The sequence below is a fragment of the Phyllobates terribilis genome, unplaced genomic scaffold (assembly GCF_046119375.1).
Source record: "Phyllobates terribilis strain yellow unplaced genomic scaffold, ASM4611937v1 Scaffold_12__6_contigs__length_324123572, whole genome shotgun sequence".
Classification (NCBI taxonomy): Eukaryota; Metazoa; Chordata; class Amphibia; order Anura; family Dendrobatidae; genus Phyllobates; species Phyllobates terribilis.
In genome coordinates this window covers 256,725,418-256,869,596 of record NW_027362772.1, presented here as the reverse complement: position 1 = coordinate 256,869,596, position 144,179 = coordinate 256,725,418, and the positions used below count along the sequence as shown (strand labels likewise).

Here is a 144,179-nt window from a genome sequence, read left to right as displayed (position 1 = left end):
TGGTGTTAAATGGATGCACAAGGTGAAAGCAATTTAAGGAATACACTTTAGATTAGCCCTCAACCCTGATAGTAAAAGGAATCTGCCAGCCGGTTTTTGATATGTAGTCTGAGATTAGCATGATGTAGGGGCAGAGACCCTGATTCCAGCAACCTGGGTTTGTTTGTGTCATTTTGATAGAATCTGTTTTCTCTGCTGCAGATCTACCAGTGCTGACTGCTGAGCCTGTATAACCCCATCCACACCACTGATTGGCTGCTCCTTGTGTACACTGTGAATTTTCAGCAAGCTGCCAATCAGTGGTGGGGGCGGGGTTATACAGAGTAACTGGACTGCCTGACATAGTCCTGCAGTGATAATCCCCTGCTGATAAAACACTGATTGTATTAAAATTACAAGACACGGCCTAATAAGTGACACATTGCTGGAATCAGGTTTGCTTGCTCTTTATTATGCTGTTATCAGATTTAATAGCAAAAACCTGCTGATAAATTCCCTTTAAATGTGACTATAGAGTATAATAATGCTGCCTCATGCTGTCATCTGTGCCCTTTTTTTCTCCAAATTGGCTGTTGGGTGTGGCATGTTGTGCACAATGAAAAGTCTGATCCACATGTGCTCTGCCTTTTCATTGGTGTAGGTTGGGCCAGTGTTGATGACAGTGTTGTTTCCATCAATCAATCCATCCAGAGAATAGGTAAGAATGGCGCTCCCCATGCCTCTTCAGTGGCCATTTTGGAGTAAAAATAAATAAAAACATGAAACCAGTAACAGACGGAGGCAGCAGCAAAACTAACAAGTGCATCACGTATGGTGACCAGGGCTGCCATCATTGCATTACTGCCCTTACTGGCGTATGGGGCCAAGTGAGCAGAGTGGGCTCGGTTGGACCCCATTCTTCTGCTCACTGGGCCCCAATAGCAGGATTCTGCAGGTTCAGTTACTGTGAACGCACATTCACTTGAAAACTATTGCCGTGCTGGACGCTTCCTGCATGGCACTAGTTAAAAGCCACCAGCCAATCACAGGCCGACAGCTGACTGCAGCGCGCACTTCGCTGGCGTATGACGTCACTGTTATGCGCTCATGCTTCGAGTGATGGGAGAGCCCGGTGCTGCTGGAGCGTTGCAAGGTAAGGAGAAACTTTTTTTTATTATTTTTTTTTTGTAAAGCAGCACTATGGGGGCAAGATGGAGAGAAATGGGGGTAGAATGGGAGATATGGGGGCAGGATGTGAGACATGGGGCAGAATGGAGAGACATGGGGGCAGGATGGAAACATGGGGGCAGAATGGAGAGACATGGGTTAGAATGGACACATGGGGGGCAGAATGGAGAGACATGGGGGCAAGATGGAAACATGGGGACAGGATGGAAACATGGAGCAGGATAGAGAGACATGGGGGGCAGAATGGAGACAATGTGGTCAGGATGGAGACATGGGGGCAGAATGGATAAAAATGAAGACATGGGGGCAGAATGGAGACATATGAGGGCAGAATGGAGACAAATGAGGGCAGAATGGAGACATGGGGCAGAATGGAGAATATGGGGGCGGAATGGAGATAGATGGAGACAAATGGGGGCAGCATGGAGACAAATGGAGACATGGGGGCAGGATAGAGACAAATGGGGACAGAATGGAGACATAGGGGCAGGATGAAGGCAAATTGATACATGGGGCAGGATGAAGACATGGGGGCAGAATGGAGACATTGAAGGCAGAATAGAGACAACTAGAGACATGGGGGCAGAATGGAGACATTAAGGGTTGGATGGAGACATTGGTGGAGAATGGAGAATTGGGGCAGAATGGAGACAAATGGAGACATGGGGCAGAATAGAGACAAATGGGGGCAGAATGGAGACAAATGGAGACATGGGGACAGGATGGAGACAATGGGGCAGAATGGAGACATTGGGGCAGAATGGAGACAATGGGGGCAGGATGGAGACATGGGGCAGAATGGAGACAAATGGGGGAAGAATGGAGACATGGGGGCAGGATGGAGACTAATGGGGACAGAATGGAGACATTGGGGGCAGAATGGAGACAAATTGAGACATGGGGGAAGGATGGAGACAATGGGGGCAGAATAGAGACAAATGGAGACATGGGGGCAGGATGGAGACAATGGGGCAGAATGGAGACATTGGGGACAGAATGAAGACAATGGGGGCAGAATGGAGACAATGGGGGCAGGATGGAGACATGGGGGCAGAATGGAGACAAATGGAGACATGGGGGCAGGATGGAGACAATGGGGCAGAATGGAGACATTGGGGGCAGAATGGAGACAATGGGGGCAGGATGGAGACATGGGGCTGAATGGAGACAAATGGGGGAAGAATGGAGACATGGGGGCAGGATGGAGACTAATGGGGACAGAATGGAGACATTGGGGGCAGAATGGAGACAAATGGAGACATGGGGGCAGGATGGAGACAATGGGGCAGAATGGAGACATTGGGGGCAGAATGAAGACAATGGGGGCAGAATGGAGACTAATGGGGACAGAATGGAGACATTGGGGGCAGAATGGAGACAAATGGAGACATGGGGGCAGGATGGAGACAATGGGGGCAGAATAGAGACAAATGGAGACATGGGGCAGGATGGAGACAATGGGGCAGAATGGAGACAATGGGGCAGAATGGAGACATTGGGGGCAGAATGGAGACAATGGGGGCAGAATAGAGACAAATGGAGACATGGGAGCAGGATGGAGACAATGCTGGCAAAATGGAGACAGATGGAGACAAATGGGGGCAGAATGGAAACAATGGAGGCAGCATGGAGACAAATGGAGACATGGGGGCAGGATGGAGACAATGAGGCAGAATGGAGACAAATGGAGACATGGTGGCAGGATGGAGACAATGGGGGCAGAATAGAGACATATGGGAAGAATGGAAATAAATTGATACATGGGAGCAGGATGGAGACATTGGGGGCAGGATGTGGGACATTATTACTGAAGGGGCAGGATGGAGACATGGGGGCAGGATGGAGACATGGGGGCAGGATATGGGACATTATTACTGTAGGGGCCAATTAAAGGATATTATTACTGTTGTGATGTATTTTATTTTTGAAGATACTGTTTTCAGTGAATAGGTCCTGTTACTGTGCAGGCTGACACTATGTCGCTTTTTTTTCTTCATCTGGTATAATGTAGAAGTTGGGGAAAAATTGGGGAATGTGCTCTGGAAGCAGTGCTCTAGATAACTATTATTTTATGCAGAGACGAGTTCTGGCTGGAAGAAGTGATGGAGGTCTGTGCTGGATGAACAAGAAAAGCAAAGATGAAGGACTTCAACAAGAGACGTCACCGGTGAGCCAGTGTGTTACCTGTACACTGACACTATACACTGTATACTATGTACAGAGCTCCTTTGTATAATGGCACTCATAATGTCAGTATTGTTTTAATGATCAGTATTGTAGTATTCGGTCACTATGTGGTGGTAATATGTGGTCCGGTCATGGTGTGACTGTATTTGTCCCTTGTATGTGGTATTATTTGGTCACTATGTGGTGGTAATATGTGGTCTGGTCATGGTGTGGTGGTATTTGTTCCTTGTATGTGGTATTAGTCAGTCACTTTGTGGTGGTAATATGTGCTCTGGTCATCGTGTGACGGTATTTGTCCCTTGTATGTGATATTATTGGTCATTTAAAGAAATGTATGTAACACATTCCCTTAAATAAAAATAAATACAAATATATCTAAAAAGAGTATTGTGTATTATAAGAAATATTTAATAGGTTAGAGTAGAGTACGGTCTGGCCAGAAGAGTCTACCTTGTCGTGGTGGCGGTGTAAAAAATCTTTTGGCCAAAACAAAAGCTGCTGGCTATGTGATATGGTGTTCCATGGGAACTGTTAATGTGTGATTGGTGAGGACATGGTGCAGAAATTAGAGTTTTTCCAACAGTGGGTGGTGGGAGTGTGGAAGGTTTGAGGAATGGAGGCGGAGCTGGGATGGAGGCAGAGTTGGGGTAGAGCCTGGGTGGAGTCTCAAGGAGGCCCGAAAATTTTGCCAGTATGTGGCCCTGAAATTTCTGGTGGCAGCCCTGATAGTGACTATACATCAAAAGTGTGTAGTCATATTTTGTATTAGGGATTGATTGTTGCCTCGGACCCAATCACCCCTTTATGATCCAGAATGAAAAGCTATCTAAAAGAATAGCTCTTGAGCTGTAAGTATTTCACCGGGTTGAACGGCAAGGGTGTGACTGAACAGGGAGCTGAACACCGAACAATCAGCAAGGGATTGTCCTCTTTAGGCTACAACTTCACGGTGACATCTGTCGCACAACACTGAAACCACAGCAACACCTTACAATATTGGATGTGATGATTTCCTATGGTGTTGACTTGCGACCCACGACATACTGTGACACTGAATCGCATATGTTTACAAATGTCTTGGATTTTCTGTCGCTGGTCACAAGTCTCATGCAGCACACTTCCCATAGACTTCAATGCAAGTCGCACACGCCATGCAACTTTGTCTAAAACTTGGCTGTTTTTTTTCCAGCAAAATCGGAGCTGTAAAATAGTCGCATGACAGCAATTCACAGACAAGCTGATTAAATGTTTTTGGTTGCACAACTTGTCAGAGAATTGTACTACATGACACAAGTGGCCGTGTAGCCCTAGCCTTAGGAGCCTAGCGCGTGCCAAAGAAATGTTCCTCACACCATTGAAATACTACCACCCTGAACTGTTGACACTAGGCTAGATATAAGCATGGTTACCTGTGGACCAAATTCTGATTTTACCAACAGCATGGTGAAGCATTAGACTGGGTAACCCTTTTCTAACCTACATTTGTCCATTTTGTGGTCTTGTGCCTTTTTGTAGTCTCCGTTTCAGGAACAGAATGATCTTCGTCTACTAGTTTTACGTTCGTTTCTTGGCCACCACCATTGTTATTTGAGTTAGTGTCGGTCTTCTTTCAGCTTGAACAAGGCTTCTCTAACCTCCTTGACCTTGTCTGACCATTCTTCTCAGATTTCTCCTTTTAACCCATAGAAAAGGCATTCTGTAGGTTTTTTTTGTTTTGGGAACAGCTCGGTCTGGCACCAATAATGATATAATAGTCAAGTCGCAGAGGTCAGGTTCATCTAGGGCACGATCAGTTCACAATGCCAATCATTTCAGACATATATATAATTTTTCCAATTTTGCTTGAAGTTTTCCATCGTATAAGATAATGGCATATTGCTATATGATACCGTCATTTTGTGATCATTGGAGTGTGATCTCTGGGACTCCCGCCGATCCTGAAAATGTATCCGGCCGCAGTCCTGATGTAGGGATGCAACTGTTTCAAAGGAACAAGCAGCATGGACTGCAGTTCCCTGGACAGCGGGGTGGCTGGGAATGCTGCTGTCCAGGGAAAACTTTGAAGTTTATGCAGTGCTAAACACCTAATTCATAGGATCTCTGGAGGTCCTAGAAGTCGGTTCACCCCTCATCATAAAGTGATCATATATCCTTGCAATATGCCATAACTTTATAAGATATTAAAACTCATTTAAAAAAAAAATCATGTAACCCAGAAAGACTGTCACGCCCAGAAAATGTTTAGAAGTCATATTGGCCAAAAATTCTCTGAGTTTATAGTCAGCTATGGGAAGAGGTTGACTACATGGAAGATAAGCAGTCTGGTGATAATTGCACTTTTGGGAATACTGCATTGCTGTCTGTTGAAGAGAAAAGCTACAGCGAGTGATTCTCCATTTATTATGTTTTCAGTTTTACGGAGAACATCTTACATTAGGTCCCTATAGACCGAGGCTGCTGCAAGAGGAGAATCTATACATTCAGACTCTTTGCCAATATTTATTGCTTCCAGCCTTAAGTCCGCCAAGAAACGAGTAATTTATCTAGAGCTGCTTTTCACTGTAGCAATGGAGAAGTCAGTCACCCTGGTTGTGTCTTTTGGGATTTCTTTAAGAAAGTAGCAACAGAGTCTCTCCCTGTGATGTGATTCTCCTTTAACCACATAAACATTACTCGGAGATCCTCGACAAGGTCTCTATCGTTCTATAGAGCAAATTTATAGAATTTTTACCATCTCAAATTTTGATAGTTGAGATAGGGATGACTCCATCCAGGCTCTTTCCGCAGGAGATGAAGCTACTCTTTTTCCGCAACTTTCATATAAATAGATGGGAGTTACGGAAATCATTTAGCACAGATATATGCACTTTTTTTTGTAAATCTGTAGCTATCATGAAAGTCTGAGATAGGAATAACCATTTAATGGGAAGGCTGAGCAATAACCGCCATATTCACTAATTCTTAAGTTGTCACATAGACATATGCCCTATTATAGCATATAGGCATCTTTTAGGACACTTCTATGAAGCAGAGCATGGAGCCTCTTGTATAGAATGACTCTTGATCTGACCTGTCTATATACCCCACACTATTGCACAATCCCCACCCTAAACCAATAATAAAATTGTGAAAGTTGTCTAATAGTAGAACCTACCCTCTTAAAGGTTTTTGTCCAGGACTATGATATTGATGGGCCAGCCTTAGAATAGGTCCCCATTATAATAATCTTTTTATTTATATAGCGCCAACATATTCCGCAGTGCTTTACAATTCAGAGAATTTACAGACATTATGGGCACTGTCCCCATTGGGGCTCACAATCTAGATTCCCTATCAGTATGTCTTTGGAGTGTGGGAGGAAACTGGAGAACCTGGAGGAAACCCACGCAAACACGGGGAGAACATACAAACTCCTTGCAGATGTTGTCCTTGGTGGGATTTGAACCCAGGACCCCAGTGCTGCAAGGCTGCAGTGCTAACCACTGAGCCACTGTGCTGAGATGATGACATCAGCTGATGGGTCCCTTGTTGGCTTCCAGTAAATATTCTGATCATCACAGCTCCGTGCACTGTACAGTGGCCATTCTTGGGTACTGCAGCTTTCATTAAAGGGAATGGGAGCTGAGCTGCAGTACCTGAAAATGGCCACTACACAGTGTTTGGCACTGTAGTTTTTCCACTCTCTATGCTGTTTACTTCCAGCTGCAGCTAGACCTACGGACAGCTGATCAGTGGCTGTGCCTGGTGACTGACTGCCACTGACCTACAATCTGTCATCAGCATGATGTAGGGACAAGGACCCTGATTCCAAGCGATGTATCGCTTACTAGGCTGCTTGCAGCAGTTTTGATAAACTCACAGTTTTCTCTACTGTAGATCTAGCAGTGCTCTGAATGTTGAGCCTTGTATAATCCTCCCCACACCAATGATTGGTTGCTTTCTGTGTACACTTAGGCAGAAAGCTGCCAATCGGTGGTGGGGGCTGTATTATACAAATCAGAGGGACTACATGGCACAAGACAACTAGTCCTCTAGCGATAATCTCCTGCTGATAAAACACTGATTTTGTTGAAACAACAAGCAGCCTAGTAAGTGATACATCGCTGGAATCAGACTCTCTGCCCCTATATTATGCTGATCTCAGATTTAAGCAGCAAAAACCTGCTGACAGATTCCCTTTAAGGATCGTTAATCAATATCAAAGTCCTAAACAAACCCATTTGAAGAGAATCAGTGGCAGTTTTACAGCAGTCGTGGACGAACTACAGCTCTATCTGTGCTACTAAATGCATAAACTTCTGATATTAGCATTCTCAGTTACATACCATGCTATGAAAAGGTCTTACCATGAAAATTAAACAACCTCTGACGGCTTTGTTAAATAAGCAAGATAAAAATCTGGAGAAATATATGGTTAGTACGATTCCAGTCTGAAACAAAAGAACAACCTTACGTAATGGAACATATTTTTTTCTTCAGTTGGGCTGCTTTTTCCCAGTAAAGTACATGCAAAGCCAAAGGAAATAGCCTACACTTTCTTTTTTTTTCTTCTTCTTCTTTTTTTTTTTTAACAAGCCGGGCTAAGAAATTTCACATGGGAGAATTCCGGGCTGATGTTCAAAGTTAAGTGATGGAAATTTTTTGAAGACGTTCATATTTAACTATCACCATTTGCTTATAGATAACTTGTACTGCTTGCATTCATTTCTTTAAAAACTTATAATTCGAAGATGCTAAGATCTTTGATAACGGAGGGAAGCAGTAGAAGGAAGTGCACGGTAAAAGCATGAATAACAAAGAGAGGGCAATCAGCTTAATTTAGAAGAAAAGTGTTTGAGGCTCACAGTTGCAAACATTTCTGGGGATATTTAAGACCCCCAACCCCACCCTTCCGAAGAAAGCTCCACCCATCTTGGTAACAGTCTGGTCTCCCCCCAGAACTCCCGCTTATGGCAGAGCTTTATATAATCCCTGCCCCAGGAGTCTGGACCATTGACAACTATACATGCTAGGAGAATGATTGACTGCAATAATAAGAGACCTTCCAACTGCAATAGTAGGAGTGACTTAATTGTATTAGTTGGGCTGGCTTGAATCAAGTGGCAAAATTGAGGACCTGTCACATGCTCAAAATTTTTTTTTTAGTTAAATGCCTGCGCTCCATTGATTCAGATGCTATTTTCATTTTTGTGTTACTTTTTTCCATTGCACAGATATTCACATTAGCTTCTTCTGGAGGGCAGTATGTGATTGTCATGATTCCACCACTGACTGTGTCCTAAGGATGCTGTGAGTAACAGCTCAGCAGCCCTATAGGATCAAGGGCATGCTGGACTGTCAGTATTGTAAAAGCCCAGTCGTTCAATCTGAGACAGGGGCGTGCTGGGCTGCCAGTTTTGTGAATGACTGCCCATCTGGCCAGGCCTGTGTGGTTTCATCCAGGTGTCACCCATTCAGGTTTATCATCTGGCTATTTAGCTGGCCGGCAATAGTCAGAACATTGCCAGTTGTAGCCTTGCTCTGTGGTGTGTTTTCTCTGTGTCCTGATTTTCTGATCTTTGTTGCCGGACCTTGGTTTTTCCTTTTAACTACTCGTTTATATTACCCCTTTTGCCTTTGACGCACTCTTAGTTACCTGACCACGGACATCTGACTATCTGTTTGTCTTTGACGTACCCTCCTGGCTTTCGACCTCAGGCTCCTTGAATACCCCATGAGAAGTGTCTCAGCGTCACAGTGAAATCTTGGTTTGCAGACCAACTGGGTTTTCTTTAGAGTCTTCTCTGGGGGCATACACTTTTACCCATCCCACCCAGACACTGCCAGTGTCCGAGACTGCTAAGTCAGCAGCCGAGCTGTGATTGGCAGCATCTGGGAGGGAGGGGTGAAAATACAGCTCCCAGAGTTAACACCCAGTTGAACTACAAGCAGAGATTTCACATACTGCGCTTCAAAAGCAACAAATTTGAATATCTCAGCAATGGAGCGACTCATCGCAAAATGGAAAATACCTGCAGAATCAGGAGATCTCAGGGGTTTTTACAAGGTATTTAACTATTTTTAATTGTTTTTAAAACAAATGAAAGGTCCTGTTTAAAAGTTAAAAAAAATAGGGCAGTGGTCTCAAGCTGTTGTAAACCACAACTCCCAGCATGCTGAGAGTTGTAGTTTTGCAACAGCTGTAGGATCACTGTTTGGAGACCATTGGTATAGGGAAACCCATAAGAACATCATAAAGTCACCTTGAATGTCATACTAATAGTTACTAGTCAAATCTATGGTCTTTTGATCGCTAACAGTCAAAGTCATAACTCCAATGCTAGCTTCTAAGCCATCGATCCGTGTAAAATTCCTCCAGATTTAGCAAGTGCAGCAAAATAAACCTCACCCTATCAAAATCTATTCTCTGATGAATTGACCATAGTGAAGTCAAGATCCGTTTCACTACTGATTAGCAAATCTTTCTGGCATTTTCAGGAGAATAGAATGACATTTTTCTTAAGCCTCACAAGCTGTAGCAGTTTGGTAAACCAATATACCAGACACAAGGGTCCTCTCGGCAATAATGTCTGTGGCCATATGTTGTTATTGCTTCGTTGGAAAAAATTTTAAGAAGTCATGGCATCCCCGTTCGGTCTTTCTGTGACATCTCAGGAGTGCATGGGAAGCTAAGGAATGCCCCTATGAATACAACCTGCCTTCTATCATGACTAATAATGTCATCCTGCTAAAGGAACTGTCATTTCTGCATCTGGGATCACCATGAGGAACTCATGCGCATGTGGCCATGAATTAGTTATAGATACCCAGTTGCGTCTATAAAGACCACATTGAGTTTCATCTTTTAGAAGGCCACCAAATCTGACTGGCAACAATAACAATAGAAGTGTTAAATATAAAGTCTAACTATTCTAAATATTCATTTTTTGATGAATTTGTTGTTTAAGGGTTTTTTTTTGCTCTTGGAGTAAATGAGTTTGAGGATTAGTGTCTATATTTTGGGAAACTAAAAACTGCTTTTATAAATAAGTGACAGTCTGAAGTTGTTCCTATGTCTAGGGCTGTGCGAGTGATCAAAGATTGCAATTTGTAGATGCTGCTTTGCACCATAATGTAAGTGATGGCCGTCGAGTTGTGCTCTGCAAGTTGCTCTGATTGTGACTCGCAGGAAATCTAAGCCTGACGGACTTGAGGGTCCCAATGCAAATGAATTCAATTACATTATTGTGCAATGTAGCATCACCAAGTTGTAATCTTTGGTCAGAAAAGTGGTACCAAGTAGCCTCAGTCTAAGAATTAAAAAGTTAGACCAAATACTTTTGCTTTATAGCACCTTGGTAAACTTTTTGGCCTTGGACGCATGAACTTGCTTTTGAGTTTTCCTCTGGAAACTTTTGTTCTACTTTCTGAGAGTGGATCCAAAAGGAATGGAAAGTATTATGCTGGAGTCTTCAGAGTTTTTAACATAGTTTTCCTTTTACGATGGATTCACACATACAGTTTTTGGTGCATTTTTTGAGAAAACACACAAGTCTTTAACACAAATACTTTACATTTCATTTGAATCCTGTTTTATCCTTTGCTAAGTAAAAAACAAAAACTGCATGTGAAAATGAAGTCTAAGGGTATGTGCACATAACGTCTTTTTCAGGGGGCCAAAAACGTCCATTTTTCGAGTGGATGCCGCTCCAGGAAACCATCCTTTTCTTTGTCACTTTGTAAGCTTGAAACATGTTTTTATTTTTTGGAATTTTTATGAACTTTTCCAACGTTTTTGATTGGTGTTTTTTTGAGCATTTTGCCATTGGCTTTGTGGTGGCTTTTGTAATGGTGTTTTCCAGACTTTTTCTTTTTTTTAACTCCACTCAACAATAAAGAAACCAAGCAATGTCAACAAAATGCTAAAAAGCACACTTGGGCGTCTTCAGGGTCTTCCCATTCACTTGTATTATAAGTATATAACGTCTCCCAAATGGAAAAATGCCTGAACAATGTAAATATCACTTCTTTTTAATTGCTTGGTGTCTTTGGAAACCTGCAGCAATTAAAAGTCTGAGCATATGAATAACAACTAACAAGTCATTTTATATAGAAATGTATGTTCATTCTTTTGAAGGTTTTGTTAATGCTTTTTCAGGTGGGTTTCTGAGCGCCTGAAAAAGCCACCAGAAAAATGCATTGTGTCCACGTACCCTAAGAATTCAGAACAGGTACCTAATTTTGCATTACCACATCTGTTTCCTTTAAATGCATAATAACAAATAAGTATTTTTTTATCTATAGAGCAAGAATATAAGAAACTATCTAGAATGATATAAAAATAATAAATATAGTATTTTCATAATGCAAAAACCTAGAGAACCCTAAATAAACCTCCTGCGCATACAACAGGAAAGACCACAACAAGCTCCTTAAAAAAAATAGATATGGAGAAAGACAAGACATATTAAAAATAACAAGATGTTTTATATCAGAGAATCACTTTCATCTCGTCTGGGTCCAGTGCTTGTCTGAGATTACTCCAGACCTTCCTTGTGAAAGATGTATTTTGCAAACGAGAACAGTATCTCTAGGGATGGTCCTAGTAGGACATTGCTTAACCCAGCGCGTTTTGCCTTTTTCCATGTTTGGGCTGAGGATGGAGAAATTGTATTCTGCAGCCTTCATACTTTAGAAAAAAAAGACATAATGGATTCATAAAAGCATAGAACTTTTCCCTCCTGGTTTTAAATAAGAACATATGTCTCTCGCTTCACTCAGTGCAGAAATCCTGAAACTCCTGGCATATTAACTTTGCTATTTTTACCCACCCCGAACTTTCCTGTTGCTATGGATATTCATCATAACATTGGATCGCTGTCGGCGCTGACATAACTGTTCCTTCCTCTGCTCCAGTCTGCCGTTCACATTTTTTTTTATATTACATCTGCTTAACCCCTGTAGAGGTCTTAAACTGCTCTGATTGCGTAGAAGAACTAAATTGTGCACATTAAACATAAGCACAGAGAAGGAGAAGTCGATGTCATGTTGTAGTTATTGGCACGAAATATCGCAGCTGCCAAATCCAGGCAAGTTCTCAAGACCTAAGCCCAGCACAGATGAGCTAAGTGTTTTGACCGAAGGATCCACCAAAAAAAAAAGCTGCAAAGTTGGAGTCCACAGTTCTGTACAACTGTACATCATGTTGGTACATACATTTTCTGATCTCCTAAAAAGAAATGTATCTCTCATATACTAGATTAGAAAGTCATCAAACAGTATTAGGTGGCTATTAATCTGAATGGCCTTGGTGTAATACTATATCTTACCTGTAGTGGCCGCCAGCTGTAGTTTCCCCTTGGTAAAATCATCAGTTTGTCAGTAATCAGTTGATCGTCTCTGATTAGACAACCCCTTTTATTATCATCGTTAAACTGGACCTTTCACTGGATTTTTTTTAGATTTAGCATCTTCAATTGGCGCTGTTCTACTGATTTTGGAACAGTTTGTCTTTTTATTCTGTACCCCTACGTTTCACAGTTATACCCCCTGTTAATAATGGTGCAAATTTTCCTTTCAGCCAACTGGGTGTATACCAAAGAACTTCTCTGTGGATGTTTTCTTTTTGACACTGGCTAATCAAAATATGGATGTGCCCACAGGGAAGTTTTTTGGTACAGGCATATTTGATTAAAAGGAAAATTTCCACCATTATTGCCAAGGGGCATAACTTTGGAAAAGATAGGTACAGAAGAAAAATAAAAGCTGTTCCTGAATCAGTAGAGCAGTTGCAAATGGAAGAGGAAGTTAAAGGGGTTGTCCGGTCTAAAATGATAAGTCTGCAGTCACTCTGTGTGACTGAAGACTTGCGAATCCCCCAGCGCACGCACTGTGTCCTGCAAGGATTCACCATTATATGAGTTGGAAACAGGGGTATGTATGCGATGTGCATACTCCCGACCACAACCCGACTAGTGGGCGCGGCCTTACTCCAAACACTTGTATAGAGCAAGGCCCTGCCCACTAGATGGCCACGCCCACTGGCGTCACTAGACGGGGCGCACCTTGCTCCATGCAAGTGTATGGAGCGAGGCCACACCCACTACTCGGTTTCTGTCCGGGAGTATGTATAACGCATACGTACCTGCATATGCCGGCTCAGAAACCGGCGAATCCTCACAGCGCACAGTGTGTGCAGGGGGGGATTCATAAGTCTGCAGTCACACAGAGTGACTGCAGACTTATCGATTTGGACCGGACAACCCCTTTATATTAAAAAATCCAGTTTAAGGACCTCTTTAAGAAAAATGATGATCCATTTAATAGTTGTTTTTTTTTATAACATATTGATCTACAGTAACGTTAAACACATTTTACCTTTGTGCCAAAAATAAAACCCATTTTGGCATGGACTTCATAAGTTTGTGAAGGTGTCTTGCGGTATCTGAAAAAAAAAGTTAAAACAATTGTACCAGCTCATGAGGAATAAAAAACATAAAATTTTCATGTTAAAACTTCCATCATCCAAGACAGGCACCAATGCAATTACACTTCAAATGCAACAGGCGAGGTTTTTTGGGGGGCCTTTGGTATTTGACACCCAAGATTTTGCAGCTGGTCCTACAAGTAACAAGGTTGGACTTCCATGGATAAGACTTGTATTTTCAGCATATTCGTCAGATGGTAGGTAGGGGTGAAATAAGGAGAATATGAAGGCCAAGTCAACACCTTGAACTCTCATGATCTTTAAGCTATTATTTAACATTTTTTGTACTGTTGCAGGGCACATTATCCTGCTGTAAAAAAGGTACTACCATTTAGGCATAACTCTACAATGAATGGGTGCACTTAGTTTACAGATATGTTTGGGTAGATGGTACGTGTTACATCAACATAGATGCCTGCACCCAATGTTTCCTAGAAGAACATCACCCAATGCATCTTACTGCTTCGGTTGACCTGTCTTTTTCCCATAGTCCATTTTGGTGCCATTCCTTCCTTAAAGAGTAACCGTCGTTTTAATTCCTTTTTTAGTAAATCAATAATACATGTGAAAATAAGAAACTTTAAAATATATTTTATCAGATAAATCTGCTTCTTTTTCCTCCTGGACTTCGCTTTCATTCTCAAAATTATCAATTCAAGGGTAATATCTGCCTTTGGTGAATACAGATTTTCCCATAACTGAGATAGGAGATGACAGTTGGTGCTCATAAAGTTCTATGAAGAACTGTAACTGTCTTTTCATGACCTGAAGAAGAAGGTCTCTGTCTGTCTCTTGCTCCTCCCCCCCGTAATAGAATATTAAAAGCACCAACTGTCATCTATCTCAGTAATGGAATAATCTGTCTTCACTGAACACAGATTTTACCTGTGAATTGAAAAATGTGAAAATGAATGATCAGTTTAGGAGGAGAAAGAACCAGGTTGCTCTGATAAGATATATTAAAAAGTCTCTTATTTTCATATGTACTATTGATTCATGAAATAAAAAGTTTAAACAACAGTTACTCTAAGTAAGAGAGGTACAGACTATACTAAAGCTTTAGGCAGGTGTGAAGAAAAGCCACAAAGTAAGAATTATTTAAAAAATGTTGAAGTGTTAATATTTTTGTTTTATCAATTAACAGAATGCAAGTGAATAAACGACAGAGAAATCTAAATGTCATCAATATTTGGTGTAACCTCCCTTTGCCTTCAAAACATCATCAATCCTTCTAGGTACGCTTGCACACAGATTTTGAAGGAACTCAGAAGGGTGGTTGCTCCAAACATCTTGGAAAACTAACCAATGATCTTCTGTGTATGAGACTTGTGCAAATCCTTCTTCTGTCTCTTCACGTAATCGCAGAAAGACTCAATAATGCTGAGATCAGGGCTCTGTGGGGCCGGATCATCACTTCCAAAACTCCTTGTTCTTCTTTATGCTACAGATAGAGCTTAATGACATGTTTGGGGTCATTGTCCTGTTGCAAAATTAATTTAGATCCAATCAGACGCCTCCCTGATGGTATTACATGATGGATAAGTATCTATCTGGATTTTTCAGCATTGAGGACACCAAGAAATTGGCAAAGTTGAGGACCATAGACACAGTGGTTGGATAGACACAGTGGTTGGCCAAGGAAATTTGGTGCAGAAAATGACAGACACATCATTCTTACTTACCTTCACAATCGCAAGTTATCCAGCAGTGCCATCAGCTCAGAAGTGGCAACAACCAGTGAGACCCAGCTACACCCATCATACTGTTCGGAAACGTTCACTAGAAGTGGTTGTCAAGGACGAATTGTGGCCAGGAGCCAGGCATAAAAGCAGAGGAACTGAGGTACAAAAAAATGGCAGCAGGGGCTCTGGACTAATGAGTCAAAGCGTGAAGAATTTGCCTGTGATAGAAGGCAGTTTCGTCACCGAAGGGCTAGAGAGCGGAACAATGAGTGTCTGCAGGAGCAGTGAAGCACAGTTGAGGGCCATTTAAGTTTGTGGCTACATTCCAGCAAATGGAGATGGTGATTTGGTCAGGATTAACGGTGTCCTCAATGCTGAGAAATTCAGGCAGATATTTATCCATCATGTAAATGCCATCAGGGAAGCGTCTGATAGGCTCCAAATTTATTTGGCAGCAGGACAACAACGCCAAACATACAGCCGATGTCATTAAGAACAATCTTCAGTATAAAGAACAAGGAGTCCTAGAAGTGATGATCCGGCCCCCACAGAGCCCTGATCTCAGCATCATCCAGCCTGTCTGGGGTCACATGAAGAAACAGGATTTGCACAAGTGATATCCACAGAAGATCTCAGTTCTCCAAGATGAAGGGAACAACCTCCTGCCGAGTTCCCTCAAATACTGTGTGCAAGTGACAAATGTACATAGAAGAATTGATGCTTTGATAATCTTTTGAAGGCAAAGGGCGATCACACCAAATATTGATGTGATTTAGATTTCTGACTCATTCATTCTCTTTGCATTTTAATTGATAAACGATTTTAGCTTTGCATGCTTTCTTACTTTGCAGAATATTTTGCACATCTGCCTAAAATTTTTGCACAGTACTGTATATGCACCTGACCGTACATATGAAGTGAAACAAAATTTTATACATCAGACCAGGCCTCCTTCTTCTATTGCTCCATGTTCTGTTGCTCACTTGCATATAGTAGGCTCTTTCGATGGATGTATATGGGTCAGTGTTGTCACTTTCACTAGTCTGTGGCTGTACAGTTCCTTGCCAATTTTCTATCACAGCCTGCTTTAAATTTTTCAGCAATTTGTGGTCCAGTAGCTCTTCTTTGGGACCAGATGAGTCAGTCTTTAACCCCCTATGAGGATTAATGAGCCTTAGGCGCCCTATTACAGGTTCACCAGTTGTCCTCCCTTGGGCCACTTTTGGAAAGTACTAACCACTGCATACCAGAAACCACTGAAGTGGATATCATTGAGTAGCTGTGGTTTCCCCTTTATAGTAGAATCATTATTGACCAATTATAAGTCAATGGGATCCGTCAGGCACTGTTTTGATCCTGCACAATGTCGTGGCTTCCATTATAACAGATTGTAAGTTAGCCATGTAAGAAATTGGTTGCATCCAGGCCATCTAGACTGGCTTTACAATTTTTTAGTTTTCAAATAATAGTATCCCCAATGTAAATGCAGTATACGACACTAATCATGCCTGCAAAAAAGCAAGGAGCATCTATAAATGTAAATTTTGCTTATAGCAACAGCATTTACAATACATTTGACTGCATAGTGCATGGCTGTCGTGAGGGCCATTGTTAGGCAATCATAATACTGGCTGCTATGGCAAAGACACCCCTCCCTGATGATCATTCTGATGGCGAATATCCATCAGATATTCACAATTGGAACCTCTTAATGGAGTTTTCCAGACAAAAAGAAAAGTTCTAAAGGGGCTTGGAGTTGTAAAAAAAACTAAACTATGTAATACTCACCTACCGACAACCACCTTGATCCAGGGTAGGTTGCTCCATGGTCTGTGCTGATACAGGAAGAGGAGATGTCGTGGTTCTACGAGCAAGGGGACCACTGCGGCCTATGATTGGCTGCAGCAGTCAGGCTACTTGAGCAGCACGTCATCAGAAAAACATCCAATGACGTGCTGCTAAAGTCATGTGACCGCTGCAGCCAATCAATCACAGACTACAGCGGTCATGCTGCTGGTGGAACGATGACATAATAGTTTATTTTTTACAACACCAAGCCCTTAGGGAACTTTTATTTTTTGCCCAGACAATCCCTTTAAATGTCTCAGAGTTGCCACCTTTGTGAGACGACCTTTACAAATTACATAAGGCAAATAGTCCCGGGCTGTAGAAGAAATTTTTGATTCATAAAGTTATTTGTTGACAAAAGAGCAAAGGTCTGATCACGCTTCATTTAAGTTAAGGTCATGAAGGGAGTTTTCAGGAAGTTTATCCATATGCTTTCACAGCGCGCTCAGATCTGGCACACGCTTCCTTTGCATGTGTATATATCAAGATAAACAAACATTTGCATTTGTCTGAGATCAAAAAAATTATGAGGGATAAACAGCGTGTTGAGGATCACTGCTGGAAATCCTTTCTGCTTGATGTGGTTTTCTTAAATACTTTGGTTATCACAACCCCAAAAAAATAGTATTAAAGTCTCCTTTATGTATATCATACAATTTACATAAATGCAAGTATCACACACTGCAACAATGTTTTGTTCTTTCTTTTTTATTCCAAAAAGTAAATAATTCTATGTTATCTTTAGAATGATCAGAACTCAGCATTTCCCAGGGTTCTAAATCTCCACCAAGACATATTTTCAGAAAAAGTTGTTCTCACTTCATATATAATGTGATCTGTGATTCTTTTTTTGTGTAACCCCTGAAAAATCTCTCCAAAGTGCCGACCACTAGATGGCTCCCTCCTGTCTACCGGGCTGTCCACTGCATGTTGTAGAGTATAATTCAACTCTAACAGCAGAAGACCTGAGATTGGTTACAGGAATTGGAGCTGGTCTTTGTCTCTCTGCTCCTGCTCTCCTGTCTGTCACACTGCACACAGACATAATGTCACACCAGGTGTGAGTGCAACACAGAGAGTCACGCAAGGTGTGAGTGCAACACAGAGGGGAAAGGGAGCCCAGACACTAGGGAAAGGGGGAAGATGTGACCTCGTAATCTGGACTAGCGTCACTCTGTCTCCCCCTGACGTCAACCTCCGCTAGCACTCTAAAGACAAAAGGGGAAGACAACACAGGGGAATAAGAACTTAGCTTTAGAAGAAACTCCAACAGGGCACACGGCCTCAAGATAACAACCACACAAAAAAGGTATAAAGGAATAACACAATACTCATTATTCATCATATATTAATTTTATTTTAATTTAAACATCTCAAGACAGACAAGAAAGATTAAAATCATTTAAAAACATGATTAAAATACAGCTCAGGAGGGGGGGACCGGAAAAGGGATGCTCAAAATGAATAACACAAAATGTATACCTCTATAAATCCCCTGTATAATAATATATCAATCCAATTTAATTACCCATAACTTATTCACAATGATTGGATATATATAATAATCCCTGATAGCAGCAACATTAAATAAATAAATAAATATTTCATATAGAGTGAAACGTTAGCGATTCAATATAAGGTAAAGCGCCCGTGCAATAAATTTATATATATATAAAATAAATATTCAAGTACATTATTCTGCTGCCAGCAGTGGGACGTCTAAAATATTCACCAATATATTCATCAATAGGTAATTACAGTTCTACTGAAGTATCCCAAGGTAATAGAGTACTGAAGTTGTAATGAAAATCTCATTAGAGACATACCCCGGTCCCCCTCACACGACTCCAACGCCGTTTCGCTCGTCGCTTCGCGCCTGACGCCTCCCTACAAATGATGAAAAATATCATTTATGAAATGCTTGAATACCGCAGGTGCATTGGTCAAGCCAAAAGGCATAACCAGACTCTCGAAATGACCTTCCGGGGTATTTAACGCTGTCTTCCATTCGTCCCCTTCTCTGATTCTAACCAGATTGTAGGCTCCCCTTAAATCCAACTTGGAGAATACCTTAGCTCCCACAACCTGGCTGAACAATTCAGGAATCAGAGGAAGAGGGTATGGATCACGGATAGTAATTTGATTTAATTCCCGGAAATCTAAACAGGGACGTAGACCGCCATCTTTTTTCTTCACAAAGAAAAATCCTGCCGCCACAGACGAAGATGAGGGTCTGATATGTCCCTTCTCCAGACTTTCCGCAATTAAATCCTTCATGGCTTGTCTCTCAGGGCCAGAAAGATTATACAGTCTGGACTTGGGTAGTTTAGCTCCGGGGGTCAGGTTAATAGGACAGTCATAAGCACGATGAGGAGACAAATCCTGACACCCCTTCTCAGAAAAAACATCCTCAAAACCAGACAGAAAAGCAGGCAGTATCTCCGCAAAAACAGCGGCAATGAAAACATTCAGACAGTTCTTATGGCAGTAATCTCCCCATTCAATAATCTCCCCGGTTTGCCAATCCACCAATGGATTGAGTTTAACAAGCCAGGGGATACCTAAACCAATCGGAGTAGGGAGATTCTCCAAAACATAGCAAGGAATGATTTCACAATGAACTGACGCCACCCTCAGTTTCACATTATGTAAAATCTGAGTAAATGCTTTCTGTGCAAGTGGCGCCGAGTCAATGGCAAAGATGGAAATAGGTTCAGCTAAAGTACAGCAAGCGAGACCATGAGTTTTCACAAACTCAGCATCAACCATGCTGACCCCGGCTCCACTGTCAAGAAACAGAAATTTTTTTGATTTTGCTCTCTAGCACCACCTCTGCAGTCAGGACAAAGCGGGAACTGCAGTTTGGTCACAAATGCACCCCTTGTTTATCCAACTCCAGACTACCGAGAGTTAATAGAGTCTCTTTTTGTTTAGGAATTGAAGGACAGGTCCCAACAAAGTGTCCCTTTTTCCCACAAAAAAAGCATACGCCTTGTTTCTTGCGAATCTCCAGGGAGATGTATGATGTAGAGACACCCCCCTAACTGCATAGGTTCCCCCACCTCCCCCAGTGCTGGTTCACCCCCAGACCGCTCCCTTGGCAACCCCGACAAGAAGGCCCTGGAGAAGGAGGTCGCACACGTCTATCCCTAAGGCTCCTATCCAGACGTATGGCAGCCTCCAAGGACTGAGGGGTATCATATACAGCCAAGGCATCTTTCAACCTTTCCGTTAGCCCCTCACAAAATTGACTTTTAAGGGCTGAGTCATTCCATTTGGAATCCGTTTCCCATCTACGGAATTCCGAACTGTATGTTTCCTCTGACTGAATCCCCTGCCGAAGGCAACATAGCTTAGACTCAGCCAAGGCGACTCGGTCAGGGTCATCATAGATGAGGGCAAGAGCTCCAAAAAACCCTTCCACAGATTGGAGACAAACCGAATCCTGCGGTAACGAAAACGCCCACGACTGAGGATCTCCCTGCAGTAGAGAGATCACAATGCCAATCTGTTGCTCCTCATTACCAGAGGAGTAGGGACGAAGCTTGAAATACAATTTGCATGGCTCCTTAAACACAAAAAACCTGTCCCTACCTCCTGAAAACCTGTCCGGGAGGGCAACTTTGGGTTCAGGCTGGACAGGCCTACCTGCAGAGACCCCCACATTGGCTGCCTGTAACCGCTGATACTGCTGCTGACCCTCACAGCGCAGGTCATTCACCTCCAGAGACAGACAGCGGAACTGCTCTGCGACCTCTGCAACTGATCCCATACCAAAGGGAGTAACGGGGAAAAATCAGGGCCATTGGTTGTTAGCTAATTAAATGAACACCTAATAAATAGATCCTAATACCTGCATGGGGAGCATGGTGGCTCAATGGTTAGCACTGCAGCCTTGCAGCGCTGAGGTCCTGGGTTCAAATCCCACCAAGGAGTTTGTATGTTCTCCTTGATTTGTATGTTCTCTGTGTTTGCGTGGGTTTTCTCTGGTTTCCTCCCACATTTCAAAGACATACTGATAGGGAATGTAGATTGTGAGCCCCAATGGGTACAGTGCCCATAATGTCTGTAAAGCACTTTGTAATTAATGGCGCTATATAAGTGCGTAAAATAAACAAAGCCTAAATCTGACAAAGGCAAAACCTGCATGTAATTTCTATATGTTTTATTCTCAATCTAAAAACCCCACAGTAAAAAAAAAACAGGCATTGTAATAGATAGTGCATGAGCTTGGTTTTAGTGTTCTTGTCTTAGTGCTTCAGAAGAAAACAATGCTAGTGAAAGTTACCCCTAACGTGCTGTGGACTATACCAGTATAAAGACAGGGTTAGTTTATTAAAAGGTTATCCCCCCCCCCCCCCCCCCCCAAAAAAAAAAAAAGTTATCCCCTATTAAAGAGGCACTCACATCAACATTTTTATCCTCTTAATATATTGCAGTCATCATATTATATAGCACTGTGTACTTACAATTGCTCATTTTCCCTTTCTACCCAGCTAATTCTTCTCTTTTCCATTAGGTCTATGACACCACATGATTAAAAACTGACTAGCTGAATCCTTCTAAGCTCTATGTAGAAACAGGAGGTAAATGCATGAGTCATCCCCAGTTAGTCAGTTTTTAATCATGTGATGTCATAGGCCAAATATAAAAGGGAAGAATTAACTGGGTAGAAAAGCAAAATGAGCAATTGTAAGTACACAGCGCTATATAATATGATGACTACAATATATTAAGAGGTTATAAACTTAGATAGGAATGCTTCTTTAATGGGATACAAGTTAACTTGCTGATCACTGTGGGTCAGAACATTGGGACCTCCAGCAATCCTGAGAACAAGGCTCTGGTACCTCAAGAAAGGGGCTCCGCAGTCACTTTCATTCAAGATGGGGCTGCAAAGACTCAATCTCAGGATTACTTGGAGTCCCAACGGTCGGACCCCCAGCGATCAGTAAGTTATCCCCTAATTTTATGGATAGGAGATAACTTGTTTTTTTGGGGAATATTCCTTTAATCTTCTGTTGAACTTTTCAAAGACAAAAAATATATATATCAAATTTTGACGTTTTTTGTCTGGCTTTAGAATAACCCCCACACTCCCTCTGTACATGAGTATGAATGTGACTTCTCTTCTGCATATACAAACAAGATTTCGATTCTGCCTTTCTTCTAAGAGCCCAATTTAGAAATCACAAAGTTACTAAAATAACATTGAGAGCAAAAGCAATGTAAATGTAAGGAAGCTAAAATAACAACAAAAAAATAGCAATCACAGCCCATAAAGTAGAGTAATAAAACAAACAAATAAATAACAGGGGACATCATCAAGGCAGAAAGTTAACATTTCCACAAGGAGGGACCTTCTCGTAACCCATTCTGTGATGGAACCTATCATCTCCTTGCTTGCATAGTTTGCCTCCGTCTTGTGCCAAAACATGTTGTAATTTCAAAGTGTAATTATTTAACTTGGAGGGAACAACTGTGAAGTGGATGTTAGCAACGAGCTATCTGTGCACTAAATATGAATAAAACCGTCTTGGTAAACGAGGTGGTGATGCAAGACAGCCTGTGAGAGCAGGAGCAATAAAGTTTAGACACAAACAACATGTGAAGAGAAAACTTGTACGAGGTGGACTTAAACAAAAACATCTGCTCCAACAGTTGTGTCTTCCAGGTATTATAATTTCACATTCGCTGTCTCGGCCGATAAATGCACACATCTGCGCTGTTCTTAGTCTGTGGTTATAGGTTATGAGCGTTCATTCTTTCGAGTTAGATAATGATGTGTCTATGCAGATATTATGTCTGGTTCAGCAATTTGTGCATGACTGGACGGTCCCTTTCAAAGGCAAATCTCAAAGGAACCCTCTCATTGCTCGTTTACATGCGATGTTAGTTTGTGCCCTTCAAAAGAGTTTTTCATGAAAACAGTATAATGTTTGATAAAGGGACCAACACGTAGCTGAGCTAAAGCGTTACAGAAAACTAGATAGTCTTTGATGAGTTTGCTATTCTAATTAGAGAAAAATGGCATCAGGAGGCTTTTCCATTTCAGGTTTTTGAAGGAGGACCTCAGTTTGCAGAAACTATTGCTAATGACGGACACATGTTTTCTTGCAAAGAAAAAAAAGTTTTTTTGGGGGGATATGCATTGATGGCCAATTGTTAGGATAATTTATGTACTTGTAACATCCGGCCACTAAGTCTACAGGGCGGCACAGCGTTAAGGCCGCAGTTGCCACTGGGCAGCGTAAACACAGCTTAAATAAATCCTAGGCCAGTGCCAGGTTTCTCAGCGCTCGCGTGACATTGTTATGCCACCTGGATTCAATCAGCAGTGATTGCCTGCAGCGCTCATCTGGAATAATAATGTTACGCGAGCACCAGGAAACTAGGCACTGACATGACTGGAATGGAACCAGTGCGTGAGGTGAGTGTAAAGTTTTGGGGTTTTTTTACTTTCCCCTGGGCGCTACAGCATTTAGGAAGGGATTGTCCGAGTAGTGAACAACCTTTTTAAAAGTTATCTACTATCGAAAGGAGAGGTGATAATTTGGGGACCTGTGGTTGGAACCAGATGGATCCTCATTGAAATAAAGCAGTGGCACACACCTGCGCCATATCTCTACACATTGCCTATTGGAAAAAGCCAAGCTCTCTATTCATCCGTCTCTGGCAGTCCCAGAATGTCTGGAGCAGTGGCACACATGCTACCGTTCCATTCTGACAGTGCATTTTAGGGCAAGTTATAACCTATTTGGATAGATAACTTTTAATGTTGGGAGTAACCCTTTGCCTTTAAAAGGAATGAGACTTTGCTCATAATGTTAGAGTAACTATTTTTTTTTTTATTAATCTCCAGAAATTGCAAAAGTTATTCATTTTTATAATATACTTCATTATCTTATTTTGCTTCCTTCTCTCCTAAACACTATAGTGCAGTTCTGTTTCAGTGCCCAGTTTATACTTCTTTAGAAGCTGCTTTCAACTGCTGCTCAGCAAAGATCAGTATGTTTTATTCAAATAATCTGTTTACAGGACTTTTCCAGTCTAAGCCTCTGTACTTTTTATCCCCCCATATACATAACACAGTCTCAGGACTGACCACAGGCCTTCCAATATGAAATTCCAGCCTCAAATATTCGTTTTTGAGGCTGTAAGTTGGGTCGAGAAGAGAAACCTTGCAGTCTGCATATGGACAGAGAAACACACACGTCTGAGCCTGGCATTACTCAGACAGGGAAAGTCCCGTACTCTAATTATTAGTTTGAATATGGTGTGCCGATATTGCGGAGTAGCAGTTGAAAGGAACTTCTAAAGGAGCACTGGGCACTGAAACAGCAATAATGAATAGTGTTTGAGAGAGAAGAAAGTAAAATATTGTAATAAAGTATACTAAAGAAGATCATAAGTTTGCAATACCTGAAGGATAATTTAAATAAAAAAAAATGTTTAGTTACTCTTTAAGGATTTGTATAATCAAGGAGACTTATTGCCCATTCTGTTTTCAAAAGATAACCTTATTTTCAATGACTAGAGACCTTAAGGTTCCTGGTTTCCACTGTTTATAATGAAAGAGTATAAAATTATGTTCAACTAATTGTGGGTTTTAGAGCAATTCTAAAACTTGCGGTCTCATACCTAAAGCACATACATGCCTTAATTCCAAAAGATTTGGACGTGGCCTCAGGTTACTGGAAGTGAGTTGTTAAATCGTACATGATGTCATTGCATTGTTAGCATCTTTTGATCTAAGAGAATCATCTTCTCGGAATACATAATTTTCTAAGCTCTTCCAAATGTTTGCCACATTGGTGTATGAATTCTTTTTTATATGTAAAAAAAATATTGTGAAATATTGGATATCTGATGCTCACATATACTGGCATGACTAAGTATAGCTCCAGCAGAGGATAAGTGCCCACACATTAACATAGACTCCACAGGGTACACATTCAAGAAGCATTACTTTAATGGGTATAAGTGCATTGGAATCACTCTGTATAGCTTTTGTAGACTTCATATGTTGACAATCATCTACATATATATTCCTTGTAGAAAATACCTCCTAAGGTATATATGGCTTGTACAGTTTTCCCTTCCTGAAGGAACTATGTACAGTAGAATATTTAGTTGAAGTTTTAGTAATGTGTTATAACTTATTATCCCATGCCCATCTAATGTTCCAGCTTGTCCATGGTCACAACAGTATTGGGGAACAAACATTACTGGCATAAAAGTGGAGAAAGGTATTTGTATTGATGGAGATGTTCTGGAGATCACTTTTGTTTGAAGTCCTTCTAGTTTTCAGATGTGTCCATCCATCTGACAAAATCAATTATCCTGCACATTTTTAGCCTCAAACATCAAGGATTTTCCTTTTTCACTGTATAGTTAGACCAAAATGAGGTTCTACTGTGTCTCGGTGTACAATGGCCTCACAGGTTCTTATATGACTAGGTCAACATCTGTATGAAGTTTCTTTATTCTTTTTGGCTTTGTGCTGGTCTCTTTTCCAATCACTTCCAAAATCTTCCAAAATATGTTTAAAGAGGACCTGTCACTTTGCATAAATATGTGATTTATTTTTTTACCTGGTATAAAAGCCTTTGTTCTTTGGTCCGGCATCTCTTGATTTCTGAGATATGGCCCCCTCTTTCCTGTACATAAATCTAGATTGTTTTTTTTAGCCAAATGGGCGCAGTGCTCAACTCTTCTCTGTGGGTGTCTTTTTGAGACTTTATTCATAATGTTAAAGAGTTAAAGTTTATTTTTTATCAATATCCAGGCATTGCAAAGTTATTCATTTTTGTAATATACTTCATTACCTTATTTCCCAAACACTATAGCGCAGTTATGTTTCAGTGCCCAGTTTATGCTTCTTTAGACGCTGCTCTTAACTGCTGCTCAGCAAAGGTCAGTACGCTATTTTGAAATAGTCTGTTTACAGGACTTTCCCTGTCTGAGCCTCTCAACTCCTTATCCCCTAAGGCCGTGTTCAGATGGACATATTTCATGATCAACTCCCAGTTGGCTTAAAAGACTGGATTTATACACAGGGAAGAGGAGGCCATATGTCATGAATAGAGAGATGCAGGAACAAAAAATAATTCCAGATTCAGGAAAATGGAGGCATGTACTCCAGGTTAAAAAAGTTGCATATTTATGGCAAGTGCTCTTTAAAAGGAATCTGTCACTAGGTTTTTATGTAATCTGAGAGCAGCATGATGTAGGGGCAGAGAGCCTGATTTCAGTGATTGAAAGGCTGAAGAACCAAATCAATAAACAAGGTTGAAATACATATAATCCAAATAGACCCTTGTTATTGCATATAGGACTTTACCTCAGAACGGGCCATCATATAAATATACAAGAAGGTCCCTGCTAGGCAGAGAAAAAAAAAATGGCCACTCAAGTTCATGCAAATACATAAAAATATATCTTTATTGAAATATAAATACCACATTACAACAATTCATATCTATACACAAATGGATCACATCATGGGAACATGATGCTGGAGACCAAAAATATTGATTAAAAAATTAGTACCATAAAAACTATGTGACACAGCGGCCACAATTGGTGAGCCTGTATATAGTAGATAAATGAAAGGAGACAATTAATTCTATCACCAATATATATATCCTGTTGTATGTAAGTTTGTGAGTAGAATATAGAATGTTTTCACCTCAGTAAATTTGAATCTAACTATGACATCCAGAGTACTAACAAATGATAGCTATTAGAGAACATACACCATATTGCTGTAAATGGCATTGCTCAAAAATATATGTACCTGGATAGTCACTTGGCCACCAAATGAACCGCTGTTAGCGTCACCCCAAAGCACGTTTCGGTAACACCCCTTGAGGAAGGTTCTTACTGAAACGTGCGTCGGGGTAACACTAACAGCGGTTCATTTGGTGGCCAAGTGACTATCCAGGTACATATATTTTTGAGCAATGCCATTTACAGCATTATGGTGTATGTTCTCTAATAGCTATCATTTGTTAGTACTCTGGATGTCATAGTTAGATTCAAATTGATTGAGGGGAAAACATTCTATATTCTACTGACAAACTTACATACAACAGGATATATATATTGGTGATAGAATTGTCTCTTTTCATTTATCTACTATATACAGGCTCACCAATTGTGGCCGCTGTGTCACAGAGTTTTTATGGTACTAATTTTTTTATCAATATTTTTGGTCTCCAGCATCATGTTCCCATGATGTGATCCGTTTGTGTATAGATATGAATTGTTGTAATGTGGTATTTATATTTCAATAAAGATATATTTTTATGTATTTGCATGAACTTGAGTGGCCATTTTTTTTTCTCTGCCTAGCAGGGACATTCTTGCTGATTTCAGTGAGGCATCAGTTACTTGGCTGCTTGGTGTAGTTTTGATAAAATTCCTTTTTTTTTTGCTGCAAATCTACCAGCTTCCTGAATGCTGAGCTTTGTATAATCCCACCGATTGACAGCTCTCTCTGTACACTGTGCATAGGCAGAATGTTGCCAATCAGTGATGGCGTGGTTGGACTTCATGGCAGCAAGTTTACCAGTATATATGATAATCTCTTGCTGATAAAACACTGATTTTATTTAAAAAAAACTGCACCAAGCAGACCAGTAAGTGACACATCGCTGGAATCAGGGTCTCTACCTTAACATTATGTTGCCATCGGATTAAATAGCAAAAAGCTGCTAACAGATTCCATTTAAATTACCTCGCTACCAATAGAACTGGTTGTATGTATTATTAGGTAAAAAAATAGATTGAGTCCTATAGTGCAGGGTTCCCCAACTCCAGTCCTCAAGGCCCACCAACAGATAATGTTTTCAGGATTTCCTTAGTATTGCACAGGTGATAATTCCATCACCTGCACAGGCAATAATTCCATCACCTGTGCAATACTAAGGAAATCCTGAAAACATGGCCTGTTGGTGGGCCTTGAGGACTGGAGTTGGGGAACCCTGCTATAGTGGCAAAACTATTCTCTGTGATGTCGAATATGTCAGAGATTTATTCCGGTTTTAAGTGTAGATTTGAAAAAAAAAATAGATATGCGTACCTATAAAGTAATGACTAAACCCTATTGCTATATTTTTAAAAACTCACAGTACTATAGTCTGTCATATTGCACTAATAGCAGTGACAGCCACAGTGTCCACATAGCAGTGCCATCTATAATTTCCCTGTGCCAGTAACTGGTATTCAACAAGATGAAAATAAACCTTGATTCTTGGATTTTTTTACTCAAAGCTCAAAGACTTCGTTTTAGGATTGAAACAAGAAAGCCCAAAATATGTCATCTTCATGTCATTTCAGAAGATCTACATCCACCTCCATTCACTAGGTCATCTCCTGCACAAACATCACTTTGGATGAAACCAGACTTGCTGTCACAGCTTTACTTGTTTTCGTGTTGCCATCTATTTAGATGATTTATTTGTGCTGCTGAGCTTGTACAATAATTTGTTTGCAAAGAAGATTCCATGTCTAAAGTCTACCGACTTAAAAATAATAATTTATGAAAACTTAGACCATTCATTTGTTTTCTTAGAGACTGTTTGTCTTGTTTTTCTAAGCAGTTTTATCTTCTCATCACTGCTTTATTTATGCTTAAGACTTAGTGCTGTACACCATAACGGAAATACGTCGACATTATGGTCAACGTCGGCCACTGGGCACCACTGGGTTCTGTTGTGTGAAGCTTCGGCACTGTCGTTAATTTACTTGTTCTGCTCTTGGGTCGAAGGAAGGAGAACCAAATTATGAAGCAAAGGTGAAAACTTAGTCTAGAGTTTTTCAAAGTTGGAAAAACATTTCCAAGATGATGAATTCAGAGAATTTGTAGATCTGCAGCAGATAAAACAATTTTTAATCAAAAATGGAGCAAGCAGCCCAGTAAGTGATACATTGCAGTAGCTCTTTCTCTACATTGTGCTGCTCTCAAATTTCATTCCAAAAACCTGGTGCCAGATTCCTTTTAACATATGACCTAGGTGGCAGGCATCATTATATCGTAACTGATATAGCTAGAACTATTATGTGAATTTACCGGGTTCTAACCCAGTACCATTACAGTTCACTCTGCTAGGTTGGCATGCAGGCTTCTACTATTGTCTGGCATTTGGGAAATATTTGGCAGTATTATTTTATTGCTTTATTCAAACGTTAAGGCAACAAAAAAAAAAAAAAAGAAAGAAAAACATCCCAAATCTCCACTCCTCTGGGTAGGTCTGGGTTAGAGGGTACAAAAAAATAGATAATAAAAAAAAATTGTTCAGAAGGGCAATAGCCAATCTACGTGTTACATATTTTCCATTCACAGACTAAAGAGACCTCTCTCGTCCTCGTTATTACCCTGTTCTCTGTGGTTTTGCTGCAGCAGTGACAGGTCACATCACCGCTGCAGCCAATCGCTGAGCTAAGTGGTTTGTGCTGTCTACATTGGCAGAGCCGCTGAGCTCAGTCATTGACTGCAGTGGTAATGTGCACTGGCAACGTGACATCACCACTGTAGCCAATATGCAGAGACCGGAGCAGCCCTCCTGACCCAGGTACAGTGAGTACTATCTGTTTTTGTTATTGTTATCTGTTTACGTTACTGGAATCATTTGGAGTCCACTTTTCTAAAGGTGCAAAACCCTTTTAATAAAGTTACTTTATATCTGTGACAAAGACTTTGGGGCGGAATCATAATTTTTTTTCTCCTTTTCCCCCTTTTTTTTACACCTGTTTTTTGTTTGCTCCATATTCATTTTTTAATTTGTACCTTTTTTAAAAAGTCACTTTTTATGTGTTTGTCTCCTTTTTTTAGTGTGCCATAGTGGACAGGGTTTAGGCTTTCCAGATGTTTTCACCTGATTCACAATTTGCAGCTTTTTTGAAAAGTTGCAAAATTTTTGCGCAAATGTACTCCAGTAGTCCCCTGGAGTGATTTTATGTATGGCAGGAAAAAAAATTGGAGCAATTTTTGTGACATTTTGAGCTAAATAGTTGCAAAATAGGTGAAAGACAAAAAAAAGGGGATGTTTTTATCTTTGTGCAGAATTTATTAACCACATTTTGAAGAATATGGTGCAATAAAACTGCAAGAAATACCACAAGACTAAAAAGAAAAGTAACTTACATAAAACACAGATAATAAATCAGGGCCTTTGTACCCATCATTGCGTGCATCAAGTACTCAATGCTTGAATCTAAGTGTACCTTTCATACCTCTTTATACACCAACTTTAAGAAAGACCTGTCTTTTGCCATAAATAGGTAATTTTTTTTCCACCTGGTCTAAATGCCGCTGTTCTCCTGAATCTGGTGTTGTTTTTCTTTTGTTCCTAATCCTCTCCATTTCTGAGATATGATCCTCTCTTTCCTATATGTAAAGCTGGTCTTTTTAGCCAAGTGGGCTTGGTCCTCAACTCTACACTATGGGTATATTTTTGGCAACCCAGCCCACTTGGCTAAAAATATTAGAATTACATACATGGAAGAAAAGGCCATATCTCAGGAATGGAGATGCGTAGGAACAAAAGAAAAACAATGCCAAATTCAGGAGAACAGCGGATTACAACATGTAAAAAAAAGTAGATATTTATGGCAAGTGACCCGTCTTGTTTAAATGTGTCTGATAAAACAGCACATATGTAAACCTACCATAGCTACCTAAATCATATATTCTTTGTAAATGACCTTCTTTGAACAAGAGGGTAAAAAAATCGCAGCATGCACTATGCAGATCCTTTTTCTGTAATAAAAGGCAGCTCCTGCAACTGTCTAGTCGAGCACACGGAGCCAAATTGTTGACGTGACTGGTCCAATTTTTTACAAACAACTTGGGCTGTAGTGAAAGTGGCGCTATAAGGCCAAATTCACACATTCAATATTTGGTCAGTATTTTATATCAGTATTTGTGAGCCAAAAACAAGAGTCAAAAGAGACACCATGTGCAATAGGGTCTTATTCTAGGGAGGAAAAATAAGGTGAGGGAGAGAGAAATGTTCACCTTAGTTTAACCCACAACTAAAAAATCAAGTATATTAGCTGCTGCAGCACCCTTGAGCCGGGAAATCTCATAGTGTAGAACACATAGTAGGAGAATAGGGGTGCTAGTGTGGTCTGCCAATGTAGGACTCAAGAATCCAAGAATGATAAGGAATTTTGACCAAGTGGTTTATTCTTTACACATTTCGAAGCTGGACCAAGTTCTTAATCCGGAGAACTACAGTATTCTCCGGATGCAAAAGTTGGAGCAACTTTGAAATTCGTAGAGAATAAACCACTTGGTCAAAATTCCTTATCATTCTTGGTTTCTTGAGTCCTACATCGGCAGCACAAAATCAAGAGTGGAACAGTCAGTGAGAAAGTATAATAGAAACACTTGCACCACTTCTGCATTTTTCACCCACTCCTGGTGTCACGTTGCTGTTGTCTGACAACCCAAGACCAGGGGCTCCTACCCTGTCCCTAACATTAGGGACACCCTATCTATCTCTGTTCCCCAGGTTAGTTCAGATGGCGAAGATGCTGGGGCCACATACCTTGCTGTTCTTCTGAATGAGCCCTTATCGGTCCCTTCCCCCACCCAGGGAAGTGGGGAGGAATAGTGTATGTATTTACACAAACCAGACAAACAATGAAGGACATACAGGGATAAATGAAAATACCAAACACACAAAATATGCACTCACAGACAACAGCGGAAAATACTGAAGGGATTAGGAAGGAAAACAAAAATAGAAGAGGATGGGACTATGCACACAACCAAAACTCCAAGCAACAGTCACAGAACAATTCTCCTTAAATGCCTCTACCGAACACCAACACCTCCACTCCTCACCAGGCTGTACAAGACATAACACTGGCAATCCCACATAGCCAGAGCAAACACCATATAGGAGAGGGGAGTGTCTAATACAGCACAGCTGAGAACTTCCAAATAGAAGTGACAGATTCAAAGCTGAGCAGATTAACCCCTGCACTGCTGAAAGAAACCGGCACCATTTAATACGAGGGAGAAGTGCTTCTGTTCAATGCAGGATTATGTGAACTCAGACACTGCGGTCTACTGACTCCTGTCTGTCGCAGTAAACCCGTGACATCTGGTTTTGGCTTACAAATACTGATATAAAATGCTGAACAAACACTGATGTAAAATACTGACCAAATACTGAACGTGTGAACGTGGCCTCAAAGTGCAGAGCCACTTCGTCTGTTTAAACAATTAACCTGTTTATAGTCAATGCTCAAACAAGTGTCCACTCCACAAGACTAACAGAGCAATCAGAAGAGAAAGTGGCACGCCAATTTACAATTTTGTTCAAGTTCTATTATGAAACGAGATCAAAGTTTTGGATTGGCCTTTCCAAAGGCCTGTCATGAATCCAACATAGATTCTGCAATATTACATGTTGTTTAAAGACCTGAAACTATGCAGTGTAAAAATGTACAATAATAGGGGACATCTGGAAAGAGGCATATAAATTTTCACAGCACAGTACCTTCACATTGTAATGTTACACAGACGGGCATAAATTAAATGACCAATGCTTGCACTCTCATAACTAGAAAAAATGGACAAGAACATAATGATCCATAACACTGGCGTTTCCATGGCTCTCTTGAGGACAAACTAAAAAAAAAAATACACCAAACTAGTTATGTAACAATACCAATGTGAGTCATAAATTAGACTATCGCCAAGAACTATGGAAACATAAACAATGTCTAAAATTCAATATAGCACTTACGGCGTAAAGGAGGATACCAGCATGGAAATATATATCATGATTACATAAAAATACTTCAATTTCGTCTATAAATATTTGCACTTGTATCTTAGTTTTTCTTTTTGGCGTGATAAGAAAGAAAAACTGCACTTTACATATTAGGGAAAGCATTAGTTCCTTAACATATATATGTTGTAGCTGGAAGCACCGTTCACAGACACAGCCATTGGACTGCAAGTATATTCCTTTAAATCAGAGGTCCCCAACCTTTTTTGCACCAGGGACCGGCTTTAAGCAAGACCAGTTTTCCATGGCCCGGTGGGGGTGGGGGCGGGGCTTTGGTCATATGGGGGTGGGGTTATGGAGGGGTGGAGCTGTATGGGGAGGATGCTGGCGGGACCTCGGTGTACAGCGCTGCTAAGTAGCAGCATTGTACATTGAGCGTCAGTGTATACAGCGCTGCTGCTTAGCAGCGCTACACACTGAACACCGGTACCGGGAGCCGCGTCACTGAAGCCAGTCTGCTGCCCCAGCACGCCCCACATAACATGTTCTGCCGGGGGCGTGTCAGTGAGGAGAGCCTGCCGCCCCACCCCGTCAGGAACACACCATGCTGTGCAGGAGGGCCGCGTCACTAAGACCCGCCCCGTGACGTACAACAGGTACCATGCTGTGCTGTGGAGGGCTGCGTCACTAAGACCCGCCCGACGCCCCACCCCGTCCTGCATAATGTTCTCTGCCGGGAGCTGCGAGCTGTCACGGCTATGGCAGAAAACATTATAAATCCACACAGAGCGAGCTCTGACCAGGCGCAGGGCCGCGGAGCTAGCTGTCAGCGGCGCCGCGGACCGGCTGAAAAACCCCAACGGCCCGGTCCTGGTCCGCGGACCGGCGGTTGGGGACCTCTGCTTTAAATAACCAATGTACCTTTAGAAAAGCTTTATCTAATTTGACTGTGTGGCAAATCGTCAATCTGCAAATTTCTTTAAAAAAAATCACTTCAAAGTGTCTTTTTTGTGTCAAACAGATTATAGCGTCTGGTATTTGTGTCTGTGCTCCTGCTCTCCTGTCTGACCATCTGTATATAGGCAGAACAAAGAGTTGGCCTTCAGGTCAGGATCTACAAGCTGATAATCACTGGCAGGAGCAATGGATGATGGGAAGTGAGGGAAAGGAAATTTCTGCACCTATTGTGCAGGCAGAATTCTGATTAAGGCTAAGTTCCCACAATGAGTTTTTGGTGCATTTTTCCGCTGCGTATCGTGCACAAAAAAGTAGCGTATTACAGTTCCATCAAAGCATTTATAGAAACCTCATTCCTACTGAGCATTTTTTTACTACACAGAAAATGACCTGCTTTGCGATTTTAAAATGTGCGACATGGCAATTTCTCTTCGTTAAATATGCATTTTATTTGTTGATTTCCCCACAGACTTAATTGTGATGAGGAAAATACGCATATATAAAACACATATGCGTTTTTAGTGTGCTTACACAGCAGACACACAATAAAAACGCATGTAATCTGCACATGACTTTATTGATAGTTTTATTAATCTTAAATAACAGGAAGTTTCCATGGCACTCCAGAAGAGACAAAAAATGCAATAAATAAAAACATTAAAAAATGCAATAAAAAAATGCAAGTAACTTAATTTAGCTAATTGGTGCAGAAATTCTCCATAAAAATTTTCAAAATCAAAAATGCACCAAAATACTCATCTTGTGAATTTAGCCTAAAGGACACTTGTCACCATGAAATTGCTGGCCAATCGACTGGCATCAACAAAGCAAAGCAGTTTAATATACAGGTTTTCTGGAGAAACATTTAGTATTTTATTCATTCCAATGTTGTATTGATGAATGCCTAGCGAACAGTGTTTGATTAAAATAGAACAGACATTAGAGGCATCCCCCCAACATGTTCCACCGTGGCAGTGGCTTCTTCACCTGCTGTCTCATCCCCTGAAGAAGCTAGTCACATGTTGTCCCATTCCCTGAAGAAGCCATACTGCGGAGAAACATATTTGCGGGACTCCTTTAATGTGTGCTCTATTTTTCATCAAATGCTGTAAACAGTGGGAACCTAACCTTTACGTCCACCACTAACCCTGAGAAGGAAGGGGCTGAAGTGCTGCTTTTAGGGCCATGCTAAAGTTGGCTAAGCAGCAGATTAAGAAAGTGTCTGTGTATTTGTATACTGGTATTTTCCTTTATACACAAGATACCCGTCATTCCAAAGACATTGCACACAATGTTCTTTTTACCACTGAGATGCTGCAGCCACCAGTCTTTAGAAGCAAGGTAATTCTTGTCTTATGGGGGATAAAACATACTGTTCTTGTCTAAGTTTTCAAACTGCTTACACCTTGAAGCCATTATTTCTCAAGGAGAAAAGCCCAGAAAACAGCAAATAAAAAAATCATAAATGTAAGTGCGAACAGATGCCTCTGAAGAAACAGTTCATCAGTTCTACAAAGTCAAGTCTCCTTTCCTTGATTTCACAGCAAGAGGTAATCAAGATGCCTAGACATCTAAAACATAGGTGACCTCTAGCATCCCAACTGTGGTTGTCCTCCATCTCTAATCATCTTCTGGTAGCTCCGGAGACTGATGTATGGAGTGATTTCTTTGCTGGAAACACATTGGGGCATATTTCTTAAATTGCTTAATACAGTCTAATTCTTAGACAGTGCAAGCTTAGACTAAACAGTCATAAAATGCTCCAGATTTATCTGTGATTCATGCTGCTTGATAAACCTGGTGTATTTTAAGACTGTCTAGTCTAAGTTTACATAACCTATTAGTTGATTTGCTTTCTGCAAGTAATTTGCACCAAAATTTTGGCACATTTTTCTTTGCTGCATGTTGTGTTGTCGCACTTTAGACCATGCCCTTTTTCAGACATACCTCGCCCATTGTCAGACAAGGTGCAGAATGTGTCTAAAGGACATAATAAATACATGGAGAAAGGTTTTATTGTTGCAAATTACACCAGAATTACGGTATGCTACATTTAGGTTAATAAATACATTTCTGTAAATTAAGGCTTTATTCTTATCTGCCCTATTAATGCAGTATTGATGTTTTATTTAAGGAACCAAAAAAAGTCCAAAAATAAAATGCAAGTGATTTGAAAATGCATTTGCGAAATTGACGGGAGCCAAAATGCTCCGATCACTAAAACTAATGGCAGCAATGTTAGGTTAGTGCAACCGCATTTTGTCTGTCTCTATTTTTGCTCATCTTTCTTAGCATGATTCACCTATTAAAAGTGAACACCTTCTGAACGTATGCATCTGATATTGATCAAGAGAATGCCAAGAGTGTGCAAAGCAGTCATCAAAGCAAAAGGTGGCTACTTTGAAGAACCTAAAATATAAGACATATTTTCAGTTGTTTCACACTTTTTTGTTAAGTATATAAATCCACATGTGTTAATTCATAGTTTTGATGCCTTCAGTGTGAATGTACAATTTTCAAGGTCATGAAAATACAGAAAAATCTGTAAATGAGAAGGTGTGTCCAAACTTTTGGTCTGTACTGTATGTAAACTTCTGGTTTCAACTGTACATATATACATACACACAGTATATAATATTTATTTTGCTGTTATCAGGGCAAGAAAAAGGAAATATATATTTTTGTAGATTTTTTCCCCAACCACAAGGGTCTACTACAATACATTTTAAATTGAATTGTAACATATGTCTCCCGAAAAGGATACATCATACTTTAGTGGTCACCGTCATGATGGCTTAAGCTTGTACTCCCTTTTGAACTTTCTATACAAAAACAAATTATCTTTTTGCTTTCGGTATATTGGGTGGTTTTCCTGTGAGCCTTACTGAAAGGACTTCTCATTAACTCGAAATGTGCTTCTGAAATAGCTACAGTGTGTATATACACCTATCAGCCATGGCATGAAATCCACTGACAGGTGATGTGAATAACGTTGATTATCTCTTGACAATGGCACCTGTCAAGGTTTGAAATATATTTTTCAACAACTGATTAGTCAGTTCCTCAAGTGTTGGAAGAAGGAAAAATAGGCCAGCATAAGGATTAGGTCTAGTAGGATGTTTCTAGCATTCAGTGGCTGGTGCCTACCTAAAATAGTTCACATAAGAAGAATGGGAAAACAATCAACAGGATCCTGGGTGCCCAAGGCTCACTGACGGTTATGGAGAATAAATTAATCAAAATGAACTCATCAGAAAAAATACCCTAGAGAAGATAGTATGTCTAGAACGATCAAAATGCTTGTTCCTTGAGTGGAATGATTTTTAAGTTGGCTCAAAAATCATTGTTCTCGGCAGCACATCTTCCTGTGTAAGGAGGACATGTGCTACTGAAAATAATGATATTCTATGCACGCAGAGCCATCAAACTAATGGTCGGCCTCTCTTAACAGGCTATTAAATGACAGCTGATTGGTTTGCATGTAGCCGATCATTTAATGTTGTGATTAGGCTGCCTAAATACAGCCTAAATACCGCCATCATGGCACCGATATTCTCCAGTGGCAGAAGTCTCATCAAAAGGATAATGCCCTCTGCCATGCTGTAAAAACTGCTCAGGAATGTTTTGAGAATCAAGGTGGTGACTTGGCCTCCAAATTCCCAAATCTCAATTTTAACAATGTGCTGGAGAACCAAGTACGATGCACCTCACCACTTGCAAGACTTAAAGGACCTGCTAATTTCTTGGTTCCAGACCCATGTCTTAATGGGTCAGAGCTGTTCTGGCAGCACAGAGGACTTACAAAAATTTTATGTCATGGCTAATCGGTATATAATTTTCAAGAGACTGTCTGTACTGCAAGGACTGCAATAATATGGATGAGAACAATATGGTATTTGTAGCAGAAACTTTAAGGGGTTTAGCTAAAAATGGAAAAAATACTTAATTTTCTACACTTAGAAGCAGTGCCCATATAAGTTACAACTTCCTCCATACAGTCAGTCTTTGTCTACACATATATATGGTAAAGCAATTGAATACAAATCCAGTTTAAGTGCCACTACCTGGAATGACTAGTGTCTGAAATATTGTACAGTTTGGAACAAGGCTGAAATATTCCCGGTTGGTAATTTAAGAGCAGTGTGGTATAACATTCAGAAAAGAAGCGGTGAAGACTGATTTTCCAGTGTGTAGGTAGGCTGTCTATTCAAAGTTAGCTGAACATATTGGCCTCTCCTGGACACGATGTGAGGGCCTGTCTGAGTGCCAGGTACTGACTCATGTCTCAGGAGGGTAAGAGATGATTTCAGTGGCCCTGGAATTATTAAAAAAAAGGCTATATATGTTACCAGTGTTTTCCTCATTTAATTGGACGTCAAACATTAGCTAACGTGTACTACCCATGATATGTATAATAGTGGTGCAGCTCTCAGGTCTCATTCAGATAACAGTTTTTCTCATACGAGTGCTATCCGAGGTTTTCACAGATAACACTCGTACCTATGATAGTTTATGGGGCGTTTTAAATGTCTGATCGTTTCTTCGGACTGAGAGTTGGATCAAAATCCGCAATGCAAGTCTATGGATCCATGAAAAAAATCGAACATCACTCAGATAACATGCAGTTCAATTTTCACAGACGGTCAGAAAGGCCAAGGAGGAAAAATTTTTTCTTTTCTCCATGTACAACAAAAACTGATAACATTCAGACAAAACTCTGAGCAAAGTCTGATCAAAACAATCACATACAAGAAAAAAAGGACGTCTGAATGAGACCTTAGGCAGGTTGTAGATGAACATGTAGATTATGCAGAGAGGTATTTTAAGGATAAAAGTGTAAATCTTTTTTACAGAATCGATAATTGCATTTGCCTACAAAAATATATTATAAGTTTCTGGCCTTTGTTAGCTATCCGTATAGTTTGTTTAGCAATTGAAAGAGCTAAGAAAACTTAAACAGAACGTAACATGTATGGTAAATTGGAAAAAGAATGACAAGCTCTTGATATACTGTATATTCTTAAGGTGGTTTCAGTATGCATTTTTTTGTTATTATTTTTTTTTCTGTCATTTTGTTCCAAACAGGAGCCCGATTCTTAATTTGCAATAGTTTTCTTTTTTTGTCTTGTGGTATTCACTGATGATTTTTGATTCAAATTCATCAAAATAACGCACGCGGTTCACGAATTTTCTGCAAAATGAAAAATTCTCTTCCATCTTTGTCTTTAACCTCTTTGGCTTCTTTTTAGTGCAAAAAAGTTGTATGTTCATTTGCTCCAAAGTTTTAGGCGTACATAAAATTGCTCCAGGAGTACATTTTCTACAAAATGTGCAACTTTTTGAAAAGAGTCGTAAACGACTTTTGCTTCAGAGTCAAAACTGCTTCTGCTTGCAGCGTTGTAGACTGCACTGTTGGGGCCATGCAACTGTTCTAAACTGTCAATCATCAGGAGAGCACTGCTCCCAGGCAAGAAGGATGCCAGGAGGTAGGGAAGCAGTGTGCTTCTGAAGACATAACATGGGACAAACCCTCTAACGATCATAAAACTATACAGTATGTCTTTTTATATCATCCATTATATTATACATACATCACATGTGATGCAAATGTATTTTTTTCAACTCGCTATCCGGAGAGAATCTACACCACCAACCACTCAGTTCACACGTCCATTCCGTTTATTTGTCCCGTTTTAGGTACAGACAAATGGAATAAGTGATTTGCTGTATAAGTTATGCAAAGCTGAGGAATCTGTTTGGTGTCCCTTTTTAAAACGGAAAAAAACAATCCAAAATGCAGAACATTTTCTTCTGTTTGTAAAAAAACGGAACCCAGATGGACCCAATAATAACCAGCGGGGCCCCTGTTTCCAATTGCATAACTAATGCGGCTGATCACTTTTTTGTTTGTTTCGGAGCAGACAAACAGAATATTTGGGACCTTTAGGGAAAAAAATACAAAACTAAAAGGTGACAAAATGCATATTAATGCATGGAGATGAGCCTCAATATGCAGCTACAGTTATAAATAAAGAAAGGATATGTTTGTTATTCACTTCTATGGAAAACTATTCTTTATTCTGAAACATGAAAAATGTTGTGTTTTTGTTTTCTTTATAGGCGTCAATAGGAGAAAATGACAAAGATACCATCAGCTGGATAAGCCTTGCAGACATGTCAATTAGTCATCATCAAGAAAAGCAACATAGACAAAATTATTTTCAGTAGTTGCAAAGTTAAAATAAGGATGGATATACATAAATCCAGAAGCCCTAGTGCAAGCAGCATGTGTGCAGGAATCCTATCGGATCAGTGCAGGTGTGATATTTAAGGACCTGTGAGGGATAACACTTGCTTTCCCTGTGATACTGGAGTAATAGGATAAATGCCGCTAGACAGAAATGATCAAACAGCTGATAAATTGCTGGCAGAGGTGGGTTATGGCATATAACGGATGGTGTTCTAGAATTTAATCCTGGAGGCATTTACCTTTAGTGACCCGGTAACCATATGTGAAGAGGTAATCTTTACAAGGCCAACCCTGATTGACAGCTGCTTGGCTCGGTCCTAAACAACAGAATTCCCTTGTGGTATTAAGACTTGTAAATCTGCAACTGCTAAAACAAAGATGTTAGGCAGGGCAGTTCTGGCCATGTGCAATAAGAGGGCTACAGTTTGCATTAATACAGCAATAACGATTTATAACAGGGTCTGTACAGGACTTGGGGGCAGAAAAATAGCTAAGAATCCCCATCTGGCAGCCAATGATACAATGGATTATAGCCATCTTCTGTGAAATCTGCAGGAGGCTTTACTTATTTCTTTTCTTTCTGAAACACACTAACATTTACAGCAAAATCATTTATTGTAACTGTATCTATAAGCAACAGAATCAAGACATTGTCCAAAAATAAGTCAATAGGGTGAAAAAATCATCATTGTGGTTCGGTCCCGATGAAGAGGTTTGAAAACCTTGAAATGCGTTGACAAAATAAACCGCATTCATGCATCACCTTCGTGTGTGATCATATATTTGAACCATTGGGCAGTGCGGATTTTGAACCACCGTATTCCACATTTACTGCAATAGGGTCAGTCAGGTATGATATATATGTCACCTGTCCTGACACCACTAGCAGGCGCCATGTCCTCCTTTTGCCTCGGCCAGCTTCTTCTGCTCTTCAGATTGACACTTTCTCAGACCTTATAAACTAGCTCAAGCAGCAGGATGCCACCTGAGTTTTAAGGTAGTTGGTATTCAAGCCTTTACCATCTACCACATTATAATTCCTGACATATCCAGCTGTTATTCAAATATACTGCTGTGCCAGCTCAGCATTGGACTGGGCTACAAACCCAGTTCTGCAATATTGCTGTGCCAGCTCTGCCATATCGCTGAGCCAGCTTTGCCATATTGGGATGTTTTGTGCAACTCAGCTGTGCTACTCTGGCTCCTCATCACCGATTTGGTTCTACTGCATCATTGGGCCAGTCTTGCCTCAGAAATTCCATTGCAAATACAGCTCTGTTCTGACTGTTGCCATTACGCCATCTCTTCTTCATCAGTTGCCGTTGGTTCAGTTCTGCAGCATTTACCTCCATTGCGCCAGCTCTTCTTTGGACTTTGCTGCAAATTCAGCTCTGCTACATTGCTAAGTCTACTATGCCATATAGCAATGCCAGCTTTGCTACGTCACTGAGTCAACCCTGCGATATAGCTGTGCCATCTTTGCCATATTTGGGCGTTTTGTGCAACTCAGCTTTGCTACTCTAGTTCTTTATCGCTGAGTGTGTTCTGCTGCATCACCGTGTCAGTCCTGCCCTCAGAAATATCATTGCAAATACAGCTCTGCTACACCTGTTGACATTATTCCAGCTCGTCTTCACCAGCTGCCATTGTTCAAGTTCTGCCGCATCTATCTCCGTTGTTCCAAGTGGATCACCCTGTTGTACTAACGCCATCTGTGCTTGCAGCAGAACAACTGCTCAGTCAAACCAAAAACTTTGAGGATCAAACTCAACAGGTGAGACATAATCTATCAAATGATAAATCTGGCGTAGAGCTGTGTTTTGTGTTGTGAGTGGTAGTCACAACACATCTGTGAACTGAGTCTAAATCTCTCTATTGTACCCGTCCATAGTGAAAAAGTAATAGTGTCATCTTAGTGCCCCAAAATAGTAAAAGTGCTTCACATAGTAATAATGACCTCTGTGCCACCATAGTGTTCTCTTAAAAGGCATTTTGCTCGTATAGTGCCTTCTTAAAAAGTAATAATACCCCCTTGGTGCCTGCCATCTTAAGACTAATTATAACCCTGTTGTGCACACTTAAAAGTAAAAATGTTCTCATAGTGCTCGCTAAAGTAATTAAACCCCTTTAATGTCATCTTGAAATGATGCCCCTAAAAATTAATAATGCCCCCCATAGTGCTCTTTCAAAAAGTAATAATGCCCCTTTACTGTCCTCTTAAAAGTAATTATGCCTCCTAAATGCTCAACATAGAAAAAAAATTATATTCACCTAACTGGGATACATAGTTACATAGTTTATAAGGCCGAAAAAAGACAAGCGTCCATCCAGTTCAGCCTATTTCTTGTGCACTGCAGCTATTCCGCAGCGTTGATCCAGGGGAAGGCAAAAAAAAAAACCATGCGGTATAGGCCAATTTACATCATTGAGGAAAAAATTCACTTCCCGACACCAATCTGGATTAATTAATTATCACTAAGCATAAGATGTAATTTTATTGTTCTCAAGAAAGGCGTCCAGGCCTCTCTTGAACTCATTAAGTGAGTGGGACATCACCACTTCCTCTCCCAGAGAGTTCCAGAGTCTCACGGCTCTGACCGTAAAGAATCCCCTTCTATGCTGGTGCAGGAACCTCCTTTCCTCCAGACGCATAGTGTGCCCCCTCGTCTTTGTCACCATCCTTGGTATAAACAGGTCATGGGAGAGATCTCTGTACTGCCCCCTGATGTATTTATACATGTTTATGAGGTCTCCCCTAAGCCTTCTCTTTTCCAACGTAAATAGGCCTAATTTTGACAACCTCTCTGGGTATTCTAGTCCCTCCATTCCCTTTATTACCTTAGTCGCCCTCCTTTGTACCCTCTCTAGCTCCAATATGTCTTTCCTGAGCACCGGAGCCCAGAACTGTGCACAATATTCTAAGTGCGGCCTTACCAGCGCTTTATACAGAGGAAGAACAATGTTCTCATCATATGCCCCTATTCCTCTTCTGATGCATGCCATGACTCTATTTGCCTTCGCAGCTGCTGCCTGACACTGGGCACTCCAATTTAATTTGCTATTAACCAAGACGCCCAGGTCCTTCTCCATGTCAGATTTCCCCAACGTTTTCCCATTTAATATGTATGGGTGACTGCTGTTTTTCTTTCCCATGTGCATGACCTTACATTTATCGGCATTGAACCCCATTTGCCATTTTTTGGCCCAACTCCCCAATTTATCTAAATCCTCCTGTAGCTGTGCCCTATCCTCATCTGTATTAACTACTTTACAAAGTTTAGTATCATCTGCAAATATTGCTATTTTACTATGCAACCCTTCCACTAGATCATTAATAAATATATTAAATAATATAGGGCCCAAGACAGACCCTTGAGGCACCCCGCTAGTAACCCTGACACACCCTGAGCTTACTCCATTGATAACCACCCTCTGCTTTCTATCACTCAGCCAGCTATTTACCCACTTGCACACATTATCCCCCAGACCAAGCATTCTCATTTTATATACCAACCTTTTGTGTGGCACGGTATCAAACGCTTTGGAGAAGTCAAGGTATACAACATCCACTGACTCTCCCCGGTCCAGCTGTGAGCTCACCTCCTCGTAGAAGGCAATCAGGTTTGTTTGGCAGGAGCGATCTCTCATGAATCCATGTTGATATGGAGTTAGACAGTTATTATCATTAAGATATTCTACAATAGCATCTCTAAGAAATCCTTCAAACAATTTACCCACAACAGACGTTAAGCTGACTGGTCTATAGTTCCCAGGGTCACTTTTAGACCCCTTTTTGAATATTGGTACCACATTTGCTTGGCGCCAGTCTAGTGGGGCAGTCCCTGTCCATAAAGAGTGCTTGAATATAAGATACAGCGGTCTGTCTATCACATTACTTAATTCTTTTAGTACCCGGGGGTGTATGCCATCTGGGCCTGGTGACTTGTCTATTTTGATATTATTTAGGCGTTTCTGAACTTCCTCCTGGGTTAGGTGGGTGATATTTAGCGGAGGGTTTACTTTATCACTTTGCATTTCCTCCGATAAATTGTTTTCTTTTGTGAAAACAGTGGAGAAGAAGCTATTGAGTAGGTTTGCTTTACCCTCATTGCCCTCTATGATTTTACCCAGGTTATTTTTCAATGGGCCAACTCCATCAGTTTTAATCCTTTTACTGTTTATATAGTTAAAGAACAGTTTGGGATTCGTTTTACTTTCCTTGGCAATTAGTCTCTCTGTCTCCTCTTTTGCTATTCTTATTTGTTTCTTACAGATTTTTTTTCCCTATAAGATATTAGTGCTTCCTCGCTGCCTTCTTGTTTAAGTTTACCGAAAGCCCTTTTTTTGTTTTTCATTGCCCTCTTGACTTCCTTATTTAGCCACATTGGCTTCCTCCTATTCCTAGCCCTTTTATTCCCATAAGGTATGTACCTTCTACAGTGACTATGTAGGACTGTTTTGAAAATTTCCCATTTTCTATCCGTGCTCCTATTACTGAAGATACTATCCCAGTCTATAAGGTGAAGGGCATCTCTTAGCTGATCAAACTTTGCCCTCCTGAAGTTCAGTGTTTTTGTGACTCCCTTGCTGGGCACCCTACTGAAGCACATGTGGAATTGTATAATGTTGTGGTCACAATTTCCCAGGTGCCCCCCGACCTGCACCTCAGTTATTCTGTCTGGCCTGTTAGTTAATATTAAGTCTAAAAGGGCCGTCCCTCTAGTTGGTTCCTGCACAAGTTGTGACAAATAATTGTCTTTGATAATTGACAGAAACCTGTTTCCTTTCTGAGATCTACAGCTTTCGGTTTCCCAGTCTATATCGGGGTAGTTGAAGTCCCCCATAATAATCACCTCGTTATTTTTTGCTACTTCGCTGTCACGGGTGTGTTGCCACGAAGATCGTCACGAGTACACAGCCTGACTTCTCGCAGCTGACTTGTTGGTGCTTTGTGTTTTCTCGGCTGTGAAGGAGTTAATTCTCTCTCTCTCTGGGCTAGCTGAGGTCCAGCCTCGCCCAGCTGCAATCAATGCTTCGTTAGTGAGACTCCTTTATATTCCTGCAGGTCTGTTTGTGAGGTGTCGGTGAAAGCTTTTCATTCAGACTTACAGAGCGGATCGTGGTGTTTGGAGTTGCTGAGATAAGTGTATTTGAAAGTGTTATTTCCCTTTCCTCGCTTTATCATTTATCTCCTTTCCCGTTGGTGTTCCCTCTGTTGTAGTTTTGTTGAAGTTGTATGCAAGGTGGTTTTGGTTTTTCCCTTGTACTGTCTCGTTCGTCTAAATACTGTGTGTGGGCATATTATCGCTGGTTCCCAATTGTTGTGATCGGGGTCCTTCTCAGGACTAGATTACTGTGGTGCAGGGATCCTCAGGAGGTAGGGGTTACGCTGGCGGCCTGGACCTCTGTACCTTTAACAGTACCTCCAGGATGAGGGATTAGTCAGGGCCCCAGCTTAGGGTCAGCTTAGGCCCCCTACCTCCAGTATTCTGTGACAGTGTGACATTTTCACCGACCAACTTAGTTTTTCTCCAGCTACCATGGATCCAGTAGCCGGTCTAGCTCAGCAGTTGCAGAGTTTGTCCATGGGGCTGGCGGACGTTAGGTCCAAGGTTTTGCATCCTCTGGAGCAAGCCGGACCAGAACCTAAAGTAGCTCTCCCTGACAGGTTCACTGGGGGGCGGGACAAGTTTTTTGTTTTCCGGGAGGCATGCAAATTGTACTTTCGGCTGCGGCCTCGGTCATCGGGCAGTGAAGAACAAAGGGTGGGAATTGTCATCTCGCTCCTACAAGGGGACCCACAATCTTGGGCGTTCTCTCTTCCCCCTAGCTCCCCAGTTCTCCAGTCAGTGGATAGGTTTTTCGCTGCTTTGGGACTCGTATATGATGACCCAGATCGGATCTCCCTTGCTGAGTCTAAGTTACGTAGGATTCAGCAGGGAGATCGTCCGGCGGAGGAATTCTGTTCGGAGTTCCGTAGGTGGGCCACGGACACCCAGTGGAATGACCCGGCTCTTAGAAGCCAGTTTTGTCATGGTTTATCCGACAAATTACAGGATGTGTTGGCACAGTATGACTCTCCCGCGTCACTGGAAGCCGCTATGGCCCTTGCTATTCGCGTTGACAGACGGCTTCGGGAGAGATGCGGGATAACTCTACCCCCTGTAATGTCTCCACCTCTTACAAGGTCCCCTCATATGGTGGTTCCCCTGGTCAGTCCGGAGGAGCCTATGCAATTAGGAGGGACATCATTTCGGGGAAGGGGACCGGTGGTGCGCCATAAGACAGGAAGGTGTTTCCTCTGCGGGAAAAAGGGACATTTTATTGGGGGGTGTCCATCCCGCCCCTTGCTGAGTAAAGAGTCGTCGAAAAAACTGTTGATCCCAGGTTGTGTGGTGGACGGCAATCTGGGAGTAGGTATTTCGTCCCTAGGTTCGTCTCAGTTTCTCGTACCGGCGGAGGTGGTGGTGGGTACGAGAACTGAGAGGATATCTGTTCTTCTGGATAGTGGGGCCGGGGCTAATCTGGTTGATGCTCGGTTTGCCCGGGTTCAAGGTATGCGATTGAGTGAGTTGGCTAAACCCATCCCCATATTCTCGATCGATGCCAGGCCTCTCGGTCAGGGAAGTTTTTTGCAAGCTGTGCATGGCGTAAAACTTCAAGTGGGGGCAATACATAAAGAACTGTTGTCTTGCTACGTGTTGGAGGGTCTTCCCACTCCTATAGTGTTGGGCCTTCCTTGGTTAGCTAAGCATAACCCTGTTATTAATTGGCAAACCAGAGAGATAAGCCAATGGAGTAAATTCTGTAATAAAAACTGCATGAACACGGTCATCGGTGCGGTTACTCCTTGGGTCTTACCTCCATTTCTGGCAGACTTTAAGGATGTATTCTCGGAGAATGGGTGTCAGGAACTACCTCCTCATCGCGAGTATGACTGTTCTGTAAAACTGCTCCCTGAGGCCAAGTTACCTAAAGCTAGGTTGTATAACCTTTCTGGTCCTGAGAGGCAGGCCATGAAGGATTATATTTCTGAAAGTCTGGCTAAGGGGCATATTAGACCTTCATCTTCACCGGTGGCCGCGGGGTTCTTCTTTGTTAAGAAGAAAGATGGAGGCCTACGCCCTTGCCTGGATTTCCGTGAACTTAATCGGATTACGGTCCGAGATCCGTATCCGCTCCCACTTATTCCCGATCTCTTTAATCAGATCGTGGGCGCCAAATGGTTCTCTAAGTTGGATCTCAGGGGGGCGTACAATTTGATTAGGATGAAGGAGGGGGATGAGTGGAAGACGGCTTTTAACACTCCGGAGGGGCATTATGAGAACCTTGTCATGCCATTCGGTCTGACTAATGCCCCGGCGGTGTTTCAACACTTTGTTAATGATATTTTTCGCCACCTGGTGGGACAGTTTGTTGTCATATATCTGGATGATATCTTAATTTACTCGCCGGATCTGGTGTCTCATCAGGAGCATGTTAGACAGGTGTTACAGATCTTGCGGGATAATAAACTGTATGCCAAGTGGGAAAAGTGTGTGTTCGCCGTACAGGAACTCCAGTTTTTAGGCTTCCTGGTTTCTGCGTCCGGTTTTCGTATGGACCCTGGGAAAGTGCGGGCAGTTCTTGAGTGGGATCGGCCGGAGAATCTTAAGGCACTACAACGTTTCCTGGGGTTTGCTAACTATTACCGGAAGTTCATTCGTAATTTCTCGTCCGTGGTTAAGCCTCTCACAGACATGACTAAAAAGGGGACGGATTTTTCTAGGTGGTCTGACAAGGCTTGTCAAGCATTCTCCTCCTTGAAAAAATGTTTTGCCTCGGCACCCATACTCATTCAACCTGATGCGTCTCAGCCATTCTTTGTAGAGGTAGACGCTTCCGAGGTAGGGGTGGGAGCAGTATTGTCACAGGGTTCGTCCCCTGGTAAGTGGCATCCGTGCGCCTTTTTCTCTAAAAAATTGTCGTCCGCTGAGAGGAATTACGATGTCGGCAATAGGGAACTCCTGGCCATTAAGTTAGCTTTTGAGGAGTGGCGCCATTTTTTGGAGGGGGCAGTTCATCCGGTCACCGTCATCACCGATCACAAGAACCTGCTATATCTGGAGTCCGCTAAACGTCTGAATCCCAGACAAGCTAGGTGGTCATTGTTTTTTACCAGGTTTAATTTCGTCGTTACATATCGTCCTGGGTCTAAAAATGTAAAGGCGGATGCCTTATCTCGTAGTTTCCCTGGGGCCGGGAATACGGACGACCCGATTCCTGTTCTTCAGGAGGGGGTGGTGGTTTCGGCAGTATGCTCTGAGCTGGAGGAGGAGATATTGGAGGCTCAGGGGGACGCCCCTGTTGGACCTCCGGGGAGACTGTTCGTTCCAGATCAGTTGCGACAAAAGGTGATCGAGGCACACCATAACTCAGTTTTTGCAGGACACCCGGGGAGTAAAGCAACTGTGGATCTCCTCTCGCGTCGGTTTTGGTGGCCTAACTTACATAAAGAGGTGGTAACTTTTGTCGCGTCCTGTGGGGTTTGTGCGCGCTCTAAGACCTCACATACCCGTCCGTCTGGGGCCCTCTTACCTTTGAAGATCCCGGAGCGTCCTTGGACTCATCTGTCTATGGACTTTATTACGGACCTCCCTCCGTCTTCGGGTAAAACGGTCATACTCGTTGTAGTGGACAGGTTCAGCAAGATGGCACATTTTATCGCTCTTCCGGCTCTCCCTAATGCTAAAACTCTTGCGCAGGTGTTCATTGGGGAGATTGTGAGGCTTCACGGGGTACCCTCCGAGGTGGTGTCTGATCGGGGGTCTCAGTTTGTGTCCAAGTTCTGGAAGGCGTTTTGTGCACGGCGGGGGATGCATTTGTCATTCTCGTCGGCTTTTCATCCTCAGACCAATGGTCAGACGGAACGTATGAACCAGAGCTTGGAGACATATCTTCGGTGTTTTGTGTCAGAGAACCAGGAGGACTGGGCTTCTTTCCTACCTCTGGCAGAGTTTGCTCTCAATAATAGGCGAAGCGAGTCCACTGGTAAGTCCCCGTTTTTTGGGGCATATGGTTTTCACCCCCAGTTTTGTACTTTCAGTAGGGGGGGCTCTTCGGGGGTTCCGGAGGAGGAACGATTTTCCTCATCTCTCGCTTCAGTATGGAGAGGGGTGCTGAAGAATCTGAATACTATGGGGAACCGATACAAACGTATGGCTGATAGGAGGAGAGTGTCTGGTCCGGACCTAAGTGTGAACGATCGGGTATGGTTGTCTACCAGGAATATAAAACTTAAGGTTCCCTCCTGGAAACTGGGTCCCAGGTTCATCGGGCCGTACAGAATCAGTTCTGTTATTAATCCGGTGGCATTCCGTCTTGACCTCCCCCCTACGTTTAAAATTCACAACGTGTTTCACAGATCATTGCTTAAGAGGTATGTGGCGCCGGTGGTACCGTCACCTTTACCTCCCCCTCCTGTGGTTGTCAATGGTAACTTGGAGTTCCAGGTATCGAGGGTCATTGATTCACGCTTTAATCGCCGGTCCCTTCAGTACTTGGTTCATTGGAAGGGGTATGGTCCTGAGGAGAGGATGTGGGTTCCTGCGTCGGATATTAACGCAGACCGATTAGTTCGGGCCTTCCACACGACTCACCCGGATAAACCTGGCCCTGAGGGTCCGGAGGCCCCTCGTAGAAGGGGGGGTACTGTCACGGGTGTGTTGCCACGAAGATCGTCACGAGTACACAGCCTGACTTCTCGCAGCTGACTTGTTGGTGCTTTGTGTTTTCTCGGCTGTGAAGGAGTTAATTCTCTCTCTCTCTGGGCTAGCTGAGGTCCAGCCTCGCCCAGCTGCAATCAATGCTTCGTTAGTGAGACTCCTTTATATTCCTGCAGGTCTGTTTGTGAGGTGTCGGTGAAAGCTTTTCATTCAGACTTACAGAGCGGATCGTGGTGTTTGGAGTTGCTGAGATAAGTGTATTTGAAAGTGTTATTTCCCTTTCCTCGCTTTATCATTTATCTCCTTTCCCGTTGGTGTTCCCTCTGTTGTAGTTTTGTTGAAGTTGTATGCAAGGTGGTTTTGGTTTTTCCCTTGTACTGTCTCGTTCGTCTAAATACTGTGTGTGGGCATATTATCGCTGGTTCCCAATTGTTGTGATCGGGGTCCTTCTCAGGACTAGATTACTGTGGTGCAGGGATCCTCAGGAGGTAGGGGTTACGCTGGCGGCCTGGACCTCTGTACCTTTAACAGTACCTCCAGGATGAGGGATTAGTCAGGGCCCCAGCTTAGGGTCAGCTTAGGCCCCCTACCTCCAGTATTCTGTGACAGTGTGACATTCGCCTATTTGTCTCATTAATAGACTTTCCGTGGCTTTTGCTATATTTGGTGGTTTATAACAGACTCCTATGATAATTTTATTATTGTTTTTTGCCCCATGTATCTCCACCCATAAGGACTCGACCTCCTCATTTCCCTCCCATACATCCTCCCGTATTGTAGGCTTTAGACACGTCTTTACATATAGACAGACTCCACCCCCTTTCCGACTTCTTCGATCCCTTCTAAACAGACTGTAACCCTGTAAGTTAACCGCCCAGTCATAGCTTTCATCTAACCATGTCTCGGTTATTCCCACTATGTCATAGTTACCTGTAGATATTTCTGCTTCCAGTTCATCCATCTTGTTTGTCAGGCTCCTGGTATTTGCTAGCACGCAGTTTACACGATTTTGTTTTGTTCCAACCTGATGAGCGCAGCAACCAACCGCTCTTCTGTGGTTCCTGACCAAGCAAAGGTACTGACATCATTATACTGCCTAGGGAGAGACACTGATGATTAGTCTCTTAGTAACATTTCCAATCATCCCTTTAGTGTCACAGCAATTAGTCCAAAAGCTAATTTTAATCCCAGCATGCTCCATATTTAAATTATTTTGACTAGTGAGGGAGGCCACCATTCATCAAGGAATAGTCAAGCCAAATCTGCGGTTATCAAGCCCTGATTACAGGCTGCCTTTGAGATCTATAGTTGTGGCCAAAAGTTTAGAGACGGACACAAATTTTGGTTTTGCAGTTTGCTGCTTCAATTTTTATTGTGGTAATTTGCATTAATTCTAGATTGTTATGAAGAGTGATCAGATGGACCTAAAAAAAATGCTAATTGAATTATAAGTGCAGACTGGTGGCTTCAAAAGGGGACTGGTGCTTAAAATTATTTTCTTCTACTGTTAACTATGGTTACGTCCAAGGAAATATATGCAAGTCATCATTGCTTTGTTTCAAAAATGCTTTTTATATGCAAGGACATTGTTAATTGTAAGATTGCCCCTAAATCAAACAGTTATCGGATCATCAAGAACTTTAAAGAGAGGTTCAATTACTGTAAAGAAGGCTTTAAAGTGCCTAAGAAAGTCTATGAAGTGCAAGTATCATCTCCTAAGGAGGGAGGATTCAGCTATGGGATTGGTTCAACACCAGTGCAGAGCATGCTCAGGAATGGTAGCAGGCAGGTGTCAAGTGCATCTACACCCACAGTGAGGAAAAAATTTTTTGAGGCTGCTGGTGTTAAGAAGGGCAGGACGGAAGCCAATTCTCACTAAGCAAATAATCAAGGACAGAACGACGTTTCTGCAGGGAGTCCAGGGGTAAAGTTATTTTCTTTCATGAAGCCCCCTTCAGATTGTATGGGATATCTGGTAGAATGGTTGTCTAGAGGAGGAAAGGTGAACGCTACCATGAGTCCTATGTCATGCCAACATTAACCCCTTCAGGACCCAGCCTATTTTGACCCTAAAGACCTTGGCATTTTTGTCAATTCTGACCAGTGTCCCTTTACGAAGTAAAAACTCTGGAACACTTCAACGGAGCCTAGCGATTCTGAGACTGTTTTTTCGTGACATATTGGGTTTCATGTTAGTATTAAATTTAAGTCGATAATATTTGCCTTTATTTGTGAAAAAATCAAAAATATGGGAAAAATGTTGAAAATTTTGCAATTTTCAAATTTTGAATTTTTATTCTGCTAAACCAGAGAGTGATAAGACACAAAATAGTTAATAAATAACATTTCCCACATGTCTACTTTACATCAGCACAATTTTTGAAAAAAAAAATTTTGGGGGTAGGAAGTTTGAAGGGTTCAAAGTTCATCAGCAATTTATCTTTTTTCCAGCAAAATTTACAAAACCATTTTTTTTAGTGACCACATCACATTTGAAGTCCCTTTGAGGGGTGTACATGACAGAAAACACCCAAAAGTGGCACCATTCCAAAAACTGCACCCCTCAAGCTACTCAAAACTACATTCAAGAAGATTATTAACCCTTCAGGTGCATCACAGGAACTAAAGCAACATAGAAAAATTAAAATGTTCATTTTTTTCTTCCAGCAAAAATTTTCTTTTAGCCAAATTTTTTTAATTTTCACATGGGTAACAGGATAAAATGTATCCTAAAATTTGTTGGGCAATTTCTCCTGAGTACACCGATACCTAATATGTGGTCATAAACCACTGTTTGGACGCACGGCAGGGCTCAGAATCGGAGGGGTCCTAGGCACGGGGGGGGTTAATCCACCCCCCCGTGGGGTCAACTTCAGGTTGTCTAGTTGCATCAGCAACTGTGACACCTGAGTGACCCCGCTCGCAGGCGCTGCAGGGACGCGATCCCTCCATGTCACAGACGCTGTGACATGGGTCGGGAACGCACAGATTTCCATGTCACAGACACTGTGACACGGGTCGGAAGGGGTTAAAGCATTCCGAGACCATTCTTGTGTGGGGACTTTGCATCCGAGGGGGTGGGCTCACTGAAAATTTTGCTTAATAACACTGCTATGATAAAGAATGGGATTTAAACATTCTCCAAGAGCAACTTCTCCAAACGATCCAGGAGCAATGTGATGATGAACAATGATTTTTCCAGTATGATGGAGACCGACACGGTAAAACTGATAACTAAGTGGCCTGATGAAAAAAACATTGAAATTTTGGGTTCATGGTCAGAAAACCTGTGGTCAATTCTCAAAAGCGGGTGGATAAACAAAAACACAGAAATTGTTATAAACTCCAAGCATTGATTAGGTAAGAATGGGCAGTAAGTAATAAGTCAAAATTTGACCCAGAAGATTATATACAGCCACAATGCAGAAATGCTCAGGATTTTTTCCTGAGCGTTTCTGCATCTCCCTGGCAGAAAAAAACGCATGCGGATTGTACATGCGTTTTCCTGCCAGGGACATGCGGAAGTGAAGCGTTCTTCACTTGCATTTCCGCATGCGATTTTAGCATCACTTGGAAAGTGCTTGTCAAGTTGGTCACACTATATAAATCCATGCAAACAGCATGGATTTATATAGTGTGATCGAGAGAATGTCAAAAAATAAATGTATACTTACCCTCCGATGGCCCGCGCTGTCTTGCTTCACCGTCCCGGTTGCCGGCAGCGGTGGATTGAAGGACCTGCCGACGTCAGCGTCGCGTGACCCGTCACATGACTCTGACGTCAGCGCAGGTCCTTCATTCCATCGCGAAGTGCCGGGAAGCAAGGAGGAGCGCACCGCGGGCAGCCAGAAGGTAAGTATACATTTATTTTTTATTTTATTCTTTTTTACAGCTTTTTTAATGGTACCTGGGTGTGGAGGAGACTCTCCTCTCCTCTACACCCGGGTACCATCCGCACATTAGAACGCTCCAATTACGCAAGTACAGATGCAGTCTTGCGGAATTGGCGCGTTCTAATGCAAGTCAATGGCGGTGAAAACACAGCGCTTCCGCAAAATAATTGGTAGTGCTGCGTTTTTTTCCGCAATGATAATTCGCAGTGGAAATTTCCGAAGCATGTGCACAGCACATGCGGATTATCATTGGGGGACATGGCAGGCCTTCTACCATGCGTTTTTTAAGCGTTTCTGCAGCGTTTTTGCCGCTGCGGAAACACTTAAAAAATGCATCGTGGTCACACAGCCTCAAGGTGTAGGGCAGAAGTCTTGAAAAATAAAAGTCAACTCTGTAAATATAGAGTTTTTGTATAAACTTGATGTATTTGTCAATAAAAGTTTAAAAAAGTATGAAATGTTGATAATTGTACTTCAGTAACCATAGAAACATTTGACTAAAAGATCTAAAAACACTGAAGTGTTTGTGAAAAACAAAATTTGTGTTAGTCTGAAAACTCATGGCCTCAAATATAGATGAAAAAGATGCCCAAGAAAAAAAACATGTCACCTTTGCTATAGTTGTTGTATGTCATACATATGGTATAAGCCAGACCTGAGCAAACTACGACCCGCATGCCATATCCGGCCCTTTTGCTGTTCCAGTCCAGCCCATGGATTGAGACAGCTGAAGGGTTGAAACAGTGACTCACGGGCCGCACCAGGTCCTGTCCCGCCTGCCGTCCACGGACACTTCTGTCTGCATCCTCCGGATGCAGACAGCGGTGAATAAATTGGTGGAGGATGAGGCCACAGGCTTTATCTTCCCTCAGTCAACATGTGAGACAGCAGACGCAATGACGTCATTTCATCACCCTGCTGCTGAGACACAGTGCATACGAGACCGGAGCAGAGCGCCGGGGAATGGGAGTGAGGTGATGGGGATGTCAGCATACTTAATTTTGCTCAATATTAAGTGATACAAATAATATTGATAAAAATAATTATAATTAATAGGTTAATATTAATATTGAGCAGAATTAATTGCAGCCTATTGGTTCGGCGCTCTACAACACTCATGGTCTCTCATGTGGCCCCTGGGGAAAAGGAATTGCCCATCCCTGGTATAAGTCATGAGGCATAGCGAGCTATGTACATCACCGCTTCTTTATACATTAGAAAACTTGTTTGAGATGATATAACAATGCCCTCTCCTGTAGCTAATACAGATAGGTGATGTCACGGTTCTGCAGTTTGTGTAAAATGAATCAAATGGCGGTCCTAAGGTTTTATAATCATTAGGTCTACTCTAATTCCAGACTGTAGTGTATCCATATGTATATCTGTGACCAACATGATACAATCTCTCAATAAAGGGGTCATATGGTATTTAATTTTGGAATATTTTGCCATGTTCTAGGATTAATTATCACAGATTAATGCCAACAACTTTTTTTTTCATTCAAAACGCATATGTTTGTCCCTGGGTAAATCTTTTCATATATAAAAAGTGAAGTAAACTGACTGGTGTAACTACTGTTGCGACAATCAGCTACTAAGTGAAAGATCCCTGTGGAAACAATTAATTCTACTTTGCATGATTTGTTTCTGTGGATAGACCGTGATTTTGCAAGGATGTGAGTTTTTTTTTTATTTATTGTGCATCAGTTTTCCCAATGGAATGTGGCACTACATATAAATATAGTCGTTTATTTCTGTACTTATTCGACACTAGCTTATACAAGTAATGAACTCAGAAGAGAATTAAATGGGCTGTCTCATCTCTTCAGATACCCCCCTGACGTACCCCTCAGATCGGCACAGGAAGTTGTGCCCAGCCATATAAATTATTATTTTTATTTATTTATTTTACTCACTCATATAGCGCCATTAATTCCACAGCTCAATACCAACACTGTCCACATTGGGGCTCACAATCTAAATTCCCTATCATTATGTCTTTGGAGTGTGAGAGGAAACCAGAGAACCCGAAGGAAACCCACTCAACACGGGGAAAACATACAAACTCCTTGCAGATGTTGTCTTTGGTGGGATTTGAACCCAGGACCCCAGCACTGCAAGGCTGCAGTGCTAAACACTGAGCCACCATGCTGCCCATGGATATGCTGACATATACAGCAAAAAATGGCAGAATTAAAATATAACTTTTAATGGGATAATTAAAATCTAAAATGGTATCTAGATACACACAAACAAACATAAATAGGGATGTTATTCACCCAGTGGGGTGGACTAGTTCAGAAAATACAACAGTGGGTGGGTGGGTTTAGCTCCTGCAGGGGGCATTTGCATATACGAGCTTTAATTGGCTAAAGTTCGCTGCTATTTATGGTGTTATCCAATGAGACCAGATGTGTCTCAAGGTACACACATGGGAATTATTTGGATTAATTGTACCTGAACATACTTAAGGCAATCAACCTGTGGCCATTTTGCCACTGCCTTTTCTATATACCTGCATGGAGGGTTACCATACCCTAGACCATTGATAATAATTTTTCTGTTACTCCCCTGATGAATCACTTGATGGTGAGGAAATGCGTTGGGAAACTTCTGTAGGGTCTATGTAGGGCTGATCAGATCTTTAGGGTCAGCTGTGGACTGCCCTTGTCAGGGCGGGAGCTTTGGGGTCCTAGGGACAGCATATGAGAACAGGGCATTATAGGGTCAGAGGTGGATGACCGCTGGATTAACCCTGTGCTATTCTGTGGAGAAATTCGTGCTGCAGGACCGGTGAGATTGTTCCTTTTCTTTCTACTTATGAATTTCCACTGTTTGCATATGATAGTCTCTCTCTACTATTAAGGAGTAAACATTATTGTAGTAAATTAAGGAACATATACAGTTATATGAAAAAGTTTGGGCACCCCTATTAATCTTAAGCTTAATGTTTTATAAAAATTGGTGTTTTTGCAACAGCTATTTCAGTTTGATATATGTAATAACTGTTGGACACAGTAATGTTTCTGCCTTGAAATGAGGTTTATTGTACTAACAGAAAATGTGCAATCTGCATTCAAACAAAATTTGACAGGTGCATAAGTATGGGCACCCTTATCATTTTCTTGTTTTAAATACTCCTACCTACTTTTTACTCACTTACTAAAGCACTTTTTTTTGTTTTGTAACCTCATTGAGCTTTGAACTTCATAGTCCGGTGTATGCAATCATGAGAAAAGCTACTTAAAGTGGCCACTTGCAAGTTGTTCTCCTGTTTGAATCTCCTCTGAAGAGTGGCATCATTGGCTCCTCAAAACAACTGTCAAATGATCTGAAAACAAAGATTATTCAACATAGTTGTTCAGGGGAAGGATCCAAAAAGCTGTCTCAGAGATTTAACCTGTCAGTTTCCACTGTGAGGAGCATAGTAAGGAAATGGAAGAACACAGGGACAGTTCTTGTTAAGGCCAGAAGTGGCAGGCCAAGAAAAACATCAGAAAGGCAGAGAGGAAGAATGGTGAGATCAGTCAAGGACAATCCTCAGACCACCTCCAGAGAGCTGCAGCATCAACTTGCTGCAGATGGTGTCACTGTGCATCGGTCAACTATACAACGCACTTTGCACAAGGAGAAGCTGTATGGGAGAGTGATGCGAAAGAAGTCGTTTCTGCAAGCAGTCCACAAACAGAGTCGGCTGAGGTATGCAAAAGCACATTTGGAGAAGCCAATTTCTTTTTGGAAGAAGGTCCTGTGGACTGATGAAACCAAGATTGAGTTGTTTGGTCATACAAAAAGGCGTTATGCATGGCGGCAAAAAAACACAGCATTCCAAGAAAAACACTTGCTACCCACAGTAAAATTTGGTGGAGGTTCCATCATGCTTTGGGGCTTTGTGGCCAATGCCGGCACCGGGAATCTTGTTAAAGTTGAGGGACGCATGGATTCCACTCAGTATCAGCAGATTCTTGACAATAATGTTCAAGAATCAGTGATAAAGTTGAAGTTACGCAGGGGATGGATCTTTCAGCAAGACAATGATCCAAAACACCGCTCCAAATCTACTCAGGCATTCATGCAGAGGAACAATTACAATGTTCTGGAATGGCCATCCCAGTCCCCAGACCTGAATATCATTGAACATCTGTGGGATCATTTGAAGAGGGCTGTCCATGCTCGGTGACCATCAAACTTAACTGAACTGGAATTGTTTTGTAAAGAGGAATGCTCAAAAATACCTTTATCCAGGATCCAGGAACTCATTAAAAGCTACAGGAAGCGACTAGAGGCTGTTATTTTTGCAAAAGGAGGATCTACTAAATATTAATGTCACTTTTCTGGTGAGGTGCCCATACTTATGCACCTGTCAAATTTTGTTTGAATGCAGATTGCACATTTTCTGTTAGCACAATAAACCTCATTTCAAGGCAGAAACATTACTGTGTCCAACAGTTATTACATATATCAAACTGAAATAGCTGTTGCAAAAACACCAATTTTTATAAAACAATAAGCTTAAGATTAATAGGGGTGCCCAAACTTTTTCATATAACTGTATCTCCTGTTGTATTTTCTGAACTAGTCCACCCCACTGGGTGAATAACATCCCTATTTATGTTTGTTTGTGTGTATCTAGATACCATTTTAGATTTTAATTATCCCATTAAAAGTTATATTTTAATTCTGCCATTTTTTGCTGTATATGTCCGATTCTTGTTGGCGGATTTTTTGTGGCCAGATGGCCTTTTTTTGAGATTTGTATGTATTTGCTGTTTATTCCATGGATATGCTGCTAAAAACATTATGCTTAATACTAGATAGTGGCCCGATTCTAACGCATCGGGTATTCTAGAATAGGTATGCAGCCGACCGGGCGCAAGCAGCGGAGCGGTGTTTACATTTGGCGCCAAAATCGCTGATTGGTCAAGGCCGGCAACCGCGACCAATCAGCAAAGCGGTGTTAAAATTTGGCGCCTATATCGCAGATTAGTTATGGCCGGCGGTCGCGACTAATCAGCAGAGCGGGGATTAAATTTGGCGCCAATAATGCTGATTGGTCGCGGCCAGCGAACGCTACCCATCAGCAGAGCGGGGATTAAATTTGGCGGCAATAATGCTGATTGTTTGCGGCCGGCGGTCGCGACCAATCAGCAGAGCGGTATTTAAATTTGGCGCCAATAATGGTGATTGGTCACAGCCGCGACCAATCAGCAGAGCAGTGTTTAAATTTGTCGCCAATAATGCTGGTTATTCGTGACCGGTAACCGCGACCAATGAGCAGAGTGGTGTTTAAATATGGCGCCAATATCGCTGATTGGTCGCGGCCGGCCACCGCGACCAATCAGCGAAGCGGTGTTTAAATTTGGCGCCAATATCGCTGATTGGTCACGGCCGATGGTTGCGACTAATCAGCAGAGCGGTGTTTAAATTTGGCGCCAATACTGCTGATTGGTCACGCCCGGCGGTCGCGACCATTCAGCAGAGCGGGGTTTAAATTTTGCGCCAATACTGCTGATTGTTCGCCGGCGACCGCGACCAATTAGCAGAGCATTGTTTAAATTTGGCGCCAATCTCGCTGATTGGTGGCGGACGGCAGACACGACCAATCAGCAGATCGTTGTTTAAATTTGGCGCCAATCTCCAATTTGGCGTCCGCGACCAATCAGCACAGCAGTGCTTAAATGTGGCGGCAAGATCGGTGATTGGTCGCGGCCGCTATTTAAATGTGGCGCCCAAATCGGTGATTGGTCGCGGGCAGCGGCCGCGACCAATCAGCAGAGCAGTGTTTAACTTTAGCGCCAAGATCACAGAGCGAAACGTATTGGTGAGGACCGGGGAGCGGAATCATATTGGTGAGGACCGGGGAGCGCCGCTGCCTGTGCGGATACTTCCGCTGCGAGAAGCCGGGACATGAGCGACTGCTCGCAGCAGAAGTATCCCGACCCGCAGCGCCGCTCCCCGGTCCTCCCTTGACACCCTAGCCGCTGATGTCCCCACAGTATCTGCATGGTGTTACAAAGGTCCGGACATTTGTGTTCAAAATCGCTGATTGGTCGCGGGCGCTGCCCGCGACCAATCACCGATTTGGGCGCCAAATTTAAATATCGGCCACGACCAATAACCGATTTTGGCGCCACATTTAAATAGCATCCGCGACCAATCAGTACAGCGGTATTTAAATGTGGAGCCAAGATCGGTGATTGGTCGCGGCCGATATTTAAATTTGGCGCCCAAATCGGTGATTGGTCGCGGGCAGCGCCAGCGACCAATCAGCGATTTTTAACACAAATGTCCGGACCTTTGTAACACCATGCGGATACTGTGGGGACATCGGCGGCTAGGGTGTCGAGGGAGAACCGTTGAGCGGCGCTGCGGGTCGGGATACTTCTGCTGCGAGCGCCCGCTCATGTCCCGGGTTCTCGCAGCGGAAGTATCCGCGCAGGCAGTGCCGCTGACCTCCATGCGACTAGGGTGTGAAGGGAGGACCGGGGAGCAGCGCTGACATCCAATTGGTCGCGGCCGCTATAAACTACAATCTTTAAGTATCTAACAAGTATGTAAAGAACTTTAGCCTTGTGGTACTGTGCTGTATCAATATAGTTCTCAAATATTTAAGGCACATTGCTTCTGAGCCTTTTCTCCGTGGTATAAGTGTCCCATTGAAAAGAAAAAAAAGTATACTGCATTGTACATATTTTTATTATGACTTTGTATAGATCTGCTGTTCTTTCCTATGAGTAAAAAAAAAAGGCTAACGCATGCCATCCCAAAGAAGGCCAAAAGGATACGTTTTGGCCTCAGTTAGGTAAACGGAGCTCTACAGATACTTTTATCACATGCATCTGGAGCCATAGGCTATATTTATAACTCTTTTGGGCCTTTTTAACAATAAATCGCCAAGTTTACATTGATATTTTGGACAGTTTTCTTATCCCATCAATTGAAAGGATGCTTGGGGATGATGACATCATTTTTCAAGATGATAATGCATCCTGCCATAGAGCAAAAACTGTGAAAACATTCCTTGAAAGAAGACACATAAGGTCAATGTCATGGCCTGCAAATAGTCTGGATCTCAATCCAATTGAAAATCTTTGGTGGAAGTTGAAGAAAATGGTCCATGACAAGGCTCCAACCTGCAAAGCTGATCTGGCAACAGCAGTCAGAGAAAGTTGGAGCCAGATTGATGAAGAGTACTGTTTGTAACTCATTAAGTCATTAAGTCCATGCCTCAGAGACTGCAAGCTGTTATTAAAGCCAGAGGTGGTGCAACAAAATACTAGTGATGTATTGGAGTGTTCTTTTGTGTGTTTGTTTTTCATGATTCCATATTTTTTTCCTCAGAATTGAGTGATTCCATAATTTTTTCCCTCTGCTTGGTCTGAAAAAAATTACCTTTACTGAGTATCACATTTTTTATCTTGATTTATTTTAGTGTTTCTTAAAGCCATAAAGTTGCCATTTGAAATGACTTTAGTTTTGTGCCATGTCTGTGATCTGCTTTTTTTCAACAACATTAAACAACTGAATGAACATCCTCTGAGTCCGGTGATTCCATAATTTTTGCCAGGGGTTGTATTTCGGCATCTAACAAATTTTGGGATCTGTATTTACTAATGTCAATGAAATACAATCCTAGCAGGGCACGAATAACGGTAAGAGTTTCCTGTACTCATAAGAGAGCCATGACAGCTATGGCTCTCCTGTTTTTGAATGTCTTCCGAGTTAACAGACCTGTTAGGTTTCCAGAATTTTTTAAAAGCAAGAATAGCTCTCCAGACTGCACTATTCTTATTGGCAAAGGTACCAGACCACCTGATGGAATGGAAAAAAGTAAAAAGTGCACAGCGCCAATAAGTGATGAAAGTCCACTTCCATATTGTCAGTCGGCAACATATAGTATAACTGATGTGGTGTAGTATATGGTGGATAAAACAATGGTGCACTGTATTATTTCGAGAGATTAAGCAGAATGTACAAACCTGAATGCAATAAACCTTATACGCATCGCATGGAATAACAAAGCAAGAAAATGACAATGAACATTACATTGCAATGCACTAGAGAATATAACGGCAGCAGACATATGGAGCAATGTCAACAGTGAAATACAATTTCCAAGATCAATTAGCTGCAGGGCAGATATATCTACGACAAAAAGCTATAAACTGTATAGTGAAACATAAGGCATAGCACAGCCTGTAAACCTACAGTGGAATGAATGGCCCAAAGTCATTAATACCCCTAGAAAACATCAGCTATTTATTCAAAGCTGCAGCGTAAGCTCATTTGCCTGGGTTTTTATACTAGTTTCATATTCGGTTAGGCTGGATTTCACTGTATGGTGCTTTGACATATTTAAAGAGAACCCGTCACCTTGACAAAAACTAGTTGCAGATATAAGAACTATATGCAGGTAAATAGCATTAAAATTTTGTGGAGCTGACTTACTGGAGCATACGCTAAAGGGAGTATATGAAGTTTTATTCTCTCTATAGCAGCTCGCACAAAGTCATTACAAAGCGGGCTGTAATCACTCTCCAGCACATTGATTGAGTCTGCTCGGCTGCATGTATGTACAGCGTATGTGTGCAAAGCTGGCTGTCAATCGATGTGCCGGGGAGTCATTACAGCAATGCTATATACTGAGCGGTGACTGTAACCGATCATTGTGACGCGCCCCCTGGGCTGTGGGGTAATCGGTAGCTGGGACGGTCGATGCTGGGGGATGTCACGGTGGCAGTGACCCGCTCCACTGGAGATGATGGTGACGCAGAAGAGTTGGTTCAGCTGTCCACGAGCAGAGCTAAGCTCCAGGGCAGTATATGATGATTTCATGAGGTAAATGTTGTTGGTGCAGTGTAGTGCAGGGCTGGTGATGGCGCAGCAATTATTCAAGGACACAGTGGGGTGCAGTCTTCAGGTTTTACTCACAGTTGTTCAAGACTCCAGGAAACAGTTACCGATGTGTAACCGCCCACGTCGTCCTGTGTCCTCCAGGGTAGGGGTCCAGCAAACTCTCAGGTATTTCAGGAGCACTTAAACGGGACCCCGTTCTATGTACCTTTCCCGGTCGTCTCACTGTGCTGGCTCTCGCCCTCCTGCCCTGCGCCTCACAATCAGTGTCCCAAGCCAGTGGCCTCGGGCCTTGTCGGGCGACGTGCAGTCCCCTGGACCCTATGTGGCCACCTTTTCAGCGATGTAATTGTGGGTTTTGGCTGCACACTTTGAAAATGCTGCAGCCTGTGGTTGGCTAGCTTAGACTGGTTTTACTTCACTAGTTTTGGGGCCGGTCCCCTTCTGCGGCCTGATTCCTCCACGTCAGCGTGAATTCGGGTGCATAGGTGGCCTCTGCACTCGCCGTGCCCCTGGGATCCCTTCTGTCTTCGTGGAGCCCTTCTCACTGCTCCTCTCTTTCCTTCGACTGGGCCTTTCTCTGGGCTCGGCTCCCCTCACTCTACTGAACTCCTGCTCCAAGCACTGGAGCCAGGAGCATGGACCCTTCTGCACTGCTCTCCTGAGCAGGACTGGACCCTTATAGATGTGTCTGTCTGTCTTTTACACCCTGTCTGTGCTCCACTGAACTTCTTCCTCCACCCACACCCACTACATGGTTCCCCCCTTCCAGCCAGGGACAGGGCTCAGCAGTGGACAAGTGCATCTTGCCCCTCCTGCTGGTCTGGAGTGGTGTAGTTTGGATGTAGGTGTGTGGGTCCCGGGTAGTACTCCCTCCTTACCTGAGAGTGGGATACCACACATCTGGGTGAGATGCAGTACCTCTGTGGCAACTGGACCCGCAGGGGCGCCACATTTGCACCGCTCATGACTGGAAATGAGTGGCTGCAAGGAGAATATAACTTCATTTTCTCCCTTTAGCTGCATTTCCACTAAGCCGGCTACAAGGTATTTAAAGGGGTTGTCCACTACTTTCACATTGATGCCCTATCCATAGGATAGGGCATCAATGTATGATCGGCCGGGGCCCTGCATCCGGCACCCCCGCCGATCAGCTGTTATCGGTGCCGGTGGCCTCCAGCAGGAAGTGCTTACCTGCGGGGCTTGGCCGTCAAGTTGCAGTGGCCGGCGATTGTTCCTGCACATCCGCCTCCTATTCAATTCAATGGGAGGCGGATGTGCAGTACCCCGTGGCGGCCACTACAGATGGATGGCCAAGCACTGTAGGTAAGCACTTCCGGCCGGCGGCCGCCACCACCGATAACAGCTGATCGGCGGGGGTGGCGGGTGCGGGACCCCGGCCGATCATACATTGATGCCCAATCCTAAGGATAGGGCATCAATGTGAAAGTAGTGGACAACTTCTTTAAACGCTTTTGAACTGCAGATTAAACCTATATAGTGTTTCTTGAGGTGACAGGCTACCTTTTAAGATTATTTCCTCATAAGAATGCCTAACAAATTGCTATTGTTCTTATTTTTAATACCAGAACACCATGGCTGTTATTGCTATGTGGGTACTGTAGCTGTAGTTACCCTATCTCTGTTCAGGTATTATCACTGAGCTATCCAAATATCTGAGCATTATATTTATGTATGAAAAATATGCCTATAGTCGTCTGTATTTGGAAATAGAAAAATGGCACAAACTTCCACCCACAGCATATTGCTAATGAAATCTGAAATGGAAAAATAAGAAGGAAATGTTATACTTTATGCCCAAATTTTTACATTTTGAAGGTAAGAGTATAACCACCTAAAGTAATTTATTAAAGAGAGTTTTTTTCCATTGATGTCCCACTATTAAAAGCCCACGTGTTTTCGGGAACTGGGGTGCTAATTCACGTACATATTTGTTATCAACAGTACTGTGCAAAACTTTTAGGTGAGGAAAAAATGCAGCAAAGTAAGAATGTTTAGAAACATATAAATGTTAATAGTTTTTAATCAAATAACAAGATGGCAAGTGAATGAACAACAGAGAAATCTAAAATCAATATTTGGTGTGATCACCTTTTGCCTTGAAAACAGCATCAATTATTCTACAGTAAATACACTTGCTTGCAGTTCTTGAAGGAACTCGGTAGGGAGGTTGCTCCAAACATCTTGGAGAACTAGCCACAGATCTTCAGTGTTTGAGGCTTGCGCAATTCTTTCTCTTTATGTAATCCCAGACATACTGGATGATAATAGGATCAAGGCACTGTGGGGCCAAATCATCACTTTGAAGACTTGTTGTTCTTCTTTACTCTGCAGATAGTTCTTAATGACATTGACTGTATGTCTGTGATCGTTGTCCAGCTGCAGGATAAATTTGGAGCTAATCCGATGCCTTCCTGATGGTACTACATGATGTACAAGTATTGAGGGGAGATGTCGATCGGATATGTCTGATTTCAGACTGCTGATCGATCGCCTTGTTCTCCTGGAGATAAACAGAGATGTCTGTCGGCGGGTTTCTCATAGAAAACACAGGAATTCTTGGGTGATCAAATGCTTCAGTATGTGGGAGATCCCTCCGATATGTGTTTGGTCTGATTTACCTTGCAGCATTTTTCCATACCTGCCTAAAACTTTTGCACATTACTGTACATGCAAATTATAATGCCAAACAGAGATCATGTTACCGCTGCAATTCCATGGGCAAGTACATTAATCATAACTTAGTAGAAAAGTTACACATATTTATACAACTACGTAGTTATGCAAAAATTTGTGCCTTTTCGTGTTTTTAACTAGAATATATACAGCCGTACTCACAGGTGATAATGAATAGAAATCTTTTAATAAGTTCCAAAGGAAAACAATTCACCAAAGTGGCTGGTCAAACAAAGATGGTGAGTAAAGCGACTGTTTTCAATGTTTCGACCCAAGCCTGGGTCTTTCTCAAAATCGCTAGAATAAAATAAAACAAAATCAATGTGCTATACAAATTGTGAGGCAGTGAAGGGGATCATATGCGAGGGACGGTTTGTATCACCCAGGATGCGCATAGAAGGTTATTGAACCCGCTGGAGTGCATTACAATCACAGGCACAGCCGTGGTTGCAATGCAAAATAAAAGTAAGTTTGAACTTGGTCAAGCTATTTGACCAAGTTGGATTAAGAAAACCCGACATGTGCTTTTATTTTTGTGGTGATCTACAGGATGGAAGTGGGGCGGGTCACTCCCTCCTGCCCGGGTCTTACAAGTGGCTCATGGCTACAGTTTTCATTTAAAAACCTGCAGCAAAGGTTTGGGTTTATCAGTGGTTTGTTTGCTAGCTGCAGAGCAGGAGGCACTGTGCACTGCTAGCCTGTGTGAAGGCATAACACAAGCTTGTGAAGGCAATGTAACTGGCGCACCGCAGAGCAAAACGGCGCTGCCGTCGCCCGCGGCAACCAGTATATATAGACTGTTTGGACCAGCCAGCTGCGATCCGGAGGACATCATTTGCATTTAAATTGTGAGTTTTTTGCAAATAAACACATTTAAGTTGAACTTTCCGTGGGTCACTGCCTCTTTACCGCAAAATGAGAACACCGCCGCACTACAAAATATACAGGTGATCATTTATAAAAAAAAACTATACAGCATAGAGCTGGATTTCCAAATAATAAACAATACCCAGTTGGGTTTAAAAGGCAAATATGAAGGTAAGAAATGGTAAAACTATTTCAAGGACAGTTTCATAGCATGAGGTTATTCATCAATGGCTACGCTTCTTGCAAAACACTTGAACCTTTTAAGAGCACACCCACAAGATTAAAAAGAGATATTTCAGTGGTAAGCAAGAGAGAGGGGGGGCCGGGGACGGAAAGCTAGGGAGAAAAAAAAAAGGCGAGGAGAGAAGCGTAAGAGAAGAAATTAAAGAAGTTGTATACTACTTTATATTACCCCCCCCCCCAATGTATCCCCCCGGGGCCCCGAAGACCTTTTGTAAATACCTTATGGTGCAGATAATGCCTGTGAGCAGCGCTATTGGTGGCCGGTCACAGGCATCACGTCTCACTTGTCGTGATGTCAGCGCTGGGGTCCCCGCGGTGGCGGCTGGGTTGTGGGCGGGGTTACCCCCCCGCGTCACACCCAGCTGCTCCCGCGTGCTTTCCCGATGAATGGGAAGAGGCAGAGAGAACGGTGGATGCCGGGTGTGACACGGGGAGGGGGGAGTTAACCCCGCCAATAGTCTGGCATCCCACCTGGAACGCGGAAGACAAAGACCCCCGGCTGCTGCCAGCACTTGTCGTGACATCATCAGCGGATGTCAGAGCCGGCTGCAGCCGGGGGTCACGTGATGCCAGGCATTATTTGCAACAGGGCCGGCGACAGCACCCGGGCAAGTGCCGGGGCCCTGAGCAGGCGGGGGGCCCACTCACCGTCGAGCACCCAGGCGCGCTATGGGACCCGTGAGCGGTGCGGTGCCGGTGTCAGCGCACGCTTCCCCCCGCTTGCTCAGGGCCCCGGCACAATACTTACCTCTCCCTGTGCCTCCGCAGCAGCTCCTGTCTCTTCCGCGGCTGCTGCACTGTGACGTCAAAGGTCAGAGGGTGCTGTGACGTCTTTACACCGCGCTCTCTCCTGAGCCGTCACAGGCAGCACAGAGCAAGAAGACGCTGGCACGGGTGAGAGGTCCGGAGCAGCGGCAGCAGGTGAGAAGTGAGGTATTTGATTTTTTTTTTATATATGTATGGAGGCATGGGGCATTATATGGTGGGGGGGGGGGCAAGTGACATCCTGCTTGGGGCATTATATGGAGGGGTGAACAAGTGACATCCTGCTTGGGGCATTATATGGGGGGAGGTGACATCCTGCATCGGGCATTATATGGGGGGAGGTGACATCCTGCATGGGGCATTATATGGGGGGGGTGACATCCTGCATAGGTCATTATATGGGGGGGGGGGAGAGGTGACATCCTGCATGGGGCATTATAAGGGGGGTGACATCCTGTATGGGGCATTATGTGGGGGCCAGTATTCTGTGTGGAGCATTATAAGGGGGCCAGTATCCTGTATGGAGCATTATATGGGGACCAGTATCCTGTATGGAGCGTTATATGGGGACCAGTATCCTGTATGGAACGTTATATGGGGACCAGTATCTTGTATGGAACGTTATATGGGGACCAGTATCTTGTATGGAGAGTAATATGGGGACCAGTATCCTGTATGGAGCGTTATATGGGGACCAGTATTCTGCATAGAGCAATATATGGGGCCCATAATATTGTATGGAGGACTATACTGTCCGGTCTGCACTGTGCGTTGAGAGAATTCGCTGGTTTCTGAGCTATTGTAGAATTTACAATAGATATTGCTCATGTAATGTAAGAAGTGAAATCTTCGGCATTGTACTATATATATATTTTGCTGTGGTATGTGTTAAAGGGGCCCACTGAGACTCTTTCGCCCAGGGCCCACAAAAACATGGAGCCGGCCCTGATCTGCAACATAAGGTATTTACAAAAAGTCTTAGGGGCCCCGGGGGGATACATTGGGGCATTGGGGGGGTAACCCTAAGTAGTGTACAACCCCTTTAAGTCAGGGAGAGATGGCAGAAAGGGACATACTAACCAATACTGAGTTAAGTCTTCATCCACTATAGCTGTAGGATTGGTATCCCTAATAGGGCTAAAGAGAGAAATTCATTAAAGAAGGGGGCATATAAGAGTAGGTGGGTGAAGGGGGAAGTGTACAAAACCTCAGTATATACCCTTGGACCATAGAGGAAAACACATGCAGTTTATGTGTGGTGAACCTAGACACAATTGGCAGCCTGGTAACGCCGGCAGGGCTGAAGAAAGGCAGCCCGTTAGTGATTAAGTTAAGAGAAATGGTAGGAAAGTGAAGAAACGCAAGTTGGGAAGCGCTTAGTGTTTTTGTGCTAGCTCTGATAACTTTTTGAAAAGGCCTAACAGACCTACTATGATTAGTGTTGAACGGGTATATATCGTTAACCCTTTCGGTCGAGCACGCTTGGGTGCTTGCCGAGTATTTTAGCGTGCTCGGCAAAACCAGCTCGTCCAAAAGGTTTAACGATATATACTCGCTCAACACTAACTATAATTTATACCACAAATGTGGAATAAATTATAGCAGAAAAGTACTCCAGTCCTTGAAAGACAGACAAAAGATTAAGAGGCACATGTCTTACTGCAGGAAAAACGGCACCTTGGCAATGGTGTCTATAAGGCAATTTGCCTATAAGAGAATGAAGGCCAGCTATGGACCCAAACTGTACCCTAGCAGGACTTTTTTTCTTGAGAGAAAAAGGGCAGGTTAGTCCAATACATATTGTATGTTGGAGGTAGTCTCCCTGAATGCTTCACTATGATGCTGTAAGTTTGGTTTAGGAGACTTGCGGTCAGTCTGGACATTGTGGTTCGCGCATGGACCATGAAGTATGGCCATCTGAACGTGGTCTTGATAACAAAAAGGAATGACTACCGTGACTTAACCACTTCGCACCAGAGCCTGTTTTTGCCTTCGTGACCGGGCCAATTTTTTCAATTCTGACCACTGTCACTTTATGAAGTAATTACTCTGCAACGCTTAAACGTATTCCCCTGATTCTGAGATTGTTTTTTCATGACATATTGTACTTCATGATAGTGGTAAAATTTTTTCTATATAACTTGCGTTTATTTGTGAAAAAAATCGGAAATTTGGCGAAAATTTTGCAATTTTCAAACTGAATTTTCATGCCCTTAAATCAGAGAGATATGTCACACAAAATAGTTAATAAATAACATTTCCCACATGTCTACTTTACATCAGCACAATTTTGGAACCAAATTTTTTTTTGTTAGGGAGCTATAAGGGTTAAAAGTTGACCAGTGATTTCTCATTTTTCCAACAAAATTTACAAAACCATTTTTTTAGGGACCACATCATATTTGAAGTCACTTTGAGGGGTCTTTATGACAGAAAATACCCAAAAGTGACACCATTCTAAAAACTGCACCCCTCAAGGTGCTCAAAACCACATTCAAGAACTTTATTAACCCTTCAGGTGCTTCACAGGACTTTTTGGAATGTAGAAGAAAAAAATTAACATTTAACTTTTTTCACAAAAATGTTACTTTAGACCCAATTTTTTTATTTTCACAGGGGTAACAGGAAAAAATGGACCCCAAATTTTTTTGTGCAATTTCTCTTGAGCGTGCTGATACACCATATGTGAGGGAAAACCACTGTTTGGGCGCACTGCAGGGTTCGGAAGGGAAGGAGCGCCATTAGACTTTTTGAATGTAAAATTTGTCTGAATAATTAGCAGACGCCATGTTGCGTTTGGAGAGCTCCTGATGTGCCTAAACAGTGGAAACCCCCCACAAGTGACACCATTTTGGAAACTAGACCCCTTAGGGAACTTATCTAGATGTGTGGTGAGCACCTTGAACCCCCAGGTGCTTCACAGAAGTTTATAATATTGAGCCGTAAAAATAAAATTTTCACATTTTTCCCACAAAAAATGTATTTCATTCCCTAATTTTGTATTATCATAAGGGTACCAGGATAAATTGCACCATGAAATTTGTTGTGCAATTTCTCCTGAGTACGCCGATACCCCATATGTGGGGGAAAACCACTGCTTTGGTGTATGGCAGGGTTCGGAAGAGAAAGGAGCGCTATGTTGGCTGGGATAGGCAGCAGACACCATGTCACATTTGAAGTGTCGCTGACATGCCGAAACAGCAGAAACCCCCACAAGTGACCCCATTTTGTAAACTACACCTCTCAAGGAATTCATCTAGGGAAGTAGTGAGTATTTTTTAATTTTTAAATTTATACCATTGGGCAGTGAAAAAAGCATAATTATATTTTTACCACAAAAAAATGTTTTACACTCAGATTTTACATATTCACACAGGGCAATGGGTAAAAATGGTGCCGAAATGTGTCACACAATTTCTTCTAAAAGTGGCAATACCCCATATGTGGCTGTATCGTACCGCTCAGCCATACGGCGAGATCTGGGGGGGGGCGGAGTGCTATTTGACAATTGGAGAACAAATTATTGTAGAATAGGCATTTGGATTTGGGAGCACAAAATTTTCTGAATTTCTTTTGGGGGGCAAGGGCCACTTCGCTTTTCCAGAGCCTTTCTGCTACCAGTAACTTGGAAGTCCCTTATATTTTTAACAGATGACGGACCTGAGTGAGGACTAGCTTTTTTTGAGGACTGAGTTGAAGCTTTTATTGGGAACATTTTACGTAACATTTATCCGGCGCTCTAGGCTGAGCACTTACATCGGGGTTTCCATCTAAATTTCCAAGTAATGTAATTCAGATGAAACCCCTGCCGGATCCATTTACTGTAATGAGGCAGCAGAGTTACTCTGGACTCCGTCTGGCCTCTGTTTAGCGGTGTCCTTTTTTTCAGAAGTGCACAAAACTGTGGCCAACCGCACTTTTATGCACGCCTAAAACAAATGACACCGTGGGATCACAGGCCAGACGGCATCCACAGTGGCCTATATCTGCCTCATTACAGGGAATCTTCCGTCATGGGTTCGGTCTGATTCACGTATTTCAGAGATTTACACGGAAACTCTGGTGAAAGTGCTTAGCGCAGAGCGCAGGATAAATGTGAGCAGAGCCTTACTGCGATCTTTGGGAGACATAATAAACAAATCAGTAGCATCTGAAGAATTGGTTTTATTTATTTTTTACGCCGTTCCTAGTGTGATATAACTGATGAGATTACTTTATTCTTTGGGTCGGTGCGATTATAGAGATACCAGATTTATATCGGGTTTTTATGACTGACAGCTGTCACACACTAAAAGACGCTTTTTTTTGCAAAATCTAGTTTTTGCATCACCATATTTTGAGAGCTATAATTTTTCCATATTTCGACCGACAGAGTCATGTGACGGCTTGTTTTTTGCGGGACGAGTTGACATTTTTATTGGTACCATTTTTGGGTACGTGACATTTTTTGATCGCTTTCTATTCCGTTTTTTGGGAGGTAAAATTAACAAAAACAAACAATTCAGGAATTGTTTTGAGGTTTTTTTTTATGCCGTTCTGCGTGTGGTAAAAGTGATCAAGCGGCGTTATTCTTCGGGTCGTTTACAGCGATACTACACTTACTGTATTTTTTTTTATGTTTTGGCGCTTTTACACAATAAAACAATTTTATAGAAAAAAATATTTTTTTTGCATTGCTTTATTCTGAGCGCTATAACTTTTTTATTTTTCGGCTGATGGAGCTGCATGGCGGCTTTTTTTTTGCGGAACAAGATGACGTTTTCAGCGGTACCATTTTTATTTCTATTTTGTTTTTTGATCGCATTTTTTTCCACTTTTTGTTTGGCAATATGATGAAAAAGCATATTTTTTTGCTCCGTTTTTTATTTATTTTTATTACGGTGTGCACAGAAGGAGTTAATTAGTGTGACAGTTTTATAGCTCGGGTTGTTTCAGACGCGGCGATACCAAATATGTGTACTTTTTTTGGTTTTGTAAAAATATACGAATTTATTGGTTTAATATTTTATTTATTTATTTTGTGATTTCTTTTAACAGTTTAAAAACTTTTTTTTTACATTTTTACTTAGTCCCTGTGTAGTGAGCTGGCCGGCTCTGGCTGTTCTGTGACAATTGATATAGAGCCTGTTACAGAAGTGATTACACAGGATGATGTTGCCACCTTGTGGCCAGAGGTTGCACCTGCGCAGGGTGTGATAACAGAGAAAAAGACTGAGCCTCCTGTGTCCCGCCCTAGAGAGTCACGTGACCAAAGTGGGAAGCAGGAAAAAGCGCGCGAAGAGTCTGCTGTGGTCTGTGAAAAGAGCCAGGACAGTGTGCAGGCCCTCGTGTGTGGCGCAGGAGAGACTCTCAACGTGATTTCTTCTATCTAACACCATATCCTCTGAGCCTTCCCCAGCTTCTGCACTGCTGAAGGATTCAGCTGATACACTCCCTGCTACTGGAGTGTGGACTACATAAGGGGACCCACCAGAGCTACTATCCGGATCAGAGAGACTGTAAGCGGGACCTCTGGCGAGAGGCCGAAGTATCCCTTCCTTTCTTTCCGCGAATTCTGCTGTTCCTGTTTTTTTTTCCGTCTGGGACGCCCTCCTGCAAAGACAGACAGGCCTGCGACGGGGGACACATCCTTCTGGAGTAAAGGACTGGTAACGTGTGAGTAGGGACAGTGAGGGTCAGCTTATCAGTACACGTTATTACTGTGCATATTTACGGTTGTCATTTATTGTTTTTCTTTGCTGTGTTAAAAATGTATACGAGTAAAGATATGGTTATCAAGATAGAGTCTGTGTGTGGGGATCTTGCTGGGCCAGATCATAGATACCAATGCGCGGCCTTGCCCGCGGTCACTTCACCTGTATGGGACATTAATTTTTATTTTTCTGATCACTGATCTCATGTAATGTAATAGACATGTATTACATTACATGAGATCTTCGCTGACTGTTTCACAGTCAGTCTCCTGCCTGGCTTCAGCTGCAGGCTGAGCCAGGCAGGACACCATATATGGCAGATCTGGAGGCGGTCATGTGACCTCCAGCTGCCATAGCAACCCCAGGTCCTGGAAGCTATCAGGGGTCATCGGAGAGGTAAGTAAGACGACCCCCTCTCTTCCTTCTATATGCCGCGATCACTATAGATCGCGGCATATAGAACATAGCAAAGGGTTAACATCACTGGGACCTGATCCAATCAGGTCCCGATGATGTCCCCTGTCAGAGCTAACACTCTGCACAGGAATCGCAGCGCTTGCAGGACCCTGGGGGTCCTGAGCGCTGCGAGACCACCCACCGTTTTTAAACGTCGGCGCTGCACAGAGCCCAGCAAGCGCCGACGTTTATCTACAGTGGGCGGTCGGGAACCGGTTAAAGAACAAAGGTTGCATGGATTTATATAGTGTGAACAAGCTGTCAAGCACTTTTCCAAGTGATGCTAAAATCGCTTGGAAAGCGCTTGATAACCCGCATGCAGAAATGCATGTGAAGAACGCTTGACAAACGCTTCTAACTGGCAGGAAAAACGCATGTAAAATCTGCATGCGTTTTCCGCCAGGGAGATGCGGAAAAATTATGCAGCATTTCTGCATTGTGGGCACTAGGCCTGATGCCCACAGTTTCCACCTACAAGCACTGACAAAAAAAGAAACCCCCAACTCACCTGCTGTTCGGAGTTTCGGACACACGGGCTGAATGGTGGAGCAGGGAGTGGACGGCTCCCTCCTCCACCATTATCTGCAGCTATTGTAACGCTGGGTGTGTGTGTTGTTTACCACAGACCACCCTGACTCGCAGACCCCATAGTGGCTGCATGGTCTGCCGCCATTAGTGGTACGCCTCTGTCACATAGGAATGGGCAGAGCGGTGCGATCCTTGACGGTAAGCGCAGCCGTAGTGCAACGCCGCATGTAGCTCTCCTAGCCGGTTTCCAAATTTTCAACATTTTTGCTCGTAGTTACTTTTTTTTTTTTAAAATTATAATCACAAGTTTTACCTGCTAAACCCATGCAGAACATTAACAAGCTATAGAAAACTGCCACCATATCCTGTATTGGATTATGATGAGGAGACATGCTCATAGATGGCAAGCTTACTCATAATTCTCATAATATGGAGGTTATTGGTAAGGAGGGCGTGACTAAAACTGGCCTGATGGGAGTTTGTTAATGAGCCGGAGAGTCAGTCATTGAAGTATACAGAGGGAGAGACGTTTCTGTCACGACATACCCATGGGTATAGGGGGTGATCCCGACAGTTATGGGTCCCGTCCTCGGGACATTGCGCTGACAGGAATGCTGAGGTAAAGTCACGTGACGGTTGGAGACACTTTCCCGCCCTCTATCGGGGGGCGGGGCCGGAGCGCAGAGCCCGCGCTTTCTCCTTACTCACAGCTCATCGTCCGTCCTGTCAACTGCGGCTCTCGTGTCGTGTACGTATGGTCCTAATGATGGCGCCGGCTCCTTATAGTCGTGCTGTTAGCAGCTAATTACTTTTTCTGCACGTCGTGAGTTGTTAATCAGGTTGCAGCGTGATTATAATTAGCGGTAAACACGAGAACAATGCTGATAATGACACAGGAGCGGTTATTGTGCTGCCCAGCGGCCGTCATCATGGCGCTGCGCCCCCTGTAGGGATCGTGAGGGGAGTAACTCGTTCAGTGCCTGATAGAAGTGAGAGCTGAGGAGAAAATGGCAGTGTATGATCTGCCGCCATACAGAGATTGTGACGGTCTCACGCAGCCATACGGCGATTGGGATGGTCTCACGCAGCCATACGGAGATTTGATGGTCTCACGCGGCCATACGGCGATTGGGACGGTCTCACGCAGCCATACGGAGATTGTGACGGTCTCACGCAGCCATACGGCGATTGGGATGGTCTCACGCAGCCATACGGAGATTTGATGGTCTCACGCGGCCATACGGCGATTGGGATGGTCTCACGCAGCCATACGGAGATTGTGACGGTCTCGCGGCCATACGGCGATTGGGACAGTCTCACTCGGCCATACGGAGATTGGGATGGTCTCATGCGTCTGACTTTCGGGGTCAAGCTACGCCCGCGTCAGAAATATGTGGTCATTGGACCCTGAGAACCGCTCCTAACCTGACAACATGCGCGACTTCTCTTGATGTGATGTCACACCGGGCTGACTAATCAAAAGAGGAGCCGCGGATGTTGTTGGGTAACAGTCGGTTCTAGCGGCTATAGGATCACTGATGTGGATTCGAATCAGTTTGTGCTGAAATGTCCATCCAATTACTTTCCACACACAAACATGGCAGCCTCATTTCACATTTTGGGTTCTTGTACTCGGACCATGAATGACGGGCCATGGTCGTATCGTACTAACCACTGGGCCTCCCGACCAAGGTAACGGCCACATGAGGCTGTTGTTTTAGACGATTCAGGAGACCTGCGGTCCAGCTGGGTGTTACGGGCTGGACGCAGCTCTTGTTTCAAGAAAATGTACATCTTTCAGGGTCTTTAAGATGCAGGTGCACCCACCAAGATTTTCCTAAGCGATTTTGCTGTAAAAAAAAAATGGAATTTTTAGCTTTAACTAGCGAAGCTGTCAAAAATTAATTTTAATTTCTTCATGGTTACTGAACCCTGGAATGGTCAAAAGAAGTAAAAAAAAGTCTAAATGCGTGCACAGCAATGTCGTTTTGATATTGCTGTTCCTCTTTTTGCCACAAAAATGAAGCAGCGTGCATATACTCTCAAAGTCCATGTTCGGACCTTGAGAAGCTTATGTTAGGCGCACTTACTAGATTAAAGGGTCGGTTTATAAGTTTGTGCCTGGGATAAAGCTGACATGCCCAATGAAAATTTTTAAAAAGTGGTGGAGCTTAAAGGGGTTGTCCGGCCCTAGGCTACAAGTCTACAGTCAGTCTTTGTGACTGCAGAATTGTGAATCCTCACAGCGTGTGCACTGCACACTGAGTATTCTTTGGGAGCGGGCGGTCATGTGAATTCATGTAGGTGATTTGCATACTTTTGGCCATATTGCGACTAGACTTGTCTAGTCTCGCGCAGTACGCTTGCATTGATGCTGCGCCATCTAGTCAGCACATGACTGCATGTATGCAGGGCTGTGGAGTCCATAGTTTGGTTTACCGACTCCACAGCCCTGTTGGTGATCATGCGCAGCTACTGGTATCGGAAGATCCTCGCTATGTACACATGCTGTGCATATACACTAGTATGCAGTCACATCCTCTGCCACCTGGCTTTCTGGGGTGCTCCTGATGATTATATCTTTGGACCAGCGGCATGGCTTCAGAGGAGCACAGGGTACTGAGCTGGCCACATCTTGCCAATTTCAGAACTGCTCTTACAAGCTCTATTGTGTTCCTTGCTTAAAAGGCCCGCCACTACTGATGGATTGTAAAGGTGGCCGGTATCCTAGGCAGCCTAAATCCCTTTGTAAGAGGTAAATTGCGAATTTGCAAATTTTCCCATTTAACAAGATGAGCCACAGTTCTTTCAAACTATTAAAATTAGCAAGAATAAAACTAGACAAATGGAAATCGCTTGCTGTTACTATCCAACTTTGTAAATTACAATAACATCAACCCCTATATACTAATAGTGACTTGATTTTACTAAGGGTTAACTATTTGATAGACTTATAATGTGTCGTCCCATTTTAATGAGTTTACCTTGTTCTAAGTCATATATTAAAGGGAACCTGTCACTCGTTTCATGCTGCCCAATCCACAGGCAGCTAGAATTGGGGCCTTGGTGTGTGATTGTAGCCAGGTATATTTTTCTCTGAAATGGTCAAAGCTCAAAATATTGCTTAAAGAACTACTCCTGCATTTTTTTTATTGCGCCGCTGGAGTTGTGCTTTAAATATAAGTCCCCGGTCTGATACTCACCTTCTAGTGTTTTCATCTGGTTTCACCATTGGTCTCCAGTGAAAAGTGACCCGGCGGCAGCTTCAGTGTTTCATGGAACTGCACGGAGGTCACTTTTCAGTGCAAGTCTATGAGAGCCTCGTTCTGTCTCTCATAGACTTGTATAGAGAGCTTGTGACGTAGCTTATTACTTCCAGCCATTCAGAAGCTACTGTCACAAGATGGTGCTGAAAAACGGTTAAGATGCCGGAGTGTTAGTATGACTGGGGAAAGGGAACTTAAATTTAAAGCGCCATTCCAATGCTAAAAAAACCCTCTGGAGTGGTGCTTTAAAGATCTGGCTGGGGATCAAAGGCAGAGACTAAACTAATCCCTCTTCTCCACCACCGCTCCAAGTGATTGACATGACTCTCGTTATGTACACCAGAGATATAACTAGTCCAGAGCCGCTCCCAAGGCTTTGACAGGTCTCTCGCTATGGGAGACACTTGTCAATCACTTGGAGCGTTGCTGGGAGAAGCCAGCCGGGGATTGCACCAGACTAGTCTTTTCTCTGTCCACGGTTTCCAGCTGGATCTGTAAACTATGTTTTTAATATTCTAACTATATTTTGCCTGAGACGCCTGTGTTTTGGGCAGCATGATTAGCCTGACAGGTTCCCTTTAATAAGTCTTCTTTAATGTCCACATGTTCTAACAGATGTGTTTGCATTTATTAAATGTTTCATATCTGAACTTTTGTCTGCTTTGTAGGTTAAGATGTCTGATGAGAGGTCTGCTAAACTCAAACTAAAGAGGAAAAAATGTGTAACCGCAGCTCAGGGTGGACAAGAAGTGGAGGTCACACTACAGCCCTCATCGGCGCTTGGCTCGTGAGTTGCTGCTATGACACTGCTATTTTTTCAATATACAAATGGTAGAAACAAGCTGTTGGTGTAATGTATATTTTTTATAAATCAAGTTTGCAAATGTTATATAAATAAGGCTATGTTCCCTCGATGCAGAAATGCTCCAGATTTTTCCTGAGCGTTTCTGCATCTCCCTGGCTGAAAAAACGCATGCGGATTTTACATGCGTTTTTTCAGCCAGGAACAAGCGTTTGTCACGCGTTTTGCACATGCGATTTTGCATGCAGGTTATTAAGCGCTTTCCAAGCTATTTTAGCATCACTTGGAAAGTGCTTGACAACTTGGTCACACTATATAAATCCATGCTACCGGCATGGATTTTGTATAGTGTGACCAAGTTAGTTAAAAAAAAGAATAAAAATGGTAAAAATAAAAAAAAAAACATTATACTCACCTTCCAATGGCCCCGGTCTCCTTCTCTGGTCTCCCCGGTAGCTTGCGGTGGTGTAAAAGGACCTTCTATGACGTCATTTAGTCATGTGACAGGTCACACGACCGCCGACGTCAGCGGTTGCGTGACCTGTCACATGACTAAATGACGTCATGGAAGGTCCTTTTACACCATCGCGAGCCAGGATGCATCATTAAGGAGACCGGGGGCCATCAGAAGGTAAGTATAATGTTTTTTTTATTTTTAAATTCTTTTTTTTTCAGGTACTATGGTACCCTGGTCTGGAGGAGAGTCTCCTCTTCTCCAGACCCGGGTACCATCCGCACATTGAATTGCTTAATATCCGCATGTGCAGATGTAGTCATGCGGATATTAAACGATTCAATGCAAGTCAATGACGGCAAAAACGTCGCTCTTACGCAAAATAATGGTAGTGCTGCGGATTTCATGTCATGGCACATCTAACGTTTTAGCTAAAAACACCATTTTTCCCCTCCCCCATGACAGCACACCTTGAGAGAGCGGATCCGCCCCACCAAGGACAGGAAACCGTCTGAAATAAAAGGGCGGCACCTCTCCCTCGCAGTTGGTTTCCTGTCCTTGACGGGGAACCTGTCTGGAAGAAAGAAGACTTACCTGGGGCTGTCCCGGTGTGGAAGAGCGGGCACTGGCCTGTGCACCGGGTTCAGTATCCCAGAAGCGCCGTCCGCAGCTTCCCCTGGGGTCTCTGCGCCGAGCGGGGCGCACGCGGTGAGGCAGGCTCTGTCCTCCCAGAGACCGCGGCGCCGTCCTCCCCCTGCAGTGTGGAACGCTTCCGGGTGTGACGCGCCTGACGTCACGGCGCAGGGCACGCTGGGAGCGGCGCACTGGGTGACGTCAGGAGGCTTCGCCGATCCAAGATGGCTTCGCCCATCGGAGCGTCCCAGGCCGGTTTTTTTTCAACGGAGCTCCGGCCTGAGGAAGGGGGAGGGCCCACAGACCGGAGGAGGCTGGATGGCCCAATATTTAAGGGGGGGGAGCTATCCTGGAAGCGTGGTGCGCTTCTGAGACATGGCTGATCCAGATAGCCAGGAGCAGCAGCTTACCCCCCTACCTCAGCAACAGAAAAAGCAGAGGGATGCATCGTATACAGACAGCCGCTCGCCGCAGGAGTAAAGCTTCGTGTGCCTCAGGACCATCCAGAATGGAATCATCGGTTCCGCAACAGCCTCCGAATCCGGTACCCGTTTGTGACCTCCGGGGGTGAGTGAGCTTCGTGAATGTCACTGGTTAGTAACGGGAAGTCTCTTATGTGCTTCCTTTTTTTAGGAGCCTAAGAAGAGTAGTGCCAAGCAAAAGCATAGAATATGTGCTCTTTGCCAAGCTTCTCTCTCAGTAGAGTGGCAGAAACCACTTTGCCAGGGCTGTGTGACCAAAACCATAGCTGAGAATTCCCGGGATTTTGCTGCAAATTTAAAGTCCATAGTACATGCAGAAGTTCAGGGGTCCCTGAAAGGGTTCCTTAGAGGGAAGAAAAGACCCCGTAGAGAGGTTTCCTCCGTCTCTGATTCCTCCCAGTCCGAGGAGCAGTGGGATTCATCGTCCTCTTCCTCATCGGGGGGTGGTAGACCTGCTTCCCCATTGAGAATACAGACAGACTGGTTAGGGCAGTAAGATCAACCATGGGTCTGGAGGAAGAGAGAGCATCTAAATCCCGGGAGGACATCATGTTTGCGGGCTTGGGAGAGAAGAAGAGACGCTCATTTCTGGTTAACAGTAAAATTCAGGGCCTCATTGACCGGGAGTGGAGGAGACCTGAGAGATCAGGGGCTTTACCCTCCTCCAAAAGAAGGTATCCCTTCGAAGAGAAGGATGCGGAACCTTGGGATAAGATCCCCAAGGTGGACGGGACTGTGGCAAGGTCATCGAAAAGATCTTCCCTGCCCTTGGAGGACTCTGGCGTCCTAAAGGATGCACTGGATAAAAGAGCTGACTCCTTCCTGCGCCACACGTGGGAGGCGGCGGCAGGCGGCCTAAAACCAGCGGTGGCTAGCACCTGTGTGGCGAGGTCCTTGATGGTGTGGCTCCAACAGCTGGAAGACCAGCTTAAAGATAAAAAGGTCTCCAGACAGGCAATACTTGCAGAGCTACCTCTAATACAAACAGCATCAGCCTTCCTGGCCGACTCTTCAGCTGACTCGGTCAGACTGTCAGCTAGGGCAGCGGGACTATCCAACGCAGCCAGGCGGGCCTTGTGGCTCAAAGGTTGCCCAGGCGACCTACCTTCGAAACAGAAACTGTGCTCCCTCCCGTGTGACGGTAGACTCCTGTTTGGCCAAAAGTTAGAAGACCTGTTAGAAAAAGCAGGCGATAAAAGCAAAGGGTTCCCGGGATTTTCGGGGGAACCAAGAAGATTTAGTTTTCGGAGGAGAAAATTTAACCGGGGTCGTCCTCCGGGAGACAAAAAGAGATGGGAAGCCAAGTCCAAAAAAGAATCGGGCTACATGTTTGGAGGACCATCCTCGAGTTCGAAGAGATCCTCCCAATGACGCCAGGCTGGAAGTGGGTGGAAGGCTTTCCCACTTTTTTCCAGCTTGGGACGCGATAACAACAAACCCCTGGATTCTGAAAATTATCAGTGGGGGCCTGAAGATCCGGTTCAGCCAGAACCCCTGGCGGACCTTTGTGGTTACCCCCCTACGAAAGGTCCAGGAAGAACAATTAGCCCTGGAAACAGAAGTGTTAGAGTTAGTAGGAAAGCAGGTCCTTCTCGAAGTGCCATCAACACAGAGAGGGAGGGGGTTCTATTCCCCACTATTCATGATAAAAAAACCAAACGGGTCCTTAAGGACCATCATCAACCTCAGGAGTCTGAACCAAGTAGTAGAAAACCAGACTTTCAAGATGGAGTCAGTAAGCTCGGCAGTGAAGCTCTTACATCGCAACTGCTTTATGGCTGTAATAGACTTGAAGGACGCATATTATCACGTCCCAATCCATCCGGAGTATCAGAAGTATCTGAGAGTAGCCCTGTTTATTCAGGGGAAGCTGAGGCATTTTCAGTTTGCTGCCCTACCCTTTGGCCTCTCCATTGCCCCGAGAATATTTACGAAACTAATAGCAGAAGTGACAGCCTTCCTACGGATCAAGAATGTGGTGATCGTGGCTTATTTCGACGACTTCTTGATAATAGGGAAAACAGAAGCCCACTGCTCCAGTCAGCTCCTAGTGGTCACGGAAGTGTTGCATCAGCTGGGGTGGTTAGTAAATTTCCAAAAATCAAGACTAACCCCCTCCAGGACTCAGACCTTTCTGGGTCTAATCCTAGACTCTCGTCGCCAAACCTGCTTCCTCCCAGAGGACAAAATCTGCAGGTTGATTGCATTAGTCTCGAAGGCCATTCAAGCTCCGGAGATGTCTCTGAGAGAGGCAATGTCCCTCCTGGGTTCTATGACGGCCTGTCTCCCAGCAGTTATGTGGGCCCAGGGGCATATGAGGTGGCTTCAGTGGGAGGTCCTGTCAGCACAGAGGTCCTGCAACGGGCATTTAGAAGGCAGGCTCTCTCTCTCCCCAGAAGTAGTAGATTCCCTTTCGTGGTGGACAGTTAGGGGAAATCTGACCGCAGGCGTTCCATGGTCCAGACCAGTAGATCGGGTAATTACGACCGACGCAAGCAGTTCCGGATGGGGGGGTCATCTGGCAGAACTCTCAATACAGGGTCACTGGGCTTACCATGAGAGGGGAGCATCCTCAAACTTAAAGGAGCTTTGGGCATTAGAAAGATCCTGCAGGGGCTTCCTCCCTCACATCCAAAATCACCATGTCCAGGTCAGGTCCGACAACCGGACAGCAGTAGCCTATGTGAATCACCAGGGAGGGACAAGGTCACGCCCTCTGATGGTGGTGGCAGACAGGATCCTTGGTCTAGCAGAGCGAAACCTCCTATCCCTCAGCGCCCTTCACATAAAGGGGGTAGAAAACGTGAAAGCAGATTTTCTAAGCCGCCATACCCTAAGACAGGGGGAGTGGGGGTTGAACCCGGAGGTCTTCCATCAGATTGTCCAGTTATGGGGGCAGCCAGACATAGACCTGTTCGCCACAAGGGCAAACAGAAAGGTGCAGAGATTTTGCTCCCTAAATCCGGCAGAAAATCCCCATGCCGTAGATGCCCTCCAGATTCCTTGGGGGTACAGGAAGGCCTATGCCTTTCCGCCATTAGTGATGATTCCAGTAGTGGTGAGGAAGATCCGGGAGGAAGGCGCCAGGGTGATTTTGATAGCCCCTTTTTGACCCAAGAGGCCTTGGTTCTCTCTGCTTCGACTAATGTCAGTGTCAGATCCCTGGATTCTACCAGAGAGGCCGGACCTTCTCATGCAGGGACCGGTATTCCATGCCCAGGCCAGGGGGTTCCATCTTTCAGCATGGAATTTGAGAGGTCGCTATTGAGTAGCAAGGGGTTTTCACCAGGCTTAGTTTCTACTTTATTGGGGAGTAGAAAACCAATTACAACCAAGATTTATAGCAGAGTTTGGGGTAAATTCCTAGAGTTTATAGATATCCCGCTATCGAGCAAACCTCCGATCAGGGGAATCCTGGAATTTCTGCAAAAGGGGCGGGACCTGGGTCTAGCTACAGGGACCCTTAAGGTTCAAGTTTCAGCTTTGGGAGCACTCTACAATTGTAATCTGGCTGGGAATAGGTGGATCTCGAGGTTTATCAAGTCCTGTGCCAGAGCAGGACCGGTTAGGTCCATGGGTGTTCCTCCTTGGGACCTGAATTTAGTCTTGAACGCTCTTACTAGTGAACCATTCGAACCCATACACAAGGTTTCTCCAAAAATTCTCACCCTCAAGACCATCCTCCTAGTGGCCTTAACGTCAGACCGTAGGGTGGGTGATCTGCAGGCCCTCTCGGTTAATCCTCCTTACACAGAAATCTTTGAGGATAGGGTCACCTTGCGGCCAGATCCAGCGTACCTTCCCAAGGTGGTATCTAGATTTCACCGTAGTCAGGAGATTGTGCTACCCTCGTTCTGCAGCAATCCCAAGAACCCAGGGGAAGTCAGGTTCCATAGCCTAGATGTTAGGAGGTCCCTGCTACAGTACATTCACATGACTAGTCTGTGGAGGAAAGACTGTTCTCTGTTCCTGGCCTTTCAAGGGTGTAGGAAAGGTCACGGGGTGTCCAAGGGTACCCATCTCTAGGTGGTTCAGGGAGGCCATTTGCTTAGCCTATACGTCCACAGGGGTTCCAGCCCCGGACAATGTGAGGGCTCATTCCACCAGAGCCGTTGCAACCTCCTGGGCAGAGAGCAGACGTCTCGATCGAGCAGATATGTAGGGCTGCTACTTGGTCTACACCATCCACCTTCTTTAAGCACTATCGGTTGGATCTGTCCTCTTCTTTTTTTATTTTTTTTTTTTATTTTTTTAAACCAATTATTTTTATTTAGGTTTCAAAAATTTACAGCAAACAGTTATCAATATACATATAACAATTCACATAACGTGTAGTAATACAGTCAAAACCCTCTCCCCCCTCCCGCCAATACTCCTTATGCCGGGCATACCTGGGAACATTGACAATCATATTACCGCCATCCATGCGGACCATATTTTCCCAAAAGTTCTCTCTCCATGCCTCCGCCTGTAAATGCTTTCCTCTAAATGCATTACCGTACGTGTCTGAGCAATAAATTCCCTCCTAGTGGGGGGTTCCGAATCTGTCCATTTTCGTGCTATTAGTTTGCGTGCCACATATAGCAATCGCGCTATCGCCACTTTGTAATGTTCTGAGACAGGTATTCCATCCACCTCCCCCAAAACACACAGCACCGGGTTTCTGTCAATTGTACATGTATAAGCCCTCTCAATTTTGTTAACAACGGCCAACCAATAAGCCACTAGCCGTGGGCATGACCATAGCATGTGTAGCAGTCCAGCCTGGTCCGTGCCACATCTAGGGCAACTGGAATCTCCCCTCAAGCCCGCCTTGTACAGGCGCAGCGGTGTTTTGTATGTCCTATGTATTATGTATAATTGGGAGATCCGTGCCTGCTCGCTTAGAGAGATCTTCGGGACATATTCTAGAATTGCCTCCCATTGTTCTGTTGTGAGGGTACCCACCTCCCTTTCCCATTTACTCTTTGCAATGAAGTGATTTCCCCCCAGATAGGAGTGCAGTAGGTCATGATATAAGCTCGATATGACTCCCCTCGTCCCTCCCTTCATACATACAGAGTCTAGTACAATGTCACCCTGAACCGTCATGGCTCCCAATCCACACTGTGCCCTCCAAGCATGTCGAAGCCTATAGTATTGAAATCCCCATACCAAAGGCAAATCAAATTCTTCTCTCAATTTCTCAAAGGTCTTCAGGTCCGTTCCACTCTGCAGCTGGCACACATATCTCACTCCTTGCGCCTTCCAATTGCCCATTTGACACAGCTTATTAAGTTCCGGCAGATGTTCATTGCCCAACACCGGTGAGTACTTAGTCAGCCCGTCCACCCCCCTGATCTTTTTAATAGTGTCCCATACCTTCTGAGTCAAGCCTAAGGTAGGATATATTGCTCCCAATTTCTTAAAGGTACCATCCTCTAACGCCTGGACCAGTGGGCGTCTCCCCGACACATGTACCAGCACCCGGCAAGCTGCCCCTCCACAATCGGGTTCTCTCCATCCCCTGACATGCTGGCCCTGTACTGCCAAGAAATAGACCCAGGGATTGGGTGCGGCCAATCCTCCCTCCTCCTTCCCATTTTGCAGCGTTCCCAATTTAATCCTTGCCTGCCTCTTGCCCCATATCAAGGATCTGAAGATAGAATCAATACCCTGAAACCGTTTTTTTGGTAGCCATATCGGTGAGTTGTGCAAAACGTACATTAGTTGTGGCATAAGGACCATCTTAATCAGGTTAGTTCTACCCGTCACCGTCAAAGCCAATTGGCACCATGCGCCTATTTTCTTTTTAAATTTCTCTAGCAGAGGAACTAAATTCAGATCCGTGAATCGTGTCAATGGAAGCGCCACCCATATCCCAAGGTATTTAAATTGTGAAACCAGCTGGAGCTGCTTCCCCCTCTCATCTATCTCCTCCGCTTTTATTGGTCTATCTACAGCCATGACATAAGACTTGTGCCAGTTTATCTCCAGTCCCGAAATGCTCCCAAAGTGTTTAATTACATCCATCGTGCACCCCAATGTCTCTCCTGCATTTTCCAGAAATAACAGGATGTCATCGGCATACAGTGATATTTTTTCTTCCAGCCTCCCAAATTTAAATCCGACCACTCCTCTCTCAGCTCTTATTTTGGCCGCCAGGGGCTCCACTGCCACCGCAAACAATAGCGGGGACAGCGGGCACCCCTGCCTTGTGCCCCTATGTAAGTCAAACATCCCGGACCGTTCACCATTCACCTTAACTACCGCCCTTGGGGATGAGTACAATAACTTCACCCAGGCCATGAATGCGGGGCCAAATCCCATTATTTCCATGATTTTCCATAAATTATTTCCATTCCACGCTATCAAATGCTTTTCTAGCGTCCAATGACATCACTATTCTCCCGCCACCATTATCAGCAGGCAGCTGCATATTAAGAAATAATCTTCTCAAGTTAACAGCCGTGGAGCGGTTGGGCATAAAGCCAGACTGGTCCTCGTGAATAACAGTATGCGCAACCCCGGTGAGCCGGGTGGCCAGGATCTTAGCGAGTATTTTGACATCCGTTGTCAACAACGATATGGGCCTATATGACTCCGCATCCATGGGGTCTTTCACCTCCTTTGGCAGAACCACTATCACCGCTTCCTCCATTGATCTCGGTAACGCCCCCTTCACCAAAGCCTCATCAAACACAGATTTCAATTTTGGAGCTAGCAATTCCACCAGCTCCCTGTACACCTCCCCAGGTAGACCATCAGCACCCGGTGATTTGTTATTGGGCATAGACAGAATTGCACATTCCACCTCCTCCACACTCACAGGTTCATCCAACCTCATCCTATCTTCCTCAGACAATTTAGACAGTGAGATGCCTTCCAAAAATTCCTCTACGGCCCCCTCCATGTCCCGTACTCTTGAATTGTACAGTGCCATGTAATATTCCTTGAAGACCTCCAATATGTCCTTTGTGTCTGTCAGAGTCATCCCCGTTTGGTCTCTCAACCTGTACACCCTGGAAGACTCCCTCTGTGCCGCAGATATCACCGCCAACAAGCGACCCACTCTCTCTCCTTCCTCAAAGAATTGGGCTTGCTGAAATGCCCTTTTCCTCTCAGCTTGCATCATGTGCAGTTTATTAACTGCCTCCTGTGCCAATTTTAGTCTATTGTGAGCTACACTCGTTGGCGCCAAAATCATGTCTGCCTCTGCCCTTGTCAAGTCATCCTTTATTTGTTGATCTGCCAATTTAGTTTTGGTCTTACACCGTGAGATCTCACTTATAAAGAGTCCCCTCGTAAATGCCTTCATAGCCTCCCACACCACTGTGGCCTCAGCACTCCCTTCATTCACTTGGAAGAAGTGCTCTAGTTCTTTGGTTATGCCGCCCATATCCACCACTTTAAGCCACGTCGGGTGAAGACGCCAACCTCCCCTCTGACCCTGAGCAGATCCCACTAGAAGCGTGACAACCATAGGACTATGATCCGATAGAGTCCTCTGTAGGTATTCCACCTCCCCAACCATCCCATCCATAGCAGTATCCCCAAAAGCCAGGTCTATCCTTGACAGTGTTCCGTGTGTAGCCGAATGACACGAGAAGGTCCTCTTACCCTCATTTCGTACTCTCCACAGATCCACCAGCCCCAGCTCCCCCACGTAGGTGCCAAATGCAGTCATTCCGTCCCGTCCAGCTTCCATACCTGCCGGACGTACTTTATCCCAGTAATCATTCATGGTGTTGTTAACATCTCCCATAATCAACATCGGAGCCTCCCCCCATCTGGCCGTCAAGTCCATTACTGCTTGAAGTTCCTTTTTTGAATAAGGTGGAGAGATATATAAAGCCACTAAAATCATTTTGTGTCCATACAATCTGCACGCAATCCATACATACTGCCCTTCACTGTCTACTTGCACTGCCAGCTCTTCATAATGTGCGTTTTTGTGTATTAGGACTGACACCCCCCTGGAGTACGAGGAATAAGTGGAATGATATGTCTTTAACATCCACCCTCTCGATAGCCAGTGCCTAGTATCTCTAGTGAGATGTGTCTCCTGTAAGCACGCAATCATAGGATCACAAGATCTGATGTGATTCAGAACTGCTGCCCTCTTAATCCTGTCAGATATACCACGTACATTCCAACTTAAAATCCAAACCGTATGGTTACTCATTGTGCATTAGAAAAAACAATCCACCATCATCAAGTAACATCTTTCCATTTTGTTCCCAAGCATACCAGGTCAAACAGCATAAGCAACCCCATTTTCCCGCAAATCCAACCCATCCAACTCCCCCCCCACCCTTCTCTTGTCACTCTCTTCCCAACGTGAGAGTGGGAGCTCAAAGAACCTGAGCAACATCGTAGTATACCGCATATCAACATGCGCCGTGTCCTCCTCCAGCATTGGCAGTCTCTCCACCACATAATCAATAGTATGCATAGTCCCGAACCATTAATCAAACAAATTAACTATAAAACTATACAACGTAGATCCCAGCGGGGGTTTCTCCCCCTCCTCTGCGGCTTCGCAGAGCAATGCAGAGCCACAACCCTGTCCAGTGGTCAGGATAGCAGGGTCGTGCATTCACCGTGCCGAGTCCTCAGCTTCTCTCAATTTGCTCCGGTTCCGCTCCAACCACGAGGCGGCCTCTACCGGTGACGGGAAAAAATTGACCTTTCCAAAGGCTTCCACTCTTAATTTGGCAGGATAAATTGTAGAGTATTTCACATTCAAAGAGCGGAGCTGTTTCTTCACTTCACCATACTGTAGCCGCAGCTTTTGCACCTCAGCCGAGTAATCCGGGTATATTTCAATGCGTTTGCCCTCCAGGGTAAGATCTGTCAATTTTCTGGCCTTACATAAGATAGTATATAGTGATAACCTCAGCACACCAATTGATATAAAAGGTACTTTTATTAGCAGTCCACAGTAAAGACGTTTCGGTCAACACGACCTTCATCAGTGTACTGCATATAAACAGAAATATACAGAAATAGAGACATTATAGTGATTGTAAAATTACAATATATATTATGAGACATATATAAAGAGACAAGAGGTCTATGTGTCTATGTAACCTTTATCCAGCAAATAAAATAAGAAGAACGGAGCAACCTACCAAATTACTGGGATGGGAGCAGGAAAGAGGAAGGAGATGGGACCCAATACTGGGGATCCTATGGAGAGAGTGCATACCAACCTTTCCAGCGAATTCCTTAGGGTACCACCCAGCGAAACACGTGGGCGGGACCTGGAAAAAGAACGCAGACATCTCACCAATATTGAGTTACACTGCGCAACACTCACAGAGTATTTAAGAGTTCAGAGGATTCCTAGGGGACTAAGGGTACCAATCCGTCCTACTCTTTTCTCTGACATTCCTGATTATTGTAGCAAATTTGAACTCATCCTTAATAAATGTTCTTTTGATTTGATGCTACTAACAGTGGACTTTTTACATAAGGCAATCACTACAACGAAGGAACAGATCAAAAACATCGAATCCCAATTGACGACTTCGATCAGCCCTGAGGATCTCCAGACGCTTCAAAGCAAAATCCAGACCAACATTGATCTGCACAAACGTGATACCGAAACTAGAAAAAGGAACAAGTTCGCTAGAGATCTCCAGGACTACGAACAGAACCGAGTATACAGATGGCGAGACAATCCCTCTACAAACAAATATACCCACCGCACAGCCAAGTCTTCAACCGACTACACTTCCTCCGGATCCGACATGGACCAAAGACAGTCCACTATTCAGTCTGTTCCTTTTTTAGGTCAAACACGAAGACGTCCCAACAGAAGAAGACGAGGCGAGGCAATAGGAACAAGGGGAAATCTGGACTTCACACGAATTACCCGATCACAGACCCACAACTGGTGGTAAATATCTCTTCCAAAACTCTCAACGTTGCACAAACATCTGTTCTCCAAAAGGGACTTTCCTTCTGCCCCACATACAAATACAATACCTTTAAATTAGACATGGAGCTACAACGCTTTTACCGTACCTTACGTCTGAAAACTCACTTTGCACATAATCCTTCTAACGCCACTCCTCCGGTCATTACGACCGATATCACAGCCCAAGACTTAGGTCTCCGGTCTAAGAGTAAATATAGGCCTCCTCGAGGCACACATCCACTTGAAACCTTCATAGGGTTCGTGGATGGGGCGTTTCAAAAATTGCGCTCCAATATTGACAAGGGCAGAACACATTATCAGACGAATCTCTCTCCTCTTGACCGACAGGCCCTACGAAGCCTGCAAGAGGACAAAGATTTGATAATAAAGCCAGCTGATAAAGGTGGAGCGGTAGTGGTCATGAACAAATGTGATTACATTACGGAAATTCTAAGACAACTTAATGATGAGTCCACATACCGTAAACTATCTACGGACCCGACCACAAAAATACAAACACTCATCACCTCGACACTACAACGTTTTTTAACAGCCAATGTCATTGACTTAAAAACGTATGAATACTTAATAAATCCACATCCAATTATACCGGTATTTTATGTCTTACCCAAAATCCACAAAAGTCTTACCCAACCCCCCGGGCGTCCTATTGTGGCCTCTACAGATTCCGTTTTATCACCTCTGGCAATCTTTTTAGAGAAGATCCTCACACCACTCACCCAAAAAAGTCCATCTTATCTATTAGATACAGGTGCCTTTCTTGAGATCATCAAAACACTCAAACAAGTTCCTCCAGAAGCCATCTTAGTGTCCTTAGACGTCACCAGCCTCTATACCTCAATTCCCCATGATCGGGGTATCCAAGCTGTCACACAAATGTTGAGGGACTCAGATACCAACCCATCTATAATTGACTTAACCGTAGAACTCCTAACAATAGTCCTTACACATAACTACTTCCTCTTTCAGGATACATTTTACATACAGACCAAGGGGACCGCAATGGGCTCTAATGTAGCCCCCCCTTACGCAAACTCCTACATGTCCACTTTTGAGACACAGTATGTATACAGCAATCCATTGTTTCAAGAACATTCCATTCTATGGAAACGATACATAGACGACGTCTTTTGTATCTGGACAGGTTCCCAGGACACTTTAGATGAATTCTTTATGGCTCTTAATACCTCCTGTCCAGGTTTACATTTTACTCTCAACCACCACCCGCATCAGATCAACTTTCTAGATACTCTAGTTATCAAAGATGCCTCAGGACTATTGACCACTGACATCTATAGGAAATCCACAGATCGCAATACACTTCTACATTTTGCAAGCAACCACCCAACCCCCATGAAACATGCCATTCCCAAATCACAATTCCGGAGGGTTGAACGTATTGTGACAGATATGACATTACGAGAAGTCAGAGTAAAAGAAATGACACAGAAATTCGTAGAAAGAGGATATCCTCAGGACCTCCTTCATGAATCACAGGACCACCATACACAACCACGACGAGAGACATCCGATCGTATTCCATTTGTACATACATATCATCCTCTAGCTTACACCATACACCGCACGATACGGAAACATTGGAATATTCTTCAAACAGGCTACCCTACCATCAAATCTTTTCATCAACCTTTTCTACCTTGCTTTAAAAGAGCACCTAACATCAGAGATTCATTAGTCCGAGCTGACATAGGGACATCGTCCCTTGGTCCCCAGCAAAGATTTCTACAAACCCCTAAGAAAGGAACCTTTCCATGTCTACATTGTCATCAGTGTCACAATATCCTTAGAGGGGATACTATCCATCACCCACAAACAGGCAAGAAATACAACATTAAGGGTTACTATACCTGCGACACGAATTTTGTTGTATACCTAGTGAAATGCCCCTGTGGCCTGGTCTATGTAGGGGAAACAACTCAACCTATCAAAGACAGAATCTCCAAACACAAATCCACCATCAGATGCAAAAATTTACTTTTACCTATTCCCCAACACTTCATAGCAGCAGGACACAATGTGTCCCAATTGCGATTCCAAGTCATAGAACAAATCAGACCACTCCGCCGTGGGGGCAATCGAATCCAAACCCTCAAACAGAGAGAGGCATTTTGGATTCATCAACTGCAGTCCCTTTATCCCAAAGGGCTCAATAAGGATTATGATCTTCACTCATTTATTTAAATTCACCTGATCCGGTATTACTCCAGTAGGGACCCCAGCCTATATGAGTATATCCCTCCTACTCCACAATGGGTCAATATCTAATCTTTATTTTGCTTTTTTATCAGTAGGATCATGATTGACGTACATTCACCTATTATATGGTATCTTGACCACACTACGATTATGATCTTCACTTATTTTATTTAAATTCACCTGGTCACATATTGCTCAAGCAGGGACCTTAGTTTATGTATGGATATCCCTCTCACTCTTTAATGGATTAACATTTAATCCTTATTTGTTGTTTATCATGAGATCCATGATTGATGCATACCTACCTATTACAGGATATCATAACAATATTGTGATGTGCTTTTGACTGTGTTGTGCCATGTAACTTCAACTGACAATTTATTTCATGTTACAGATTATGGATCCATACCCACCCTCGTTCCACATATCTTCATGGTATGCACTCTCTCCATAGGATCCCCAGTATTGGGTCCCATCTCCTTCCTCTTTCCTGCTCCCATCCCAGTAATTTGGTAGGTTGCTCCGTTCTTCTTATTTTATTTGCTGGATAAAGGTTACATAGACACATAGACCTCTTGTCTCTTTATATATGTCTCATAATATATATTGTAATTTTACAATCACTATAATGTCTCTATTTCTGTATATTTCTGTTTATATGCAGTACACTGATGAAGGTCGTGTTGACCGAAACGTCTTTACTGTGGACTGCTAATAAAAGTACCTTTTATATCAATTGGTGTGCTGAGGTTATCACTATATCTCAAGGCTTTGGACCCTACTCAAGCACCCAGGTCCAGTAGTGCTGCGTTTTTTCTTATCATTACATAAGATAGTGTCCCGGTCTCTGCAGTTCAGGATTCTGGCTGACATCGTACGAGGGCCCTCTCCAGGCACTGGGGGTCTCATGGGCACTCGATGGGCACGCTCCACAGCAAACACCCTCGACAGGATATTAGACCCAAACTTTCCCAGCAGCCAGGTTTCAACAAAGGTCGTGGGGTCAGCACCCTCAGCTCTTTCAGGGATGCCCACAATACGCAAATTGTTCCTGCGTGACCGGTTTTCCAGGTCATCGTTTTTGTTAGCCACTACCGTGATCCTCTGAGTGTGCTGTTGCTGCGTCTTTTGCACTGAGGTTAAATGATCTTCTGTTACACCAACTCTGCCCTCCACCTCAGTCAATCTGGCCGTAACTTTCTGCATAGAAGCCTCAATGCCTCCCATGTCGGCTTTCAGACCATTCACCTGCTTTGTCAGAGCAGTTAAAGCAGTCTTGCAGTATAAGACAGCCTGGAATACATCTCGCAGAGTCGGCTCTGCCTCATCTGAACTTTCAGCTGCCAGCACAGTGTCACCATCCCCCTCCTCCTGCTGTTCATTATGTAGCACAGGCACAGGCATCTCCTCACCATCTTCCTCCTCATCTCCATGCTTCTCACTGCCTTCACTTCCTTCTTCATCTGCCTTCATGCCCCTCGCATACCTGTGCAGCCGTGCTGAAGCCTCCAGCCTCCGTGCATAGGCTGTGTTCCTCCTTCCCGCCTCTTCCTCTGTCTCGGTGCCATCTTGGGCTGAGGCACTGCTGCAGGCCCCGGCATCCTTCTGCCTTTTGCGGCCCATGTTGAACTCTCTGAGTCTGGCAGAAGCTCGCCTCTGACTCCCGGGACCCTCAGACAGCAGTTCCTGATAAGGGATTTGGCTGGTTCGGGCTCTGTGCAGGATAATTGAAGCTAATGGTGGTGGAGAGGCACTGCCACCCGACCTCTCACATCAAGAGCTAGGCCACGCCCCGGATCTGTCCTCTTCTGATCTCACCTTTGGGAGAAGGGTACTTCAGGCGGTGGTCCCTCCCTAGGGTGCTCATAAATTCTCCAAAATTCTCTCAAGGTGTGCTGTCATGGGGGAGGGGAAAACACCAAGGTTACTTACCGGTAGCCGGTTTTTCCTGAGCCCATGACAACACCCGTAGTTTCCCCCCCTTATTTTTTCTCTGTTTCTCACACCCTGGTGTGCACTGTTTGGGGTGGTGTGTATATGTATATTGTGGTGTTGGTTATGTGCCTAACCTGTTTAGGGAGGTCCTCTCAATGCTCTGTAAACAACTGAAGCGAGGGAGAGGTGCCGCCCTTTTATTTCAGACGGTTTCCTGTCCTTGGTGGGGCGGATCCTCTCTCTCAAGGTGTGCTGTCATGGGCTCAGGAAAAACCGGCTACCGGTAAGTAACCTTGGTGTTTCTCTTCTGCGGATCTAGCAGAGCTCCGAATGCTGAAATATGTGTAACCGCACTCACACCACTGACTGGCTGCTTTCTGTTTACACTGTGCATAGGCAGAAATCTGCCAATCAGTAGTGGGGATGGGGGTTGTACAGAGCCGTTGACCAGGAGGCAAGAGATAATTAGTCCTCAAGTGATAATCTCATGCTGATAAAACACTGATTTTATTGAAATTGTAACAAACAGCCCAATAAGTGTTACATCGCTGGAATCAGGCTCTCAGCCCCCTACATCATGCTGCTCTCAAATCACATAACAAAAACCTGATGACAGATTCTTTTTAATTGTGAAAAAATAATTCTTTTGTGTTAGCATGGGATGTTATCCAGAATACTCCATACTGTAGATTTTATGACATGAAGGGTAACGTTTTTCCTAGTTAACCCCTTACTGGCCTGGGGCGTATTAGTACGCCCCAGGCCATCACCCCCGGTTCAGTGAGGGCTCCGGCGGTGAGCCCGCACTGAACCGGGCACATATCAGCTGATTATTACAGCTGACATGTGCCCGCAACAGCCGCGGGTGGAATCGCGATCCACCCGCAGCTGTTAACCAGTTAAATGCCGCTGTCAATCTCTGACAGCGGCATTTAACAGCGCTGCGCCGGAAGCGCGTCACTTACCCCGCCCATTGGTGACCCTGTCACGTGATCGCGGGTCACTGATGGGTGGGCATGACAACCCTGGGTCTGCAGTAGACCCCAGTGGTTGTCATGTAAAAATCGCTATGAGCGCCACCTAGTGGTCGGCGCTCAGCACAGGAGCATTTCTGCTACATAGAGGTGATTTGTTCATCACCTCTATGTAGCAGAGGCAATCAGACAGTTGCTGCTTCTATAAGCATGCAAAAAGTGTAAAAAAAAAAAAAGTTTTTAAAAATATAAAAGTTTAAATCACCCCCCTTTTGCGCCATTCAAAATAAAATAATAAAAAATAAACGCCACATACACATATTTGGTATCGCCACATTCATAATCGCCCGATCTATCAATATAAAAAAGAATTAATCCGATCGGTAAACGGCGTAATGAGAAAGAACTTCCAAACGCCAGAATTGTTTTTTTTGGTTGACGCAACAGTGCAATAAAATGCAATAATGGGCGATCAAAACATCGTACCTACCCCAAAATAGTATCAATAAAAACGTCAGCCCAGCGCGCTAAAAATAAGACCTCACCCCGCCCCAGATCCCAAAAAATGGAGACGCTACGGGATGACGCCATTTTTTAAAAATTTTTTTAAGCAAACTTTGGATTTTTTTTTCACCACTTAAATAAAAAAAAAACTATATATGTTTGGTGTCTACGAACTCGTAATGACCTGGAAAATAATAATGGCAGGTCAGTTTTAGCATCCAGTGAACGTGGAAAGAAAAAACAAAAAAACTGTGGGATTGCATTTTTTTTGCAATTTCACCGCTCTTGGAATTTTTTTCCCGTTTTCCAGTACACGATATAGTAAAACTAGTAATGGCGTTTAAAAGTACAACTCGTCCCGCAAAAAATATGCCCTCACATGGCCATATTGCCCAAAAAATAAAAACGCTATGGCTCTGGGAACAAGGGGAGCTAAAAATGAAAATGCAAAAAAGGAAAATCCCAAGGTCGTAAAGGGGTTAAGGTAGAGCACAAAAATTAATCCTATTTGGTTTTAAGTAATATTGTGTATAGCACTTTATGTACAATAGCTTAAAGCGTATCATTGAATATATCTTGGACCTGATGAGGCTGCTGCATTAAGGCTATGTGCCCACGATGCAGAAATGCTCCGGATTTTTCCTGAGCGTTTCTGCATCTCCCCTGGCAGAAAAAACGCATGTGGATTGTACATACGTTTTTCCTGCCAGGGACATGTAGATGTGAAGCGTTCTTCACATGCATTTCTGCATGCGGGTTGACAAGCGCTTTCCAAGCGATTTTAGCATCACTTGGGAAGTGCTTGTCAACTTGGTCACACTATATAAATCCATGCAAACGGCATGGATTTATATAGTGTGACCGTAAAAGAATGTCAAAAAATAAAAAAATAAATCTATACTTACCTTCCGATGGCCCCCGCAGTCTTGCTTCCCTCCGTCCTGGCTGCTGGCAGATCGCGGTACACTGAAGTACCTGCCGACGTCAGCGTCGCGTGACCCGTCACATGACTATGACGTCAGCGCAGGTCCTTCAGTCCATCGCGAGCTGCCGGCAAATGAAGACAAGGACACTGGGGGGCATCAGAAGGTAAATATAATATTTATTTTTTAATTTATTCTTTTTTTCACAGGTTCTATGGTACCCGGGTCCAGAGGAGAGTCTCCTATCCTCCACACCCGGGAACCATCTGCACATTGAAACGCATGGAATGCGCATCTACATATACAGTGATTCTGAATCCATGCGTTCCAATGCAAGTCAATGGCGGCGAAAGCGCAACACTTCCGCAAAATAATTGGTAGTGCTGCGTTTTTTCCGCAGTGATAATCTGCAGCGGAAATTTCCGCAGCATGTGCTCAGCACATGCGGATTATCATTGGGGAACATGGCAGGCCTTCTACCATGCGTTTTTTAAGCGCTTCTGCAGCGTTTTTGCCGCTGCGGAAATGCTTAAAAAACTCATCGTGGGCACACAGCCTTACACTGAAAATCTATGTCAGAATGGTTGTATAATCCACTTTGAAAGCATTCTTGTCTGATATTAAAATAAGTATCTTATGAGTTCATGCTCAGCTGAAAGGGAATAAAAATAAATAAAACCTGCATTAGGGCTCTTTCACACGTCCGTGTCTCCAGTACGTGTGGTGACAGTTTCCACACGTATCGGAGACACTGATACACACAGACCTATTAAAATGAATAATTGTGTGCACATGTCAGTGTGTTTCCATGGACTTCGTGTCCGTATGCTCCACACACTGACATGTCCATTTTTTTTACGGATGCACAGTCTGTAAAAGGTACCACATGGATGACATCCGTGTGACAAGTACCAGCGCCTGGGAATCAGCACTACAGTTAGCGTCGGTGCTGAACGCTGCCCTCATCATGGTTCCCTGCCGGCGCTGTGATCAGCAGGGACAATGATAAGGGTACTAGTAGTCTGCTCCCGCAGTGTCCCTGTGTAAAAATAAGAATAAAATAAAATCCTTATACTCACCTGTCCGGAGATGTCCCCTGCTGTAATCCATGTGACCGCTGATGCCGAGGAGCCGGGGAGAATGAGCAGCTACGGAGCTGCGCTCAGTGAGTGACAGGACACCGCTCCTGAGCTTAGCTCTGGGGTCGCTTGCTGGAGGATTACAGCTGGGTATCTTCTCCGGATAGGTGAGTATAAGGATTTTATAATTTTATACTTATTTTTACATAGGGACACAGGGAGCAGACTATTACCCTCATCATTGTCCCTGCTTGTGCTGATCACAGCGCCGGCAGGGAACCATGATGATGGCAGCGTTCAGCACCAGCACTTGGGAACAGCGCTAATGGTAGTGCTGATTCCCAGGCATCTGTCTGTGTGATCCTGATGTGGCACACAGATGCTGCATGTAATACATACACTGACACACGGGACACGGATATCTCCGGTACTGGAAATATACGGATGTGTGAAACCGGCCTTAAGCTGTAGTGCTTATCTGCAGGTAAACCCCATTCTGTGTAGCTGGCTGTTCGGCTGCAGGGAGAAAACAAAGTTATATTTTCCCTGCAGACACTCAGTTGGTGGATTGGGTGGCACGGGGGGTTGTGAGCAGTCATTGCTCTTTACACAGTGAGCGAACGGCTCCTGCTTTTTGACTGACAACCTGCTCTGCAGCGTGTATACTGAGAAGGAGATAGATCAAAGAGCGGAGGCAATATTCTTCAGATATACGCTGCAGTTAATTTCTGACGTGAGCATAATGAATCACAGGACTCTTGAGACCTGTGTTTGACTGCAGTAGTCTCGTAATATTTATAGTAGGTCATTGCTGCTGGCAGGTAGGATCAGGTATGCGAGGTGCTAAAACAGTGGGGATTACATTTTTGTTAATATATTAACAGCTCATTTCATATATTAAGAAAAACATGAATTTCAATGGAATAAGAAATCAGATTGCAGATATCAAGGTATAATTTTTTCAACTTTCTATGAGCTATATGCCCATGTAGACAGCTTAGGAGGGTTGATCCTAATAACAGATTCCCTTTGACTGTCTGTGATGTACATTTTCGTCACAGTTCGCTGAGGGCTTCATGGAGCGGGCTAAGGAGTTGCGGCAGTGACCACAGCATCTGCATGCATTGGGAATTCTCAAACAAAATGTCATCAAACCAGAAGTATATAAAAAAGTTAGTGAGAGTATAGAGGGAACGATAGGGACTTCTAATACACTTTAGTTAAAGTGTATTAGAAAAGTGATTAGATTATTATATTAAATAGACAGACATTTAGGATTAAAATAAAATGTTTGTTTCGGACCACCCCTTTAACCCCTTCACGACATCCGGCATACATGCACGGTGCCGCGGGAGGTGCGTACCCACAAACCACTGTACGTGTACGGCGGGACGATTACGTTAACTCGCTCGCAGAGCCGGGGCAATCATCAGCGGGGGTCAGCTATTTATTATAGCTGACGTCCTGCAGAAATGCCCAGGATTGGTGCTAGCGCTGCTCGCGGGCGTTTAACATCTCTGATGCAGCTGTCAATAGTAGCAGTAACATCAGTCAAAGGGAGGGGAGCTTCCTCTCTGCTCCGATCGGCACAACGCAATTGCCGATGGTCTCCATGGTGACACCGGGCCAAAAGATGGCTGTGGGGTCACCCAGGTACGGTGGCCTCTAAGTTCCTACTCAGAGCAGGTGCTGACACGCCTCCTCCCTGCGTGCGATGCACAGAACTAATGCCCTGGAATGCAAAAACAATGCAGACTATTAGATCAGGGCGGGGAAAGTTGATGTCCCATTCTGGGACAAGGTAAAAAAGTAAAAAAAAGTTTTAAAAATCTAAAAAAAAAATCACAAACTAAAGAACAAAAAAATTAACATATACCAATAAAGATATATATTTTAATGTAAAAATAAGCAAACATTACACACTTGTATAGCTGCGTTTTCAACGACCCGATGTATAAAACTGTCCCACTAGTTTACCCCTTCCGTGAACACCGTAAAAAACTGCTTTTTCATCATACCGCCGAACAAAAAGTCTAATGTAAATAAAAATTGTATAGCTGAAAACGTCCCGCAAAAAATAAGCCGCCATACAGCTCCATCTGCGGAGAAATAAAAAAGCTATAGCTCTCAAAATATAGCGAAGCAAAAACAATTATTTTTCCTAAAAAAAAAAAAAATATTTTTATTGTGTAAAAATGACAAAACATAAAAACAAGACATAAATCTGGTATCGCTGTAATCACACCGACCCGAAGAATAGTTGTCTAATCACTTATACCGCATGTGAAACGGCGTAAAAAATAAATATCAATTTTTGACCTGCTATTGATTTGTTCATTCTGTCTCCCTAAGATAGCAGTAAGGCTCGGCTCATATTTATTCTGCGCTGAGCTCCTCCATTGGGGTTTCTGTTCTGTGTAAATTTCTGAAATACGTGATTCAGACTGAACCCCCGGCGGAAGATTCCCTGTAATAAGGCTGATGGCGGCACTTTGGACTCTTTCTGGCCTATGATCTGGTGGTGTCCGTCTTTTTAGGCGTGCATAAAAGCGTGGTCCGCCACAGTTTTGTGCCCCTCTGAAAAGGACACCATTAAACAGTGAGTGACCAGACGGAGTCCAGAGTAACTCTGCTGCCTCAATTTAGTGATTGGATCCGTTGGGGTGTAATCTGAATCACGTCATTCGGAGATTTAGATGGAATCCTGATGTAAATGCTCAACATAAAGCACAGGATAAACATGACCCAAAATGTTATGTAAAATATTCCCAATGAAAGCTTCTACTCAATCCACAAAAAAACAAGTCCCCACTCAGGTCCGTCATCTGTTATATAAGGGGCTTCCACGATACTGGTAACACAAAGGCTCTGGAAAAGCTAAATGGCTCCTCGCCCCCCCCCCCAAAATAAATTCTGCTTTCCCAGCGAATTCTGCATTCTGAAATCTAAATATCCCCCTCCTTTCTTAGCCTCAGTGTGCCTAAACCACATTTAGCATCGACATGTTTGTCAGTACTGTAGCGATGAGAGCCCCCTTAATTTACTGGGTGCCTGTCTCCAGAAGCACGAGCTGAGCAAAATATATGGGCACTACAATGGCAGATTTGCAATTTTCACTCAGCAACATCCACTGCTGCTTGTTTCTGGAAAACATCCATGGAGTCAAATCATCACCACACCTGTAGATAAATTCCCAGAGGGGTATAATTTCTAAAATGGGGTCAATTGAGGGGGATTCTGCTCATCTAGCACTTAGGGGCTATGTGTATGGATGTCCACAAACTATTCTAGGAAAATTGTGCTCCAAGAGTCAAATAGCGCTCCTTCCCTCCCAAGTCTCGCCATGTGGCTAAGCAGTACTATACAGTCACATATAGGGTAGATTGTAAGCCCTTGCGGGCAGGGTCCTCTCTCCTCCTGTACCAGTCGGTGACTTGTTTTTGTTCAAGATTATTGTTATTGTTTTTGCTATGTATACCCCTTTTTCACATGTAAAGCGCCATGGAATAAATGGCGCTATAATAACCATGTTCAGCAGAAATTGTGTAACAAATTTTGGTGCCAGTTTTACCCATTTCCTCTTATTAAAATGTAAAATATGGGGCCAAAACAACATTTTTGGAATAATGTAATTATTTTTTTCTTCACCACCCAATGATATAAGGTTCTGTGACACACATGTGTTGTCAATATGATCACTGCACCCTTAGATGAATTCATTAAGGAGTGTAGTTTGCGAAATGTGACTTTAGGGAGGGTTCTGCTGTTTTGGCACCTCAGGGGTTCTGTCAATGTGACATGGCACCTGCAAACCAGTCCAGCAAAATCTGCACTATAATATTGCGCTTCTTTCCTTCTGAGCTTTGTAGCGTGCCTCAAAAGTAGTATCCCCGATGGAGGCATCGCATATGGCGTAACACGTGGGGCAAACTGCTCTCTATCATTCACTCCTCCATATCTCTCTGCTGAGACATGTCCTATGGTCATATGTGAGTTCCTTGAGCTGTTTCAAACCTAAAGGTATTTTTGCTTTTGCCTATGCATTTTTTGCATTTGTTTTTTCTTTAGGACAGGTCCTTGCTATTTAGTGTATTTGTATACATTCTGTTATCCTTGGCAGAGACATACAAATAATTGTATCAACTATTTGTTTACTTTACAGCATCTTATCTATATACCATATAGTCTTATACTTTGTTTTATATTTATGGACTGTCTGGGAGCTTGTTTCTGTGTCCATTATTTATTGTAATGTGGCCCCTATGCAGACGGTCAAACCTTTCCAGGTTTTTCTGAGTTTTTAATGTTTTAAAGTATTTCTTGTGCACTTTGTAAACAATAAAGGTATTTTTTGTGCACTTTATTCGCCTCTTACAAACGCCTCTATTTTGCTATTATGGGCTTACTGGTGCTAAATATACAATTTTTTAGTTTCAAATTTAAATATGCACTACTTAAAAAATAGAGGGAACACTTGTACATTACATTGTAACCCCAATTCAGTTAAACTTTAGGGATATCAATCTGTCCAGTTAGGAAGCAGAAATGATTGTAAATCAGTCACTTAGTGTGACAACCGATGCAGTGGAGAGGCAACATCAAGACAACCCTCCAAATTTGGAATGGTTTTGAAGGTGGTGACCACAGACAATTCATGTATCCTTATGCTTCATGACTGATTCTTCTTTAGTTTTGCAAGTGTTATTTTCACCACTGGTAGCTTAAGGCGGTGCCAGCAGCTTATTGAATTTGCACATTAAGTCCATCTGCTCTAGGATGGCACATCTCCCAGCATTGTCTCAAGAGTGTGGACAAGACGCAGGACACAGGCTATTACATGAGGGGAGCCAGGCAAGACTAACGAAAGGGCATCAACCCAGTATCTGCTCCTTTTTGCAAGGTGGAACAATAATAACCCTACGAAATATGGAACTGCTGAAGACTGTGCCCATTTCACCCTTTGTATGGCAAATGATTAAATTCACGGCAAGCTCTGTCATGTAACAACATATAGGCCCTTATTCATAAAGCCGTTTTTGCCAGTTTTCTGGTGTAGAACTGCTTGAATATATGAAATGTTTTTTGCAACTCTAAGGGTATGAAGGCGAGAAAACATGCAAAAGAATGCTATTGTTAGAAACTCCAAAGGTACCTTTAATTCAGGCAAGTCCCTGAAGTTATAGTATCAGGACCTTGAGCAGCCAGCTATACTTGTCACCCACAAAAATTGTAAAAGCAAAAAGAAGGTCAAAAGATGACTGGAAACCATCATCCGTAATTCCCAATGGGATCTTCTGACCCTTGCTTGGAATGCCACATTGGATAAATAATCAAAATCCTGTCTTACTGATCTCAGCAGAAGTTGATCTAGTGACTCTGGTGAGTGCTCCCTCTGGCCTTACTTTTAGGTGCATAACTGTTGCTTGTATCATTCTTGGGGACCAATGGAACAACCCCCCACTAATAACAGGTAACACATTTTGGTGGCAATGGATATCGTACGAAATCTGTCCCATAAGCGTACTTTTACTAGCAACAAATCTCTTAAAAAAACGACTAAAGTTCTGCAACATTTTCTAGTTGAAACTTTTTGGATTTGAAGTGATTCTGTTTGCAGGGTTTCTAGTTATAAAGTGCTACCAGAACCTTTATATGCTTTCTAATGCACATCCCTACAACCCCGCTATATACCATCAGTATCACGTCATACATTTGTTAGAAACATCCCACACTGTATGCAAGTTTATGTTCAGCGGTCCCTTGGATGTCTCCAGACTGCGCACTGCACCACCTCTCCTCCACCCTTGTATTAACATAGATGACGTCTTTGTACCATGTGTTGTAGATGTTAATCAAAAGCAGGGGTTGGTAAGTGATGGCGAGAAGAGAATTGAAGCCAAGTGTGGTCCAAAGACACCCTTCGACTGCTTGTCACATGCATAGACCTTTTATAAAATTATTTTTGAAAGATATTTTGCACTACTGTGAGAATGTAAAGTGTTTGTAAGGATGTCCATTAAGCTGCATATTAGGTGCTGGCAGCAGTTTTAAAAAGGGAAAGCCTGCTGACTGATTCCCTTTAAGGCTCTTAAATTCAGGAGAGGCCTTGTAGATTTTACCTGTGGTGCGGCGATGCATATCCAGCTTCTCTAGTGGCCCTCTGCACAATCTTTCCCTGACCCAAACTGTTCACCAAGACCAGATCAAGGCTTGGTTTAGTCATGTAGTCAGGAGTCTTTCTTTGAAAATAGTTAAACCATTCCTAATGGAAGATACATTTTTTTTTTTTTTTTGCATGGGGGTTCTAGCAAAGCTCACTCTTTGGGCACATTCAGACATCCGTGCAAATCAGTTCAAGACCGGACCACACTGCATGGACTGGCCGCTAGTCTGCCGACTGGAGAGTGACAGCTTCATTGAAATATATGAGGCTGTCATGTTCTGGTTGGGAGTCCCGCTGCTAGTCCGTGCATTGTGGTCCTATCTTGGACCAATTTGCATGGACGTCTGAATGCACCTTTTCTATCAGAAGTATTCTCCATCTTGCTCTCAGAGGTTGCAGCGGAGCAGGTATCATTCTCTGAGTTTTTATGTACCTCAGATTGGGATCTTGAAATAATTATTTCTATTATACCAGTGGCATGAATAAGCAATGCTGGTAGAAGAAAAACATACACCTGTCCAAAGATCCTCTATCTTTTTGCCCTGTCCGATAACCTCAAGGGATATAAGGAAGTATTATATACTGGATGGAGGCCCGATGCTATCGCATCAGGAGGGCGGTAATGTCACGCCGCTCTGCTCTGCCTGCTCACGCCGCTCTGCTCTGCCTGCTCACGCCGCTCTGCTCTGCCTGCTCACGCCGCTCTGTTCATACCACTGTGCTCTGCCTGCTTATATCGCTCTGCCATGCTGCCCTGCCTGCTGACACCTCTCTGCCCTGCTCCTTTTCCCTGTTCCTGTATCACGTCTTCTCAGACCAATCATTCAGTATAATGAGGCTATGTTGTATCAGGATCTAGTGCAGTAGTAAGCTCTGAATTGTACAGGTGCAGAGCTGAGTTTGTCATTTGGTTCTGTGACGTCACGGGATAAGACTACAGAGAATCCTACTGTCTCATAGATCTTATAGTACCAAGGTTGTCTGCTGCAATTCTGCCTGAGGAATCCCTGACATTAGATACGGCGGTCAGTGAATCATTCGGCTGATCCTGGTGGCGACGTGTACGCGACGGTGTTCCGCTGGTGGTACCGCGCAAGAGGCTGCTACTACCAGCAGTTTCTATATTTAGACACCCATCACTTGGCTCTCCCAATATGGCGGTCGGCGAACTTCCGCCGCTTGGAATTCTGGGATCCGGACACATATGGACGGAACAGGATGTGAAGACATTACAAGGTAAGTATATATTATGATGCTTCTCGTCTCATATCCAGACTGTATATGTAGTAGAAGTAGAAGGAATATTCATTCTTAGGCTGTGTGCCCACGATGCGTGTTTCAAGTTTTTCCGCAGCGGAAACGCTTTTAAAGTGCTTGGTAATACGTGCCCCATGGTCCCCAATGAAAATCCGCATATTCTGTGTACATGTTGCGGAATTTTCCGCAGCAAATTTTCTGTGCGGAATTTTCCACAGCGGATTTTGTGTGTGGAAAAATCCTCAGTATGTCCATTATTTGTGCGTTTCCGCATGCGGATTTGACTACTCAATGTATTTGAAAAACGCAAGTCAAATTCGCATGTAAAAACGCTGCAAAAACGCGTGTAAAATCCGCAAGCGTTTTTACTGCCAAGGACATGCAGAAACGCTGCGGAAATTTTCTGCTTCAATTTCTGCATCGTGGGCACATACCCTCAATCAGTGGAGAAATTTCCCAAGTCACTGACAGAGAATTCGCATCCTCCTGTATTGATCACCAGCTGGTGTTTAGTGGCTGTCAAGCTGTATTTTCTCCTTCCCCCATGACTGCACCACGGAGAGACTGGATCCGCCCTTCAAGGACAGGAAACCTACAGATAAAAAGGGCGGTACCTCTCTCGCATCAGTTGGTTTCCTGTCCTTGACGGGGGACCTACTGTCTCCGTGGTACCTGATTCAGTACCTGAAGAAAGAAGATCCGAATGATCCAGGCACGACCAGTCCGACTCAGACAGCCCTGGTTCCCTGCCTCGGCTGGTGCGGCGTCATGATGCACCACCGCTGGGGTCAGTGGGTCTCTAGGGTGAGTGGGGCAATTCAGCCTGAAGAGGAGGCCCGGTGGAATCAGCTGCTTCCTTCCCTCTTCCCGGCGCAGGGAGCGTCTCCTCGTGGTGTAGGACTTCCGGGTGGAGTGCGCCAACCGGGGCGCCGCTTTATGACATCGCGCCGCAATGCATTACTGGGAGCTCAAGGGTGCTCTGGCGCGAGCGGCCGGATATGGCAGGGGGAGAATGCCTGGATGCGTTATAAAGAGCGATTAGCATCAGGAGGTGCTGCTCACGTTAGCTGACATCATGAGCGAGCAGGAGCTTGGAGAGCTGCAGCTTCTGTCGCCTGATTCTCCATTACCGCTGCAGCAGCGGCAAGCAAGACAGAAGGAAGGCATGGGAACAGCGGGAGCAGTCGTTTGGGCAAAACATCCCAGCGCAGTAAAGGCTCCAGCGCAGCATCCACTTCGAGAGGGAACCCCTGTACGGATATGGTTCCTCCTGACAACCCGGTACCACTTCTTCATTCACTGGGGGTAAGTGATGTTCGTGAAAGTATGGCTAATAATTGGGGTCCCCTCTCTTTCTCTTCTAGGGAAGAAAAAGTACAGGAAAAACCAAGCACAGAGCCTGTGCTCTTTGCGCAGAGAATTTACCCTCTACTTGGGGGGAAAAAGCTCTGCGGCTCTTGCATAGAGAAAACGATCTGTGAGGAAACCCCTAAATTTGCCGCAGAACTAAGGTCCATAATTAAAACCCAGGTGGAGGACACCGTTAGATCCCTTCACGGAAAAAAACAGAAGAAATCTAAAAACGTGCACCTGGAGTCTGATTCTAGTAGCCCAGACAAGGTCGATACGGACTCGGATTCATCAGACTCATCCTCATCCTGGGAGAAAAGGGGACATAGTTGTTTTCCCATTGAAGAAACGGATAGTCTTATCAAAGCCGTTAGATCCACCATGGGTCTGGTAGACCCTCGCCCCAAAAGGTCTGTCCAGGACATTATGTTCGGCGATCTAGAGCAGAGAAAGAAAAGGTCTTTCCCTCTTAATGAGAAGGTTCATTCTTTGATTAAAAAAGAATGGAAGAGACCTGAAAGGAAAGGCCTTTTATCCCCGAAAAGAAAATACCCCTTTGATGACCCGGCTTGCTCGTTCTGGGAGACAGCACCAAAATTAGATGTTGCAATTGCTAAAGCATCCAAAAAATTCTCCCTTCTGTTCGAAGACATGGGGGTACTAAAAGATCCCATGGACAAAAAGGCGGATGCCTTTCTTAAAGGTTCATGGGAATCCGTGGGAGGAGGTCTTAAACCTGTGGTAGCTGCCACCTGTACCGCCAGATCGTTAATGGTCTGGCTGGATCATTTAGAGACTCAGCTTAAAGAGAAAGCACCTAGGGAGGCAATATTAGACTCCATACCTTTAATGAAGGGGGCTGCCGCCTTTCTAGCATATGCTTTGGCTGACTCTGTCAAGTTGGCGGCTAGGGCAGCGGGCTTTTCTAATGCGGCCCGGCGAGCCCTCTGGTTTAAGTGTTGGCGAGGGGACCTACAAACGAAATCAAGGTTATGATCCATCCCCTGTGAGGGGGAATTTTTGTTTGGGCCTACCCTTGATGATATCTTGGATAAGGCAGGAGATAGCAAAAAGCGCTTTCCCATCCTCTCTAACACCACCTATAGGAAATCCTTTTGGAACAGAAATTTTATCCGTAGGAATCCCCTCAGGGACAAGGATAGATATGAAGACGGTAGGAGGAGGACCAAAGGCTTCCTGTTCAGAGTCTGGGTTTCTCCCGGGCCTGGGAAAATATATCAAACAGCCCATGGATCCTGGACCTAATAAAATCAGGCCTAAAATTTAAATTCCTTTCAGTCCCTCATTCAAACTTCATGATCACTCTCAAAAGGTCCTCAGCGCAGTTAGAGCTAGAGCAAGAAGTTTGGACTCTGATAGACTCTGATAGAAAAAGCAGTCCTTCAGGAGGTGCCTACCGGGGAGCAGGGCAAGGGTGTCTATTCTCTTCTCTTTTTGAGGAAGAAACCGGACGGGACTTTCACTACTATCATAAATCTGAAAAAATTAAACAAACTGTTAAAGGTTCAGACCTTCAAGATGGAGACAATAAAGTCATCAGTGAAAATGCTGTTTCAGTATTGCTTCATGACGTTTCTGGACCTGGAGGATGCCTATTACCATATCTCCATCCACAGAGATTTCCGGAATTTCCTCAGGGTGGCGGTCCCAATGGGGGGGGGGGTCAAGCGTTATCAATACACGGCCCTCCCATTCGGCCTGGCCATTGCCCCAAGGGTATTCACCAAAGCAATCGCGGAGGTGATGGCGCGCCTGATAGAGCAGAATATCCTGGTCGTCCCATATCTGGACGATTTTTTGATAATAGGCAGCTCATTCCGGCATTGCAGAACTCTACTGAAGAAGGTCATGGGTTCTTTAAGGAGCTTAGGTTGGCTTTTGAATCTGGAAAAGTCTAGAACCGAACCAGGTCAGGTGCAGGAATATCTGGGCATTATATTGGATTCAATAAATCAGGAGTGCCGCCTCCCGGCAGGAAAAATCCATAAACTTATAAGCCAGTTGTCTCAGATAGAGGATCACCCAAGCATGACCCTGCGGAAAGCCATGTCCCTCCTGGGTTCCATGACTGCCTGTTTCCCAGCCGTCCAGTGGGCCCAAATACATTCAAGAGAATTGCAGTGGGAAATATTAGAGGCTGGAAACTCTCTATGAGGGCTCTTAGAAAGTTGGCTAACCTTATCATTAAAAACCACACTAAGATGGTGGGCGGAGTCAGACAATCTAGCCTGGGGTGTCCAATGGGTAACTCTACGACCAGGTAGCCTAGGGTCGCTGGACAGGGCCCTTAAGATCCGTATCCTCGAACATGAACATGAAGGAGCTCCTGGCGGTGAAGTTTGACCTCGTAGAATTCCTCGACACTCTGCGAGGGCTCTATGTAAAAGTGCTCTCGGACAACCGGGTAGTGGTGGCATATCTCAATCACCAGGGAGGCACCTGGTCCTGTCCTCTGATGCAGGTGACAAAAGCTATTTTCCTTTTGGCTGAAAGCAATTTGGGGTCCCTGTCGGCGCTCCATATAAGGGAATAGAAAATCACAGAGTAGATTTTCTGAGCCAGACTTAGCTGAAGCAGGGCGAGTGGGAGCTAAATCAGGAGGTTTTCGATCAAATAATAAAGGCATGGGGGCGTCCTACCATAGATCTGTTTGCCAACAGCCGGAGCAGAAAGGTAGTTGAGTTTTGCTCTCTAGACCCCTTGGGGAACCCACTAGCAGTAGACGCCTTCATGATCCCGTGGAGTCACCCTCTTGCCTATACTTTTCCTCTGATTACTCTAATTCCAGCAGTTCTGAGGAAAATCAGAAGACGAAGCAAAAGTAATCCTGATAGCTGCTTTCTGGCCAAAGAAGCCATGGTTTTCTTGGGTGAGGATGTTGTCCATCTCAGACCCCTGGGTGCTTCTGGAGCTCCCGATCCTTCTGTCCCAGGGGCCGGTCCTTCATCCTCAGGTAAAAAGTTGACATTTGACAGCATGGAATTTGAGTGGAACCTCCTAGGGGGGATAGAGGGTTCTCTCCAAACTTAATTTCCACATTACTACGAAGTAGGAAGCCCGTAACTACCAAACTTTATCGGAGGACCTGGAGGAAATGCCTCTCATTTTCTGGCTTAGATTAGATGGTAAAGTTCCGCTGTCAGCTATTCTAGAATTTCTTCAGAAAGGGTTGGAACAGGGCCTAGCCACAAGTACTTTGAAGGTCCAAGTTGCAGCGTTAGGGGCCTTTTACACTTATAATTTGGCCTAGAATAGGTGGATAGCCAGATTCATCAAGGCGGCTCGCTAGAGCTAGGCCTGTCCCCTCTCAGAATCTTCCTCCCTGGGATTTAAATTTAATCCTTAAGGCCCTAACCAAACCACCTTTTGAACCCTTGGCAGAGGCACCCTTGAGAATTTTCCCTGAAAACATCACTCTCGGAAGCCCTTACGTCGGCACGGAGAGTTAGGGTATGTGCACACGATGCAGAAATGAAGCAGAAAATTTCTGCATCATTTCTGCATCTCCCTGGCAGAAAAAACGCATGCAGATTGTGCATGCCTTTTTCCTGCGGAATACATGCGGATTCACATGCGTTTCTGCATGTGGCTTGACAAGCGCTTTCCAGGCGATTTTAGCATCACCTGGAAAGTGCTTGACAACTAGGTCACACTATATAAATCCATGCAAACAGCATGGATTTATATAGTGTGACCCGAGAGAGTGTATATACTTACCTCCGATGGCCCTCCCTGTCCTGCTCAATCCGTTCTCCCTCGCCGGCAACTTTGAATTGAAAGACCTGCCGACGTCAGCGTCACGTGACCCGTCACATGACTCTGACGTCAGCGCAGGTCCTTCAACTTACTGCAAGTGCCGGGAACCAAGCAGGAGCGGTGCGCGGGCCGACAGATGGTAAGTATATATATATTTTTTATTTTATTCTTGTTTTACAGCTTTTTTAATGGTACCTGAGTGTGGATGAGACTTTCCTCTCCTCCACACCCGGGTACCATCCGCACATTAGAACGCACCAATTACGCAAGTACAGATGCTGTCTTGCGGAATTGGAGCGTTCTAATGCAAGTCAATGGCGGCAAAATTAAATGACATGCTGCGGATTTTTGAGCGCAGCGTTTGCGCTGCGGAAAAATCCGCATCATGGGCACAGCACATGCGGATTTCAATTGGGGAACATTGCTGCCCTTCTACCATGCGTTTTTAATGCGTTTCCGCGGCGTTTACGCAACTGCAAAAGCGCCGCGGAAACGCATTAAATACGCATCGTGTGAACTCAGCCTTAGCGATATTCAGGCTTTGTCAGCGGGGCCCCCCTTTACACAAATCCTGGATGATGGGGTTATACTTAAGATAGACCCAGGTTACCTTCCAAAAGTAGCGTCACGCTTTCATAGAACCCAGGAGATTTCCTTTCCGTCCTTCTGGCCCAATCCCAAGAATAAAAGCGAAAGGGACCTGCACACACTAGACGTTAGAAGGTGCCTGATTCAGTACCTAGCAGCCACACAGGCGCATAGGAAGAATAGGGCTCTGTGTGTTTTCAGGGGTCGCAAAAGGGGCAGAAAGCCTCTAAAAGTACGTTGGCAAGGTGGATAAGAGATGCCATCATCCTGTCATACTCTGCAAGTGGGGAAGCTATCCCAAACAATCTGAAGGCTCACTTGACAAGAGCAGTAGCAGCTTCCTGGGCAGAAACAGCTGGCGCATCGATAGAACAGATATGTAGAGCCGCCACATGGTCTTCCCCACCTCTACATTCTCTAACCACTATCGGCTGGACCTAGCCTATTCCTCTGACCTTACTTTCTATAGTAGGGTCTTGGAGGCTGTGGTCTCCCCCTAACAATGCACTTCTCTGCAATTCTCTCCATGGTGCCGTCATGGGGGAAGGAGAAAAATGAAGTTACTTACCGGTAACGGGATTTCTCAGAGCCCATGACTGCACCCGTAGATTTCCTCCCTTCACGCGTTGGTGTGCACACTTTATTTTGTGGTTTATACGTAGTCACACGGTGTTCCTATTAAGCATCATCATGATGTTGTATATTGTGTTATTAACCTGGAGGACCTCTCGTGCTCTGTAAACTGAGGCGGGAGAGAGGTACCGCCCTTTTTATCTGTAGGTTTCCTGTCCTTGAAGGGCAGATCCCCTCTCTCCGTGGTGCCGTCATGGGCTCTGAGAAATCCCGTTACCGGTAAGTAACTTTGTTTTTTTCGCAGATGATTGAGGAACTACAATTTCCTATGACATTTTAAATATTTATGTCTCAGTGTATTTGCAGTTAAAATTATGTTTTGTCAATAATTCAGTTCCAAATCCCCAGTGCCGGTATCCAGGTATTCTAACATTCCCATATACTTTTAGTATTCAGAGAAGTATGTTCTCCAGAAATGACTTGGATCGCATGCTAATAGCTTACAATATGTGACTTCCCAAGTGTCTTGATTTTTATTTGGCACTGTATAATTATATGTTTTGGGGCAACATACTGATAAACCTTTCAGCATATGGATACAAAATGTAAATTTAGTTCCTTGATGACAGGTATCTGTTGCTCCTCTTCTAACTGAATTCCAGATGAGGAATTAAAATAATTGCAAAATGCTTCTGCAATGTTTACTGCCGCTGGCACACAATTAGCGGGCAGGCATTTTTCTTTCTCATGGTGATTTTCATTTAAACCTGATTAGTGAAGCCACTTAAGCTGTTAAATTAATTACATTTCTGTGCTGATATTCTTGTCTCGTAATACACCTTGCTTGATGATGGAGGCAACAAGGCTTAAAACCATGGTGAATTGAAAGCTGCCAAGTACTTGAGACTCTCAGAGTATGAAAGCCTGGGTGCTCCATAATCTCCCTTGATGTAAGACTATATGTCATTTCCAAGAAGGGGCAAAAGTCTACATAGAGGGTGAGCTGGTTCAGCAATGAGTGAAAGAGGTCACATGATGTGGGAAGACAGCTGTCAACTGAGTGTGCCCATGGAAAATAGAGCTAAGAACACGCAGCATCTCCCGAGATGATTGGTCTGTGTTTGCACAGCCAGAGGGAAAGTGGCTCTTTCAGTTGTATAGTATGGATGTTTTGGTTTCAGTAGTTTGGGTATGATCATGCTGTGCATTACAAATAATTTAACTGATTTATAAATCGCCTTACATACATTATTAAGCTCCTTAAAATGCTGCATGTCCCTATTGCTTTGTTGAATTGTTCTTGATTTACTTTTTTTTAATACAGAATTTGATTGGATAGTGTCGCCCATTAATTGTCATTCACTCTTTTCCTGAACATTACAGACAAGTTAGGTTAATGTTGTAAATTGTTTTCTATTTGTGGTCAGAATAACTGCATATTTACAATGAAAAGACTATAAGTGACATTAGATATTTATTGATTTCTAATATTCATCCAAAGATTAGTGGTGTCTAGTAGATACCGTACTTATCTCCACTGGCTCTAGGTCATACATGTCAAACTGTTGCCCTCAGTGTGGATTTATTTGACCCGTGACACCATAACCACCACCCCTATGTGGTTCCATTATTCTGTATATTGAAGATTGTGATGTCCATTATCCTCTATGGAGGACTATGTGGGGCCCATTATCCTCTATGGAGGACTATGTGGGGCCCATTATCCTCTATTGAGGACTGTGTGGGGCCCATTATGCTGTATGGAGGGCTGTGTGGGGCCCATTATGCTGTATGGAGGGCTGTGTGGGGCCCATTATGCTGTATGGAGGGCTGTGTGGGGCCCATTATGCTGTATGGAGGGCTGTGTGGGGCCCATTATGCTGTTTGGAGGGCTGTGTGGGGCCCGTTACGCTGTATGGAGGGCTGTGTGGAGCCCGTTATGCTGTATGGAGGGCTGTGTGGGGCCCGTTATGCTGCATGGAGGGCTGTGTGGGGCCCGTTATGCTGTATGGAGGGCTGTGTGGGGCCCGTTATGCTGTATGGAGGGCTGTGTGGGGCCCGTTATGCTGTATAGAGGGCTGTGTGGGGCCCGTTTTGCTGTATGGAGGGCTGTGTGGGGCCCGTTATGCTGTATGGAGGGCTGTGTGGGGCCCGTTATGCTGTATGGAGGGCTGTGTGGGGCCCGTTATGCTGTATGGAGGGCTGTGTTGATGCATGTTATGCTGTATGGAGGGCTGTGTTGATGCATGTTAATTGTTAATGTCTTCTAAGTCATCCAAATGTACAGGGTTTTTTTGTTAATGCAAATAGGTATAGTTTAAGTTGCTTAGGACTTGTATCGGATGGGAATCCAGTGGGTGAATAGGAGATAAGATGCAGCAGCCACTAAACAATGTATGCGGCTGCTGTGTTCTTCGGTAACATTGCTTATATCCTGTAGCCTCCGGAGGAGATAATGGTGGATGATGTAGGTGTCAGACCCCACCAATTTGATATTATGCTTATCTTCAGCACTGCAGGATAAGCTCCCTGATACAGACAGGCCTTTACCAAGGTCCAGAGTTGATCGAAACATTGGCCTTTATGCATACTTCTAAATTTGATTTTTTGATTGCATCTCTTGGAGTGCCATGGTTCTTTTCTTCTAAAGTTACATAGTAACATAGTTTTTAAGGTTGAAGGAAGACTAAGGCTATGTGCCCACGATGCAGAAATGCGCCGGATTTTTCCTGAGCGTTTCTGCCTCTCCCCTGGCAGAAAAAAACGCATGCGGATTGTACATGCGTTTTTCCTGCCAGGGACATGCGGATGTGAAGCGTTCTTCACATGCATTTCCGCATGCGGGTTGACAAGCGCTTTCCAAGCGACTTTAGCATCACTTGGAAAGTGCTTGACAACTTAGTCACACTATATAAATCCATATATAAACCTATAAAAGTATTCACTAAAAGTGAAAACAGTCCCAATTCGAATAAAGAGCCGAAAAACAGAGCATTCCCTGATCAATTTTGCTATCACGATAATATATAATATGTAATCACAAGCAAACGGGAATTAAAGAAAAAACTGTGGGATCAGTTTATGAGAAGGTAACAAATTTTATTTTAATATAATAGATATACAGCTTAGAGAATATCGGTTAAAATCGTTTGGAATGACAGAAAATACTGCAATGGTACTATAGAAAGAGTGCTAAAAATAATCCAGGACACATAGAAAAGAAAGACACATAGGATCCTGCTCAAACTACATATAGCTTCCCAGTAAGGCTGCTTAATTGAATAGCAAAGCAATAAATACAAAGCCTGGCAATCAATCAAAAAAGTAAATAGTATGCGACATAATTGTGTCTTATCTGCATAATTAACTTAGAATCATAGTATATATGGAGTAGGTGTAAACAGGAGTCCGTGCAACAGCCACGGATCCTATTCACATTGCATACAGCTTCTCAATAAAGTCAACTCTGGGGTATTAGAAAGGTGTCAGAGTATATACTAAACAATCAATCGAGAAGTTAGTAGTGTGCGGCCCAATTCTGTCTTGTCCACAAGTCAGAGACAAGATCAAGACAAATATAGAACATGGGAATACCTTGAATCATGATGTAGTGGAGAGCAGGTTATGAAGGACCCGTGTGACAGCCTCGACGCGCGTTTCACCTTCCGGCTTCGTCAGGACACACGCGGGTACCATCCCCACATTGAAACGCATGGAATGCGCATCTACATATATAGTGATGCGGAATTCATGCGTTCCAATGCAAGTCAATGGCGGCGAAAACGCAGCTCTTCCGCAAAATAATTGGTAGTGCTGCGTTTTTTCCCGCAATGATAATCCGCAGCGGAAATTTCCGCAGCATGTGCTCAGCACATGCGGATTATCATTGGGGAACATGGCAGGCCTTCTACCATGCTTTTTTTAAGCGTTTCTGCAGCGTTTTTGCCGCTGCGGAAACGCTTAAAAAATGCATCGTGGGCACACAGCCTAAGTCCTTCTAGTTCAACCCATAGCCTAACATGTTGATCCAGAGGAAGGCAAAAAAAAACCATGTGGCAAACACTAAGCTCCACATTGGGGAAAAAAATTCCTTCCTGACTCTATGCACAATCAGACTAGTTCCCTGGATCAACCCCCTATCAAGGAATCTAGTATATATAACCTGTAATGTTATACTTTTCAAGAAACGCATCCATGCCCTTCTTAAATTTTAATAGTGAATCACTCATTACAACATCATGCGGCAGAGAGTTCCATAGTCTCACTGCTCTTACAGTAAAGAATCCGCGTCTGTGATTATGATTAAACCTTCTTTCCTCCAGATGTAGAAGATGCCCCCTTGTCCCCGTCTCAGGCCTCAGAGTAAAAAGATCAGTAGAAAGGTCTTTGTACTGTCCCCTTATATACTTGTACATAGTAATAAGATCACCCCTAAGCCTTCGTTTTTCCAAACTAAATAACCCCAAGTGTAATAACCTGTCTTGGTATTGCAGACCCCCCAGTCCTCTAATAACCTTGGTCGCTCTTCTCTGCACGCGCTCTAGTACAGCTTTGTCTTTCTTATACACCGGAGACCAGAACTGTACACAGTATTCTAAGTGTGGTCGCACTAGTGACTTGTATAAAGGTAAAATTATGTTCTCCTCATGAGCGTCTATGCCTCTTTTAATGCATCCCATTATTTTATTTGCCTTTGCAGCAGCTGCCTGACACTGGCCACCAAACGTGAGCTTCTCATCCACCAATACACCCAGGTCTTTTTCAGTGACAGTTTTGCCCAATGTTTTACAATTAAGCATATAATTATACATTTTATTTCCTCTACCCTAGTGCATTACCTTACATTTATCTCCATTAAAGCTCATTTGCCATTTATCAGCCCAAGCTTGTAGTTTACATAGATCCTCCTTTAATATAAAATTGTCCTCCTCTGTATTGATTACCCTGCAGAGTTTAGTGTCATCTCCAAATATTGAAATACTACTCTGTATGCCCCCTACAAGGTCATTAATAAATATGTTAAAAAGAAGGGGGCCCAATACTGACCCCGGTGGTACCCCACTGTTAACTGTGACCCAGTCTGAGTGTGCTCCATTAATAACCACCCTTTGTTTCCTATCGCTGAGCCAGTTCTTAACCCACATACATATATTTTCCCCTATCCCCATTGTTCTCATTTTATGTATCAACCTTTTGTGTGGAACCGTATCAAAAGCTTTTGAAAAGTCCATATACACAACATCCACTGCATTTCCTTGGTCCAGTCCAGAACTTTCCTCCTCATAAAAGCTGATCAGATTAGTTTGACAGGAACGGTCCCTCGTAAACCCATGTTGATATTGGGTCATGAGGTTATTCTTCTTCAGATACTCTAGTATAGCATCTCTTAGGAAACTCTCCAGGATTTTACCCCCAGTAGATGTTAAGCTTACTGGCCTATAATTTCCAAGTTCGGTTTTTGTCCCCTTTTTGAATATTGGCACCACATTTGCTATACGCCAGTCCTGTGGTACAGACCCTGTTGTTATGGAATCTTAAAAGATTAAAAATAATGGTCTATCTATGACGTTACTTAATTCCTGCAGTACTCGCGGGTGTATCCCATCCGGGCCCGGGGATTTGTCAACTTTAGTGATTTTTAGATGCCGCTGTACTTCTTGCTGGGTTAAGTAAGTGACATTTAATGGAGAATTTTTGTCATCACTGATGTCATGTTTTCTGTCATGTGATTTTCTTGTGTAAATACTGTTGAAAAAAAATAATTTAGCATATTGGCTTTTTCCTCATCCTCCTCCACCATTTCACCCAGACTATTTTTAAGGGGGCCAACACTATCATTTTTTTAGTTTTTTACTATTTATGTAGTTAAAGAATATTTTGGGATTCATTTTACTTTCTCTGGCAATGAGTCGCTCTGTCTCAATCTTTGCTGCCTTGATTTGGCTTTTACAGAATTTATTTAATTTTCTGTATTTATTTAATGCCTCATCACTACCTACCGTACTTTTTGGACCATAAGACACACTTTTTTCCTCCAAAATTTTGGAGGAAAATGGGGGGTGGGTCTTATAGTCTGAATGTTGGGGGGGGGGGCGTGTATATTTATGTGGGGTGTCGGGAGAGCGGTATCGGTGGAGGTGCGGGGCACAGGAGGCAGCAGCCGCCTGCTGCAGCCTACACTGTCCCCGCTGCTAAAGAAAATGAATATTCACTGCTCCCCACGCCCATGAGGTGTGGGGAGCACTGAATATTCATGCTCCTTAATAGCAGTATACAGTGTAGCCGTTCATCGGCTGCTGCTGCCGGCTATCTCCTGTGCCCTCTGTTAAAGGGCATGAATATTCAACCTCTCTCCACGCCCGTGGGCGTGGGGAGGGGGTGAATATTCATGCCCTTTAATGAGCGGGCACAGGAGATAGCCGGCAGCAGCCGCAGAGCGGCTCCGCTGTGTGCCGGCTATGAAGGAGAGTGAAGTCACTGCTCCCCGCGCACACAGGCCCGGCGTGGGGAGCAGTGACTTCCGGCAGCTGATCTCTCCATATGAGCCGCGCATGGCAGTGACGTCATGCGCGGCTCACATGGAGAGATCAGTGCAGGCAGACCAGACGCAGCGCTGGAGGAGAGAAGAAAGGTGAGTATGAGTGTTTATTTTTTTTTAATGTTCAGCCTGATGGGGATTAGGGGGACCACGCATACTAGGACAGGGATTAGGGGTGCCATGCACACCAGGACAGGGATTAGGGGTGCCATGCACACCAGGACAGGGATTAGGTGTGCCAAGCATACCAGGACAGGGATGAGGGGTGCCATGCATACCAGGACAGGGATGAGGGGTGCCATGCATACCAGGATATAGGGATGAGGGGTGCCATGCATACCAGGATAGGGATGAGGGGTGCCTTGCATACCAGGATAGGGATGAGGGGTGCCTTGCATTCCAGGACAGGGATGAGGGGTGCCATGCATTCCAGGACAGGGATGAGGGGTGCCATGCATTCCAGGACAGGGATGAGGGGTGCCATGCATACCAGGATAAGGATGAGGGAGCCATGCATACCAGGATGGAGGGATGCCAGGCATACCAGGATGGGGATGGGGACCACATATAAAAGGAAGGGGGGCGGCATATATACCAGGATGGGGGATATTGTCAGAATTGGGGGACATTACCCCTATACCAGTGTCAGCAGAAGACCCCCTCCCCCTTAAAAGTGCATCATGACCACATTTTTTGCTTAAATTTTTTTTATTTTATTTTCCTCCTCTAAAACCTAGGTGCGTTTATTCCCATAGGGTATATATTGTGCACAGGTTCTATTCAGGATGCTAATAAATGTCTCCCATTTGCTTTGTGTAGTTTTATGTCTCAGGATATCGTCCCAGTTTATTGCACTAAGATCATCTCTCAACCGTTGGAAATTTGCCTTCCTGAAGTTTAGTGTCCTTGTAAACCCTCTACTACACATCTTATTAAAGGATACATGAAAGCTTATTATTTTGTGATCACTATTACCCAAGTGACCCCCAACTCGTATATTTGATATGCGGTCTGGCCTGTTGGTTAATATTAGGTCTAGCAGTGTCCCCCCTTCTTGTTGGGTCCTGAACCAGTTGTGAAAGGTAATTGTCTCTCATAGTTGTCAAAAACCTATTACCTTTGCTTGAACTACAGGTTTCTGTTCCCCAGTGTATTTCAGGGTAGTTGAAGTTCCCCATAATAATGACTTCTCCTTGAGTCGCTGCTTCATCTATTTGCTTTATGAGGATATTCTCCGCTGCTTCCATTGTTTTTGGAGACTTATAACAAACCCCTATCAGTAATTTATTATTTTTCCCCCCTCCCCTTATCTCCACCCACAGGGACTCTACATTTTCATTAGATTCACATATATTCTCACGCAAGATGGCTTTTAATGATGATTTTACATATAAACACACACCCCCCTCCCTTGTTTGTGCGGTTATTTCTGAACAAACTATAGCCCTGTAAATTAACTGCCCAGTCATGGCCCTCATCCAGCCATGTCTCAGATAATCCCCACCATGTCATAATTATTTTCCAACAAAATTAATTCTAATTCCTCCCATTTTGTTGGTGAGGCTTCTGGCATTAGTGTATATGCATTTTATGTATCTCTCTGTACCTCTATTCCTTCTTACTATGTTGACTGTTCTAACCCCACCCCCAATTTCTTTATTTGAGCCCAGGTCACTATCTGCACTATCTTCCCCATCTATAAAATGAATACTCCCCCCCCCCCCCCCCCCCCAAATCCCTAGTTTAAACACTCCTCCAACCTTCTAGCCATTTTCTCCCCCTGCACAGCTGCACCCTCCCCATTGAGGTGCAGCACGTCCCTAGCGTAGAACCTGTAGCCAACTGAGAAGTCGGCCCAGTTCTCCATGAACCCAAACCCCTCCTTCCTACACCAATTCCTGAGCCACTTATTTATCTCCCTAATCTCCCGTTGACCCTCTGGTGTGGCACGTGGTACAGGTAGTATTTCAGAGAATACCACCTTGGAGGTCCTTGCTCTCAGCTTGCAGCCTAATTCCCTGAAATCATCTTTAAGGACCTTCCACCTACCTCTAGCTTTGTCATTTGTGCCAGTGTGCACCATGACCTCTGGGTCCTCACCAGCCCCTCCCAGTAATCTGTCAACCCGATCAGCGATGTGCCGGACTTGAGCTCCAGGTAAGAAGCACACTGTTCGACGATCCTTGTCTTTGTGACAGATTGCCCTATCTGTTCCCCTAATAATTGAGTCCCCCACTACCAGCACCTGCCTGGCCTACCATGCTTTCCTATTCCCCCCCTTACTGGAGCTCACACTCATCCGGCTTTCAGAGAACATGCCTTGCTGCAGCAGTGCTACCCCTGTACCGACACCCCCTCATCTGCCAAGTTTGAAAACTTATTGGGGTGTGCCAGATCAGGACTAGCCTCCCTGGCACTCTTCCCTCTGCCCCACCTTCTAGCTGTCACCCAGCTAGCTGCCTCACTGTCCTGCAGCTCCCAACTACCACCCTCCCCCACATTTACCCCAGTGAGCTGCTGCTCAGTGAGCAGCAGACTCCTTTCCATATTGTCAATGGATCTCAGTGTTGCCAGCTACTCATTTAGATCCAGTACCTGGGCTTCCAAACGTACAACGTGCACACATCTCGCACAGCAGTATGCATCCACGACCGGCTGTTCAAGGATTGCTTACATGTGGCAAGATGTACACTGGATAGCATTGTCAATAATGGAGTTTATTTCCTAATGGGGATTGCACTAGACACAAATCTTAAGTAAAAAGAAATGTAAAGAATTAATAAAATACAGACAGCAATTCAGTCCAAATTCCTCCCTTCCAAACTCCCTGAATCCAAATCACTGAAAAACAAGTCACACACTTACTTCCGTTTGCACTTACGCTCCGGTTACACTCAGCTCGTTCACACTCGCTAAGGAAGAAGATTTAAAGAGTTTTTTTTTTCTCCCCCCCTTTAGCAGCAATCCACCCTACAGCTCAATGCACTTACAAAGTTGAGTGGATTATCACTGTAGCACCCTCACTGAATCGGTAGGACTCAACCATTATATTTAAGGTCAGTCCTAGACAACCTCTTTAATCGACTTGTAAATTCTAGTTTAGTTTACATTCACATGATTGTGTCCAAGTTTGCCTCTGTAAAAATGGATAGGTTCTGTGTGCTATCCTTTTCCTCACTTTTGTAGATATTAACAGCCGACTGTAGGCCACACAAAGAAAATTAGATTAGGACAAATTAGGATTTTCTCAAATCTAGCACATGGGTCTGTGAAAAACTGATGTGTGAAGATTTTTTAACTTGAATGGGTCTGTATTCTGCTGTCCAGTTTTAAAATGGACAAACACTAACGAGAAAAGCGTTTGTGTGAGCAAACCCTTACATTAAGAGACTTTATATACATAAACTGACTAGTTCATCTGCCATTAACCTTTTAAAATTCTTGCAGGTGATTTTTATGCACTCAATAATTTAAGGTGGTCATACACATTGGATATGATCAGCATATCATTCAGCTCATAACTATCTCTCCTGACTTCCTTGTATACAGAAATGCTCGACCATGGCTTATCTCCCCTCCTAACAAAATGATTGGATGATTGAATGCCATCCACCTAATCCGTATGTCCCCTGCATAATCTGTCAGGGGACAATTAGGAGGCCCCCATACACATTAGACGGTCATCCGATTTCACCAAAATCTGTGCGTTCAGATGACTTTTATCTAATATGTATGGGAGCCTTAAAAGTGCTTGCAAGTGCTTTCTGAAAAAAAAAAATCTTGTTTATTTTTTGATTGAATGTGGACATTTACTTGTATACAGTACATGTAAGTATAACCGCCTGTAAAATAGCTTGTGGGATGTCCTAGAAAGTCTGCGTGTGTGGGTGAGGGATGGGAGTTTAGTAGTAAGCTGTTTTGTATTTCCTCCACATATACTTGTATATTGAAATTCTCTGGGAGAACTGCATAACTCTTAAGGCTCCCTATGCCGAGTTGGCGCTCTCTACAAGAAGAAACTTTGCTCCTTAGAACCTCTGTCAGAGGCTTTTCACCCAGCCAAATCAGGTATTTTGCTGAGCACTGATGAGGGGCAAACTGCTCGAAACAAGTATCTGCAAATACATTTTCTGATTTGGCATCTTAATCGAAGTCATATGGCACATGCCTTTTAAAGGGAACCTGTCAGGTCCCCACTGCCACCAGAACCACGAGCAGTTGTCTTCATTGTGATGTGTTTTTATACTGTTGTAATGCATGTTTTATGTTGCTACATTATTAATATACTGTAAATGTGAACAGGGTTAATTATTCTAACAGTCTCTATGAATGTTTTGAAAAATGTCAGTCACCTAGGTTTAATCATCCAGACTAATGCTTTAGGTCTGTAATACTTGAAATTGCTGGGTTGTTTTTTTCCCTGTATTGGTTGAGAAGCATCCCTTGGCCCCTCCTGACATTACACATCTCCAGCAGTTGCAGTGTAAGCTGAATTGATTTGACAGAAGTGGCACTTGGTGTGAGCCCTTTCTACTCGTGCTCATGAATTGTTGCATTTGATCTCTTTTAGGAGACAGGACTTCACTGGTTCCTGGTTTGACGAAATCGAATTAACTGCTGCTGAACAAATATGGAAGCAGGTTGTGAGCAGCTCATATCCCGACCTCCGTAGCGTGGGCTGGGATGCTGTTCCTAGTCTGCCAGTTGCCAATCTCAAGGTGCAGTAAAATATTTTGAAGATGTTTTTGATATGCTTTTTTACTTCTAATCTATTTTCTATACCATGAAATCATTACCATATTTTCTCCTTCCCCCATGATGGCACCACGGAGAGAGGGGATCCGCCCTTTCAGAACTGGAAACCTACAGATAAAAAGGGCGGTACCTCTCTCCTGCATCAGTTGGTTTCCTGTCCTTGACGGGGGACCTACAGTACACCCCAGAGACAAAGATAGATATGAAGGCAGTAGGAGGAGAACCAAAGACTTCTTGTTCAATAGACCCCCAACGACAATTATTAGCCCTCCCAATGAGGGTTCGCTCCGGGTGGGCGGTTGTCTGGGTTTTTCCCGGCCTGGGAAAATATATCAAACAGCCCATGGATCCTGGACCTAATAAAATCAGGCCTAAAATTCCAATTCCTTTCAGTCCCTCATCCAAACTTCATGATAACTCCCAAAAGGTCCTCATGCGAAGAACAGTTAGCACTAGAGCAAGAAGTTCGGACTCTGATAGAAAAAGCAATCGTTCAGGAGGTGTCTACCAGGGAGCAGTGGTAGGGTTTCTATTGTCCTCTGTTTTCTGAGGAAGAACCCGGACGGGACTTTCAGGACTATTATCAATCTGAAAAAATTAAACAAACTACTGAAGGTTCAGACCTTCAATATGGAGACAATAAAGTCATCAGTGAAAATGCTGTTTCAGTATTGCTTCATGACGGTGCTGGACCTGAGGGATGCCTATTATCATGTCCCCATCCACAAAGATTTCCAGAGGTTCCTCAGGGTGGCGGTCCTAATAGGTCAATAGGTCAAGCATTATCAATACATGGCCCTCCCATTCGGCCTGGCCATTGCCCCGAGTGTGTTCACAAAAATAATCGCGGAGGTGATGGCGCACCTGAGAGAGCAGAACATCCTGGTAGTCCCATATCGGGACGATTTTTTATAATAGGCCGCTCATTCCGGCATTGCTGAACACTACTAAAGAAGGTCATGGGTTCCTTAAGGAGCTTAGGTTGGCTTTTGAATCTGGAAAAGTCCAGAACCGAACCAGGTCAGGTGCAGGAATATCTGGGCATTATATTGGATTCAATAAATCAGGAGTGCCGCCTCCCGGCAGGAAAAATCCATGAACTTATAAGCCAGGTGTCTCAGATAGAGGATCACCCAAGCATGACCCTGCTTAAAGCCATGTCCCTCCTGGGTTCCATGACTGCCTGTTTCCCAGCAGTCCAGTGGGCCCAGATACATTCAAGAGAATTGCAGTGGGAAATATTAGAGGCTGGAAACTCTCTCTGAGGGCTCTTAGAAAGTCAGCTAACCTTATTAAAAACCATACTTTCCTTAAAATGGTGGGCGGAGTCAAACAGTTTAAGCCGGGGTGTCCCATGGGTAACTCTAGTCACTCAGATACTGACCACAGATGCGAGCCCCAGGAGTTGGGGCGAACACTTAAACGACCAACTAGCTCTGGGTCCCTAAAATCCGTTTCCTCGAACATGAAGGAGCTCTTGGCGGTGAAGTTTGCCCTCGTAGAATTTCTGGTCTCTCTGCTAGTTCATCATGTAAGGGTGCTCTCGGACAACCGGGTAGTGGTGGCGTATCTCAATCTCCAGGGAGGTACCTGGTCCCGTCCTCTGATGCAGGTGACAGAAGGTATTTTCCTTTTGGCCGAAAGCTATTTGGGGTCCCTGTCGGCGCTCCATATAAAGGGAATAAAAAATCACAGAGTAGATTTCCTAAGCCGGACTCAGCTGAAGCAGGGCGAGTGGGAGCTAAATCAGGAGGTTTTTGATCAGATAATAGAGGCATGGGGACGTCCTACCGTAGATCTGTTTGCCGACAGCCGGAACAGAAAGGTAGCAGAGTTTTGCTCTCTAGACCACAGGGGGAACCCACTAGCAGTAGACGCTTTCATGATCCCGTAGACTCACACTTTGGGCTATGCTTTTCCTCCGATTGCTCTAATTCCAGCAGTTCTAAGGAAAATCAGGGAGGACGAAGTAAGAGTAATCCTGATAGCTCCTTTCTGGCCAAAAAAGCCCATGGTTTTCTTTTCTGAGAATGTTGTCCATCTCAGACCCCTGGGTGCTTCCGGAGCTCCCGAACCTTCTGTCTCAGGGGCCGATTCTTCATCCTCGGGTAAAGAATTTAGATTTGACAGCATGGAATTTGAGAGGAACCTCCTAGGGGATAGAGGGTTCTCTCCAAACTTAATTTCCATATTACTACGAAGTAGGAAGCCCGTAACTACCAAACTTTATGGGAGGACTTGGAGGAAATTCCTCTCATTTTCTGGCTTAGATTGGATGGTAAAGTTCCGCAGTCAGCTATTCTAGAACTTCTTCAGAAAGGGTTGGAACAGGGCCTAGCCACAAGTACTTTGAAGGTCCAAGTTGCAGCGCTAGGGGCCTTGTACAATTGTGATTTGGCCAAGAATAGGTGGATAGCAAGATTCATCAAGGCGGCGGCTAGACCTAGGTCCGTCCCCCTCGGAATCTTTCTCCCTGAGATTTAAACTTAGTTCTTAAGGCCCTAACCAAACCACCTTTTGAACCCTTGGCAGAGCCACCCTTGAGAATCCTTTCCCTGAAAACATCACTCTTGGTAGCCCTTACGTTGGCACGGAGGGTTAGCGATATTCAGGCTTTGTCAGCGGGGGCCCCCCTTTACACAAATCCTGGATGATAGGGTTATACTTAAGATAGACCCAGGTTACCTTCCAAAAGTAGCGTCATGCTTTCATAGAATCCAGGAGATTTCCTTTCCATCCTTCTGCCCAAATCCCAAGAATAAAAGTAAAAGGGCCACACAGGAGCATAGGAAGGATAGGGCTCTCTTTGTGTGCTTTCAGGGGTCGCAGAAGGGGCAGAAAGCCTCTAAAAGTACGTTGGCAAGGTGGATAAGAGACGCCATCATCCTGTCATACTCCACAAGTGGGGAAGCTATCCCAAAGAATCTGAAGGCTCACTCGACAAGAGCAGTAGCAGCTTCCTGGGCAGAAAGAGCTGGCGCATCGATAGAACAGATATGTAGAGCCGCCACATGGTCTTCCCCCTCTACATTCTCTAACCACTATCGGCTGGACCTAGCCTATTCCTTTGACCTTGCTTTCGGTAGAAGGGTCTTGGAGGCAGTGGTCCCTCCCTAAAAATGCACTTCTCTGAAATTCTCTCCATGGTGCCGTCATGGGGAAAGGAGAAAAACAAAGTTACTTACCGGTAACGGAATTTCTCAGAGCCCATGACGGCACCCGTACATTCCCTCCCTTTCATGCGTTGGTGTGCACACTTTTATGTTCTATATGTAGTCACACTGTGTTTCTATTAAGCGTCATAATTATGTCGTATATTGTGTTATTAACCTGGAGGTCCTCTTGTGCTCTGTAAACAACTGATGTGGGAGAGAGGTAGCGCCCTTTTTATCTGTAGGTTTCCTGTCCTTGAAGGGCGAATCCCCTCTCTCCGTGGTGCCGTCATGGGCTCTGAGAAATCCCGTTACTGGTAAGTAACTTTGTTTTTTCGGACTATAAGACGCACCCCCCCCCCCAAATTTGGGGGAAAAAAGGGGTGTGTGTCTTATAGTCTGAATGTGGCTGTTATAATGCTTACTGTGGTGTGGGGAGGTGGCGGCAGTGATGGAGCGTGGTCGTATGTCAGGGAGAGAGGTCACACAGCAGGGATCAGCGGTGCCGCCATGAATTCACTAAAGCAGCATTAGATAGGAGGAAGTGGGCGGTCTCCAGTCCAGATTACGTGCTGCAGTGACGTTACAAAGAGTCAGGGCCGGGGAGACTGTGCGTTGAGCTGTTTTGTGTTGCCCCGGGTATGCCTCTTTCTAAGGTCACTGCAGGACATGATCTGGACCCGGAGACTGCCCACTTCCTCCTGTCAGTGTTTAACTCGGCTTTTGTGAATTCATGGCGGTGCCGCTGACCCCTGCTGTGTGACCCTTCTTCATGCCGTGCGACCCCTTTCCCTGCTGTGCGATGTCTCTCCCTGCCGCTCCATCGCTGTGCGATCTCTCTCCCTGCCGCTCCATCGCTGTGCGATCTCTCTTCCTGCCTCTCCATCGCTGTGCGATCTCTCTTCCTGCCTCTCCATCGCTGTGTGATCTCTCTTCCTGCCTCTCCATCGCTGTGTGATCTCTCTTCCCGCCGCTCCATCGCTGTGTGATCTCTCTTCCCGCCGCTCCATCGCTGTGTGATCTCTCTTCCCGCCGCTCCATCGCTGTGTGATCTCTCTTCCCGCCGCTCCATCGCTGTGTGATCTCTCTTCCCGCCGTTGCATCGCTGTGTGATCTCTCTTCGCTGTGTGAACTCTCTTCCTGCCTCTCCATCGCTGTATGATCTCTCTTCCTGCCGCTCCATCGCTGTGTGATCTCTCTTCCTGCCGCTCCATCGCTGTGTGATCTCTCTTCCTGCCGCTCCATCGCTGTGTGAACTCTCTTCCTGCCTCTCCATCGCTGTGTGAACTCTCTTCCTGCCTCTCCATCGCTGTGTGATCTCTCTTCCTGACGCTGCATCGCTGTATGATCTCTCTTCCTGCCGCTGCATCGCTGTATGATCTCTCTTCTTGCCGCTCCATCGCTGCGTGATCTCTCTTCCTGCCGCTTCATCGCTGTGTGAACTCTCTTCCTGCCGCTCCATCGCTGTGTGATCCCTCTTCCTGCCGCTCCATCGCTGTGTGATCCCTCTTCCTGCCGCTCCATCGCTGTGTGATCTCTTCCTTCCGCTCCATCGCTGTGTGCTCTCTCTTCCTGCCGCTCCATCGCTGTGTGATCTCTCTTCCTGCCTCTTCATCGCTGTGTGATCCCTCTTCCTGCCTCTTCATTGCTGTGTGAACTCTCTTCCTGCCGCTCCATCGCTGTGTGAACTCTCTTCCTGCCTCTCCATCGCTGTGTGAACTCTCTTCCTGCCTCTTCATCGCTGTGTGATCTCTCTTCCTGCCTCTTCATCGCTGTGTGATCCCTCTTCCTGCCTCTTCATCGCTGTGTGATCGCTCTTCCTGCAGCTCCATCGCTGTGTGATCGCTCTTCCTGCCTCTCCATCGCTGTGTGATCTCTCTTCCTGCCTCTCCATCGCTGTGTGATCCCTCTTCCTGCCGCTCCATCGCTGTGATCTCTCTTCCTGCCTCTTCATCGCTGTGTGATCCTTCTTCCTGCCTCTTCATCGCTGTGTGATCTCTCTTCCTGCCTCTTCATCGCTGTGTGATCTCTCTTCCTGCCTCTTCATCGCTGTGTGATCCCTCTTCCTGCCTCTTCATCGCTGTGTGATCTCTCTTCCTGCCTCTTCATCGCTGTGTGATCCCTCTTCCTGCCTCTTCATCACTGTGTGATCCCTCTTCCTGCCTCTTCATCGCTGTGTGATCTCTCTTCCTGCCTCTTCATCGCTGTGTGATCGCTCTTCCTGCCGCTCCATCGCTGTGTGAACTCTCTTCCTGCAGCTCCATCGCTGTGTGATCCCTCTTCCTGCCTCTTCATCGCTGTGTGAACTCTCTTCCTGCAGCTCCATCGCTGTGTGATCCCTCTTCCTGCCTCTTCATCGCTGTGTGATCTCTCTTCCTGCCGCTCCATCGCTGTGTGATCCCTCTTCCTGCCTCTTCATCGCTGTGTGATCGCTCTTCCTGCCGCTCCATCGCTGTGTGAACTCTCTTCCTTCAGCTCCATCGCTGTGTGATCCCTCTTCCTGCCTCTTCATCGCTGTGTGAACTCTCTTCCTGCAGCTCCATCGCTGTGTGATCCCTCTTCCTGCCTCTTCATCGCTGTGTGATCTCTCTTCCTGCCGCTCCATCGCTGTGTGATCCCTCTTCCTGCCTCTTCATCGCCGCCGCCGCCTCCCCACATCACAGTAAGCATTATAACAGCTTTAAAAAAGAACATATGGTAAAACACTATACCACTGTGGTGAACTATAACTCCCAGCATGTCATAAGAGCTGCAGGACATGCTAGGAGTTATGGTTCTCCTGAGGGCAACCACATGACATTAATGGTACCTATGGGATCTTAAAGAGGACATACCGTACGTGGCTGAAGTCATACAGCCAGAACCTGATACACGTGCCTGTGGCTCGGGCAGCATGTATCAGGTACTGGCTGTATGACTTCAGCCACGTATGTTTTTCGGCGTTTCAAAGAAAAACATACGGTACAGTACTTTAAAAGCCACAGGGTCCGAGCCGCACTGGAGACTAATTGGACAGCTGGGTCCCCAGTGGCTTCTCCCCATCTGCTCCCATTGAGTGACAATTTTCTTCCTGCTTGCATGTACAGGAAGAGACTTATTAGTCATTGAAAGCAGGAGAGGAGAAGCCAAAGTACGGTATGTTTTCCTCTGCCCCAGCATTTCAGAGGGAAACATATCGTATCTGCCTTAGGTCATACATCCAGTGTCTGATACATTCTGTTTGATCCACGGACAGCATGTATAAGCTGTCACATTCTCTATAAAGTGTTTGTTCAGCGCTGCTTATGGTACTTCCGCCTTGGGAGATGAGCACTGTTGAGGGCATCACTTCTACAGAGACCTGACAGGACAGATGCATGATTGGTAGCAATCATGCAGGTGTCTTGGTAGGCTTGCTGGCAGGATATCAGCACCACTAACTTCCCAATCCAGAAGCAAACAGTGCCAGACAAACCTATTCACTTATCAAAAATATTTTGGCACATTTTTTGCTTCAAAAAGTTTTTTCCTCTTTTTTCCACCTATAAAACCTGGGTGCGTCTTTTGGTCCTTTGTGTCTTATAGTCCAAAAAATACGGCATGTGTTTGCAGCTCCAGACTATATATTTTCCATGCTCTGCTCAGTTTCAAAAAGTTTTCAGAAGTTGTGTAGTCTGTAGCTGACATCGTCAAGGTTAATAATAAATGATCAGCAGAGCTCTGAGCTGCTATGTCAGTAATGGCTTCTGATTTCGACCCCTATTTTTCCTCATCACTAATCCTATTCCGACACCTTCATGTTTGATTCAAGTGAAATAATATCAAATTAGCTGTAGTAAAATTGTAAATAGGGGTTAATGGGTAATAAATTATGACATTTATTTATATAATAAAAAATTCAAAACGTTCCTAAATTTGTGGGAAAGTATGCAAGCTACATACTAAAACATTAAAACTACCTATCTTCACCTGTAGTTTGCTTTTTAAAAAAACAAACTGTATTTTACTCACCCTCCCCTTAGTGCCGAGTCTCCGCTGCTACAGCCAATCTGAGCTCAGCAGCTCGTGCTATAAACTTGGGCAGAGCCATTGAGCTCAGCTATTGGTTGTAGTGCTATCAACATGACATTATTGCAGACAATAACAGACTCCTACAGCAATGGCGGAGACTCTGCAATATGGGGAGGGTGAGTCAAACACTATTTTTTTAAACAAAGTGCAACCGGGGAACCCCTTTAAACAATATCAATAATTCATATTTTTTTCTGCTGGAGTCAGTACGTTTTTACAGACTCCACACAAAAGTGACTGTGCCAGCCCTGGCAGGTCTTCTGAGCTCTTATTGATTATTGACCGAAGAGATCCTGTTGCCAAGTGGCTTCACTAAGTAGTCGTCTTACTGGGTCCATATGATAGGCAAGTGTGGCTACTGTAATCGACCGCTGATTGCTCTCTCGCTGAAGCTTTCTGCTAAAGCCTACATTGCTCAGAATTTGGACAAAAGGTGGCTGGATGAAAACCACATCCATAGTTGTTAAGCCTTAAAGGGAAACTATCATGAGAAATGACCTGCTGTTGAAATCCGGTTTTTGTGTTGTTTTTTTTTTTTTTTTGCAATGTTTTCTTTTTATCCATATCACAATTTGTATTAAAAAAATAGAAATCTTGAAATCCACACATACCTTAGCAGCAATGAGCAGTCTCTGACCCTATCTTTTGTGTTGAAGCATCTAATGAGCGTGTACAAGGGTCATTATGAAGGGAGGTGGAGCTGTTGAGCGAGCATGCTCAGATATAGCGTTTTTCGAGCATGCTCGGGTGCAACCTTGGGGACTCGAACATTTTACTTGAACCCCTGCAATGCTTGTATAATACCTGAGCATGCTCTGATAACGCTATATCCGGGCACTCTCGCTCATAACTAGCTGTAACATTGCCTATTGTGATTTGTGGATTCTATGTTATGAGTTGTGAATAGAGATGTTATCAGTCATTGTAATCCTGGCTGTGATAAGAAGGAGCCTGTTGAAAACTCTACTTCAAAGAACAGGAAGTAAGACTTTAAAATAGCCCTGATGACCAGTGTGAAAATTGTAATATTACTAAATTTGTCTTATTAAAGATTGTTCATATGTAAAAAAATATATATATTGCCATTTTTTTTTCTTAAATACACATAACATAAAAACCTGAAATAAACAAAATGTCAATTTTTGATAACCCGCTTCCGTTTAAGGCTTCCATACACTGATAATTGTTGCAGTCTTCGTTGACCGTCTCATGTGTTTGGGAACCCCCCCACACACACACACACACCCCCTGACTCTCTAGAGATGGTTAAAATTTCAATGTCTGATGCTTATGTTTTCAGGACACAAAGCCAAACCTGGCATCAGCTTACTCCTCTCTCCCTCTTGAAAATACGTGAATGCTCAGCTGAGCTGAGTGCTACTCTGTATGAGGGAGTGACGAACAGACATACCGCTGATGAATTATATTATGTGTATGGCCAGCTTTATTGCATAAATGGATGTAGATATGTGTGCTTATGCCTGTCCTCAGTTGACAGTGTTCAAGTGTCAAATTATTTCCTACCTTGTAAAATAGTAGTTTTAGGTTTTATATTTTGTTTTACGATTGGAGGAAGATATTTGCATCACTTTCCCATAAAGCAATTATATTCAGGCACGGCCACCTAGCATGAACCTACTTTGAGAATAGTTACAATAACTGGTATGCCTCAGGACCAAATTCTTCTGCCAGTAGTTAGGTAACATTTCATCTAAGTTTTAATTGCGATCTTAAGCGGTACTGACCTGGACGTTATCCATGTGTGATCCTAGTTTGTTATTCTAAAATGTAGTCTTGACATTTAGAAGTCGTAGTATTAGGTCTTACAATACTGTGGCTAGCTGAATCTTACAGGGATGAATACGAGTACTAAACAGTGAAATAACATATTGTATGAATGGATGTCCAAATAAGATAATAAACCATTCATATGGTACTATATACAGTACGTTAAACTTGTCATGTCCCACCACTTGGGAATCATACAGTATTGCATTGTCATTATATTGTTGCTGTTTCATTGCTATGCAATCAGGTTTGCCTTTTAGAGATTTGTCCTGTCTCTCTCTCCATCTGTTTCCTCTGCTCAGATATCACTAACTCCTCCCTTCTTCCTCCTGTGCCAGTGTTTGTCAGCAATATTCGAGTGAGGATCATCTCTTTACACCTCTGGTTCAGAATTGTCTTTTTTACCTACTGTAATTGTGCATAACTTCAAGAATTCAGCTTGAAAATAAACCTTCTAGAATCTTCATACGTGCCTCCTGCAGTCGAGTCAAGCTATCTGATGAAATCACATAGTGTGAGTACTGGTCCATATTGACATCCATAGAGACGGTGTCTCAAGAGCCCAACTCTTGCAGACTAATTATGGAGCCGGAATAATACTGTTTTTGGCACGCTACTGTGGCAAATATTGAGGAGCACAGCAAGTGTGTCCCATGAAAACACAAGCAACAGTGTGTCTATCGTCCATAAAAAAAAAACATTTGATATACTTGTGTATTTCCTTGTGTTATGGGTTTTGTCTGGCTATTTCAAGTGGAAAATAATAGCCAGGATATAAAATGTCACTTGTGGTGATGAATTAAAGGCAGTACATTAAAGGTCATTGGCAGTACAGGGATCAATAGGTATCAGATTAGATTGTAATGATGTATTAAGTACATCTATACAGAGATTTTTACTTTGTGGATGACAAGCACGCTCAGAGTTGGGTTATTACTTGAACAGATTGTGAAGCTTTGCTATTGAAAACCTGCATTACTTAAACTGGCAATGTCTATTTTTTCCATTCTGGCTACAGTAGATTGCAAATAAAAATCCTGTTTCCCAAAATACTGTAGTTAAATAGCAATTTATATGATCCTAAATGCTCTCCAGCTGTATTGGCACAAACGTGAATTTTGCAGAGTTGCCCTGTGTCAGAAAATGCACCCTCTTATTGAATTTTGCTTCAGCGATTGGGGTAATGACTCTTAAGTATTTTTACTGTTACTATGGTTACAGGTCTTTTATGTAAAAAAAAAAAACACAAAACACTGCCTCAATTTTTTTTGGGTGGAATACAAAATACTTATAAAGAATTGAAAGTTACCATCTGTTGAATAATGTTGTCAGAACTTTTACCATTCTACAGTGTTCTTGGACTGTAGACAGGGCTTAGCGTTGATTTATTCTGGTAAAATAAACTTGTTTCTTTCATAACATTTAAAGAAATCCTATCACTTGCCATAAATATACACTGCTCAAAAAAATAAAGGGAACACTCAAATAACACATCCTAGATCTGAATGAATGAATGAATGAAATATTCTCATGAATACTTTGTTCTGTACAAAGTTGAATGTGCTGACTACAAAATCACTCAAAAATCATCAATGGAAATCAAATTTATTAACCAATGGAGGCCTAGATTTGGAGTCACCCCCAAAATTAAAGTGGAAAAACACACTACAGGTTGATCCAACTTTGATGTAATGTCCTTAAAACAAGTCAAAATGAGGCTCCGTATTGTGTATGACCTCCCTACAAAGCCTGGGCATGCTCCTGATGAGGTTGTGGATGGTCTCCTGTGGAATCTCCTCCCAGACCTGGACTAAAGCATCTGCCAATTCCTGGACAGTCTGTGGTGTAACGTGACGTTGGTGGATGGAGCGAGACATGATGTCCCAGATGTGCTCAATCAGATTCAGGTCTGGGGAACGGACGGGCCAGTCCATAGCTTCAATGCCTTCATCTTGCAGGAACTGCTGACACACTCCAGCCACATGAGGTCTGGCATTGTCCTGCATTAGGAGGAACCCAGGGCCAACCGCACCAGCATATGGTCTCACAAGGGGTCTGAGGATCTCCTCTCGGTACCTAATGGCAGTCAGACTACCTCTTGCGAGCACATGGAGGGCTGTGCGGCCCTCCAAAGAAATGCCACAGAACACCAGGATTGGCAAAGTCGCCACTGGCGCCCTGTGCTCTTCACAGATGAAAGGTTCACACTGAGCACATGTGACAGACGTCACAGAGTCTGGAGACGCTGTGAAGAGCCATCTGCTGCCTGCAACATCCTTCAGCATGACCGGTTTGGCAGTGGGTCAGTAATGGTGTGGGGTGGCATTTCTTTGGAGGGCCGCACAGCCCCCCATGTGCTCGCCAGAGGTAGCCTGACTGCCATTAGGTACCGAGGTGAGATCCTCAGACCCCTTGTGAGACCATATGCTGGTGCGGTTGGTCCTGGGTTTCACCTAATGCAGGACAATGCCAGACCTCATGTGGCTGGAGTGTGTCAGCAGTTCCTGCAAGATGAAGGCATTGAAGCTATGGACTGGCCCGCCCGTTCCCCAGACCTGAATCCGATTGAGCACATCTGGGACATCATGTCTCGCTCCATCCACCAACGTCACGTTGCACCACAGACTGTCCTGGAGTTGGCGGATGCTTTAGTTCAGGTCTGGGAGGAAATCCCTCAGGAGACCATCCGCAACCTCATCAGGAGCATGCCCAGGCGTTGTAGGGACGTCATACAGGCACGTGGAGGCCACACACAATACTGAGCCTCATTTTGACTTGTTTTAAGGACATTACATCAAAGTTGGATCAGCCTGTAGTGTGTTTGTCCACTTTGATTTTGGAGGTGACTCCAAATCCAGGCCTTTATTGGTTAATAAATTTGATTTCCATTGATGATTTTTGTGTGATTTTGTTGTCAGCACATTCAACTTTGTACAGAACAAAGTATTCAATGAGAATAATTCATTCATTCAGATCTAGGATGTGTTATTTGAGTGTTCCCTTTATTTTTTTGAGCAGTGTACATATTTTTTTTTTGGCTCCTCTAAATGTCTTTGTTTTTTGTTTTTTTTTGTTAAGACATGGCCCCATCTTTGTACATAGATCTAATCCTTGGGTGGACTCATTAATTTGCCTGCTTTATCACTTTGTACAGTTAGGGCACTTGCCCACGATCCGTACTAGCAGCGTTTTGGACGCAGTTCACCTGTGCTGCGTCCAAAACGCTGCGTTGTACAGTAGAAGCACAGTGGATGAGATTTATATAAATCCCATTCCCACTGTGCTTCTATTTGCCGCAGCATAAACTCACCGGCGGCGTGACTTTACAAGCCGCAACATGTCAATTTCTGTTGCGGAGATGTTGGTCTCCGCAACAGAAATTTCCACAATAGAAAGTATAGGGTGCCGTAGCTCGGCATGTGTTCAATGAACACATGCGGATTTACATGCGGGATCGGACGCAGTGAAAATATGCTGCGTCCAAAGCTCTGCTATATCCTGATCGTGGGCACATACCCTTACGAGTCCATTGAATATAATGGGAAGATCGATTCACCTATTTTCATAAATTTGTTTACCAAATGGTGAATCGTTTCACCAATGCATCCTAATGAGCAGTGAATTAGTGAAAAGCAAATTATTCCTTCCCTTCAACCAGGAGCCTGAACTTTACATTGTATATACCATATATGTAATAAGACTTCCATGTGTATTGTACAACCCGGATAAAGGAGAAAGATACCGCTGCTTCTAAAGCATTAATTAATCTGCTAAAAGGAGGAAAAGCTACTTAAATTAAAGGGTTAATCCTAGCCTCTTTCTACATATTAAACAGAGCTATCAGCAGCTAAAACACAGTGAACGCTGTATTTCTACTGCTGTTTATCCTCTTCCTTTTGTTGCTCCGTAATAGAGATCCATCTTACAGTCACATACATAACTATGACATAAGAGACACTGGTGTTTACAGTCTCCCCTCACATAGTGGGGATAAGCAGGAAGTCTCACACAGCTGTCAAATTGACCAGACAGTAGAGAGCCCTACCTTGAGCTGACTTGAGTCTTTTAAAGGTCCTGAACACAGATGAGCGAACCCAAACTGTAAAGTTTGAGGTTCATACCGGACATAGTGTCTGGTGCTGAACTCCAAACATGGACTTCTCCCGGAAGTCCGTTTTAGTGTTCAATGTTCGGATGCAGAGAGAGAGATTTTAGTGTTTTCGGAGAGAGAGACACCATTTTACAGCACCAAAGTTCGGTTACCCATTGACTTCTATGGGGTTCAAGTTCTGGTACCCAAAATGAACTTTGGACTAAAGTTCGGTCAAACCCGAACATCCACGAGTCCACTCATCCCTAGTCCTGAGATTTCATTACTGAAATAGTGAGGAATATTTTTGTCTCCTAATTATAATAATTTGGGAAATGTATTATATTGGTCTTTTACTTTGAGGTTTCCGCGGAGGTGATAGGTCCTCTGTAGGTCACTTTTTAATGTTATCCTCATTGTACTTGCAAAAATAAAGGAAAATCAATATTATGGTGATCACTGCTTGTAAATGACGTTTTTCGGTTTAAATAACATCTTCTAATATTGAACTGCAATTATTGTTTAAAGAAAAGATTTTTATCCTTTCAAAAAGAAGACTGCAAACTTATTGTAGAATTCTCAATCAGCAACATCATTGCATTTCAAGTCAGGCAAAAATGTAGAATATAAATGTAGGGTGAAATTATGTGTTGTATCAGTGTATGGTATATACAGGGTGGGCCATTTATATGGATACACCTAAATTAAATGGGAATGGTTGGTGATATCAACTTCCTGTTTGTGGCACATTAGTATATGGGAGGGGGAAAACTTCCAGATGGGTGGTGACCATGGCGGCAATTTTGAAGTCGGCCATTTTGGATCCAGCTTTATTTTTTTCAATGGGAAGAGGGTCATTTGACAGATCAAACTTATTGAGAATTTCATAAGAAAAACAATGGTGTGCTTGGTTTTAACGTAACTTTATTCTTTCATGAGTTTTTTACAAGTTTATGACCACTTATAAAATGTGTTCAAAATGCTGCCCATTGTGTTGGATTGTCAATGCAACTCTCTTCTCCCACTCTTGACACACTGATAGCAACACCTCAGACGAAATGCTAGCACAGGCTTCAGTATCCGTTGTTTCAGATGTGCCACAAACAGGAAGTTGATATCACCAACCATTCCCATTTAATTTAGGTGTATCCATATAAATGGCCCACCCTGTATTTGTATCTCTGTTCACTCTGTCCCGTATGTGTCCTATAACATTTTTTTTTAAATATTTAAACATCAACTTTAGATGAACAGGAAGGAAAATGAGATGATCAACACCGAAGTGTTTAAAGTTGACGACAAGAACTTTGAATGGGTTGCATTGCCTACTCTCATTACTACTTATAATGCAGAAAAGCCTTGCGTACAAGAGATCGAAACAAGTGTTGAGCACGTTAACAAATCCTCACCCGATACAATTTCAGAAAAACAAACGTCTACTTCAAGAAAACCTACAGTTTTGCTAACTGAGCAAGTCGGATTAACTCTCTGTAGTGGGGAAAGAAATACCCAAGACCTGCCCACACCACAAAATGCTGCAACAAACTGTGTAATGTTGCCACCAAAATCACAAAAAAGTGCTAAAGAAAATATTACTAAGCAACGGACATTACTAAAAGGTTCTTCAAAGAATATCCCATATCCACATACATCACAAAAAAGTTCCACAAATCGTAACAAGGAGCAGCAACAGACTTCCCAAAAATCAAATCTTAATTTTTGGACTACAGTAACCTCTCTCAAAAGTAACAAGATAACACGGGACCCTAAAACAGAGGCAAAGTCCCACTCCAATGATGTTATAGTGTTAGATGAAGAGATTTCAGAGGGTAGTAACAAAGAGAATGCAAAAAAAGCAGCAGATGCCACAAGTTCATTTGACAACTGCCCCATATGTTTGACGCCGTTTCCAAAGCAGTAAGTACAACATACAGTGAAATAACTTTTACCACAGTCCTTGAGAACCCTTTATCGCACTCTCACGTTGTTGATTGATATACTATAAATACTTTTTTATATATAAATAATAAGACTATGTATTTTCTTTCTCTCCAGGTTTTCACAGCTTGATATGGACAGCCATCTGGCTCAGTGCTTGTCGGAAACAACTGTTGATGTCGTGTGGTGATTAGTAATGTGGACGAAACAAATGCTTAAATAAATGTTATTGATGGACCCTCACAAGGTTTCCATGTACTTTCTCATGTTTTGTATTGTTTTTTTGTGTATTTACAACAAAGTAAGGTAAAATCATGTATGATTTTATGTATAATAAAATCAAATGAACTGGAATACAAGGTTGCACTCGACTATTTCCATACCTCCTGTAGATTTGTATGGAGTAGCAAAATGCATGCTCAACCTCCTCTCCATACAGATCTTTTCCATTGGCCATCCAAGGAGAGGTAGATGTCCATTCTGTTGTACCCACACAATATAGCTTTTATAATATATTAATCGATAGAATCTCACTTTTAGGGCACAGTCAGGCGGCCGTATAAATTCGTCCGCAATGTACAGACTGGGTGGCGGCTCTCCGGGTTTTGAGCTTGACAGCTTCATATATTTCTATGCAGCTGTCAGCACGGGTCGGCGGCGGGAGAGCCACGGCCAGTCCGAGCATTGCTGTCCGATCCGAGTCCGGTATATACGGCCGTCTGACTGCGCCCTAAAAGTGTTCTTTCTTTGTTTGCATGATATACAAAGTATAAAACAATAAAATAAATTATAGATTTAAGTACAGAATGGCTAAGATAGTTGTTACATTGATCTTTTTTTTTTTTTTTTTAGGGCCATAAATTTGAGTAGATCATATTAAAAAAAACAAAACATGTATACGTAAATGTGAGTCAGGAAATATATGGAACAGTCATCCCAAAGATAAAAGATTAAAAGGGCTGTCCCCACTCCCATCCTTCCCCCAAAGATCTGATGTTGATTATTCATTCTCGATGGAAAACATTTAACTGATGGAAAAAGTTTGAATTTGTTGGACCTATGTCTTTTTTTCCAACCTATATAACTATGTAATAGGTCATCAATATCGAAGTAATGAGCAATCCCTTTAATACCAGAACTTCATAATATGCCACGGTGGGATTCCCCATTTTTTAATTCCTTGGGTCACTTTGACTGAGTACTGGAATTTCTAATAAAATCCTTATTGCCTAACTCCTTCAAAGGTCAAAGATCATCAAGACCATTCACAAACAAAATCTTCTGAACAAAACTGTAGTGTTTTTACCCCTAATTTTAGCTATTGAAAAAAAAGAAAAGAAAACAAAACCTAAACAAAGCAGGTACCCTTTCAAAATAATTCAGGGTTAATTGTATATTTAGGCCCATGATGAATGTGTCAAATGTATTTACGTCCTCGTCTGACTGTTCTTGGTTCTTTTCTGGTAGCGCTCTCACTGGAAAACACACATTGGATTGTTTTGGTGATGTCTAGCTAATTTTGTAGATACATTGTGGTTTTATAACATTCTCCTGATGATATTTGTTTATTCTAGCCTGTAGTTTTCTACCCTTTTGTCCATCATATTACTTCCCACAGGGACACTCCTGTGGGTGTACTACATTAGTGATATCAAAAGTGATTGTGACCTTGACCTACATTTTTCTTTCATTATTATTTAAACAGGAAGAAGATAGTCTCTTCCCTTCCAATATTCTTCAGGCTTGATATATTCTGTAAGGAAAAATTCAGTTCATTGTTTTTCCTCTCACTTGTTTTTTTGTATTGCTTACAACTAGTCTTTCTTTCACTATTTTCAACCTCCTAAAAACTCCTTAGGTATTTTTTTTGTAGCCCAGAACCTAAAACTTGATCATTGTGTAATATGTGCCTATGTTACTAAAGAAAAGTAACAATTAAACCCAGTTGTAAGGCTACATGCACACAGGGTGTGTTTTTTTATGCATTTTTGATGCGACAATTCCACGCTGAATTGGCCTCAAAAACGCATTGCAATCCTTATCCAATGATTTCCTATGACATTTAGGCAGATCTGTGCACATGATCAGGATTTTTCCTTACTGAATTTCATGTACAGAAAAAGATGCAGCATGTCCATTTTTTTTGCGTTTTTGTCTTCTTTTTTCTTATACAATGCATTGGAAAAAACACAAGGCAAATCTGCAGGCGTAAAAGCAAAAAAGGCATCAAAAACGCGTGGAATTTTCTCAGCGTCTTTGCTGTCAAAAGATGCAGAACCTTGTAGAAACGCTGCAGAAATTTCTGCAAGCAATTCCTGATCGTGCACACATAACCTCTTCCTTTGCTCTATCAGCTCTCTAGAGTAATTTCACTCTTCCTGCCTTGTGCTCTGCTCTCAACATAACTATTTCTATCAGTAAACTTTAAAGTAGGTCCCTTCCTTCTTTCTTTCCTCCAAATGAGAGGAGTGATGATGTCTGTACAGCTCTGTGGAAATTGTTGCTGTGTGCTATAAGTGAGTACAATCAATATGGCACACAGAACTTTCATCCCAGTACTATTTCTAGGCCAAATTAATTTTAGGCCTTACCACGTTAATAAGATTTTAGTTCTTAATCTAGTAATGGCAATAAATGTAGGGTATGTTAAAGAGAACCATCACCACTCTGGGGCTGCCCTTTTTATTTATTAAGAGTTGTCAGCTATAGATGGGTTATTTTTCTAAATATGTAGTAACAAAAGCGCCCAGAAGGGGTCCTTAATGTCCCCTGAAAGGGAAGATTTTCAGGCAAAAGTCAGGCCCAAATTTCATAATTATGGGATTCCTCAACCTTGCATGGTTTGTCTCTTGCAGTGACCATGCAAGATCTCACTCTTTATAATAATAGAGCGTTACTCTACTAAGCGATTATCGGACTGTCCGCTCAAATGATGTTACCATTCAAGAACAGCTTGGTAAAGTACACAACAGCGCTCGATAAATTCAAAGAGCGAGATCGTGCTTTTTCAATGCGAGGGTGGCTGCGGAGGGTTGTACAGTGCTGCTGTGCCTGTTGCGATAACATAACCCAGAAGTTCGGAGTTTATTGCTGGAAAGTCAGGCCCTTTCAGTGAACATTAGGGACCTTTCGGAGTGGTAATTTTTCCAAATATTGTAGTGATAAAGCCGATCTGGGACTTGTTCCTAAGGGAACCTTTCAGCAAAAAAAATCCCACTAAATAAAATCCGATATTTAACTGCAGATTACCATCATTGGCTGCTGGTAAATGCTGACAAGATTTTTTTTTTAATGCTGGCTTCTAGCCCTAGTCAAGGCAGAGCCATTATTTACTTTCCAAGCGTACTATACATATGAAATGCTCCAACCATTCATGTACACGGCTATATGGACTTATCCAAGTATTCAAAGACAACTCCTCAAAAGTACAAAATAATAGATAGTTAGGTCCAGAAATATTTGAACTGTGACCCAAGTTTGGGCGTTTTAGTTGCTTACCAAAACATATCCAAGATGCAATTGTATAATCAATATGGGCTTAAAGTGGAGACTCTCGGCTTTAATTTGAGGGTATTCACATCCTAATTGGAGTAAGGCTTTAGGAATTACAGCTATTTAATGTGTAGCTACTTCTTTTTAAAGGGACATTAATCCATCATCAATTAAGCATGTAAAAGGTCTGGAGCCTATTCCAGGTGTGGCATCTGTATTAGGAAGCTGTTGCTGTTAACCCACAACATGCAGTCAAAGGAGTTCTCAGTGGAAGAGAAACAGACCATCATTATGCTGAAAAACAGTTTTGTACATTCTGCAATAAAAAGAGCGCACTGCTGAGCTTGGGAACTCAAAAAGGCTTAGACATCCACAGAAGACAACAGTGGTGGATGATCCCAGAATCCTTTCCATGGTGAAGAAAAAGCCCTTCACAACTTCCTCCCAAGTGATCAACACTCTACAGGAAGTACAGTACAGACCAAAAGTTTGGACACACCTTCTCATTTAAAGATTTTTCTGTATTTTCATGACTATGAAAATTGTACTTTCACACTGAAGGCATCAAAACTATGAATTAACACATGTGGAATTATATACTTAACAAAAAAGAGTAGCCACCTTTTGCTTTGATGACTGCTTTTGCACATTCTTGGCATTCTCTTGATGAGCTTCAAGAGGTAGTCACCGGAAATGGTTTTCATTTCACAGGTGTGCTCTGTCAGGTTTAATAAGTGGGATTTCTTGCCTTATAAATGGGGTTGGTACCATCAGTTGTGTTGTGCAGAAGTCAGGTGGATACACAGCTGATAGTCCTACTCAATAGACTGTTAGAATTTGTATTATGGCAAGAAAAAAGCAGCTAAGTAAAGAAAAACGAGTGGCCATCATTACTTTAAGAAATGAAAGTCAGTCAGTCCGAAAAATTGGGCAAACTTTGAAAGTGTCTCCAAGTGCAGTTGCAAAAACCATCAAGCGCTACAAAGAAACTGGCTCACATGAGGACCGCCCCAGAAAAGGAAGACCTAGAGTCACCTCTGCTTCTGAGGATAAGTTTATCCGAGTCACCAGCCTCAGAAAAAGCAGGTTAACAGCAGCTCAGATTAGAGACCAGGTCATTGCCACACAGCGTTCTAGCAGCAGACACATCTCTTCAACAACTGTTAAGAGGAGACTTTGTGCAGCAGGCCTTCATGGTAAAATAGCTGCTAGGAAACCACTGCTAAGGACAGGCAACAAGCAGAAGAGACTTGTTTGGGCTAAAGAACACAAGGAATGGACATTAGACGCAGAAAAGATGAACGGATGGACTCTACATGCCTGGTTCCCACCGTGAAGCATGGAGGAGGAGGTGTGATGGAGCGGGAGTGCTTTGCTGGTGACACTGTTGGGGATTTATTCAAAATTGAAGGCATACTGAACCAGCATGGCTACCACAGCATCTTGCAGCGGCATGCTATTCCATCCAGTTTGCGTTTAGTTGGACCATCATTTATTTTTCAACAGGACAATGACCCCAAACACACCGCCAGGCTGTGTAAGGGCTATTTGACCAAGAAGGAGAGTGATGGGGTGCTACGCCAGATGACCTGGCCTCCAGTCGCCAGACCTGAACCCAATCGAGATGGTTTGGGGTGAGCTGGACCGCAGAGTGAAGGCAAAGACATATTTTCAGCTGTTTCACACTTTTTTGTTAAGTATATAATTCCACATGTGTTAATTCATAGTTTTGATGCCTTCAGTGTGAATGTACAATTTTCATAGTCATGAAAATACAGAAAAATCTTTAAATTAGGTGTGTCCAAACTTTTGGTCTGTACTGTAGGTGTCTCAGAATCTAAGTCCCCCATAAAGAGAAGTCTTCATGAGAGCAAATATAGCGGGTTCACCACAAGGTGCAAACCCATTAATCAGCCTTAAATGTAGAAACTCCAAACTCTACTGAGAGTCATTTACTTCTGGTCAAGGTTATTAGTTTAGATGAAGTCACTTTCAAGTGGAAAAGCTCCCGGGCCTGATGGTATGGCAATAGAATTAGATAAAAAATATTATATTTTCTGAGGCCCTATCAAGAGGTTCACTACCTCATCCTTTTATGATGCTACTATACTGCTCATCCCTAAACTAGATAAGCCAACAGAGGAATGTAGCGCCTATCGCCCTATATCTCTTTTAAATACAGATTATAAAATAAAATACTCACAAAAATTATAGCAAATAGATTATAAGCAGTAATCTTAGATAGAATTCACGAGGACCAAACTGGCTTTATGCCTGGGAGATGAACCTCATCTAATATAAGTAGAATTCAGGTCTTAATCCAAATCGGTCATAAATATAAGGAGCCATGGGCAATTGCATCTTTAGATAAGGCAAAAACCTTTGATTCCATGGAATGGAAATTTTTTATACCAGGTACTCCTAAAATTCGGGTTTAATGATAAATTGTGCAGCGGGATTAAACTACTTTTATAGTAAACTATGTCCCAATATTTTTGTCAATAGAATCTTATCTTTATACTTTGATTTGGGAAGGAGAACCAGACAGGGGTGCCTTTTATCCCTAATGCTTTTCGCCTTTGCTATAGAGCCCATTGCTCTTAAACTCAGATAAGAATCTTTAGTAGAAATAAGAAGGGAAATGTCAGCTCATCCTCATGGCAATCCAATGCTCAGAACCAGCTGTGCAGCAGAGGTCCAAATGAAAAAGGAAGGTGTTCCAGTGTCAGGATAGGGCTAAAATCTTGACGTTTATTTATGAAAAATGTATATAAACATCACCATAGGTCATCAACCAAACCAGAATATAGTTAACCCTTTAACAACCTTGGGATTTTCCGTTTTTGCATTTTCGTTTTTTGCATTTTCGATCTTTGCTCTCCTTGTTCCCAGAGCCATAGCGTTTTTATTTTTCGGTCAATATGGCCATGTGAGGGCTTATTTTTTGTTGGACAAGTTGTACATTTGAACGCCATCACTGGTTTTACCATATCGTGTACTGGAAAACGGGGAAAAAAATTCCAAGTGCAATAAAATTGCAAAAAAAGTGAAATTCCACAGTTGCTTTTTTTTTTTATAATACCACGTACACTGAATGCTAAAACTGACCTGCCATTATTATTCTCCAGGTCATTACGAGTTCGTAGACACCAAACATGTATAGGTTCTTTTTTATTAAAGTGGTTAAAAAAAAATGGCGAGACCTGTAGTGTCCCCATTTTTCGGGATCTGGGGCTGAGTGAGGACTTATTTTTTGCATGCCGAGCTGACGTTTTTATTGATACTATTTTGGCGTAAATACAATATTTTGATAGCCCGTTATAGCATTTTATTGCAATGTTGCGGCGACCAAAAAAAACCATACTTCTCGTGTTTACAATTTTTTTCTCGTTACGCCTTTTACCGATCGGATTAATTATTTTTTTTATATTGATCAGGCGATTCTGAACGCGGCGATACCAAATATG

At 43.6% G+C, this 144,179-nt stretch overlaps 2 protein-coding genes and 1 long non-coding RNA gene across 3 annotated transcripts; all 3 read left to right on the top strand.

The window, feature by feature from the left end:
• The first annotated feature begins 74,603 nt into the window (after positions 1-74,603).
• FAAP20 (FA core complex associated protein 20) lies at positions 74,604-137,579 on the top strand. The gene is made up of 5 exons (XM_073655260.1): positions 74,604-74,755; positions 77,942-78,060; positions 122,018-122,165; positions 136,529-137,199; positions 137,338-137,579. The coding sequence occupies exons 2-5, from the start codon at positions 77,948-77,950 to the stop codon at positions 137,408-137,410; spliced, it is 1,005 nt and encodes a 334-aa protein (XP_073511361.1). The 5' UTR covers positions 74,604-74,755; positions 77,942-77,947; the 3' UTR covers positions 137,411-137,579.
• Positions 88,839-91,829, top strand: LOC141172559 (uncharacterized). The gene is made up of 2 exons (XM_073656895.1): positions 88,839-88,985; positions 89,103-91,829. Exon 2 carries the CDS (start codon positions 89,297-89,299, stop codon positions 91,769-91,771), a length of 2,475 nt encoding a protein of 824 aa, XP_073512996.1. The 5' UTR covers positions 88,839-88,985; positions 89,103-89,296; the 3' UTR covers positions 91,772-91,829.
• On the top strand, positions 92,240-92,522 carry LOC141172558 (uncharacterized). Its single transcript, XR_012252489.1, has 2 exons — positions 92,240-92,298; positions 92,451-92,522. It is a non-coding gene; the product is annotated as an uncharacterized lncRNA (long non-coding RNA).
• Positions 137,580-144,179: the final 6,600 nt, after the last annotated feature.

Excerpts from the sequence above, each read along its gene's own strand:
- FAAP20 (XM_073655260.1), top strand. The coding sequence starts at position 77,948 with ATGTCTGATGAGAGGTCTGCTAAACTCAAACTAAAGAGGAAAAAATGT. Across the intron at positions 122,166-136,528 it reads TGCCAGTTGCCAATCTCAAG|ATGAACAGGAAGGAAAATGA; the intron begins GTGCAGTAAAAT and ends CATCAACTTTAG. Across the intron at positions 137,200-137,337 it reads TTGACGCCGTTTCCAAAGCA|GTTTTCACAGCTTGATATGG; the intron begins GTAAGTACAACA and ends CTTTCTCTCCAG.
- LOC141172559 (XM_073656895.1), top strand. The coding sequence starts at position 89,297 with ATGGCGAGACAATCCCTCTACAAACAAATATACCCACCGCACAGCCAA.